The following is a 144,179-nucleotide window of genomic DNA, read 5'->3' as shown; positions in this document are numbered from 1 at the left end:
GATTGACTGTTACTAAGCAACCCTTACAATGGGTGACTCTGCAAACCCAGGGGAAACTACTTAAAAAGGGTCACTGAGTTATGAGACCAGGGCAAAGAACAGGTAGGTGATTATCAAAGAAAATAAAGTGGGTAGATGGCACTTCCCATCACCTGGTTGCTAATAACCTCCAGGGAAGGGGAAGGATCCTACTTTCCAACACAAGCAATCACCCCCTGGAAGACTCTTCCTATCCTTTGACATGAGAAGAAAAGAAACCTGAAATCTATAAAGGGGCAAGACACCCCCACTCTCTAGGGCACCAGCTTTGAACTCCTGGGGAAAGATTCCGAACTGATACTAGAGTAAGAAAACTCCCTAGGTCTACAGAGTTGATCCCCAAGCTTTTCTTGGGGTTTTATCTCCATATTTATTAGTGTTGTGTTCTCCGTTTAGTAGTCTGTTAAAAATATTCAATAAATTATTAATTTCAGGTACTATATTTTAGTGTTATGTTTTCCTAAAATGCTTTTTTTCAGTACTGGGAGTTGAAACTAGTGGCACTTTACAACTGATCTACATCTTCAGTCCTTTCCACTTTTTGTCTTGAGGCAGGGCCTCACTAAGTTGCCCAGATTGGTCTCGAACTTGTGATCCTCCTGCCTCATACTTCTGAGTAGCTGGGATTATGGGCATGCACCACCATGTTCAGTTTATTTTTGCAATTTTGTATTTTATTCCACAACATCCCTCCAACATAAATACTGAAAGATATAAGGACCCGAGTTTTTTCTTCTTTTCTTTTTTCTTTCCTTTTTTTTTTTTTTTTTTTTTTTTTTGGCCAATTCCCAGCCCTTATTATTTTTTATTTTGAGCCAGGTTTTGCTAAGTTGTTTAGGACCTTGCTTCATTGTTGAGACTGGCTTCCAACTGGGGTTCCTCCTGACTCAGCCTCCCAAGCTGCTGGGATCCAAGTTTCCAATGATAGTACAAAGTATTTTTCTCTGATATATAAAACAATTACAGCAAAATATTATTTTAAAATCCAAGTTTTCTTATGAAAGATTAATTCTCTGAGGTGAATACTTGGTCTCAAACCACTGAGGTTCTTGAGAAGATAAATAATTGCTTGAGCGAGTCAGGTACATAGCAGATGGGAAAATATGATATATTCAAGTTGGATAATTCATTTGATTATTTAATAAAATGATTATTTGCAAATATCTGGACCTGATATTGAACAGCAACAGGAGCTAGTGCTACCCCTTGAGACTAGTCCGACCTTTAGAACAGAAGGGAAAAAAGAGATAAAGAGGGCTACTTTGAGAGGAAATCCTGACAGGAGCTATTACTCAAGGGATTCACGCAAATCATAACATCCCAGGAAGAAAAACACATTCTTGTGTATACATATCTCTCTATCTATCTATCTATCTATCTGTCTGTCTATCCCTTACTATATTCATTTCACCTCAGCTAAGTTATTTCCTAAAACTGTTTAATTTGGGAAATATTCATTCCATATTGAACTAGATAATTTTATAAATTTAAAAATGGAAATTGTTATTTACCTTTTCTGGACTTTTCTAGTTGGTTCAAAGGCAAAGTTTAACAGTAATTTAAGTCTTTCTACCCTTACTTTTGAGCTCTTTCCACTTTTCATTTTTTATTAGGCTACCAGAAGTTGAAGACCTCAGCACAGTGGAACTCTCCACCCTACTCTACCCACATTCCTAACAACTCGGGTGAAGATTTCCTATCCTACAAAGAGGTCACTCTAATCACAGTGTTTCACAACAAATATAATTTGCTTAAAATACTTTATTTAACAAGAGGGTTATAGGACAATAAGTACTTAAAAAGTCACACTGTACTAAAAAAACTAATTTAAGAAGAGAAAGGTTCCACTTTTCAGTAGACATTAATATCTAATACATTCTAATTTTCCCCCTTAAACAGGCATTCTACAAGCTCAGAATCATCGAAGTCTATTCCGTTACTATCGGAATCCATTAATTAATAAAGATTGTTTTGTTTTCCTTGTGTTAATTAATGTTTATAGTCACTAGCTATTAAAGATAAGTTATCACATTTTAACATGCATTGAGGTAATATGCTATAAAGTTTAAATAAAATGAATCACCTTGAAGAAATCATTAAGCAAAATAATAGCACACGCACTGCACACATGTCAAACCTTATCCAGGTGATACAATTGACTAAGGTTTCAGGAAAGTTGATAAGAACTCTGTTTCTTTTTTCTGTTAGATTCTCAAGGTTTTCAGCAACAGTAAGTGTCATGTAGTAGATGCTCAATAAATATTTGTGTGTGATTGGAAATTAAAGCAGAATAGCAAATAGGAGTGTCTTTGAAGAGATACCCTCAACTTTATTGTATAGATTGATCCTTATTTTTTCTATCCCAGAGGCTGATCATTACCTGCTACAGTGTATACTACTTATCTTTCAACTTATGTCTCTTCTATGAACTTAATATTTTCATGCCTTCTAAAATTCACATTGAAACTTAATCCTCATGGCAACAGTATTAAAAGGTAAGGTCTTTGAGGAAGTGATAAGTCATGGGGAATTTGACCTCATGTGTGCATTAGGACTGGAGAACTAGCTAAGGCTTTTTTGTCCCTCTGTTCCTCATGCCCATGTAAGGGCACAACATTCAAGGGGCCATCTTGGAAGTTGAAAGAGCAGCCCTTACCAGAGAACCTACTAGACCCTTAATCTTGGATTTTCCAGCTTCCGGAACTGTGAGAATGTCTGTTCTTTATAAATTGCATGATCTTAGGAGTGTTGTTATAACATCACTGACTAAGACAATCTCATTATGCAACCAAAATTTTGTTGAAATATGGCAATTTTGATGTTTGAGCTCCCATTACAGGTTTATGATGCATTAAAAAAATTCTGTAGTTTATTGTCTTATTCAGTGCAACAAAATATGAATAACTTTATACTAAAAAGATCTTAAATTATTTTAATAGATTTGATTCCTTTCCAAAATAAATCACTACATATGTTCATTACACTTAAGCTTTTATTACTAAACCACAAAAATTAACAGGCTGTTGACTACAAAGTTCAATTTAATTTTAATTTTATTTCTTACACTATACTCATAAAACTTTATAAATATTCATCAAATAAAAAATTTTAATTTTATTTTTAATTAAGCATCAAAACATGTTTAAAATAGAGAAAAATTCCTTTATAAGTTATTAAATAGCAATGAAGTTTTAGGGGTTTATGTGAATTAGATAACCTGGTTGTTATGATTTGGATCTTAAGTGTTCCCCAAAGGTTTCATGTGTTAGAGGTCTGGTTTCAGAGTGATGATGCTATTGAATGTTGGTGGAGCCCTAAGAGATGGGGCCTAGTGGAAATAAGAGAGGTCACTGCTGGTGTGTCCTTGAAGGGATATTGGTACCTGGATTTCTTCCTCTCTTTTTGCTATGCGGCCATCATGGGGTGAGCAGCTTTGGTCCAACACATGCTCCCAAGCTCCCTGTCTTGGAGTTTGACCTTACCATGGCCTAAAGTGATGGGACTAAGCAACCAAACCATGATAATATTCATCTTCCCTCCTTTCATGTTATTTATCTTAGGTATTGTGTTAGAGCTATGGAAATCTGACCAAAAGAAAATTGGTGTTGAGAAGTGGAGTTGTTGCTGTGACTGCGCCTGATGATGTGGTTCAGTTTTTGGATTTGGTTTGCAGAAGTTTTGAGAAATTGGTAAAAGCAGGCTAGGGAAAGATTAGAACACTGTGAGCAGAACTTAACTTTGGTGGGAACTCAGAAGAACAGAATGTTGCAAAAAATTCAAACAGTAAAGGCCAAGCTCATGAGGTTTCAGACGGAAATGAAGACTACTTTGGGAATTGGGCTAGAGGACATTTATAGTACATTCTGGCAAATGACTTGTCTTCATTTTGTCCATGCTCTGTAACTTTGTGGGGGATGGAGTTTAAAAGTGATGGATTAATAAAGCTTGTGGAGAAAATTTCATAGAGGCATAGCATTCAGGCAGCAACACGGGTATTGCAGACTGCTTTTTTTTTTCTTTCTTTCTTTCAAAATTTATAGTTAAATTTGGGAAAAAGCAGAACAGATTTGGAAGACTTGTGGTTTTTCCAGAAAAGGAGATTTTAAGGTTGTGGCCAAGCAGGGAATGGTTACTAAAGAGATTAATGCCATTAAAAAGACGTCAAGTACTCTATAACAGGATAATACAATAACAGTAACAGTACAACAGGAAAGATGTACAGTACAATAGGAAAGATGACTTGAGGGAATCTCAGAAAATGACAAGAGTCCACAGGCTCAAGAGTGTAAAAGTGTAAACCTGTTTGAGTTTGCATTGAGAAGAGAGATCAGGGGTGTGCTATTTATAGAAGGCTACCTAGAAAATCGTCTTCCAGGGAGTTATCTCTTCATATTCACTGGGTCAGACACTCACAAACTATTGCAGTTGAGATTCAGGTGGTTTTAATAGTACAGCTTGTGCGTGGTAGACCTTGGCATCATCCATGTGATGCTGGTTTTGGAGGTGTACAGAATGCGAGAATTGTAGGGACACAGAGGATTCCATTGAGATTCCAAAGAAAAGTCTAGAAGGCCAGTGTGTTGCAAGGGTGGAGTACCTAAAAACAGCCCCTAAGTGGGTGGTGTGTGAAGTTGTGCAAGTGAAGCCAGAACTGCAATGGAGACCCTCAGAAGTTAGAAGCACCAGGAATATAGACTGCTTGCTGAGAGAAGCCACAGGAAGCAAGCAGAGCCAGTCCAAGAAAGAGGCCTTGCAGGCTGCAGTCAGTGATGCTGTAGGGGCAAGGTTTCCCAAGCCCTTTGGGGCTTACATAATGCCCCTATGGGGCCTGGATGCTGGACATGGGGTTATAGGATTTAATGTTTGCCATTCTGGGTTTCAGTCTTTCTTTCATCCAATCATTCCTTTCTATGCCCTATTCCTTTCTTTTGGAGTGGGAACTTTTACCATGTTCCATTATGTCTTGAAGTTATGCAACTTGTTTTTTTTTTTTATTTTTATAGGGATTCATAGCTAAGAATTTGTCTTAAGTTTCAGAGAAGACTTTAGATTTGGACTTTTCAACAATGCAAGGCAGTTAAAATTTGGGGGACTCTTGAAGATAGACTGAATGCATTTTGCATTATGAGATGGACATGAGCCTTTGGGGGAAAGGGAAAGAACGTTATGATTTGGGTCTTAAGTAACTTCCAAAGACTCGTATGCAAAAGGTTTTGGTACCTAGTTGATGGCACTGTTGGGAACAGGGGAAACTTTGAGAAGAGGGTCCTGACCAGGACTGGTAATATATGCCTATAATCCCAGTAACTCAGAGGCAGGAGGATCACAAATTTGAGGCCAGCCTTGGACACTTAGGGAGATCCTGTCTCAAAATGTAAAAAATAAATATAAGAGACTGAGCATATAGTTCAGTGATAATGCACCCCTGGGTTTAATCCAAAGTACCTAAAAAAAAAAAATTACAAGTAGGGTCCGGCATGGTAAGAAGTGGGGTAGATCTTCTACCCCTCTCTTTTTCTAGCAAACTACCATCAGGTGAGCAGCTTTACTCTACCACATGCTTCCTGCCATAATGTTTGGCCTTACCACAGGTCCAAAGTGATGGGGTCAAATAATCATGGACTGACACCTCCAATACTGAGGGCCAAAATAAATATTCCTTCCTTTTAAGTTGCTTACCTCAAGTATATTATCACATTGACGGACACCTAGCTAATACACTAGTTAAAAACTGTTACAGAAAAGTTAAATCACCTATATTGTGAAAAAATTCTCTGATGCTCAGGATGCTGTCAATGGAAGGATGGTTAAAGCATAGTCATAGGTGATTTGACAAAATAGAATGAAACATATTCTGTTTATAAAGAAAGAACTTCAACTGTCAGTTTTCCATTTTAGGAATTAAATGCAGAAGACATAGAGTTGTAAATTCTAAAGTAATTCATTGACTTTAAAATTTTCTTTTTTTACTAAGTAGAGAAATATGCTTATGGCAACTGTAAATTAAGTGATCTGGTTAGAAGTCCTGTGTACTCAGGCTTGGTCATGAAGGAAAACTTATGAAAAAGATCTTTTACAAAAATGAGAACATAGTTTAGAGAAAAGCATAAAGGGGCATGCAGCACTATTTTGCAAATAATGACAGGATATTGTTACTAGTTCTGGGTTTAAGAGACCAAGGGAAAGTGGTAAGTATCAGATCCAGAAGAATGCTGCCTATCAGCAGACCTCAGAGAACAAGACATAATAAAGCATGGAAGAATACAAAATAATGAATGTTTTGACATTACTCTCCTTCTTCTCTTCAGTCTCCTGGTTTTATCCAGCTGACTGAAACCACAGCCTTGGGGAAGGAAATCATTGAGTTCTCCTGGGTTCCACCTCCTCGGACACAGAACAGGGTGGCGAAAGATGGAAAGGGTTATCTGTAGGGACATGCACAAGACATTCAGCATAGCAACAGGAACAAAACATAAATATCTCAAAAATGACCTTCCCATAAAAGCAAAATCATTAAATGTGTTAAAATAAAATACAAAATAGTGATCAAGATGAGGTTTCAACTTGGGCTTAATTTATTTTATTATGCATCTCTAGTATGTCCCACAACTTTTTAAGTAGGTTTGTGAAATGATTTAATCAGAAATATGAAAATTACTTTAGAAAAAAATCAGTCTTCTTAATGACTATGTAATAAACCAACAGACTAAAATGTTGTTACATAGTAACTGACTTCATATGATGGTCCAAGCCCTGTGGGGTTCAATATGAGTGCTCCGAAGTGGAATGAAAGGATATGGCAAAAGATAGCTTTGCAAATGATTTTAATGACCTTTGAAATTAGAAATAGATGTTCTCTGACCAATAATTTAACCTTAATTTTCATTTGAAGTCTTATTGCACAGTAGCTTTTCAGACAAGTTACAGTATTAAAGAAAAGTATATTTTTGTATATGCAGGCTTATTTCTTGCTAATTGTACATTACCCATAACCCATTTTCTAATTTAAAAAATCATATTCCAGAATGGTAATAGATACTGAAAAATAATGATGGTGACAACTAGGTTTCTTTAAATTTCAGTTGCATTTAGAAACTTCTTTTCTCAGTGTCTTAAAATTCTTTACACCTATCTAATACCTCAATACTGAGTTTTTTCCTTAACCAATGTGATAGCTGATTATTTATAGTTTATTGTCAGAACAATTTGTTTGTACCTATACAACAAAGTGGCAATTTGTAGATTTTATAATTATTTATTATTTATTATATTAGTTACATCAGTGTATTACATAGTTACACAGATATAACTATCAATCATTACTTTTGTTATAATTTATTATCCTTGCAAAGTGGAATTTTGAGCAAATAAATAATGGTTGCTTTGTGCTAAAAACTGTGTCTGCCAATGAAAATATATTTCTTTTAACAAATATTAGTAGTTGCATACCTAATATCCATTCTTGCTTTCTTCTTACTAAAAATCCTAAGCTTTTTTAGTTTGAAAGTGTGTCCAGTTATATAACACTACTCTGGAGTTGTTTGCAGTTTACAAAGTTCTATCCCAAAAGATAAAGCCTGAAGATATCCCGGAACACTTTTGCTTTTCTAATAGAAGTACAGCCACGTGCTGCTTTATTTTCCTTCCTGCCTGTAGCAGGGGTATGAGCCCATATGTGAGCAACTGTCTTGAGATCATGAGTTGAAAAGCAGGAAAACGCTTAGCTGGCAGAGTGGAATGAGGCGCCCAGGTTACAGGTTATACCATGGAAACACCAACTCTCAACCACTGGAAATCTTATTTAAGAAAAATAAGCTACAATGGTTGGATTCTTTGTTATTATTGGCTGACTGCAATTCTAACATTACCTCATATCTATGTAAGTGTACATCTGGCTTTGAGGAGGAAAGGTGTAGATATGATTATTAATATAGTTAGGACCTGCAGTCTTCAGGTAGATTGGTGCTACAGTCAGGGATTCTTGTCTTTCTCTGAACATATTTTGGTAACAGAGATATCATTGAGAACCAAATATATTTAGTAGAATCTGAGAGTAAAGTTCAGGTGAAGCAAAAACTGAAATCATAGACATTTGAGAAAAGGTGGCAGTCCTTTTACATTTAGAACAACCATTTTTCCAAACTAGCTGGCAATTCTCTACAAACATAAAATGGGAAACTCTGCAATCTTATGAAAATGTGAAATATTCCATGCCATATTCTCATTTTAATGATTCATAATGTACACTTTAGGTCAGTGAGAAGTTTCATTGTAAATTAAGTTTTTAATTCAGACATTTCCCAAATGTGCCTGTGTTCTAGTTTGACTTCCTTGAAAGTAAACTCTCAGACAAAGATTGGAGTACAAGGAGGTTATTTGGCATGTGATGCTGGGAAGCACTGATAAAAGTATAGGGACACAAAATGGGGAAGGGGAAAAATACTAACGAAGCATGCATTAATATCTAGAAAGTTGTGGCTACCAACAGCTGGAGCTCAGTCTTGATGGAAAACTTATACATGTTGGAGTTTCCCTACCCTTGGTCTAGGGCTGCTTCAAAGGGGGTTGATCTCCTGGTGCTTCTAACTTGCCAAGTACACAAGAATAATGGACTCCAAGGCCCAGGATAAATAGCAGGTGTAAAGACAAATAAGAATTAATAATTAAAAGTGAGAGGTTTAATTCCACCTATGAAAAACATGGAAGAGGTTTTCCCTCTTCTCTCTTCTAGTCAGAACATTTATCTTATAAAATGTTTATGAACCTTTTTAGAAACTAAGTAAAGCTTTTGTTTACTTTATGACTTAGGAATGATTTTCCCAAGGACCTGGTAGCCATCTGCTTGAAATATGAAGATTGAGAGAGAACTAATACTCCAAGCTCCCACTACCTGTCTCCAACATTTTCCCCCTTTTTTGTGATGCTGGGGGGGGTTGAACCCAGGGCCTCACACATGCTAGTACAGCCATTTGGTTCTGAACTACACCCCCAGCCCTCCCCCTCCTGGCTTCTAAGGGGCAGTAGGAACCTAACCCTAGTATTCCTTTCTTTAAGTTGTGAATTGATGTCCTCATAAAGATAGGAGAGCTTTATTTTTCCTCTGAATAAAACCAATTACCTAGCATAGACAGTCACACCACTTACCAGGTAATTAGGATGAACTGATAATTTGTGAAAAATTGTGCATGTCAATTCCTGATTCGAAGATTAGCTTTTGCTCATTATGAAAACACGTCTGTAAGGAGTTGTACCTGCTTGGCTACCCAAAACAATGAGATTCCTCTGTCTTTGCATTACCTATAAATTGTTGACCCCTTTCCTAAGAGAGGTACTTCCAGAAAAGGAATCTTTTTCCATTTAGTGATGCAAAATCAAAGATGAGGCCAGGCTATGCACCTATTGCACAGGTTTTTCCAACAACCTGAGAATGAAGAAATGGGAATCTATACTCACAAATCAACTTCGCAACCTGTTGGAAGTGTGGGGTAAAAGAAATGAGGGCAAGGGATTAGAAAATAAAGGGGAAGAGTATTCATGTCTTTTCCTTGAATAGGTGGAGATTTTCAGAACTTAGGCACCACATCTCTGCTCTTTTTATGATCTGGTGCTTCTTATTGTGGCGACTGGTTGGTGTTCCAGTTAGTATGGAAATCAGATTATAATGAAGTTGGCAGTTCCTGGTGGTCACTGTGGCAGCCATCTTGGATCCAGCTGGTTTTGGCTAGCCCACCTGAGGAAGCATCCTGTCCCCAAAGACAACCAAGATTAGGGTCAGGCACAAAATCAGCTGTGTTACCTAGGCCCAAGTTTAGGATGAGGTATCGCACTCTTCTTCTCTTGGTATTTTTGGGGTTTTATAAATCTGGAAGTACTCTTGTCAGCAGCCTCTCAGTCTTACTCCTAGAACTACTCAGTATATTAGGCTTCCCAATTGTCAGCATGTGCATTGTTTTTACAGAAATTGTTTTTCTAACTGCTTTACTCTGTTCATGTAGAGTGGAATGCCAGGGAATTAACATTTGCTTTCTTAACCCCCAAAACATCCCTCAAACAATTACAGGTGGGAATTTGTAGGTAAATTCCACTGATATCAGATTTTAGGTAAGTGTCTTCAACATTGTATGTAAACTAAGGCTCCAGTTGACAACAGTAGTCAATTTCTTTATTGACTTTCCTTTTAGGACTCATTTTCCACTCCCTTGAGAGTGCTACCCAACATCACCTTCCAATAAATTATTTGTACTCAAATTCTTATTTCAGGGTCTCTTTGGACTAGGGAGAAGTAAAATTAAGATCACTGGTGTAACTGGGGCTCCTGGGAAATTGTCTTTGTTTCCCCTTTCCTTTTGCCCTTCCTCTTCTCCCCAGTCCTCTGACTGAAGAAAAACTTCACCTAGCTGTTACTGCTAGTCCTTTCTTTAGGTTTAGGGAAACCAGATGGTGAATCCTGGAGGTTGAATCCTTTGTGATGCTCTCTAAACACACACCCTGGCTGATGAAGACCCTGCCCAGCCTGCAGCCTCACTGCCTCCTTCCCTTCCCATAAAAACCCTTCATGCCCTTGAGGAAGACAGAGTTTTGAAGAGCTTAGACCTCTATCTTTCAGAGCTGGCCTTGTTTCCTTTCTACCAACATTCATCTCCTGAATATTGGTACTCCAGTGGCGGGCAACCTGAACATTTCTTTTTGGTTATAGTGGTACCAAAAATAAGGGGTGGGAATGGTCCACATGTGCTTGTAGTCTCTGCTCAGCCACTTTGGAGGCTGAGATAGGAGAATTGTTCAAGCCCATGAGATCAGGGCCAGGTTGGGCAATATAGCAAAATTCTGTCTCTCAAAAAAAAAGATTCTGTGATGAGATGGTGAAATTGAATCACTCACCAGCTAAATGCCAACAGGGTTCCATTGCTGGTAGTAAATAGAATCTGATGATCCCTTGGGATACTAGAACATCATTAAGACCTTACTTATAGTGAATTGGGATGATGCCTAGATATATATATATATATATATATATAATATTACTGGAACTTGAGAGATATGTTGTATGGTATTAAAATGATTGTGGAATTTGTTGGTTGTTGCCATTAACACAGAGAAAGAAGAAAACAGTTACCTTTGGTGGTACAATTCTCAAAGCAGTGCACAGTGGAAAATCTAGCTGGTATATACAGAGAACTTTACCTCCTATAAATGCACTGCATGCCCTTCTTTCCATATTGGCACTGGAAAAGCAAGAAAGAATTCCAGTGGATGACCACACTAAAATACAAACATTTCCAGTACCACAAAACAAAAACAAAAACCCCCAAACTCTGTAAACATGTGATGATGCATATGTACAAGTCAGTAGAAATTGAGAAAAAAGATCACATGTTGTTAAGTATGACTCCTATGAGTCTCTCTCTCTCTCTCTCTCTCTCTCTCTCTCTCTCTCTCTCTCTCTCTCTCTCTCTCTCTTTCTCTCTCTTTCTTTTCAGTACTAGGGATTGAACTCAAAGCCTCACACATGCTAGGCAAGTGCTGTACCTCTAAGCTATATCCCCAGCTATGTCAGAGCCTCTTAATGGCATAGGTCCTATAGTCTTGTTCAACTCTTCAAAATAGTGAAAATTGACAGTTGCCCCTCACTGAATAACTGAAGGCTCTACCCCTTTTTAAAAATTTATAACAGCATTTGAATCTGTAGAAGAAAATACCAGAATCATTTAAATTCCTTCTTACTTGGAAAAAATCGGAGCTAGCTTTTAAGTTTCAAAAGTGTGCTTTCGAGAAAGATTATCCACCTTAAGAACATCAAGTTACCATAAGGCAGTTATGTCAATGTATAATTTATATAAAGTGTTCTGTTGGCCCTTCTTGAGTCCTCTGAACATTTCCAATCAATGCCTAGACACAAGACATGATGATTGTCATTAGAAGTAAGACAATAGACATAGATAAAATGTACACAAGGCCCTGGGAATGTGGACACCTAAGTTGCCTGGAGCACTCAGAAAGTGATTGTGAAGGAAATAACACTGAAGCTACGACTAAAGGTGTTAAGAGGAATTGCTCTGTGCTGTTTCAGACACTGTGCATATTTGGATCTGGGAACATAGGGTGGTACCGAGAAACACAGAAAAGAAAGACTCTGGCTATCAGGACATGATCTGGAGGAAAACAGGCAGGTAGGCTGGCTGGCTACTGGAGGGCTTTCATGATTCTCTTCTTCTTGCTGAGGTCCATCTACAGTCTTCCCTGACATGACATAAGTCTGGGTATCAGCCTTCGCTAGCTTCTAAAGCTTACTGGAAGATGTTTTGTTGGGTATTGAGACCTAGGTGAAATCGCTTCTTTAAATTCCTGACTTTGATCCCACTGATATTTCCACCAGAGCTGATATGAGAAATGCTTTCCTAATGCCCTCTGATTCGTAGGTTACTTGTGGATAAGACAGGGCTTCTCTTCTACTCATACTAAGATATAAACAATGTTTTTCCCCTTCAAATGAAACAATCAATTTTTTAATAACTCTGTGTTATGTAATTACTAAGGTATGCACAGTAGGGAAAATATTTAATCTCAGCAGTTTCCAACCAAATCCTTACTGGGAAGGAAATGCCCTTCTTAAGGATAAGATCTTGTTAAACTATTTGGGGAGGAAAGTATTGTTCTGTAGAAGTAAAGACAATAAAAGAGAAAACTTTGCTTCTCTTCAGAAAAGAAGGAACAAAAAAAAAGAGTACCTTGCTCTTCTCTGCTCTTGCAAGCAAGGAAAAAGAGGGAAAGAACAGAGAGAAAGCAAAAAGAGAGGAAGTAATGAGAACTTTGGAAGGCTGGATTCTATGTGGGGTAAATGGTGAATTAGAAATCCTTAATGGTGTGGGTGGCTCTAGAAATGTATAAGAACATAATTGTGTAACTGAAGTTTTTATTTATACACGTAATGTAATCATTCAGCAAAATTTCTATTCCTTCTAACCTTGCTTAGTTGGAGGAAGGGAGGTAAAATAATAAAATCTGAGGGTTAATGCCATGAACACATGAAGAAATGCCTAGAAAATACAAAACAACAGCATCTATTATGCCACCTGTCACTCAGGAATTTGCATAAAGTATAGAATATTGATTTAAATTGAGATTTTAAATATATATATATATGTATATATAAATATATATATATATATATGCCAAGGCATTGAGGAACACTAATTAACAAATAGACTGTACAGAGTTGAGACCAAGAGTATAAAACTAAATTTTATGTGTTCCTGAAGTCAGAAAATATTTCACACTGATTCTCATAAATACTAAAATTTAATATGTTCTTTAAAACAATGAATTGAGTTCACTTGTACTTTTTTTTAAAAAATAAGCAATAAATAAACTGGGAATTGTGGAAAATGCCTGTAATCCCAGTTACTAGGGAAGCTCATGAAGAAGGACTGCAAGTTCAAGAACAAGCCTAGAAAATTTATTGAGACTCTGTCTAAAATGAAATAAGGGGCTCGGTGTGTAACTCAGTGGTATAGTGCTTGCCTAACATGTGCAAGGCCCTGGGTTGAAATCCAAAGACAGCTAAATAAGTAAATACATAAATAAATAAATAAACAATTTTGTTTATATTTTATCACTTAGAATGTTATTAATAAACAATTTTAGTTCTGACCTCAATTAGGTGGATACTTAGGACCCTGGTCTAGGGCTAGATTTTTTTCTTATATCATATCATGTTATTTTGATAATCTCTCTTAAGTTATAGAGAAAAACAATATTGTAGAAGTAATATTATAGTAGAACAATAATAAAGATTGCATAATCACTGGTGGGCTACTATTTAATTCACACTGTACATTTGATGGATGAAATCTCTTATCCTTCATCTGAGACTAGAAATGCTACTGGAGCCTACTATTAAGTATACAAATTGAGGCAACTTTTGAATAACTTTGAATCTGAATATAGTCATAGAAACTGAGTTTCTATTATATAAAATATGTATCATGTATAAAAAGTTTTTTAGAATGTTATTTTTATTCATCTTTCCCATTTTTATCTTTATTACTTTACATTTATTACATGTATAGTATATATATATATGTTAATGAAGTAGGATAAAAAAATAAAAGATAGGTAGAAAGGAGACAAAAGGAAGAACAAGGAGACTATAGATTTAATCTAGGAGCCTTCTGCAAAAGTTCTTATATCTTTACTCTCCAAGCCAGTTCTCTCTCCTAGGCCTGTCACTCACAAATTTCTGGAAAATCTACAAATCTTCACTCACAATTGTAGTTACTGGACATTAACTCACTTATAAAAATTGTCCTGTGCACTGTTACTTAGTTCATGAATACATGTTGTTATGGTTTAGGAGTGAGGTGTCTAAAACCATAACATGTGTGAGACAATGCAAAAAGATTTAGAGGAGAAATGATTTAGTTATGAGAGCATTAACCCAATCAGTGAATTAATCCTGATGGGATTAACTGAGTGGTAACTGAAGGTATGTAGGGCATGGCTGGAGGAGGTGGGTCATTCAGAGTGAAACATTGGGGTACATATTTTGTATCTGGATAATGGAGTCTCTCTGCTTGCTGAGCTTCATGTGAGCTGCTTCTCTCTGTCACACTCTTCTGCCATGATGTTCTCCCTCACCTCCAGTCCCGAGGAATGGAGTTGGCTGTTTATGGTTTGAGACCTCTAAAATCATGAGCCCCTAAATAAACTTTTCTTCCCCTAAAATTGTTCTGGTCAGATTTTTAGTCACAACAGTGACAAACTGACTAAAACTCATGTATTTTTAGAATAGATTCAGCAAAGGGAGGTAAGACACCTATAATATTGATCAAATAATGAAGAAAACATCAACCCAAGGATCCTGAGACTTTCCAGACCACCATAAACCTTCTTGCCATCATCAGACTAATGTCATCCCCACATACCTTCCCCTGTGATGGGCTGACAAATCTGGCTCCATGAGAATGTTATAGACCAGACCATAAGGGAAATGACTAAACAGACTCCATTTTGCTCTGAGACTCCATGTTGTGTAGGAAATAAGCTTCTCCCATGGGAACACCCTACCTCTGTACCCATCATCAGTTACTTAGCATGACATGTTTAGCAATACAAAATGACAATTCTTATATAGTGAAAAATTGCTCTCTTTTTCCTATTGCTCCTAAACAATGTACCATGTGAACAGTGATTGTGTGGATGTTAGTAACGATTCTTTAGTTTGTACCTAGGTAAGGGTCATTTTGACCAACTTCCCCCTCTGTTGATGATCTCATGATGTTAGTCTGTAATTTCAAATAATAACAACAGACACTTATGATTGATGTGATTTTTGGTATAGGAACCCCCTACAACCCTATGGTCGGGGCTGTTCTCCCAATAGCCATTTTTTGGGGCATTGTGTGAGACAATCAGCTGGTCGGATTAATAAAGACTCTCAAATTTGGACTTCTCAGTGGTGATCGGTCTGTTCAAGTTCTGCCCCATAACATCCCCTACCCACTCCTCTCAAGTTTCTGTTAAAAGAGGAGGCTGAGAAACCCAAAAGTGCAGCTCATTCTCCTGGTAGCCCACATTCTCCCTTAAATTGCTTCCCTAAACAATCTCTGTGCCTCCATATCTGACTAGTCTAGACATTTTTTCCTACCATATTTGTCAAGGATTCTATCATCCTAAATTAAGGTTCTGTTTTCTGGGACCTCCTCAAACCACCTCCAGTGACAATAACAATATGTTTATTATTCATTACATATTTTTAACTTTAAAATAACAATTTAGCTCTTGCATTTTTTATGGATTTCTAGTTTACAAAATATTTCAATAGATCTTACTCCTTTTGAGTCATATAGCATAGTAGCAATAAATGATTGGTAATATTAACCTCATTTTTCAGGTAAAGAAATTGAAATCAAGTGGTTAGGTAAATGGATCAAGGTTCCATGACCTTGAAGCAAGATGTCAGTGTTAAATCAGAGTTTAGGGGTTTCCACATTCTGCCTTTCAAAATTAACACTTTCCAGTACTGTGAAATAGAAGTGGTGAGAGTGGGCATCCTTGCCTTGTTCCTAATCTTATTATATTTTTTATTTTTATAGACTGCATTTTGATTCATTGTACACAAATGGGATACAACTTTTTGTTTCTATGGTTGTACATGATGTAGATTCACACCATTTGTGTACATAGGGTAATTATGTCTGTCTCATTCCACCATCTTTCATACCCCGTCCCCTCCCCCCTCTCATTTCCCTCTATGTAATTTAAAGTTCCTCCATTCTTCTCTTATAACCCCTTCCCTCTCCCCCATTACGTATCATCATCCACTTATCAGGGAAAACATTTGGCCTTTGGTTTTTTGGGATTGGCTTATTTCACTTAGCATGATAATCTCCAATTCCATCCATTTATCTGCAAATGCCATAGTATCATTCTTCTTTATGGCTGAATAATATTCCATTGTGAATATATACTACCATTTCTTTATTCAGTCATCTGTTGAAGGGCATCAAGGTTGGTTCTGCAATCTAGCTATTGTGAACTGAGCTGCTATAAACATTGATGTGGCTGTGTTACATTTTGAAGTACATATAATATAGGTTACATTTACCTTTATTAATCTTTTTTTATTATTATTATTATTTTAGTTTTTAAAAATTTTTACAGGCTGCATTTTGATTCTTTGTCCATAAATGAGGTACATCTTTTCATTTATATGGTTGTACATGATGTAGATTCATACTATTTGTGTAATTATACATGCACATAGAGTAGTGATGTCTGTCTCCTTCCACCATTTTTCATACCCCCACCCCCTTTATCAATTTTCTAGTTCATTCAAGGAATCTTTCTTTTACTTCTCTTCTATTTCTCAATATAGATATGAATAAAATTATCAAAGTAGTTTATTTCCATGTCAACTTAAGACTCAGGAGTTTATTTAAAATTTAAAAGCTCATTTCATAAGCAGAAACCCAGAAATTTTTTCCATATTTAATTCATTAATGGTTCTTCATCTGTGAATTCAGATTTTTATCCAAAGTTTTTGACATTTTATGAAAAATGTCAAAACCTAACAATATTTTTTACTTTCTGTTTTTCTTTTTTTTTCTGTTTCTTTTCTTGGTTCTGCAGACTGAGCAAAGGGGTACTCTACTACTGAGCTACACCCCTACACCTCCAACTCTTTTCACTTTTTATTTTGAGACAGGGCCTTGCTAAGTTGCCCAGGCTGGCCTTGAACTCAGCCTCCTGAGTCACTAGGTTTATAGGTGTGGGTCACCATGCCCAGGTACTAAGAATATTTCTTTTTTTTTTAATATATTTTTTAGTTGTATATGGACACAATGTCTTTTCTTATTTTTATGTGGTGCTGAGAATCAAACACAGTGCCTCACATATGATAGGCAAGCGCTCTACCACTGAGCCACAACTCCAGCTCCCAAGAATATTTCTTGACCAATCACTTTTCAACTATTTGAGAAGTTCTTATATAATGCCTTTCATAGAGCATTTTGAAGATAGAAGACTTAATGATATTAACATAATTGGGTTTTTCTTATGACCACTATAAAAAAATTAGAAAATGTATTATGTGCAATAGACAAATTGCTCCTTTGGGTTTTGTTCTCTTTTGAGCATTTTAATAAATATATTCAGTAAGTCTATTGAGTTTTTAACCAGAGTTATTATTTAATACAGTTTTTATTAAAATTTCTTTCTTTTGTGAGGTGCTAGGGATTGATCCCAGGGCTTCCTGCATGCTAGGCAAATGCTGAACTACTAAACTATATCCCTAGTTTTTTGTTTTGTTTTTGTATTTATTTTTAGAGAAGGAAAAGTTTATTTAAGGACTCATGGTTTCAGAGGTCTCAGTCCAAAGACAACTGATTCCACTCCTCAGGGTTAAAGGTGAGGCTGATGGCAGAAGAGTGTGGTGGAGGAAAGTGGCTCATCTGATGATCGGAAAGCAGAGAGAGAGTGATCTCCATTTGCCAATACAAATTATATCCCAAAGTCATGCCTCCAATGATCACTTCCTCCAGTCACACCTCATCTGCCACCAATTACCTCTCAAGTAAGGCCATCAGGGGATTAATTCACTGATTGGGTTAAACTCTCACAACTCAATCATTTCCTTCTGAACCCTCTCCCATTGTCTCATATGTGAGCTTTTGGGAGACAACTCACATCCAAACCATAACATTCTGCCCCTGGCCCCCAAAAGATTGCATTCATCTCACAATGCAAAATACATTTTGTCCATTTCCAATAATCTCCATAGTCTCAGTAGTTCAACATTACCCAAAAGTTCAAGTACAAAGTCTCTGAGACTCAGGCCAAGCTACATCATAAGTGCCTATAAAAAACAAAAGAAATTTACAAGTATCCATTATGTAAAAGTACAGAGAAAACATTTCTATTCACAAAAATAAAGGCATAGAAAGGAAGGATAGGACCAAAGCAAGACTGAAATCCAGCTGGGCAATCAAGTCCTGTATCTCCATGTTCAGCATCTGGGGCACATGGCATGGTGATGTTCTGTCTAAAGGGTTTGTGCTGCTCCACTCCTGTGGTCTTGTTGATTACAGCCCAAGTAGCCTTTCTGTTGGCTTGTCTTGGCTTAATTCCTACAGCCTTCCTCAGTAGACATTCCACAGTACTGTCATTTCTTAATCTTGGGATTCTGCACCACAGCTTTGGCTTCCTCTTTACCTCTCCACCCATGGCCCTCTCAGGGGTTGCTCATGGGGTCTTGGACCCTTTTGCACTTTGCCTGGTCTTCCAGTCCTTCTTTGAAATCTTGGTGGAAGTCTACATGACCCTCTAACTCAAGCATCCTGCATTCCCGCAGAACCAGCACCACATGGTTGACACCAAGGTATGCCACCATCTCGAGGAGTAGTAAAGCCTTCAGGGACCTTGGCTGCAGCAGCCTCTGAGTGTCTGGGTGGCTGAGCATGTTGAAAAAACTTCCGAGACCCCCTTGTGCAAGAAGGCTGCCCCACTGGTCTATTTTTAAGATAATTTTTACTTTTACTTCCTTGAGTCTAAGATGGATATAAACTTGCCAGCTCCTGAGATGCTCTCAAGCCATCTTTCTCATTGTCTCTTGGCAAAGTCTTTAGCATTTCTTTAGTGGCAGTGATGTCTTAAACAACTGCAAGTTTATTAGCCCTAGCTTTATTTCCACCTTTCAAATCCAAGTTTTTCAAATCTTCCTGCTCTGCTTTCTGTTCCTATCACAGTAAATTTGACTAAAAACCACCAGCAATGTACATGCCACCATCTGAATGCTATGCTGTCTAGAGATTTCTTACTCCAGATTAAGAAGTTCATCACTTTTAAAATCAACCTCACAGAAAGTCTCAGGACATGGGCAAAAGGCAGACAACTTCTCATCTAGAACATAACATGAATGACCTCTAGTCTAATTATCAACAGTGTCCTCTTTTTCTTCTAAACCCTCTCAAACCTTATCTTCACTGTCCACAGCCATATTGGCATTCTAGTCTTCTGGTCTCCCACCAGAACCAGTCATTAAACTCTGCTTAAAACAATCTAAAGCATTTCTAGCTTGCGCCACTAAACATCTCAAAATTCCTCCCACCAATTCCAAAATGCTCCAAAAACTTATGACCACATAGGTTAGTCACAGCAACAACCTCACTTCTCAGTATCAATTTCTCTTCTAACTGTTTAACTGCTATAACTGAAAGGACAATTGTAGAGGAGGAAAAGTTTATTTAAAGGTCACAGTTTCAGAGGTCCATAGACAGCAGACTCCATTCCTAAGAGCTTGAGGTGAGGCCGAACATCATGGAGGAAGAATGTGGTAGAGGGAAGTGGCTCATATGATGATCAGAAAGCAGAGAAAGACCCAAAAATTGCTTTTATATTAATATCTGGAAAGATTAGTTCTTAGTTTTTATTTTGCTTTCTATGAATATTTATTAATGTTTATTCAACATTTCCTGAGTATTATATCTCCTTTATACTTCTTATGATTTTTACAAGTTTGTGAATTAAATACATTTATAGGAATATACAAATATTAAATTCTCTACTATGATCAACAATGGAACTGAAAAAGGAAAATAGAGCTATTAAAAATATTTTGAAGCTGAATATGCAAGTTTCAATTTTAACATGAATATACTGCTTTTCAATCTGAAATTTGATTTCATGCAGTAAAACTTTCAAAGCTTAATAAAATGAAAAAGTCAATGAAATTTCTCTTCTTACATTCTATTTGTATTAGAAAGCAAATATGGGTTCAAAAGCAATACTGGCATAAGTTTCTGAGAACTTTATTAGGACTTTTAAAACTAACCCTACAGATGGGGCTCATACATGCAGAACTTTCTACAAAGTAGAAATTTATCCCCTAAATTGAGGAAACATCTGGGCAGACTCAGATGAAAACAGAATGCCATAATCAGCTTATAATACAAACCAATTCAAATGGAAAGAGGCGATTCTCAAAAAAGAAAACCCATTTTGAGAATAAAGGAACATAACTCAAAACCTACAATTTATTCTTAATGATGCTTCATTTTTCATTTGTGTTATAGCAGCCTTCTACCCAGGGGCAAAGATTGACAGACTATTCCTTAGTCCCTTAATTTTAGCTGTCCCCTTAACTATGACTCTGGGGCTGGAATGCACAAACAGGGCAATAAATCAAAAGGAACAAAGAATTTTAAGTTCATACACAGAGGAGGGAAGCAGAAAAATAAGCTGAAAAATTCCCTTTATATGCATCCTTAATAATTGATAAAAGATCTGGTTTGCTGAGTTCAGTTATCTATTTTTCAGGACAGATACTCTTGTTCATGGTTTTCCCTACCTATCTTTAAGCAAAGAAGGGCTACTATTTCATATTTCTCTGTTATACTTTATGATTTAAGCTAATTAATTTAAAATTAGAATAAATTGGATTTGGTTTTAGAAATATTCATACTTGCCATGTGCTCTGAACTTTGAAAACCATGTATGACTTTGCTGACTTGAAGCAAGCCTTTAAATATCATCTTTTCAGAAACACAATGTTGTATTAGTCAATAATACCTTGATCTTAGAGTTTCTGCCTAGATAAATCTAAAATTTCTGAGACAAGCTTAATTTGTCACTCCAAAACAGGACCTTTTAGCTTTTTGAATTGTTATAGACCAGATCTCATTTGATTTTTTTCATTTCCTGTGTTGACATAAAATAAGGACTCTGCTTTAAAGGAAAAAATAGTTGACTCTGAGTCAGATATGACTGACCATGGCCCAGGAACACAGATTCAAGTGTTCAATTCCATGACCTTGAATGATATGTTCCACTGTGGAAGAGGTTATATGAGATTTTATAGTCACAGAGCAAAGTAAAGTTATAAATCATTTACCAATTCCATTGGTGGGAGCATCAGGTAGTCAGGCTACAGGGAGCAGGGAAATCGCTTTGATAGTTTTCAGATGTTATCTAATAGCGTTCTTAGCTTTAGGGTTTGTGGAGGCTAGAGATTTACTAAGCTTAGTGATAAGTTCCAAGAAGTTTATCTGTTAGGAAAATGTTAGATCAGATACAAATGTTAAGATAACTGGATATTAAAGGCCCTAAGTTAGCCCAAGATAATTTTGCCTCTCAACCTATAACTCTCCATTTTTCTACAATCATGATGATCTAGTCAGCTAGGGTTGAACAGACTGTAGGATCTTTAATATAGATGTGGCTTCTACAGACAATTTGTCTCATGCCTGAATCAAAAGACCAAGTTACAACAAAGCTAAGTTTACAGATCTTAATTGGTTTGTATTCAAAACTCTAGAATTGGGCAGTCCTTATCACCAGAACAGGTCCAAAGAATTCTGGGGCTGCAACATGGTCAGATAAGCATGGACAGAAAACTGAAGTAGCATGAGGAGACAGTGTAATTGCTACAGGTCCATGTTTTCCTTTGGTTAAATCAGCAGGCTGCCCATGATTGACTGAAGCTCAGCTGCTGTGAATAATCTCAGCTATTTATACCAAATTAGGTTGCAATTTTGTACATGGGATTAAGGTAGAGACTTAATTCAACACCTCACTTAAATATTTTATTATTTAATAGTTGAACTATGGTATTTGTATACTGAAATAGTGCAAATTATTTTTTATAAGTAATAAGATACTGCTAACATAACAACTAGAAGCATGTATATCAAGGTAAACAGTTGTCATACTAGCATTGATTACTACTTTATTTCTAAACACTTTATTTAAAAGCACACTGAGGTTAGAAGGAAAGCTCAAAGATGAGGACTAGAGGGATTTGGGGTGGACAAATTGACCTCATTATTTCTGTTTCAAGTACCATTTACATTTATAGGGTGTTGTGGGCTTGGATGGAGCTCCAAGAGACCAAACCAAAATGGAATGTGAAACTTCACATCAGCAAGCCAAAAACTAAGTTGTTTATCCATCTTTCCAAAGAATCAGGAGGTAGAGACAGAGAAACTAAATCCCCAAACAGGCTAGTTTTAGCAGGCATGATGAAGTTCCCTCTGCTTTAACCTTCACAAGTAACTTAGAAATAACCAGTCCATGCTTTGTTGCCTGTGTGTGCTTTCCTCAACCCTTTTCTGTCTCAAAAGCCAACTCTTGTGCTCAGCTCATAGGAACACTCATTCTGTTTTCTAGAATCACGAACAAAAGCTGAGTAAGGTCTCTAAACTAATTTTTTTTTTCATAATTTTGTCTTTTGATAGGATCTTAGGGAAACTATGACAGTTAGGATTGTTGAGATGACCATTAGAGAGACTTAGGGAGTCGGCCAAGATTTCCTGCTACTAACTCAAGGCAGGAATGCTGAGTACAGCTTGGAAAATGCAGTACACTTATTTTTATCTCTATTCAACTCAGCACAGAAACTGAAAATAAGCCAGGACTATTCTTACCTGGATTTAGGTGGTCAGGGACTGCTTATAGTGTAGATGGGGCCCAGATAGTATGTGATAATATAGCTGTTTTCCTTCGCGTTACCTAGTTTCTTAAAATTTTCTTTTTTCATTCTGGTTTTCTTTCTTGAATTTAGAAGTTAATTCACAATTTTCAACCTTACTTCTGTCCTTATTAATATTCTAGTAATTGCAGGCAAGTAAAACTATGTAGAGAAACAGTACTGTATTTTTATGATGATCACCCATATTTTATGTAAGGAAGGGGGAAAAAACCACGTTAACTCAAAGATTCACTTTTCATCTGTCTGTATTATTTCCTTTTCTGAAAGCTTTTGATCACATTATGCCAATCTCTAAACATTTTTTTCCTTTTTGCAATCAGTTTCTCCATCTTTGTTCAACAACGCCCATTCTGTTACCAGATGTGCTGCATCTAAAGAGAATTGCTCTGCCCTTCATTTAGTTTGGAAAAGGATTTCTTTATTTATCTTTAACACTCTTGAAGCAATTTCATATAAAATACCAAGTGATGATGGGCATGGTAATGTTCAGGTGAAGCAAGAATGATTTATGTTTCCTCATTTATTTGGGAATTGGTCATGATTCGTCAGAATTCAATTCAGTCTTCTTTGAGATAAAACATCCTTTGTGTCTTTCACATATCAAAGAATAAATTCAGCTTCACAAAGAAGTAAAATGTTACTTCACTAAAATGCAAGTGTTACACTAACATAGAGAGAGAGAAAGGACTCAGTAGTCTGCCGTCTCCCTGCTCCTAACTCCTGTTGTCCTGGCCTCCTCAGGGAGCCCAGGTGAGGTGCTCTGTAGAGATCAATGTACAGAGACAGAGGCAGGCAGAGGATGGGCAGTGCATTCAAACGGACAGCCACCAGTGCAGATGTGTTCACAACAGAGTAGACATAATTTAAAAGATAATTGGTGATTTAGGAGCTAGATCTAAAGATATTGCTCAGAAGTACAAAAGGATAAGATTTGAAAAACAGGAAAGATTAGTGACTTGACCTCAAGATTAAAATGGATGTCTTTCTCTCTCTTCATTTCCTTTCCTCCTTCTTTCCTCCCTCCCTCCGTTCTTTCTTTCCTCCCTCCCTCCCTCCCTCCCTCCTTCCTTCCTTCCTTCCTTTCTTTCTTTCTTTCTTTCTTTCTTTCTTTCTTTCTTTCTTTCTTTCTTTCTTTCTTTCTTTCTTTCTCTCTCTCTCTCTCTCTCTCTCTCTCTCTCCCTCCCTCCCTCCCTCTCTCTCTCTTTCTTTCTTTCTTTCTCTTCCTTTCTCCAACACACAAACCCTTTCTTTTTCCTCCCTTTCTTTTTTGAACCGAGGTCCTTGCACATGCTAGGCAAGTGCATTTTGCCTGAGCTATATCCCCAACCCCAGCCCTCATATATATATATATGTTTTTTTTTTTTTTGAGATAGGTTCTTTCTAAATTGCCAAGGCTGACCTTGAAATTATGATCCTCCTGCCTCAGCCTCCAGAGAACCTGGGATTACAGACATGCACCAACACACTTGGGTAAGTGTTTATTTTGGGCATCCTAGTGGAATAACTACAAATAATGGAAGTGGGAACAATATTAAGTAGATGACAATAAAAATAATAATTATTCAATAATAATAGTAAACATATACTTTGCATTTTCTACATGCCACATCCTTTCTATGGTTCTTAATATTTCTTAAACTTAACATTTATAGCTTACAAGTAGGTATGACATGAATCTGTACATATAGGAAACACAAAAATATTATACATTATAAATAAAAAAAATAGACATCCAGACACCTTGCAGTCAAACTATAAAGCACCAGGTTAAAAAAAGAAAATATATCTATAAATCTAGTACTAGGTATCCAGCAAAGCTGTATGCAAATATGAGGAAATTATGGTAATATTTTCATATAAAGGCAGAATGTTTGCCATCAACAGAATTTCACTAAAGGAGCTTTCAGATGGATGTACTTGAGGAAGAAAAAAGCGATTTTCCAAAGAAGGTCAAAGAAGAAAATGTGGTGAGCAAACTGGTAAACATTTAACCAAAACTAAGCAAACACTGTGCTTATGCAGTGATTCTAATAATTTCTAATTTGATGCAGAAGAGAATAATAAAATTAAAACACCTTACAATAATAGTGTGAAACTTAGAATAAGGTTGACAGGGGTCAAACTGTAGACAATCTTACATTTTTTGAAAACAGGGTAAAGATTGACTTACCTTTCGCCAAGTGTGAGAATATCAAAAGTAATAATAAATAGAATAAACATACTATATATTATTTCCCAGTCAGTTAAGAGGGAAAAGATAAACTAAGACTCGGACATGTATAACATCTCAGTCTACCCAAGAGAAATCAGGAAAAGAAAGTAGTGTAAATAAGAAAAATAACACAAAACAAAATGGTGACAATAAGTTAAAATGTATTTATAACTATAATACTTTTATTTATTTTCAGTTCAAAGAGTGCTCAGATTACAATGCCCCAAAGGATGACTTTGGGCATGCTTGAGTACTTGGAACTGAAGGAGTCTGGAAGGACCTTAGAATCAGGCTCTCTCTGACTTTCTCCTGTCCTCCTGCCCCTCTTCTGGCCCCCAGAGTGATTCAGAGGAATCAGGGTTCCTCTTCCTCAAGAAACTAGAACTTTTCTTTTCTGAAGTAAGCCACAGAACCAAGAAAGTTCCCTCTCCCAAAGATCCTCATTCCAAGGGGTCCTGCCCCTACCCAGCAGGAATGTAGGTTATATGAGGAGATCAGGAAGAATCTGAACAAAAGGCCTGCAGGGTTTCTATCCTCAATCTATTACCATTAGATCAAACCCTTTTACCTAGTCCCATTTCAAGACAGCTGACCCATTCTTCACTGAACCATTGCATAAAAACAGACCCTTTTTGCTGGGTCTTTGAGCCTTCATTTCTGAAGTCCCATGTCACATAAAATATGGATTAATACATTTGTTATGCTTTGCTCTTGTTAACCTGTGTTGTGTTATAGGAGTGTCAACTGTGACACTTACAATGGGTAAGGAAATTTATTACACCTTTCTGCTCCTATAGTATTTAATCATGAAATTCAGCTGCACATTGCATTTAAGAGGTAGGTATAAGGCTAAGCACATGCCTGTGATCTTAGTTACTCAGGACACTGAGGGAAGAGGAGAACATGTTGGAGGCCAGCATTAGCAACTTAGCAAGACCCTGCCTCAATATGAAAAATAAAAAAAAAAGAAAGACTTAGAACATGATAAGCACAAAATATAGATTTTGACATGCTGAATACTTTAGCTTAAGAAAATTGGAAGAACCTCAGAAGCAAGGTCTCTTTGACCTTCTGTTGTCCCCCTGCCTATAGTTGCTTTATAAACCAAACATCCACTACTGCCATTGGATTGGATTTGGTAGAAATCAATTACTAAGTCCAGTACACCCTCAGGGGAAGGAAATCACATAAAGGTGTGAATACCAAAAAGCCCAGGTCATTAAGAATCATCTTAGAAATTGCTTAGGACCGGAATAAACACAAAATACAGGACAGTCATATGGGGGCAGGTGGAGAAGCAAGATTATAAGAAAGGCATAGGAATCATTGGTAGGTACAATTTTGTTGGCATTGGCATGTTTCTGAATTGACTGAATGGTGAGTATCCATTTCCTAATGTTTTATGTCGTTAGGGATATACTACTCTTTGTATGTATAAAAATATTATGTATTAATTACAAAAGAAAAGTTATTATCTTCAGAATCAAAACAATTTTTTTTTCTTTCTTTCGTTTTGGGATGTGTGTGTGTGTGTGTGTGTGATATTGGGGATTGAACCCAGGGTTGCCCTACCTCTGGACTACATCCCAAGTACTTTTAAAATTTTTTACTTTTTAAAAATTTTGATTCATTGTACACAAATGGGGTGCAACTTTCGTTTCTCTGGTTGTACACAAAGTAGAGTCACACCGTTTGTGTAATCATAAATGTACATAGGGTAATGATGTTTGTCTCATTCTATTATCTTTCCTTCTCCCCACCCTTTTCCCATCCCTCATTTTCCTCTGCAAAATCCATTTTTCCTCCATTCTTGCCTCCCCCCTGCATTATGTATCACCTTTCACTTATCAGAGAAATCATTTGGCCTTTGGATTTTTTGGGATTGGCTTATTTCCCTTAGTATGATATTCTTCAGCTCTATTCATTTAACTATATATGCCATAATTTTATTTTTCTTTATGGCTGAATAATATTCCCTTGTATATATATATACCACAGTTTCTTTATCCATTCATCTGTTGAAGGGCATCTAAGTTGGTTCCACAATCTTGTCATTGTGAATTGAGCTGCTATAAACATTGATGTAGCTGCCTCACTATAGTATGCTAATTTTAAGTCTTTTGGGTATAGGCCAAGGAGTGGGATAACTGGGTCAAATGGTAATTCCATTCCAAGTTTTCTAAGGAATCTCCACACTGCTTTCCAGTGTGGCTACACTAATTTGCAACCCCACCAACAATATATGAGTGAACCTTTTTCCCCACATCCTCACCAACACCTACTGTTGCTTGTATTCTTGATAATAGCCATTCTAATTGGGATGAGGTGAAATCTTAGGGTAGTTTTGATTCGCATTTCTCTTATTACTTGAGATGTTGAACTTTTTTTTTCATATATCTATTAATTGCTTGTATATGTTCTGTATCTGCTCATTTCCTTAGCCCATTTATTGATTGGGTTATTTGTATTTTTGGTGTAAAGTTTTTTGAGTTCTTTATAAATTCTGGTGATTAGGGCTGTATCTGAAGTGCAAAATAAAGAGAATTTTAAAGGCTGTGAGAGAAAATCATCAGATTAAATATAGGGGGAAATCAATACACATATCAGCAGATTTCTCAGCCCAGACCCTAAAAGCTAGAAGGGCCTGGAACAACACATTTCAAACTCTTAAAGAAAATGGATGCCAACCAAGAATCTTATACCCAGCAAAACTTACTTTCAGATTTGACAATGAAATAAAATCCTTCCATGATAAACAAAAGTTAAAAGAATTTACAAATAGAAAGCCTGCACTACAGAACATTCTCAGCAAAATATTCCATGAGGAAGAAATGAAAAACAACAATGTAAGTCACCAAAGGGAGGAACTACCCTAAAGGAAAAGCAAATTAAAGGAGAAACCAAGTCAAGTTAAAAACCAAAAATAAGCCAAAATGACCAGGAATACAAATCATATCTCAATAATAAGCCTGAAAGTTAATGACCTGAACTCATCAATCAAAAGACATTGACTGGTAGATTGGATTAAAAAGAAAGACCCAACAATATGCTGCCTTCAAGAGACTTATCTCATAGAAAAAGATACTCACAGACTAAAGATGAAAGGACAGGAAAAAACATACCACCCACACGGACTCAGTAAAAAAGCGGGGTTTCCATTCTTATATCAGATAAAGTGGACTTTAGGCCAAAGTTAGTCAGATGGGATAAAGAAGGACACTTAATACTGCTTAAGGGAAGCATAAATCAGCAAGACATAACTCTCATAAATATTTATGCCCCAAACAATGGCACATACTGTATGTCCAAAAAAATCTTCTCAATTCCAGGAACCAAATAGACCAAAACACAATAATACTAGGTGACTTCAACCACACCTCTCTCACCATTGAACAGATCTTCCAAGCAAAAAATTGAACAAAGAAACCATAGAACTCAATAACATAATCAATAATTTAGACTTAACTGACGTATATAGAATATTCCATCCATCGAGTGAGTACACTTTCTTCTCAGCACACATGGATCCTTCTTTAAAATAGACTATATGTTATGCCACAGAGCTACTCTTAGCAAATGTAAAAAAATAGAGATACTACCTTGTATTCTCTCAGATCATAATTGAATTAAATTAGAAATCAATGATAAAATAAAAAACAGAAACTACTCCAACACCTGGTGACTAAAATTTTTTACTTTTGAGTCAGGGTCTTGCTAAATTGACCAGGCTTGCCTTAAATTTACAATCCTCCTCCCTCAGCCTCCTGAGTAGCTGGGACTACAGACAGCCATGCACAACTGTGCCCAACTGAAACAAAACAAATTTTACCTATGTAAGACTGACCCAGATAACTCCAGTTTTTACTGAAAATTAACATTTGTATTTCATCTGATTTATGAATTCTCGGGCAGACTCTTTTATCCTCGTACAACCTAGATCATCTATGTAAATAGAATAGTCATTTTAAACCCATATATATTTTAAATGAAAGATTTATCAATTCATTTTGAAGTATCATTGATTCACTCCTTTAGGGGTTTCAAAAATTTCATGTAGAAGACACTTTTCAACCTTTCCAATAGAAAACATTATTTTGTGCTGTATTTGCACCCAGAAATTTATGTAAATTTAGGCTCATTACTTGAATTACTCAACTACAAACTCACTTATTTGCCATAAATGTGACTTCTAAATATTAAAACTAATTCAGATGAAACAACTTGATTTTTATCATTTTGTTATATAGTTCTGTACCTCTCTCTCCTACCCGCATCCTTTTCTGGGATTATGAGAAATATAGTTTGATAACATGAATCAAGCTAATAACATTAACCTATGACTGATTACCTGCTCAGTGTGGCCTCATAAAAATTCTGAGTAATTAATTTTAATTTGATAATACTTATCAGACTGTAAACCATTCCCCTTAATTTAAATACAACCATTTCCAAATTTAAAACATTTGCAATATTGAGATTGCTAAATCTTTTTCTCTGAAAAGAGCATACTTATAAGTCTCACAACTAAAATTTTATACAAATCACATATGAATTTTAAAATTAATTTCATTTTGCCCCTCTTCAGAAAAAGAATGCAGTGGTTCTTTGGTTTTCAACACATTTTATTGTGAATGTCTCCAAATTGGTATTTCCAGAAAGCTTGTTGTTTGAATCTAATTGAAGATCCTGGAAAAGAAAGAATGAAGTGAATAAACACATTGATTAAATTATTAATTTTAAGATTACATAACGATTTTTAATTAATATAAATATATACAAAGCAAATCACCACCTCATCTCCCAATCCCACCCTCCTGAGGTAATCAATTTTAAAAGTTTGATATCTATTTTTTTATACATTTTCTATGAACTTGAAAAATTACATATGTTTACACATATGCACATGTGTGCATTTTGCAATTACAGTGTACCATAATCATTGTTGGGAAATTTTCCTTTATATACTTTTCATCTAGCATAATTGTCCTTTATATGATTTAAAATATATTTTCCATTAATCATTGTTTTAGTGACTGTATAGAAATTCTCTGACTGAATATGTAACAATTTAATGATTTTCTGGTTGATGGTTATATGAAATATTTTATCAGTTATTTTTTGTTTTTATAAATACATATTATTTATAATATATGCAATATAATAAATGTATTATAATATTATAATCAGAGGCATTTGTAATTTTGATTTTCTCTCTTAGTTGGTCATACTTCTCAAAATTTTCACTGAGAGTTCCTATATCATTGCATTGCTCTTAAAGTGATTGTGATTAAGTCTTATTAAATTTGGTTCTTAAGGTAACAAATCTTGTTTTCAACTTTCATTTGTTAATTCAATTATTGTTAAATATTAGCTCTGACAATTTCAACTCAAATGAACAACTTCATAATAAGATAGTTGATTTTATAAATATTTTATCTATTTCAGCATGAAAATTGTAATGTGGTAGTTTATGCATGTTCATATTTCTCTGACAGTTTTGTATGTATAATAAAGAATTTACTCTTTTTTTTTTTAATAATGAGTAGCAGTCACTTTAATTAATTGCAACGTGGCTTTTAAAAAGAACTTGGGGCCTAATTAGTTAGAATCTCACACATGTGTTTTCAGCATGAGTGTTCTCTCGGAAATTACAGAGGAGTTATTCATTTTTGTTTAAAGCATGCTTGTCATTTCAGGACGCCCTAAGGGGGGTCAACCCAACAACTACACTGCAAGTTGTCTTTCTGGTTCTTAGTAAAGGGACTGGAAGAGTTTATACTCTGCCTGTGTTCACCTGTTAGTAGAGGAACTTTGCATTTTAGTGTACCTTCAGTATTTACCCATTTGGAAAACAGTAATGGTGTTGAAAACAATTAGAAATAGGAATTTTCTCTTAACTCTTTTGTTTAACAGTTGTTGTAAGATTTGTTCATCTAAGCAGCTGCTGACAGGTATTACTCTGGAATCTTTTCATTTTAGGAGAAAAAATTAAAACTTTAAAGTGTTCCTTGGCATCCTATTTCTTTCTAATGCAAGTCTAAAATTGGAAGCTTCTGGAATATATTGTACATCAGGATTTCATTGTTAACTGTAAACTGCCTTCTGTCCTTTCTAGTCCTTTGCTCTTCTTGGCTCACCATATGGCTCCAGAAAAATCTCTCTTATTCTACAGAACTATGCATGTAGTTGTATGACAGTCCTCAAAATGAGCAATTAAGGGTTTATAATTTGGAAGTGCAAATTTCCATTTCCTATAGTTATCAGTTATCTTTTATGGAAAGGAAGAAAAAATGAGAGCTCTTTTTTTCCCCAAAAAATATTTGCCTGTGACTCACTACGTACTTCTGTGAGAGAGTTCATATTTCCCACCAACCTCTGTCACTGTCTTACACTTTTTTTCCTGGATTGAGCCAGTTGTCTTCAGGTCCATGTTGACCACTCACACTTGAAATGAAGTGGGAAGACTCTCAACTCATCTGTAATGCTCATCTTATTTAAGATGGTATGATGGTTCATCTTATTTCAGGGGTATGATTCTGGCATTACACTGGAAATAACCTGACTCTGATATTGGGGAGTAGGTTTCAGGAAAAATTCAAAGAAAGAATTGACCATTATCACAAGAAGGGATTTGAAAACAATTCTAGTCCACTCTCATAGTCCTCAGAAATTGTCAATCAGAAGAGAATGCTGACGTGGCAGAGTAGGTCAAATCAGGGAATAAAGTATTCTGTAGACTTCTCTGTTAACTGTCTTAATACAGGCATTGGTGTCAAAAACTTCAAAATTAATTGACAGTCCTTGGTACCTAATGACACGGCTTTGGGTCACAGAATAAGCAAACCTCTAAGAATTTAAACCCTAAGAATTTCCTTTGATTAAAGGAGCCCTCAGCCAAGAAAGGAACATCTCAGCTCAGACAACACAGAACCAAAACAGTAATGAAAAAGCAGAGGATAATCTGAAATCCTAGAAGAAACCAAACTAGGTCATAACAGTATCTTCTGACCACAGTAGACAAAGGTTATCAGTAATTGGTTGGTAAGAAAGATTGAAGTTTGACGTTACATCAGAATCTACTTTATATACATCTTAAAAAAAAATAGTGCTTGAATGAACCCAGGGGCATTCTACCACGGAGCTATATCCCCAACCCTTTTTATTTTTTGAGACAGGAACTTGCTAAGTTGCTGGGGCTGGTCTTGAACTTGCAATCCTTCTACCTCAGCCTCTCAAGTTACTGGAATCACAAGACATGTGCCCCATGCCCAGCAACATCTTATCTCTATCTATCCATAATTTATCTGCTGAATTGGAAAATAAAGGGATGGGGGTATAGCTCAGTGGTAGAGCACTGGCCTAGTATGTGCAAAGGCCTGGATTCAATCCCCAGACACACACACACACACACGCACACAGAGTGTGGGTAATAAATTAGGATAATTCTTACTATAATGTGTATGTCTGGTAAAATCTTATTTCTTAAGCTACCTCTACTGAAAACAGGGAGAACCCTGCTGACTTAGACAAAATTGCGGTGCGGAGAAGAGAGCGCATTAAGGAAAGTATCATCCCTTACACAGACTTTTCTGTCAATGGTACATAAGATTATGTATGGCATGATTACTTATCAATGATGAAATAGTATAAAAATAGCATAATCTTAAGATTAAGAAAGTACTGGTTATTTTAATCGTCCAACTTTTCCAAGTTCAGTGTATACAAGACAAAATGTTTTTCGTGTAACCTAATACTATTCAAAAAATTTTAATCTCAGACAGATTCAGTAAATCACCAAATCTTTGAATGAAAGTAATATCCCTTACAAGCACAATGGGAATTGTTAACAGCACTCAGGCAAGTGGCTATAATTATTGGATAATCAGGTGTAATGAAAATGTCTAGGCTCATAGGAAAGACTGATGTCATGTTAATGAAGAATTTTATTGTTGAAAAATGTCATGTTTGTATTAAATGTTTATATGCTGTCTAATCAAAGTAATTGTTTTTTTTGCATTCTCCGTGCATTGTCTGGGAACTGGGTATGTAGCACCATCTTCAGGCAAAATCTGCAAAATTCATCTGACCATGGAAAATTTTACAAAAGGTTAAAATGGAGGTTGAAATCACTTCAAGAATGATGGAGATGTCTGTCATTACAATAAAAAATAGATTGAAATGCCATCTAGTTTTCCTCCCTTTTATTCTCTAAAATCATCTATAGTGGCCATTTAAAGAGAACTACAGTATATGAATTTGTATGCTTACATCTACCACAGTCTAGCAGGTGGGGTCCCTTCCTGATTAGCCAGGGAGCACAGTGTGTATGGCCACAACGCCTACAAGGATGTTTTAATTTTTTTATAATCGGAAAAAAAATGATTCAGTTTAAAAGAAAAAAGTTTTTTTTTTTTTTTTTTTTTTTTTTTTTTAAATTCTGGGGATTGAACCTGGAACAGAGGACCTACTATTAAACTGTATCTACTAGCCCTTTTAAAAATTGTTTTGAGACAGGATCTTGCTAAGTTGTCCAGGATGGCCTTGAACTTGTGATCCTCTCTTGCCTAAACCTCCCTCCCAAAGTAGTTGGAATTAGCAGTATGTATCACCATACTCAGCTCAAATGTTTTAAGGTAATATTAATGTATTCATCTTTATATCAATCCAAATAAAACGTAAATTTTATTTATTTATTTTTGGTCCTGAGGATTGAACCCAGGGCATATTGCATGCTAAGTATGCACTCTATCACTGAGCTACATCCCCAACCCCAATTCATAATATTTTTGAATGGAGGAGGGATACCTGAACACAAGAGTGCCTAGGGTGCTAAGGTCATAGGTCATACCGGTCTCTCTCACAGGCTGGGGTGCTGAAGAACTACTCGGGGCAGCCATGAGGAATAATCAACTGAATTCTTTTAAACTACTTGGACAGACCTCATTCAGTCTCAAATTTTCGTTTTTTTTTTTTTTTTGTACCAGAATTTGCACCCAGGTGTGTTTAACCACTGACACACATTTCTAGTCCTTTTCATTTTTTTATTTTGAGACAGGGTCTTGCTAAGTTGCTGAGGCTGGCTTTGAACTTGTGATTCTCCTGCCCTAGCCTCCCCAGTCACTGGGATTAAAGGCATGCGCCACTGGGTCTGGTTCAATTTTTAGTCCTTTTATCTTGGCTGCTTTTAGTCTAATTCTTATTAACTGTTAACTAGAGTTGATTTAAAATTTATGATTTTATCTTGTATTTAACTCACATTGTTTAATCAGGGTTTTTTAAAAGTAAATTATTTAATCAGCAACAAAAAGAATACACGAGTAATCATTGAAAAACCTAAAACCAAATCAGCTGTCTACATGTAGACAGTTTTGGCAAACAAATGAACAAAAAAAATCACAATAAAGCTGGGTACCATGGCGCACACCTGTAATCCCAACAGCTTGGGAGACTGAGGCTTGGGAGACTGAGGCAGGAGGATCGAGAGTTCAAAGCCAGTCTCAGCAAGTTAGCAAAGCTCCAAGCAACTCTGTGAGACCCTGTCTCTAAAAATAAAATACAAAATAGGGCTGGGATGTGGTTTAGTGGTCGAGTGCCCCTGAGTTCAATCCACAGTAACCCCTGGAAAAAATCATAATAAAACCCCCATGTGTTGAACATTTGTTAGATGGCAGTCTATATGAAAATTATTTACAATAATCTCATTTTAAATTTAAAATTACCTAGTGACTCTATGGAATAAATATTATTTATCCCTATTTTTTAAAAAGGAAGGAAGTCAAGTATATAGAAAGGTGAAGCTCTGTGTACAGGTCCACATAGCTGGGGAGAAGGGGAGCCAGGATTTGGGATCAAACTTAAACCAGGTGCATTTGACTCAAGCCTCAACCCAGTGGGCTCTGCCACTCTCTTGGCTGGGGTCCTCTTTCTGCTCTAATCTCTGAGTCATGGCTCTCCAGAATGGATGCATATTCCACAGCTAAAATAAACAGGGCTACTGATTCAGGAATTCTTTTTGAGGTCTACTCTTTTCAAAACATTTTCCCCCAATAAGTTAATAAGTTAAATTTTCTTATTTTTAAAATACATATTTTTTTTTCCCCATCAACCCACAATGTGGATTGGAAAGATAAATGAGAAGAGACATTTAGGAGGTCTTGAGCCATTAAAAGTCACTAAAAATTTTTGGTTTTGTTTGTTAGTTTTGATAGATGATACCATGCAGTTGGGAAAAAAGATTTTTGTGATCAGAGACTTTCAAGTACAATAAGTGCAATATGTAAGTAGTAGAATATTGAAAATTTGGCTTCTCTGGCTTTTGGTGCCTTCATCTGTAAAATAGGAATATATGGAATATATTTCTCTCAAAAATTTAGGAAGTCTAAATGATTAATATTAGTTAAAATCCCTGGCATCACGCTCAGCATATTTAGTTTTCTTTCCTCTAAGTAAAAACATATAATTGATCTATTTCCAATCAAGAAGACACTTATGATTCTTTTATGTTTTCTTTTTTCTTTTTGTGGCGCTGGTGATCAAACCCAGGACCTCGGGTATGCAAGGCAAGCACTCTGTGGCTGAGCTGCACCAAATCTCTCAGTGTGTTATCGAATGACTTATAAAGTACATGCTGAGTGGAAGACATCATATCTAACAGTGTGTGTTGACAGACATATTTGTTCACATTAGCTTCAGTTTACTTACTTTATAGAAATATTTTTTAAATCCCATCTCACTGATAAGCAGGATCTAACTAGAATTATTATAGATTCTCAAGACTAGGAACCCATTCTGACCTAATTATTTACCTTAGTTAATTTCAAAATCACAAAAACCAAGTTCAGGAAACTATGACATACTGGGAATTTCCTATATTGAAAACAGTTCCATGTCCAGCTGAGGACGTGAATTTCCCCATATCCTAATAAGCAGACAGCTCTGCCCACCATATTACTCTGCTGTCCTGATCATGGCCCATTGCTTTGGAATGGTTCCTGGCTTAAGCCAACTCAATTCACTGACTGGTCATTACCCTCTGAGATTGTTTTTTTTTTTTTTCTTGCTTAAGACTTTTGAACTAAATGACATGTTTTCTAGCTAATCAGTGGTAGAAAGATTGTAGATCTGGTAGTTTTCTTCGATTCTGAAGAAAACCAATAAAAGGCAGCAATAGGCAAAGGGAACTAAAGATTTACAGAGAAGTCAAGAAGAGACAATTCATGCAGCTCCAGAAACAGGAAATAGTGTGTCTTGGTTCTCCTGTTCTGATCGCATCCAGGTTCCTTTTCAACTCAGCTTAACTTCTTGTTTGGATTGCCATGACATTTTAACCAACCACCATTCTCATTGAGCTGAATCGAACAAATGCTCAACTTGATGACTATTGCCTGGAAGAAGGGGCACAGTTTCCACCAAAGTGAGACCCTTAGGATAGAGATAGAAAATGAGGAAAACTGAGGGTAGTTTTCTACTCTTTGACATCAGGGGCAGGCAGCAATCCAACACATTCTTATGAAGAAGCTCTAGATCAGTCCAGGCTATTATGAACATGATTGATTACAAAAAGAAGAGTGTCAAAGATCCTGACCAGAGTTTTCAGCTTCAGGAAAGAGTTTGAAGTCTTCTGTGAAGAGGTCCTTGAGAGGTAAATTGAAAATAGGAAAAGAAAAAACCTGATAAGAACTAGTCAACACGGTCAATTTTTGCAGCCTCTTTTCTGGGATGAAAGGGTAAGTTTCATGAAAAATGAAAGTGATTTGGGAACAAATTTTATAAGTTTCTCATTCAATATTAAATATTAGTAATTCAAACACAACTCTATTTTGCCACTGTTCACAAATATTTCATCTACTTCCTCAGATAAGAAAATCTGTTTTGCAGTTTTTAAAGACTTTGTCAGGTTTTTTTTCCATGAAAACAAAAATTGAGTTGATATTTCTAGTATCATTTACAAAAGATGACCAAAAATATCAACTGTTGTGCTATTTAGTACCTACTACATAAAAATAAATTAGTATATCCACTCAGATTTCCTATTTTGCTTTCTATGAATAAATGATGTTTCCACTTTGTTTTATAAAAAAGAATAGACTCTTGTAATTCTGCCTTCCATGGACTTCTTCTTTGTAGTTTACAATAGTATGGTGTGTCTTCTTTTTAGATTTTATGCATTTCCTGTGTTTCCCCCATTGACATATTGTTTTCAACATTTAAGACTCTGCATTTTGAACTCTGCAATTAGGACTTTGCATTTTGGACTCTGCATTTAGGACTCTGCATTTGTTTGATTCATCAGCCTTAATAAGGAGTGTTTTTATAAAAAACCAACATGCCATAGCATTTCTTCACTACTAACATACATACAGGTCCATTAAATAAATTATAAAAATATTAATCTATTGATTAATATTTTAAATGTACCTGGGGATTCTCATTTTTAGAAGTAATTGGCATGTTTATCATAAGGAATAAATAAGTTACTAAGTGACTTGAGGCAGAATATTATATTTAGTTAATATCAACATATGTGATTTAAACTCTAGCACATAAATATCAATTACATAATTATAATGGTGTTTTATGAATTTGTTATATTATATACCATACCATGTATCTATGTTTCCAACACAGGTCCCAAATGTCCCCAAATAGTTTTACTCTGAAATTTTAAATTTTATTTTGTATGCTATAGGCAGGATAAGTTTTATAATTTGTGAATAAGAAAATTAAGATAAATTTATAATTCTATGAAAAAGAATAGTGATACTTTGATATTTGAGAATAAGGGTGACTAGGCATATTCTGAAATCAGAGAAATGATGTTCTTTACACAGAAGGTCAAAAAAGTTTAGGAATATTTGATAATGCAAATGTTTTGTTTTCATGATAACATGAATAAGCACAAAGAAGTGAAGCAAGGTCTATGATCTGAATTCCTTTTGGAAAAAGACTTGTAAAGAAATCCTTGACAATTACACATTTAAAAGAACTTTTGCTCAACTTCTTAAACACTTATTATTTTCAAAGTATTTTCTAAACAGTTTTTGAATAAAATACTTTCACCAAGAAACAAGCAACAACAAAAAAAATTCTTCCCCATGAATTTATCAAATGATTTGCTTTTCTAAACTTTTCGTATTTCTAAAACATTAATTTCATTTCCTTGAGTCATTGGTGTTCATAAGAAGTGTCTTTGTATAAAACCTAAAAACCATAGCATTTATTCACTACTAACAAGTCCACTAAACATACTCTAAAATGGATAGTCTATAGATTAATATTTTAATTGTACCTTGGGATTTTGGTGTGAATCTAGGCAATGTTTATGAAAAATTTAATGTATTACTTTAGGTACCTCAGAATACATCCTTGAACAATTATACCTTTTTAGTCATAAAAAATTGCATGAAAAATCAATTTGATAAGACTACCAATAGAACTGCCATGTTGTATACTGGAAAAAGTTGGCAGAGATTTTAATTTAAAATTATAACCACTTTCATAGCTATTATTCCACTTCCAATTATTAACTTCAAAACATTATTCACTTTTATCTATAATAGTTTTTTTCCTCATACTCATATTTTCACAAAATCATCGAAATTTAAATATTCACCAAGTGTTGAATGCTTGCATTTTTGGTAACATAAAATATAGTGAAACATTTTATATTCTTTTTAGTACTTTAAAACTACCTTTCAGCAAATATAAAATGATGAATTAAAATTTCTTTAATTCTGACACTGGATGCTATTCTTTAAAAGACCATTTTCAAAGTTAGTTGTAATTTTATTCTAATCATGTCCTTTTTATCTTATTGTTTAAATATGGCTTAGAAATTCTCAGTCTCTCTGTATAAAAGAAAAAAAATGAATTTCATAAATTTATACAACAAAGTGTTTATGGTTAAAATAAATTTTTTGAAAGGTGAAGTTCAAATATAAGATAGTAAAGAAAAGAAGGATGTATAACCCTCACTAACTGGCAATTATTTGCTCCTTGAAGGCAAGTTTCAATTATATGTATATTCCCTGTTGACATGATCTACTTCCTTAGAAATTTATGGAATGTAATTTTGCTTTTCTTAAGCATCACTACAAAGTCTTTCTTATTTTTTTTTTTTAACAACAGGAGTTGAACCCAAGGGTGCTTAACCTCTGAGCCACATTCCCAGCCCTTCTTTTTTTTTTTTTTTAATTTTGAGACAGGGTCTCACTAGCTTGCTTACAACTTTGCTAAATTGCTAGGCTGGCTTCCCACCTTTGATCCTCTTGCCTCAGCCTCAAAGCCTCTGGGATTACAGGCAGGCTCCACCACACCTGGCCAAATTCTTTTTTGATATTTGTAGGATTTGGTTTTGTGATCATCTCTCTCTTGATTCCTACACTGAAATGGATAATTGCTTTTCAACTTTCTGTCAATGTAACAAATACCTAAGATTAACTGACTTGAAAAAAGGTTTATTTTGGCTCACAGCTTTGAATGTTTCAGTCCATTCTCTGTTGCCCTTTTGCTTTGGGCCCGTGTCCCATCATGGTGGAAGTGTGTAGCACAGCAAAACTGCTCATCTCATGACCAGAAAGTGAAAGAAAGGAAGAGAAAGGGGTCGAGGTTCCACTAGTCCTTTTGAGGGTGCACCCCAAAGACCCAAAGATCTCCCACTAGGCCCCACCTCTTAAAAGTTTCCACCACTTCCTGATAGCTCCAAGCTGGATGCCAGATTTTTACCACATGGACCTTTGGGGGGCACTTGTCCAAACCATAGCAATCATGGTGTTGATCACACCGACATTTGGGGTTCTTTTCACACATAAACACAATGACAATAAATATTTTAAAACCAAAATTTTTTATTTCTTTTACCCTTGCCTGGGAATGGTATAGGTCAGAACAATAAAAAGATAGGAGTGGATAAAACAAACAAAACTAAACATGGTATTTTTACCAGTAAAAGTGATGGCTTTGGCCTCTGCAATATAGTCAAAAACAATAAGCTGTAGAACTCTCAGCATGTCTGTGTCAGCTCACTGATGGTTCATGGCACTACTTCATTCTTTTCTGAGTCCAGGAATTGTACTTTCCAAAATCCCCTTCTCTGTGTTCCTCTAGGTTAAGTTTGCTGATGAGAAGAATTCACTGGAGAGTTATAGATGGAAACGAGGAGGAAGCAATTTTTTTTCCACAGGTGGATGCCACCAGGTGAATGGATAGGTAGAAGATTCACAGTGGCTTCCCAGCACATTTTTGAGAATGACCCACTTTGCCTGAGAGAGTTGGTGCTAGGTTTTGAAAATTCTCAAGTATCGCAGCAGCTCCAAGAAAGCTTCTGGAAGGTACCTTCTTGGTACTAGAGGCTGGAATCTTCAGCACCAGCCTCTCCAACCTTTGGTAGCTGCTTTTCTGACTCCAACTGCCCATTCTCATCCCCAGTTCTTCCAACAATCCTGTGAATCCCTAATTCTGCATGAAACACTATATATCTGGGTGACATCAGTTATAATGTCACAGTTAGGACTGGGAAAATATTTAGTTTATTAAATATTACAAATGACTGGAATATCCAATGTATTGTCTCAATATGTAAATACTGAATCACATTTCAAAGTCAAATGTAGATTAACTGAATTTCTTTTTTCTATAACAATGACAAGTCAGATCATTGTATGTGTTATTAGTTTCTCTGGTCTTTAAATTTTTTTTTTCCAATGATGATCAAAACAACTTCGAGTTACCTTCATCTTTTTCTGAATGAAATATTTAAATTCTTAATACATAGGTTTGGAATTCACATACTTGATGCTATTCAATGATGTTTTATCTGTAGTAGGAAGAGGGAAACCAAGTTTCAGAGATTAGTAGAAAATCCTTTAGCCCTTGATCATTATTTTCTTCCTCCTTCCCTCTCACATGATACGTACAGTGCTTTCATTTCTGTTTACTACTACACTGTTTTTGTTTTCATAAACCTGAGATCTAATCAAGATCACATTTAAAGGTCAGAGAACTTGTAATGAACAGGACTCGCATTTGATGTGATCCCATCTTGGCAAAGCATTCCATTTAAGAAATGGGTTTTAACTCATTCCCCCGACCAATATCTCTTGTGGAAGACTAGAAATCCATAATGCATTATAACATTTTTCTCAATTCTCTTTCCCCATCCTTTTCCTTCACTACCTTTCTCTGTTCCTCTATTCAATGTGATAGATGATAACAAATTCTTACATAGTGCTTGTTATATATGAGGAGCTGTAGAGGAAGTAGGAATTAGGACAGAAAACATATCTTTTCTATGCATTTTTTTGAATTTAAGAGTAGACACCAATATCCCATATTAGAGATGAGATAACTCAGGTTCAGGCAAATTAAATACCTTGCCCAAGTTCATTGAGTGAACAAGCAGCAAGGTCAGTGGAAAGTACACCCAACAGCTAATGCAGATTATGATGTTTCTCAAAGTTTTTTATCAACCCACCCATGCTAGCACCTCTTTCTTCCTTAGTCTGTTTTCCTCTTGCTCTGTGTCTTTTTTCTCTAGCCAATAATTCCCTATTTCATTGAAATTCTAGCAATCTAATCATTATCCTTCATTTCTTCCCCCCAACCCCCCAATCCACTAGCTCAACATGCTGCAAAAAGGGCCAGGGTTATTAGCCAACTTGAAGTTTCCTTTGGAAAGTTTGGAGGGAGAGGGACACAAGGGAAGGCATCAGGGAAGGATCTGTGAATATTCATGGGTCATGGATGCTTTTATTCCTGCTAAGAATAAATTTCTTTTTTACCCTCTGTTTAAGAGCCAAAGAATATTAAAAACATAACCAGGAGCAGTGGTGCATGCCTGAAATCTGAGTGACTTGGGAGGCTGAGACAAGGAGGCTCACAAGTTTGAGAACAGCCTCAACAAACTCAGCAAGATATTTAAAAAAAGGAAAAGGCTGAGGATGGAACTCAGTGGTGGAGTGGTAGACTATCCTGAGTTCAAGCCCCCATTTCAGGGAAAAAGAAATATTAAGAACAAGTAGAAATGACAGTATCTGTGAGCAATGGAATGCCAGAGTGAGGACGGAAGGTAAGAACCAGAGGGAGCGCGTTTCAGGGAGCAGGACTTGTGGTCCTAGTCCTTCTCGTTCCTTCCCTTCCCTATGACCTTCTGCTCCTTTTCCCTGGTAAGACTCCAGGTCACGTCTCAGAAACACTAATGGGAATGAAGATGATTTGCTACTGATCATAAGAAGAACAGTGCAGAGAACAAACAAATACAGAAAAAAAAAAAAAAAAAGGAACACAGAGAAGCTATCTACTTCAGGACTGTCGAAGTGGAGTGAAGAGCTTTTGAGGTCATAGGGTTGTCTGTGCTATGGAAGGCTCAAGTAAAATTAGATATAGTGAGGCTGTCGTCAAACCCAGGGAACTCAAGGTTTTATTTTTGTTTTTCTCAATAATTTCGAATCAAATAAGTACTCGGTAACTTTTGCTCTCTGATTTCCAATCCAGAGCCCTCTTTTGATCCTGTTTTTTTCACACTGGACCCATATCCTTCCAGAATGAACACCAGTGCTGGGAGAAAAACATACATAAATCTACTTTGCTTCTAAGTCAGACTGATTTTTCAGTATCAAGCTTCAAGAAGAAAATTTCTTATCATTTTTCAAATTATAATATTATAATACTCTTTGATATTCATGACCCTTGGGCCTTTTGAAGTGCTAAATAACATATAATCACTTTTTAAATTAAAACTCCTGAAGACTAACTTTAAGAAATCATTGCTTTTGCTTTGTGTGAGTGTGTGAAACAACCCTGGTATGTGGAGGAATTAGGACAGAAAACATATCTTGTTTATTGATATTTGTAAATTTAAGAATAGAAACCAAACAGAATGCAGTTTAATTGTATATGTTGTATATGTTGAAATATGATCAAGGAAATGTTTAAATAGGTGTTTCTAGCACTGGTCTTACAAGTAAATATTGGGCAATTTCAGCAACTCCAAGAAAAGCTCTGTTCTTTCATTGGTCCCTCAATTTCTGAAAAAAAAAAAAAAAATCCTACTTCTAATAATAAAAAGAGTTTCTGTCATTTTCCTAGAAATGGAGTTTAATAGAAAGCAAATGAGAAAGAATTTATGTCAGGGAAAATAATGAGAATAGATAAACTTTTGTGGCACATGACCCACTGAAAATGTTTAGGGCCACCACCAAATCAATAGTGATTCATTAATATAAAAGTAGTGGATTTTCTGAGAGGGGTAAGGGTGGTCTCTTGAAATGGTGTTTGACCAAAACAGAAATAATTGCTGTCTTATGTCCATGTTGTGGAATATGTGCTATTTCAGCTCCAGCATTATACTTCACAGTTGTATCTATACACTGAAATTCTACAAGCGCACATGGAAATTTTGTATAATAACTCTAAAATAACACTAGAATGATTAGTTTTAGTTTTAGAGGCAAAAATTGAATCCTGTATATTAGTCAACTTTTCATCTCTGTGACCAAAATACCTGACAAAAATGCCTTAGAAGAGAAAAAAATGTATACTGGCTCATGGTGTCAGAGTTTCAGTCCATGGTTGGCTGGCTGCAAGGTATCATGGCAGAAGGGTGTGGCAAAAATTTCATGGCAGCCAGAGAGCAGAGAGGGAGAGGAAGAGAGGGGCTGGGAGAGGGGGGTGAGAGGGAGAGAGAGAGAGAAATATATATATTTATATATATATTACAGAAGGGGGCCAGGAACAGATAGAGTCCCCAAAGACATGCCCCCAATGGCCTACTTCCTCCAGTCATGCTCTACCTTCCTATCATTTTTTTTTTTCACCACTCCTAGTAAGTCCATTCAAATTATCAATCCATTGATAAGGTCAGACCCTCATGATCTAATCTTTTACCTCTGAAAATTGCTGTGTTGCCTGACACATGGGGGACATTCTAGATGTTAGGCACAATACCTTGCATGCTTTTTATTTTGGAAATAAAACACTAACAGTAGTTAATTACTAAGTAGAATAGATACGCAGATGTTAATATACTTATTTTCTTTTTAAAGTTTAAAATACCTGTATTTTCTTTTCACATTTGACTCCAGAATATCCAGTGCGACAAGAACACACATTGGGAAATGCACATCTGCCTCCATAAAGACACTTTTGAGTACAAATTGCTGCAATACACAAATTTTTACAATTAATCTTTTGATAGTGAATGCTTGTGACATATCCTGTTTCAGTGGTTTGAAGCTCTTTGATTGACTGTAGTAATGGCCACTAACATAGTCATAAGAAGTTGTTATATTACACAATGTATACACATATTGAACTATAACATATTCCATAAATATGTCACTTAAAACATATAAAATGAATGATCATTGATGATAAAAAAATATAAGCCAAATATGTGTCTTTAATTTTTCTAGTGGTTGCACCACCATAGAAAATAAGTAGGTGAAAATAATCTATTAGTGTACCATCCATGGATGGATATAATCTAGGTATTTACACACACACACACACACACACACACACACATCAAAAAACAAAACAACCTAAACTCAAAAACCACTTTTACAATTCTATAAAGGTAGTATTGAAAGAAATCAAATTTGAGACAGTATTTTGCTAATTTGCCAAGGCCGGCCTCAAACTTGTGATTTTCCTGCCTCAGACTCCTGAGTTACTGGGATTACAGGTGTGTGTCACCATGTCCAGTTTTACTGGCTATTTTTTAAAGTATTTGAAGTATATGTGTTTATCTTTTATGATGAGTTCAAATAGTAATAGATGATAGTATTTATAATTTTCTTTTAAACAGTTTAGCAAAAATTTAAAAGAGAATTCAGTACTGTTTCTCTATAAAAAAACATAATTTTATATACTATCATTGACAGTTTAATGTGCAACAATGCTTGGAAACTTAAACATCACACTGTACTAGAAATTTCTTTCTTAAAATATCTTCCAAGGCATTCTAAATATATATATATATATATAAATATATATATATACATATATAAATATGTATGCATATATGTGTGTGTAATAAATTATATATGTGTGTGTAATATATGTATATATGTATATATATATATCTCAATCTATCTCCCTGTTTATTTTTCTATCATTTATATATATAGATGATAGAATGAAAATGCTTTTCATACTTGTAATTGTAAATAATGAAATGTGCAACATAAGGAGAAAGTTAAGTAAATTATGATACTTATATTATAAAACATAGTGTGTTAAGGTTATGTTCTTTTAGGACATGGTAAAGGTTTTTAAGTGATATTGAGTGAAAATGAGCATACTATAAAATTACATACAATACCATTATTTTTCATGGGAGTAATACTGCTTCGAGATCTCATAATGAAAGTTTAAGCACTTCAAGAATAATATTCCCTTTGATATAAATGCAACATTGACAGCTATGTTTTCATCAGGGCTGCCATATATAGTCGGCAGCACAAGTTCTCCATACCTAAGGAAGCACCATTAACCACACACATTGAAATAGTTATTACAACAAATTTCCAGCAGATGGCAGTAACACATATGTTTAGGTAGCTCAGTCAATCTATAAGACAAGCATTTTGAGGAAGTTGGTGTTAGTTTGTTTTAAACTTAAATAAAGAAGCTTCAGGATACCCGAAACTATGCACAGAGAATCTCAATCTATGACCAATGAGTCTATTTCCACATTCCTGTGCTTTTAGCATCTTCTCATTATTCTCATGATCTGTATAGACCACTCTCCAGAATGAGCAACCCAGGTTGAGGCTGATTATTCTTCCATTTTAGCAATTTATCATGTCTAACTTCCACTTAGAATTATCAATTTTTGAGCACACATTTCTTATGTAAGTATTTGCACTCAATAGTACTTTGATATATTTTCTACAATAAGAAATATATAAATTATAGTAACAATTACAAATACAATTACAAAGAGTCATTATATGCAAAATTTCTGATGCATGAAAACAATAATGTGGTTCATAAGACACTTTCAAAGGTACATATTTCTAGTAAAAAGGCATAATCATGTTGCAATTATAAATCTCAATTTATAGTACACTTGGCCACCAAATTTGAAATTATGTAATTATTGATTTTTTGAAGGTATTTTTGGAGGACTTCACATTTTTCCACTGAGATAATTTTTGTTAATATTTTAACATATAAAGTTTTCATAAATTTTAAAATTGGATAAAATTTTATTTTCTTCTATATCCTGAGATTTATCCTATGAATATGGATGGAAATACATTATTATTAAAAAGTAACAAGTTAATTTTGGATGGTACAATTTGGAGTGATTAATTTTTTGCTATTGTTTTCCCACATTTTCTAAGATTTCCATGATAGAGATATATTTATCTTATAACACAAAAGACATTTAAACTTCTGCATATTAAACCTTCTTTTGTCCCACCTGAGAAAACTACATTGGCAACCCACAGACTATAATTTGAAACCATGTCACAAAAAAATTATATATCATACTTTCCTTTTTATAAATGCATATAAAATTGGGTAAGATTTCTTTTTATTTCTAAAATAATTTTTTGGGAGTACTGGGACTTGAACCCCAGTGTGCTTAACCACTGTACCACATCCCCCAGCCCTTTTTTATTTATTTCAAGACAAGGTCTTGATAAGTTAATTAGGGCTCATGTAAGTACTTAAATCCTCCTGCCTCAGGATCTCCAGTCCCTGGGACTACAGCCATGAGCCACCATGCCCAGCTCTAAAATCATTGTTTAAAAAGGATCAGCATACTGTAGTTTTTTCCATTATGAATTTCTTCTAAAGTCATATTTTAATTATTAGAATGGGTTCCAATTTTTTTTCAAAGGAAAAAAAAATCCTGTGGACTTACGTATTTGACACTGCACTCCTTCCCAGGTGGGAGGACAGTGGCAGATGCTGGGAGCAATGCATTCCCCACCATTTTTACATTTCTGAAAGCAGATAGCTGCAAATAGGAATATAAACAAGTTAAAATTTTAAATTATTTGTCAAATTCTATCATAAACCACACAAATTTTCATTAAAGAAAAAAGAAAAGCAGTTAAAAGTCAATAATTAATGGATCTTTTCCCTTAACATTTTATCAAAGAACATTTTCCAATGTTACTATGTACTCCTAGAAAATGTGATTTTAATGGTTGTGCAATAAATATTCCATTGTTTGAATGTATTGTGGTATGTTTTCTTCAGTTGTTGGACATTTGTTACTTCTCATTTTCCACATTGATCTGTGGACTATGATTGCTGCTGATTTTGAAAAACTTAATAGAAAGGAAAAAAGGAAACATTTGAATGACAAGTGTTACCATCTCAGGTACTAACCAGACTGAGAGGCAGTGGAAAGGACCAAAGGAATGCTTGAAAAGGACCAAAATGCTTGGTTTCAGTTGAGGCCAGGGAATCAGCAATTTTTTAAACCTTCTGCTGGGCCCTACTTCAGATTAGGAGATCATAGGTAAGGACTTTTTATTTATCCTGGGCAAACATAGTAGAAAACTAGGAAATACAATATATAGCTTTCTCTGCTAACTTGAAAATATAGGTTCAGGGAACTTTGCCTTTTACTCTAGTTCAAAGATATCTATCTTCTAATGAAGAATAAATAAGTGAAAATTAAAACAAATAAATAAAAAAGAAAAAAAATTTTGTCTTATATTTTACTTTATATTCCCACAAAGAATGTAGACTTTGACTTAAAAAAAAAAAGACCTAATATCTTTTTTAAAAATGTTATTATATTTTATACCTTTATTTTATTTATAAATAAATAAATGTATTTAATTTATTTTGATTGAACTCAGGGGTACTTGACTACTGAGCCACATCCCCAGACCTATTTTGTATTTTACTAGAGACAGGGTCTCACTGAGTTGCTTAGCATCTTGCTTTTGCTGAGCCTGGCTTTGAACTTTTGAGATCCTCCTGCCTCAGCCCTGCCCCTCGCAGCTGCTGGGATTACAGGCGTGTGCCACCGCACCTGGCTATTTATTTTTATGTGGTGCTGAGGAGTGAACCCAGTGCCTCAAACATGCTAGGCAAGTGCTCTACCACTGAGATAGAACAGCAGCCCCAAATTTTGGCGTTTTAAGAGTGTTCTTCTTACGTATATTGCATCGCTTCCCACTCCAACCAGAAGAGCAGGAGCACATGTTTGGTCCCACACACTTTCCTCCATTCATGCACATGGGATCACAGATGCCTTAAGGGAAAAACGTGAAATATCAGCCTTTAAACGGCAACAGTTTAATTTGCTCTACCTGTAGCTTGCATATAGATTTAGTAGTATCTTACCTTTTTGGCATCTCCTACCCGTGTATCCTTCACGGCAGACACAAACGTTATTTCTCACGCAGTGGCCACCATTCTTGCAGGGAGGGTGACAGATAGCTAAAAGAACATATGGTGGCAATGTGTGAATATTACATATTCAGTTATTATGTATTGCTTATTGCATTCTGTGCTTGCTATCTGTGGGGCCATAAGGCAGAAGAATATGCTATTAAAATAAAAGATTACAACTGCAAGTCATTAAAACTGTCCTTTCTAAATCATAAAATATGACGCTTATAGCCATAAGCTGCTAGTGGGCTAGCACAATTTGAAATGTATGAGAGAAGTATTCATAACAAATGAAGTCTTCAGTATTATAGTGTATTTATTATGAACCTTCACTTTGGTCTGGTCTCACCAAACTATGAAATAAATAAAGCATGAAATGATCAGGATACAATCAAGAAACTAAGTCAAAACCTGCCTCTAAATAAGAATGATTTTGCTCTTATGGAAATTAGAAACATCTCTACAATTTGTCACATGATATCATAACAGTATCAAAAAAACTTTAACTTTTGAACACTTTTGAGACAGGTTAATATGACTGGTTCTTGTGAATCCTTGATAAAATCTTTTGACAATAATTCCTAGGCATCATTAAGAATATTTATTAAATATTTATAATTTACTAGTATCTTCTATTTATATGATTCTGTTTCAGAGGTTGAGTTATTTTTATAAAAGGATTATTTTTGATTTGTATTTCTTCCAGATATGAAAATTTAAGTGTAGGTTTTTCATTTGCTCTTCTTTCTTTCCTTCTCTCTCTCTTTTCCTTTCTTTCTTCTTTTTTTGCACTGAGAATCAAATCCAGGGTCTTGCACACGCTGAGTGCAAGCTCTAACTCTTAGCTACACCCACCTCTAAATACAGTTATATTTTCCCCTCCCTTCCTCCCTCCCTCCCTTCCTCCCTTCCTTCCTTCCTTACTTCCTTCCTTCCTTCCTCTCGCCCTCCCTCCCTCCCTCCTTCCCTTCCCTGCCCCTCTCTCCCTGTTAATAATATGAGGCAAACTTGCCTGGAAATTTTTAAATTTAATTTTTTCTTGAATGATAGTTAGGTGTATTTTAGTTTGTATTTTTAAAGTGAATTTCAAATTGACAGGTTTTAGTAATGGAACTGTCATTACCAAAAAGACTGACTTCCAGTTTGCTTTCTTCATTTCTAAACACTGTAAGGAAAATCTCACTGATTTCAAATGGATTCATAAATAAAACTTATGTAACACTTCAAATACAAAAAGCTACATAACTGTATGCTTTTAGAGAATGGATGGTTTCCACTATGTCATCCTGAGTCTTTTTCTGGTCCATTCTTGAGTCTACTTTTTCTGATATTTTATGGATACTTTTTTCTTTTTTAAAGTATTTGTTCAACAATCTTAATGAAGCATGGAAAAGAAAACTGTGACAGTAACCTGTCATTAGCTATCACACAAAGCTAGGTTGAATTCTGGATTATTTCTTCCAATTTTTCACCCTTCATATTTAGGCATGCCCTTTTCCAGGTGACTCTGTAGCCCCCACATTGGAGGTGGAGTTTATTTTCTCATCCAGTTGTTACTGGGTTTTGCCACATGACTTAATTTGACTATTGGCCTAAGAGCAGACGTAATGTAAACAGCTTTAAATATTCAGGGTAGTTTGCCTTGGTCTTTTGCTCTCCTAGTTTTTGCTTGAGAATGGCATACAACAGGTAGATGCTGATCTACGGAGGGAGACAGACAGGTGAAACAGTCTAGAGTCAAGTCCATACAACCTGTATGGCCTGTGACTAAGGAAAATAAATGCATGCTGCTGGACACTGAGATTTGGGGGATTGTTTGTTACACAGCAAATACTGACTTATAAAATACCTAGATGTAGATAATTATAAACAGGTATATGTTATGTTTTATTAATGGTGGGATATTCTTATGTGTTCTGTTCCCTATTCTTTACAAAATTTAAGATAATTTCTCTTTATTAGGAAAAAGGTATTTTTTTTCCACTACAGAAATACCATAGTAAACACCTATAATTGGAAACTTAAAACTAAAATAAGCACCAAATTGTTTATGGCAGATAACCTTGTAAGAATTCACAAAATCTTAAGTGTAGAAACAAATACATTTATACAAAAGAACATATGATTGAAATAATATACACAAAGGGAATAAAATTTGGTCTTGATCATCCACCCATCATCCCATGTTAGAAAAGGAGTTTTAGAAGAAAACCTACCCTCAGACCAGATTCTTCAGGCCTCAGATGATTCTCCCAACAATGCCCAGAGTAAGCCAAGTAACTGGGGATTTTAGGAGGTGAAGAAACTGGAAGATGTGGTTATATATCTCTTCAGTCGTACACTTTAAGCCTGACCTTTTTTTTAAGAGTAGTATAACCTTATTGTGATGTTTCCAGTTAAAGTTCTATCTTCCTCTTTTGATATTCTATTGTACACATAGCGTGTGTCCCTCATATTTACTTTTAATAATATTTTGCCTAATTTTATTAGATTCTTTTGATGTGTGCCATCTTCCCTGCCCACCATTTGAGTTCACAAGTGGATGTAATGTAATAGTGTTTAGATTAAACTTGAAATCCAGGAATCTGAAGCCTAAAGATTAACAGTAAATTGCCAAAGTCTGTGCCAGCTAGGAGTTGCTAAACCTGCTCTTGTCTCGCTACAGCAACCTGTTGTTGAAAAGGCATATGCTCCATAGATACCTTTTAGTTCAACTGAATTACTTAGAGATTCCCTCCTTTATCTAGTTTCATAGCTGGCATGTAGTTTTGAGAAGAACTTTTCTATGTCTTACATCTGCAAGTAGCACGACAGATGAAAGCTTTTCATTTCTCTCCTTACTTTCTGACACTCAGAATTATACCTATAACTCTACAGCATGGATTTAGTTACAATCTCTTAGCTTCTAAGATTTGCTTAACTTAGTCTTTGCTTCCTCCCTTTCACAAACTGGCTCGTTGGAGGAAATCTGAATTAGAGGATATGTTCCCAGGCCCATATGTCTTGTGTTTGAGTAATGGTTTCTTCTCTGCTTCAGTTTCATCCTAAGAATCCTAGCCAACCTCCAAATCAAAAATAATCATCAGAAATCAAATTGTATCCTGGCAAGGAAAGTATAAGTTTTATGAATTAAATTATGATGATGTTCTTACATGTTCTATACTAAAAGTTGACTCTACATATTGTGTAACTCAAAATATGAAGATGAAAATAAACTTTTTAAAGTTTATTGACATCAATTCCTACCTATACTCTCACTCTCAAGACATTCCTATTACTCTGAAGAAAACCTTGCAGGATTAACTATTTGAGGGAAGGTTTTAAGATAATGGGCCACAAAGAAGATGATGCATCTTTATGTCTCCACACCATATTGTAGAGTGCTGTGCATAGATAACTCTTCATAAATGTTTAATGAAACTGAAGTCAAGAGAGATCATGGAAAATCATTAGACAGTAGATTATAAATCAAACATTTTTGCTCTGAAGGCAAGGAAAATGATACCATTTCATTGTAAACTGCATAAAAACTTCGCTTATTGGTTTCATACCTTCTTTCTACAAAGCACTGACAAGTGCCAAGGTTGTAAGCCTAACATACATAGAATAAATATAACCATTTTATTTGATAACTCTAGTACTTTTTGTATAAACTGCTCATTTGATGGCTACACCTGCAGCATCACAAGAAATGGAAGAAACAAAGAGCATCTTCCTCTTTGAAACTTCTCTAATGTTCACTCAAAGCTCTGTTGATGTCTAATGTTCCATTTGACTTTTTTATTTATAAAGAAAGAATCATTACCATTCTGACACTGTGCACCAAAGAATCCATCTGGGCAGAGGCAGGTATTTGGCTTGTAACAGGAACCACCATTGAGGCAAACAGGGTCACACAAAGCTAATGAACAGCAAGAGGGAAAGAGACCATCAAAGTGTTATTTTAAAAATGAAAGCTGCACAGAAATACCAAATGGAGCATAAGGAAACATTTTATTTTTACTGCAAGTAAAATCCATAACCTATAATTAATTAAACTTTACCAAACATAAGAGGCATGAAATAACTGCATAATAACTTTTGAAGTATGTTCATTAAGTTTACAAATAATATCAAACTAAGAATGTGGAGTGTGTGATTAGAATTCAGAATACCCTTGGTAAGCTAAAAACAAAAATGATTGTAAGTTAAGAGCAGACAATTCAATAGCACTAATGGGATGGCTTGTACCTTGTTGAATGCATGGGGCTATGTGTACCTCTTTGTCTCTTTCTCAAATTAAACAGGGACACTGCACTCAGGCCCTAGCACTCTCAAAAACATTCTTTGTGTTTGTTCCATTACCTTTGTTTCTTCTAAAAAGCACCCCAGTTCCGTTTTTCAACCTACTCCAAGGTCTACTAAAATTTTATTTTCTTCCAAATCCCACGCACCAGAACTGATCTCCAGCCTTGCTTCCAAGGAACTTTGCTTCGATGGTATTACTTATCATAATCCAACCTAGTCTTGTGATTTTTGTAACTGTATCCTAGGTCTCCTTCACTATCAATATGCTACCTGAAATAAGGGCAAAATCAAATTGGTCTTTGTTTCCCCTTTGCATCATGCTTCACATACAGTTGGCAAATTATGAAGGTTGAATTAAATTTTCATTGAGAAAAGTCATTAGATCAACTGCCAATTAATTAAATATGAAAAACTGCAAACATTACTGCTAAAGAAATAAGTGATACTGTGATAAACAAATGGAATAGCAGGATGGTTGTATAACTAAGGATTGCTTAGATGTTTAATGAAATAGCATATCTATGTTGTGATTAAAAAAAAAACTTAAAAGAAACCTTGAAAATACAATATGGCAGGTGTTTTGAGTTCACAGCAGGGTAGTATTTATAAAGGCAAAAAAAAAAAATGGTTGGGGGCTGGGGAGATACCTCAGCTGGTAGAGTGCTTGCCTTGCAAGCACAAGGCCCTGAGTTCGATCCCCAGTACCAGAAAAAAAAAAAATGGTTGGATAATAATAAAGTTATAAGACATAATCCAGTCCAATATAAGAAGATATAAGTTTTAAAAATATGTGTCACATAATAACTTCATATGTGTCTTGTCAGATCAGTTTTGTTTCTTAATTACAAGTCTTTAGAACATTGGCACATTTTAAATTTCTTGTAATGGACATGTTTATTACATTCTGATTTTACCTGTACTACAGGTGGGTCCATACCAGCCAGGCTTGCATTGACAAACATCTGGTGTGAGACACGCACCTCCATTTTCACAGTGCCTGTTACAAACCACTAAGATACACGGTAAAGATAAAAGAAAGGCAAATGAAGCTAAGAATGCTCACTACCATTTCAACTTATTACCTAAATAGCTCATGACTGCCAAAGGTATCTGCTAATGGATAAGATGGGAGAGAGAAGACAATTTATACTTTGGTTTTAAATGCTCTTTCCTTTTCATATTCAGTTATTTTCTTATTAATAGAGTTGGGGATAGTAGAAAATCATTGAACTAAACAGTCAACAAAGTTGGCTGTTAGAGGAAAATTATTTGCTACAGATGAAAGTGACTATAGACATAAATGAAACGAGATAAATTTATTTGCAAATGAGCACATTTGAATTCATCTTATCTCAAAGACAGATCATGGGTAGGGTCAAGAATCGAGTTATTTCTGAGAACAAACTACTCCCAGTGCTACCAAGGATAGTAAATGAACACTCCTTCATAGATGATGAAGGAGTATTCTCTACTTAAGGTTTGGGTTCATTCCATTTAGTGTTTAAAAAGTTCATCAAAGGAGTAAGTTCATTATACTAGACTGCAAGGGAGCTTGGCTTACTTGTTTCACATCTTGATCCCACAAAACCATAGGCACAAGTGCAGAGATTGCCAGGCAAGCATGTGCCACCATGTTGACAAGGTGGGCTACAACGTCCTGCAGGCATAGATTACATTATTGTTAGGTCTTAATAATAATCACAATGAAGCATCCATTTAAATTTATGATGCACAGTCACAATAAAGCCTATTGTAAGAGCAGTTTATAATGACTTCAGTTCTCTTTCACAATGAAATTCAGATCTGTGGGATTGACTGTGTGGATTCACCACTCTGAAACACCAGGCATCAGCATGTTTGGGTTTATACAATAAACCTAGAAAATGCAACACAGATAGTTGTGTGAAAGGTTTATAAAAATTTGGTTAACTGGATGGAAATATATGACCTTAGGCTTCTTCGGTAAAGTGATTCTTGAACTTGCATATTTCTACCCTAAAAATAGAATATTTCTATATTTACGTAGCTATCATCATGGCTCTTGTTGAATGTTTTAGTTCATCCTAAATTTAATTTAGTTTGTTCCTGTGTTGCTTGCCTTGTCATTAAAACGTTTAACATGACTCAGTTTATTTGTAATATGTACCATCTACCAAAATACATTATTTTTTAAAAAACTATTTTAAAAACACAACAATCTCATTTTTTAAAAATATTACCTAATGTTAGGAATTCTGTTTCATAAATTCTCCACTTAATATTTCAGCTAAAGCCATGAAAATTATATGGGCTAAAGATGTATTTTTGAAATCGCTTTTTAGTTTTCTTCTTATTACCTTGTATCTTCTAATTATTTAACATTTCTAGGAACAATTTTGATAAGTCACTTAATAATTATCTTTTGCTTGAAGTCAAAGATATTGTAGAGATATGAGATTTTATAATCAAAGTTTGAAAAATAATTTCAGAAGATAATTTCACCAAAGAGAAGCTATTATTCTTTGGATCTCTGATTTCTGAAATTTAAGTTTTCAAAATTCTCAAATGAATGATTTTTTTAGTGAATGCTTAAAAGTGACTCTTGCACCAACATTAATAAATACATATTAGTATATGCACAGTAAAGCTGAATTATCTTTCAAGAGCATTTTAGAGAAAACAACATTTTATTTTAACTCTGTTAGTTGATTTTTAATTTGTATTACCACCTTCATCACAGGTTGTTCCACCGTGTCCTGGAGGACATTCACAAACATTAGGCTTCATGCATTTCCCAAGGTTTTTGCAAGCAGGGCGGCATACAGCTGTATAAAATAAACCCATTTAGAAATATCAATGATCAAATAAATTTATTTTTCAAGCTCAAGGATGATACACGTACCAGTTTGGCAGTTAGAACCAGTATAACCAGGTCTGCATTTGCATATGTTTGGTGCTATGCACTCCCTGCTTCTTCCACATGGATGTCTACAAATGGCTGCAAAAAACCAAGGAAAAATGGCTGAACCACTGACATGATGTATAGACATGCTGCCCCTTATTTAGTTATAATAAAATTTAAAAATTATTTAATTGGAACATTTTTATAAGGTTTTCAACAATGATCATCATGTTAACCCAAAAAATGCTTTTCTTAATTTTTTTAACCATTAGAATGACTGAGGAAAATTGTTTCTGGAGTAAGAATGAAGGGCCATATGTAGTAATTACTCTCATGACGGTACCTATTGGAGGTAGACCCTAACCCTACCTGAAATTATAGTCTTGTTTTCAGGGGGCAATGAAGTTTCAGATACCAATCAGCTAAATGTTAATGAATGATAGGGATGATCAGAATTTCAAAGATGCCAATAACAAGCACATCCTGAGGTTGGTTCCTTAAGCTTCTCTAACTACCTGATATATTCTACTGGACTTTTAGCATTTCCTGAGGTATCTGATATGCATGAGATTGTTTTGTTTCACTTGTTAATAAAGAATTCTATATTACAGACACAGAAGTATTGAGAGTTATAATTCTTATTCTTATGGAAAAAAAATAAGAAAAATAAAATTCCAGGACCTTGTGGCGCAATGATAGTGCGTCTGACTCCAGAAAAATAAAATTCCTTTAGGTAATACTGAGAACATAGCAATATGCCAAGAGCCTTCTCACTTAATTTTGGTCTCAAACAAACCAAAATACAAAGCAAAACAATAACATCAAACCCATAACAAGAGCAACAATGAAAACCAGGTACTACATTATAGAACTCAAAAATTTGCTTTGCATCAGATAAAAAAAATGTTAATAATTGTGGAAAGATATAAAAATACTTGTAGAATTAAAATTATGCAAAACTTGTTTAAGTCTCCAAAGAATTGGAGGAATTACAGAGAAATTTAATTTATGCAAATAAGCAAATAGGTCAGAATTAGTAATTTAAAGTTCTAACTGTCCATTTTGAACTTAAAATAACTCAGGCCACAATGTTAATCAGTTCTGTATTTACATCCTTGTTTCTTCTCATTACTTGCTTAATAGCAAGACATTCAGTCCCTTAAAACTTCACTAACTCAACTGTCTAATGGGAACAAAAACCCTAATTATATGGGGTTGTTGTTTATTGTGTATAATTGATACATAATGTTTCTAAAGACCTTGGGACACAGTAGGTGCTTAATAAATTTTTATAATGCATATTATATAGTTGTGATAGTATATAATGTTAACACTTTAAGAAGGAACTTCAAAAATACTTTTGCTTCTTTTTTTAGAACATGGTGAAAAAGTGGAAAGAACAGAAATTAATAAGTGGAAAAGTGTATCTTATTAGTTACTAAAACTGAGTTTTCTCTGTATCTTCTGAAGAATTTTCATAGTACCTCTGCAATTGACACCATCTCCATAATACCCAATAGGGCAGTGTCCACACTTGAAGTGGCCATCTCTGGTTGGCACACAGGAAACACCAAGAAAACAAGGTGACTCAGCACAAGTTGATGTTTGGGTTGATTCGGACTTTGGTGGCAACATAGTGACTGCTTGAGTAACTGATGCTGCAAACTCATCCTCATATTGTGTGAAATCTTGGGAAGAACTATTAACGTGAGAACGATATTCTCCTGTCTCTATTTGGATGGTGCTCTGGATAATATCCCTCACTTGGCCAAGAGAGCTGTTGGGATTAACGCTAAAAGAATGACTTTGGTTTGTAGGATCTTCCAATTCATCCACACTGAGATTTGCACTGAGAATATGATCCACATGTTCATAACCAGGTATCTGTTGAGAAACAGTCTTCTTTGAATTATCCATCAGAGTCGTAATTGATTTTGGTGACAGGTAGGAGATGTTCATTGTACTCAAGAACCTTTTGACTGGAGGAGGACTGGGAGTAAAGCTTGCACCCATTAGTGAATGCTCTGTTGACAGGGGCTGAAAATTCAAATCTAAACAACCAAAAAAAGATATAGAAATATTAGTAAATTACATTTATTGACATTATGTTCTACCACAATATTTGGTATTAAGTTATTCACATCTTCTTTTAGCCTCTACAACATATGTAACACTATATGAGGAGTCACAGTAAACAGAGGTCATGACACTGTTCCTGCCGTCAAGGATCTTAGATAGCTACCTGCTGGGGTAGGCAAGAGAGCACAGAAAAGTAGCTAGCATGAAAGTTAAAGTATAATAATTAGTAAAACTTTCTGATATCACCTTAAATGATACCATGCTTTAATCAAAGGATATGACATTCATGTTATATGACATGAATGAATACATTTTTCTAGACTATGATCCAGAGGATTCAATAGATTAGCAAAACAACAACAACAAAAAACCAAATACATTTGTCACTATATTTCAGCTAAGATCATTACTTACTAGAGGCATTTCCGTTTATTGGCTTAATTTGGTTTTCTCCCAGTTTGGCACTTGTACCATCCTCTTCCTTAATTATGCTTTTGTGAGATCTTGTAAGAACTGCAGTTTGTGTAGTAAGTTCATTTAAAAACTGTATTTCAGCTGCAAGTGGGTACACAAAAAACAGATCAGAATTAAAATATTACAAAACCAAAAGGATCATTAACAAGAACATATAATACACATGTCACTTGGATGGTACCCTCTGCACATTAGATGAAAGAACCACTTTTTATATCATCTGTTTAGCAAACCCTCTGGTATGCATTGAATTGTGTGCCTCAAAATTCCTATGGCGAAGCCCTAACTCTACATGGCTGTATTGAGAGATGGGGCCTTTATGGAAATGACTAGGTTACACAAGGTCAGAAGAATGGGGCCCTGGCACAATAGGATTGTTGGCCCACAAAGAGGAAGGGACACCAGGAGAACCAACAGAGGGAAGGCACAATGTCAGATGTCTGCTAGCCGGGAAGAAAGTCTCAACCCAAGCCAGTCAAGCCAGAAGCTTCAACTTGAACTTCCAGCCTCCAGAACTGTGAAGAAACAAATTTCTGCCGTTTTAAGATTTACCACTCAATCTGTGGTATTCTGTTATGGTAACCTGATCTGAGTAAGAGAACTTTCTTCAGTAGCACCCACACACCAAATCTATCTAGTTCACCTGGGTTCTCTCCCAGGAGTTTGTCCTTTGTGCTATTGGCTCTTATGCATGCCTTTCTCCTACTAGTTAACACTAACCTTAAGAATCCAAACCTTGCTTTGCTTATTTTTATAGTCCTCAAACTCTGGTGCCGACCATAACTAAGTAACCAAAAACAACCAATTCTTTTGCAGCAATAAGAATCTTTGTGAAATACACAAATCATCTCTGACAATGTTAGAAAAGCTCTTAGTCACTTGTATATAATGGGATTGGGTTCAACTTGTTTTCATCTTAAAGTCCACTTGATAAAAGTTTTAATGAGTCCTCTTTGTTTGGAAAGGAGGAATGTTAGAGAGCAGAAAGTGTTAATATTAGGAACTGGATACTGAAGGAGACATGGGAGTAGTTGCACTGTGTGCCTCATAGTGGTCACCTCCAGGGCTAGACACACTCAACCCAATTTGAAGCTTAAAGTGATATTATATCATTAATATCTATTTTTCATTAGAATAGATCTCATTCAATTACACCAAAGATGTAGTTCTTTGATTTTGTCTTCTATAACTCACTTTTCTCTTTTAATCTTTTAAAATACTGATGTTAGACTTTTTTTGGTCCTCTTTCCTCTGAATTCTCCCTGGGTAATGCCAACCCATAGCTGATGATCATAGTAACCATATATTTTACTTAGTCCTCTCTCTCTGAGTTTCATGTGGATGTTCCATTGTCATTCAGTCTCTTTGAAACCAAACTGAATTCACTATCATTATTCTCCAAACCCACTACTTTTCCTGTATGTTGCATAGATGTTTTAGTCAGCTCAAGCTGCCATAATAAAAAATCATAGAACGAGTGACCGAAACAACAGAAATTTACTTCCTTACTCTTTTGGAGGCTGGGAAGTTCTGGATGAAAGTGCTGGCCTGTTTTGTTTCATGTGAGAACCCTCTCCATGTGTTAGAGATAGACATGCTCTCAATATGTCCTCACCTGGCAGAGAGAGTTATCTGGTGAGCAGGGCATGGTGGTACAATGCTATAATCCCAAGTACCTGGGAGGCTGAGGTAGGAGGATTGCCAAGTTTGCGGGCAGCCTGATCAACTTTGTGGAACTGTGCCTCAAAAAATATAAAGGGTTGGGGATGAAGCTCACACACAGAATGCTCCCTGGTCCAATCCCCAGATAAATCAGAGAGAAAAAAAAAGAGTTCTCTGGTATTTCTCCTTATAAGACACTAATCCTATTGGATCAGTACTTCACTCTTATCACCTCCTGTAACCTTATGGACTTCAATGTCAGAATTTTAGTGGAATGTAGTTCACACAGCACACAATGTGAGTGCCAATTCCACATACCATTCACTTAAATCAAACAACTGCAACTTAATGACTCTTCTATGCTTAGTCTCTGACCAAGTACTATCAGCTTGCTTCTTTAGCATCTTTTTTCATTTCTCATTATCTTACCTTAAGGCAGAATATTTCCATCTATTTGAAATACTGTCTTGGCTTTTCTTCCCACCTTCAGGTTTACACAGTTTCTTACCCATAAGTGGATTATTCTCTACATTACTTAAGTAAACTTCTCAAATGTAAGTCTTATCATGTTTCTCTCTTATTTCAAAACTTTAAGGGACTCCTGCTGGTCTGCATGCTGGCTACTCTCCAGCTTCAACTTTTGCAGCAGCTCTCCTGGTCCGTGGTACTACAGGCAGACTGAATTATTCAGTGCCCAGGATGTGCTGTGATGTTATATGCCCCTGGGCCTTTGCTCAGTCTATTCCTTCTTCTTGCAAATGCTTTTTACTCCCTGATCTCATATATCAGGTTAAGCTCTTGTATATCTACTATAGTCTAGACATCTCCTTTTAAAAATTTTTCATTATTCCTCCAGATAGACACAATGCATCATGTAGGATTCCAGCTAGTCCCTGTAGGCTCTTCAATCACAAGACACAGAATACTATATTGTACTAAAGGATACTTCTATTGCACCCTAACCTATTAATTCAGAGGATATGTCTGATATATCTTTGCATCCTGTGCATCTAGTGTAGTGCACAACACTTATTGCATATATACCAAATGAGCGTGTAAGAAAGAGAATGGAATTGAGTGATTTGAGCTAATTAAATGCAGCAGAAAACATCTCACAGCAAAAAATAGATTTTTACCATGACAGGTTTTTCCATCACCATAAAATCCTTCTGGACATGAACCACAATGATAGGAACCAAAAGTATCGAGACACTCTACTCCTGGAAAGCAAGGTCCAGATTCACACTCATCAGTATCTTCCTGACATTTTTTGCCTAAAATAAATGTAGATTAAGAGTTCAAATGACTTAATTTGAAATATATTATATGTCTATCTGGCTCATTATTTGGTTTCTTCTACTCTTTATTTAAGACCTCCCAGCCCCCACAGAGAAGTCATGCATTATGAGGAGAAAAGTGTGCTGTTTTTGAAATTTAATGTATAATCATATGTAAGGTCATTACTTAGATTTCAATTATGATTCAACCTGACTCTTCAAGTACATAAAATTTAGCCTATAAATAAGATGACTTAAAAGTCTATTAACATTTAAAGCAAAAGGCTACTATATTACAGAGTTCATTTGTAGTTCATTTAAAAACGCAGTGATGTTTTTTAAACAATGAAAACAGTTGTTTAGAATGATTTTGCCTTAGCTTAAGGACAACCTGTTTTATCCAGTTCTTGCATTGTCTGTGAAAATTTGTGAAAAATTTCCAATATGTTAGAGAAGTCAGTCTTTCCTCAGTAAAGCCAATGAAGATGAAGTTATGCTCTTTGACTGCTTAACAACTTATCTGAATACATAAATTCCTATCATTAATGAATAGTAACCCTTATTGTACAAAAATCCCTGGAGCAATCAATACTTGAATTCCTTCTACAACTCAATAAAAAAGAGATATATGTTCATAATTCCAAATGATAAAATATTCATCTTAAAAATGAAAAAAATTAAAGATACCTAAATATTCTGACTTGTTCATATGATGTTAAACTAGATGTCTTTAAGACAAATATCAGCTCAAAACTGTATATTTTAATATTTACCCCACTACAACTTAAAAATATTTGCATGAGGAGAAGTGTGATTCTGAGAGCTCCCACAGAGGCAAGCATTTTGATAAAGACAGAGCTCTGCTAACAGTTCTCTTAGTTGCTTTCATTTTTAAACAGACTGAATAATAAACCCTATTCTAAGAAAATATAAAAGTAACTGACAGGTGCAGAACTCAAACTTTGCTATTAGAGTGTGAAAACATTTTGGACAGCATAAAATACACAAGCAAATTTGCACTGCCCAGTCCGGATGCACCTCCTCTTCTGTCTTAAGTTACTTCTTACTATTGATCATCTCACTGCTTGCATGTGCTTGCAAGCTCTCCCTCTCTCTCTCTCTCTCTCTCTCTCTCTCTCTCTCTCTGTACATTTGTCTCTTTCAGCCTCCCTTTCCCCCTCTATATATCCCTTTCTCTATTTGTCCTTTAACTGCCCCTGATTGCATTCTTTATTTGATTCCCCAGAATTCTCCCCACTGTGCATGTCCCCAAGTTGTAACAGTTGGGAGCCACCAGTCATGCCAATCTCCTGTTCCTCTGAGGTCTTTCTGGTGGCTGAGTTTACATACTAGTAAAGTGACTATGTCAGGGGATAGGGAGAGTTTCCTTTATGCTTATGAAACAATTTAAACTGTCTTTTTATATCTTATGTTTCAAAAACTACCTGTCTTTCTTGCCCACTGGCTTAGGAAGTGAATAAAAAGCCACACTACATCATACTGGTCACAAACACTCTTCTTGGGTCCATGGTGCACTGATGCCAAGAGAATGTATTTCTGGCTCCCGTTCTGCCCCTGTGTATCCTTACACAAGCAGTTTAACTTATCAATACTAATTTCCTCATCCCCAATACAATGGGGTTGGAAACATGATATTTTACGACCCCTTACATCTTTAAACATTAAGGCTCCCTACTGAATCAATTATACCATAGTCATTAAAACAGACACTAATTCAGAAGTTATATTGCATCATCCTTGCCTCTTGCACTAATTTTTTTCTTTAAATTTTCTTGTCTTCCAAAAATATTCCATGAGTCTTACACCTAAGCAGTGAATCATCTGGCAAATGATCTAACATGGTAATTAAATTTACACATATAATGACAAGCTTAATGATATCATAAAGTACTGGATAAAGTTTTATGACTCAGATAAAATTACATGGCATCAGGGAATAATCATGTCCCACTGCATCTAATAATGCCTGATCATCCCATGAGGAAAGAGAACTTGGGCACCCATGTGAAATCATATCTAGCTGTGTTTAGGAAAGTGAAAAATTTATTTGGTATCAGGTACACAATTTGGAATGCTGTATGGATGAAATAAAGAATCTCAATATTATTTGTATCCAATATTATATTCATAGCATCACAGAATAGTAATGTTGGAAGTCCAGATATCTTATTTAACAAGTGATAAATGCATATCCTCTAGAATTTCATGGTTAAATGCTTTCTCAGAAAACTGACAGAATTAAGGCTAGGAATAGGAAATGGTGTGTAACTGAATTAACAATTCCCATTTCTTCTATGATTAAATCACATTGCTTTCCCTATCCAGCATTAAAATAAATATCTCATATTCTATTATAGTATGATCATAGGAATTTTTATACAGTCATGTTCCACTCAATGACAGGGATAAGTCCTGAGAAATGCACTGTCAGGCAATTTTGTCATTGTGTCATCAAAGAGAGTGCTTCCAAAGGAAAAAAAAAATAGAAAAGAAAGACCTAAAACAGGTATGACATCATTGGATGACCTACCTTCTGGGTCAACCATTGTATATGTACACTGTGGTGGACCAAAATGACATTATCTGGTGCAGGACTGTATATAAAAATATCCTCTCAATTTATATGTCCTTGCAGCAAAGTAAAGTAAGCATTAAGATGTGAAATGAAATACAGTGTTCATTGACCTTAAATACATTTATGTAACTTGTAGTTTAAAACAGTCTTGTGTAGGAATTTGGATTAACAAAGAAAAACTTACTTTCTAAAAATGACCAAGTAAATTTTGAGATTTGGGATCGACAAATCAAACAAGCACTGGTAGGATTTCTATCTCCTTCAGTGTAGCAGAGTCCATCAATAATGCAAACATTCTCCTAGAAGAAATTTTTTAAAAAGGAAAACATCAATAGACAAAAGTTATAGTACATAAAAAACCTGTACAGAGATTGATAACAGCATATACTGATAATTCCAATGAAAGTATATAATAACTCCATTTTGATTATAAAACATTTTTTCATACCTCATGATCACAAATCCAGGTCATAATTCAAATTATTTCCTATCTGTTTAAAAGCCTAGGAAATTTATCAATTTGGAAGAATAAGAAAATGCATATAAGTTGTATCTCTGTGCAAAATTATAACTTACAAATAATGTTGGGGAAAACCTCTCTCTCTCTCTCTTTTTTTTTTTTTCTTTTTCACTACTAAAATTCATGCTGGGAGTGTTTGTTCTTCATTTTATTAATGAAGAAATAAGAGGTGGGCGTGGTGGTGCACACCTGTAATTTTAGCTAATTGGGATGTGAGGCAGGGGGATCAAGATCAAGGTCTGGGTAACAACAAGACCCTATCTAAAAAAAGAAAGAAAATAAATTTATTTATTTGACTACTTTCCATTTTTGTACATTTAAAAAATCACATTAATTTATACTATTCTTCTTCCCTAACAGCCCACTATACTTGACCACACATCCGAAGTGTCATTATCTACACTTCATAATAGGTATCATTAAAAAAAAAAATAGTTGAAAGAAATGCTGTAACCAGAGAAATGATATTAAATACAGCAATCATTTTTAACTTGGGAAGTAGACCAAATTTTATTCAGGAGATATAAACTTTGCTCAGTTTAGAAAAATCTTCTTTGATATAATTTTGAAACTTGCAAAAAAATTAGAATAGCCCTAAGAGGATAAGACAACATTAAATAACAATGCTCTTAAAAGTATTTAAGAACATGTGGAAATGAAATATTGATGCAAACTAAAAATCCAATAATTTCTCAACAATAAAAAATAACCTGATCAATCTCAAGGGAAAAAAGATTTAAAATGTAGAAAAATATACTTCTTGAAGGTTTATTTTTTGTAATACTGGGAGTTGAACTCAGGGATCTCTACCACCTGAACTACACTCCCAGATCTTTCATTTTTTAAATTTTGAGACATTATTTTAAGTTGTCCCAGCTGACTCCAACTTGTGATCCTCCCGCCTTCCGTTCCTGAATAGCTGAGTTCACAGGTGTGCACCACATACTTGATGAGTTCCTTGGTTTTGAAGATTCAAGTGATATTAGTTGAAGGTTGTTAGCAATGCACATGGAAGAAAGCTGTGTGAATAAACTCAGTCGTCTGGATCTAGGTTAAGAGAGTGAGGCTATAAGAACTAGGGTTAGGTTGTGCTATTGTTCTGTAATTCATCAAGTGGTAAGTTTTCGAATGGCACAAAAAATTTAGATGCCAGAAAACTCTCTATAAAAGTGCTAACCTGATACACTTTACAAACTCTACTCAAACGTATACCATTTGCCACAAAGAGAACTAGCTAACCACAAACCACAAAGATATATATATATATATATATATATATATCTACATATACATATATATATATTTGTTGTTGTTGTTTGTTTGTTTGTTTTTAGGAATAAGCAATCTGCCACTTCAAAATGTTAAGGAAGACAACACTTTTTTACCACTTCAACAGGAGTTATAGGAAGAGTAAATATTAAAATTAACCTTATGTGCACTTGAAGATTATTTTCTCTAATAGTCTTTCTCATATGTATGAAAAAAACTACAGTTGATATGCCATGGGAAATGAAAATACCTATGATGTAAATGTGAAAATAAGTGAAAAGAGACATACCTTTATAGCACATGAGTCATTTTTGTAGAGACCGCAAACTTGACAGGCACCATCGTATATGATCATTATTTTGGAATTACTGAATTTATAACCATCATTAGATACCTGTAAGATGTAGTTCTACAATAAGATAATTTGTTCCAAATGTCGTCTCACAAATTCGTTATGAAAATGTGTATGTAAGTATTACTTTGCTTATAAATATGAGGATATCTTTTTATTTTTTACCTTTAATTGCCACTTGATAATTGGTTTCTTGTCCATCAGATCCATGGTATCAGACTGCTGGATATCAGTGGGCAGCTGACAATCAACAGTTCTGCTGTTCTGAAAAACTGCCTGTGCATAGACAGGTTCTCCAAGAACCCATTTACTGCTATTATACTGAAGACATAATGGGAAAGCTGTTAAATTGTGTTACAATTATGAAAATATTTTTGCTAGTGAGTTGCATATGATCAAAATACAAATTTTAAAATATAAGCCTAGTATAATGGAATGTAAATAAGGAAACAAAATTCACATTGAGAATGAGTTTTAATTCAAAATGGTAAAAAAGTATACATCCTAATTTGATGTAGTGTTCCTAGGAAATCATGCATTTCCTGGTGATTCAAATCAAAGGAATTACTGATATTGGCCACATGAAATGGGTCATGCTGCAATAACTTTTGGAGCAAGAGAAAACACACTTGACTTTGTACTTGAGGCAGTGGATGGTATTTCTGTCCAGAAGCACCCTCATCTGCAAAATTACCCAACTTCTCCATCTGCTTGAAACTGCCCTTTCTGCCCTCAATCTGCATGGTTCCTCCAAGGGTTCCTGTGGGAAGCCATCCTTATTTAGCAGAATAAGACTATGTTGAGCCATGGGATGCAGATGCCTGGCTTCTAGGTATTGCCAGGAAGCATGTGGTGCTGCTTGGGAGTGGTTTCCCATCTCCTGGAATATTCCCCCTTAAGAGAATGGCTCCCCTAACTCTACCCTATACTGTCCATCACAGAAGAAGCTCCTCCCAGTCCTGACCCCTTTTACCTGTGTATATAAATAAAAGAGAGTTGGGCGACTCGTTGTTAGAGGCCAGAGCTGGTACGGCCATGCCCCCTCTCATTTAAAAAGAGTAGATAAGTTTTTTGGGAAATTGAGTGATATACAGCCAACATCATCCTCCAGCAGTTACCCCTTTTCTCGTCCACTCAAACTGTAGCAGAGAGGACCCCCACAGGTTCCCACTTTCTTATATGGCTCACCTCCTTGCATACACCTGTCTGGTCTAAGGAGGCCCTAAGCTGAACCAGTGCTTCAATTACTTGAGATATTTAAACTTTGTACCAAAAAGGATGTAGGACCAGTCTGTCTTTGATGACTTGGGATTCAAGACCTGTTGACAGTCATGATTTTCTGTTATGTGGAGAAATCCAGGATATAATAAGATGGGGGGGGGCAAAGAATAGAAGAAATGAGACAAATAGATATACACAAATCCAAATGTGCACATGCTAAGTTTTTGTGTTGTCCAAGTCCCAACTTCAAGTATTTCCTGAGAATTCAGCTACATCTTTTTCCTTGATTCTGTAAAAAATGTATCATTTTCATAATAAAGATTATTTTTGCTCAAGCTTCTTGATGTAATTTGAAAGCAAAATTTTAGCTAGTCCATCCTATTTAATAGCTTAGTGGTATCTCATGTGTAAGTTACACTTTAAGTATTAATTTTCAGCATTGAAAATGCATTGGTGTCTAGGGAGGAACAGCCAGAATAAATTTCTGAGTACTGATAATGACATAGAAAACTAGAATAATATATTTTGTTGCCAAATTTTATACTTTTGAAAAAAACTATTGTAGAATGTTTTCAACCACTCACAATCAGTCATGCAATATGCAGCTGCTTCAAAATTGTGGGTCTGAAGTAAAAGAAAAGGAAGACAAGAATACTAGTCTATGGCTCCCAGAAACTGTCTTGCAGACAGGTAACTGAAAGTGACTCACTGCATGTTTATGGAGGTGTGTAGCTTTCTGCCAGTGATTTTACTCTAGCAGAAAGATGATAAGAATGTCTGAGTCATGATACCTACTCTTAGAGGATATAGGGTCCCTTGGTTTCTTGTGTGTAAACAGACTCCAGCCAATGACTGGGGATTTTGTGATCATTTCCATCCCTCTGAGGAAAGGTCTACATCAACTAAGGAATAAACACTGTTCTACTCATCAATAGTTTCTTATTATCTATTATGTGCTGAGGATATTCTGATGAAGAGAACAGAGGAAAAGACAAATATAATTTTATTATCACAACCGAGATTCAAATACAGCATAATAAGAACTAAGCTATCAAATCCAACTTTGTCAAAGAAGGTTTAAACAAAAGGGTGGAGGATGATACTTCTGTTCCTAGAAGTAAAAAGGAGCCCACCATGTGAATGCTGGAAGCAGAAACAGAGTGTGATTTAGGATGGCCGGAGAGGAGAGTGTGTGAAAAGTCACGGCTGCATGCACAGCATAGAACTGGAGTAGAGCGTGAGAAGAGGTTCAAGCCTGCATAAGAAGAATGTTAAAATACTATTTACTATTTTAACTTTCAGCTCACCCAAAGAGCTGCCCATAAAATAAAAATTCTACTTGAATAAAGAAAAGGAAGGCCATATAAATAATCATCAAAAATAAGGTATAATTTGCTATGCTAATAGTCACACTGAATGCTCATATCATATTAGCTTTTTCTTCAAGGAAGAAAAATGCTAATCTGGGGGAGGGTGACACTTTCCAGTCTGAAATCCATAGTAAAGGAAATACAAATAATGAGCACAATTGGCCCTCATGTTTTGATTTGTAAAGGGAAACATTTATGTCTCTGGACCTTACAGTTCATGCAGGATCTCCATTCTTTGTGGTTTTGCAATTTGAAAATAAAGATGCCTCAGAATTTCAAGCTTGATAGTCTTTTACTTTTTTGTTATTATGACTGAAAATAGTGGCCATTAGCTCAATTAAAATAATGGAAAATACTTCAAGAAAGCTTATAAATATGGAAGTTTTCAAGGTTAAGCAACTTAAATCATCTTCCTGTTCACTCTCTATGGACCTAACACCCTTTGGGATTGTGTGTCTGATTGAACAAATTAATTCAATACAAAATTAATCTGAATACTTACAAATTATTTTACATACCTGCAGTTTAATAACTTCACAGTTAATGGAAGGTGACTGTTTGAAGCCTTGACCAAAAATTCTCACCATCGTACAATTATACTTTTGAACATCACAGAATCCAGCATTCTCAAGCTCTGTGATTTCAGGAACTTCGTCTTTGGAAAACAATTATAACAAATAGAACATGTTTTTTTAATTCCAAAGAAACTACATAATTATGCTTCAAAGCCCAAATAAAAAGCATATGTAAAAGAATATTTCAAAGTACACCCCATATACTATTTGCATTAATTAAACCATTAAACGTTAAGAGCATTCTGGTATTAAAAGAAGTACCATCTACCATTAAACAAACAACAGTGTCAACAATGTCATTACAGTTGCTACCAGTGCTGACACATACAGGCTTCATTAATATTTTGATATTTTATATCTATTAAAGACAGGTATTAAGCAATCATGACTATAAGTTGGGCATGGTGGCACATGCCTGTAATTCCAGCAACTTGGGAGGCTGAGGCAGAAGGATCACAAGTTCAAAGACAATCTCAGTAATTTAGAGAAGCAACTTAATGAGATCCAGTCTCAAAATAAATAAAAAGAGGCTCATTGTATAAGTGCCCCTGGGCTCAGAGCCCAATACCCAAAAAAAAAAAAGAAAGGAAAGAAAGAAAATTACAACTACAGTGAAATACATTTTGCTTATATCATTTTGGTTTGTGTTATATAGATAGGTTCTAGAAAAAATAATTTTGTAATAAAATAGTGTCATTAGCCATGAATGAATTAAAATATTGAAAATTCTTCATTTAAGTTTTACAAGGAAATCCCTTGATTAGTTTATTCTTTCAGACATCTAATAAGTTTTTTTTTTTTTTTTTTTTTTTTTAAGTAATGTCTTTGAATATGCTGTTATTATAGGGGTTATAGTAATGAACAAAACAAAGTCCCCTCCATCTAATATACTTTCTGATATGAGAAGACAAAAGTATGAAAATGAAAAAAGTGAATATAAAATTCATCAATGTTTTAAGTAATTTAGAGAATATATTATATTATATTATGGGATATAAAGATTATGAGATTTTGTGAAAAATATTTTATTCTGCATGACCATGGAAAGATTTTCTGATAATATGACACTTGAACAGAGAAAAACGAAGGTGGTTAGTCATGAAATTGTGTGGTGGAAGAAAGTTCCAAAAAAAGAACGGTAAGTGCAAAGGTCCTGAGATAGGGACAGGCCTGGGAGAACAGCAAAGCAGCCAATGTGGCTGACGAGCAGTGAGCTTGGGGAAAAGTGGTCAATGAACTGAGAGTGGGGGAACCTCAGATTATCTGGGGTCTTCTAGTCCATGTAAAGATTGTGGATTTCATTCTGAAAAATATTGCGAGTCATTTGAAGGATTTAACCAGAGAAGCAATGTGATCTGACTTACACTTCAAAGGGTTCACTTTGGCTTCTCCTACATAGAAAATAAGCTTTGAGAGAATCTATGATGATCCAGGTGAGAGATAATGGTGGCTTTCACTAAGTTTGGAACAAGGAAAGAGATGAAATACCTTGAAACTAGAGCTGGACTTGCTGCTAGGGAGTTAAACTTGCAGTTAAGTCAATAACTGCAAATTTTTAACTTGAGAAATCAGAGTGAAGTCTGTACTGAGACGGAAGAGGCTGTAAATGGAAAAGGGAAGGATGGGGGTTGTGGGAGGGAAATCGAGAATTCCTGGTTTACTGGTTAAATGAACCAAGTCAACATTTAAAAATCTTCTTTCTCTAACATTTTGAGATAAAACAGTTTCCACTATGTAGATGAGTTAGAGAAAAACAATTTTAAGCAAACTAGCATGATTAGCAAGATCATATAAAGATCATGCTTAGAATAGGTTGAATTTGAGTTCTGGGAAAACGATTATTCTCTATATGTAGGAGGACTGGTTGCATGCACAGGCCAGGAGGCAGAGTGAGTCTGGCAATTTCAAAAACAGTAGAGACCAAAGTGGCTGCAGCAGTGGCATGAGGGGTGACAGCAGGAGGAGATGAGTCTGGGAGGATTCTGAGTGCCAGACCACGATGTGCCTTCCAGGCAATTACAGGAAGTTCAATTTTTCTCTGAATGAGATGAAACACTTTGCGGAAATTATTAATGTCTTAATCATTTAAACTTGGGTCTTTTATTATTATATAATTGTCATGAGCCCTAAGATAACTAAAATCAAAAAGGAAGAAAGATACTTTCATAATCAAATGTCACGCACAAACCCAAAACACCAAAGGCAGAATGTTTTCTCTGACATGCGGATGCTAATTCACAATAAGAGGTGGGGAGATAGGGAAGAATAGCTTTACTGTAGGTAGAGGGGAGTGAAGGGAGAAGAGGAAGGGGCACGGAGGTAGGAGTGAAAGTAGAGTGAAACAGACATTATCGCCTCATGTACATGTATGATTGCATGACTGATGTGATTCTGCAATATGTACAATCAGAAAAATGAAAAATTATACTCCGCTTATGTATGATCTATCAAGATGCATAAATGCATTCTACTGTCATGTACAAAAAATTAGAACAAATAAAAACAATTAAATTAAAAAAATGTCATGCACAATATTACAGTTTAGGAGTGTTTACTTACCATACCAATCACTGCAATCATAGGAGCTAAAGCCTGGGAGACATGCACACCCCCACTCCATACACTGCCCATTGCCACTGCATAAATTGGGGCATTTTAATACCGAGAGAATTGCTTCAATAGACTTGCCATATTCTTCTGTGTTATATTTTCCCTCTTCCAAAATCCTCTTTTCACATTCATTTTCTAGAAGGGCCACACCTGCTTCTGCCCAGCTAACGTCATCTTTTAACAGAATGTCCTTAACACACATATCTACAACATGGTCTAGTCTTTTGCCAAGAAAGGCAAAACAGAACCTGCCTATGCTGGAGTTGGCTAGAGTGCGCTGACAGAGTTCCAAGGTGCTGTAGTGGGTAAGGCCAGAGGGTGTGGGCCACAAGGGGACGAACTCTTGGTGGACATCTTCAGCATGGTCCTCGGGGAAGAAATAAGTAAACTGTTCCAGGTTGGTCTGACTGAGACTTTGGAAAGCAAACCAAGGAGGAAATTCATTGAAATTTTGCCGTTTCCATCTGTTTTGTCGATTCCTCCTCTGGTCCTGCGTATGTTTCTCATTGTCCAAATATTTTGGTGCATCTTGCTTTTCATTCCCAGGATGTTGTACATTTAAGTCCCGTTTGGTTAGTTCTACATACTTCTTTCCTTGCAGTAAGACAGTCACATTATTTTCTTCTCTAAGGGTATGCTTGTTTATCCTCCCAACAAGTGCTTCTGAATTGATATATTCAGAGGTGACATCTAGTTCTGGTATCAAAGAAGAGAATCTGACATGTTGGAGGTCTTTGCAACCTGAAGCAATTTCTGGTTGAGAAACACTATCCAGATGATTAGAAAATGGGTACTTTGTAGCACTATCCAATGAGCAGCTACAATATGATACTTTTCCAGGCAAAGTCTGAGAAATTGGCATCCTGTCAAACATGCTTTTCCCTGGTAAAATCCTTCCAGATGGAAAACAGAAAACAAAAGTTACTTGAACCAGAGCATTTTCCCCAGAAATATGTTGCCTAAAGTCAGAGACTTTTCGTATTTAAGTCAAATAATACAATCACAAATGAAAAATAGTTTATTTCTTACCTCCATTCATTAATAAAAGCAGCACGATTATTAAAATGTTGATCAATTTTGACCCCATTTTTATCATGGAAATCATTTTCTGGGTTTTCATCAAAGGTTCCACAGAGTCCTAAAGTGTTTTTGTAATCTAGACTAGGTGCCCTAATGGTTAAACTCATTCCCCATTCACTCAGGTCAGCACGGATAAAAGCTCCAGAAGAAAATGAAATCTGAAATACAGAAAAAACCAACACATAAATAGAAGATGTGATAGCAATATTCCATTTGGATCAAGAAAAAAACATTATTTAAGGAATAAGAAGCAAACTCAGTCATTCCTCCTATAGAAACAGAATTAAATACTGATTTCCCCCACCAGGGGACAACTTCTTTTTTATTGCTTTACTTTAAAATAATGTATTTTTGCATTTTTCTGATTTGAAATTTAATCCCCTATTGATTTCTATTGATATATATTATTTGCAACTCCTTTCTTTAAATAATTTAAACCAAAATGTGATATATAATGAAAACAGTTATAAATCTTAAGGACAATGTTTACAAGTAATGTTTATCTGTTTTCCTTTTATTGGTACTGGGGATTGAACCCAGGGTCTCTCAACTAGCTCAACATAGCTCCACTGAGCTATGTCCCCCAGCCCCCAAGTTATGTTTCTGATAATAGTTATTTAATATGGAATTAGACTCACAAGTAATTAATTTACACAGATAACTATATTTCTGAAGTAGTTCATATTCCTGTAGCTAATCAGCATTCTCCTGCTGCAAGCTGGCATATAGAAAGCCACATTAAAACCAAAGGTTGCCTGGGGAGTTGGCAATCAAAACAAGAGGTACTTCCTGAATGACTCTAAAAGCCTTTGTCATTTAACTCTGAGCCACCTTTCTCTGTTGTGGGAACAGCACCTGTCCCAGACCAGCCACTTGGATGTACATGAGGAAAAACTCTCTTCTAAGAGTCAACAATGATACAACCTCTGTGTTTGCTTCTCTGATTCTTGTTCTCCTTTTAGTTTCTTAAATCTAAAAATAGCAGCATGAAGGGACCTAAGCATCTTGAAATACCTCCATTTCTTCTTCTGTGGGAAGGACACTTATGCTGGCCATAGGATTCTTGGTGGATAGGTTTTGCCCTACATCACTCTGAATATATCAACCCACTACCTTCTGAGTTCCAGGATTTCTGATGAGAAATCTCATGAGTACCTTATGAAGAAATTATGTAAGCTCCCTTCCTCTGAGCCCCACAGGTTTGATAATGTCCCTGTGGCATCTTAGGGAACAGAGCATTGTGTCATAGTATCACAACTGGAGTGAAGTGTTACCATCTTTTGATACAAATCATTTAGAGTTGAAAGAAGAATTGACTTGAATGCCACAGAATTCATATTTCTGAACCCTCTCAGTAACTACTGATTAATTGTAAGGTTACCTTCTTATCAGAAGAGATAAAAGGAATAGCATTGAGGTTATGTGCATCCTTGATTATTTTACTGCAATCAATTTCCACAAGCAAAATTTTTGTAAAATAACTACATAGAGAGGTTCAGATTGTATTAATGTATATGCCCTCCAGAAAGACTATTTATTTCTACTCTCACTACTCTTGACAATATTATATGAGAGATATTTGATCAGTATTTATTGATTTGATTACTAATGTGTTTAACATTGTTATATCTTTGTTGGTTATTTGTATTTTAGACATGTTTATTAATGTTCTTTCTGAATTATCATTGCATAATATTTGCTCAAGAGAATGGTGAGTATATCATTAGAGATATCTTTTTTATATACTGACCATATTTAGCAAATATTTTCCCTAATTCTTTATTTGCATTTTTGTTTTTGAGATGGAATTAAAATATATGTTATGCTAAAAGTTATAGTTCACTTGAATAAATATCATAAAAATGTACAAACACTTTTATTTATGTCTGAATTATACTTACCTGGAATTTACTTTATTGAAATATGAGAGGAAAATGAACATGACTATAAGATACAAATTGTTAGCTCACAGACATGAAATATTATCTTTAAAAAGTGTTAGGGAATTGGGTGGGGTGGTGCAGACCTGTAATCCCGGTGGCTTGGGAGGCTACGACAGGAGGATTACAAGTTCAAAGTCAGCCTAAGCAAAAGAGAGGAGCTCAGCAACTCAGTGAGACCCTGTCTCTAATTAAAAAAATACAAAATAGTGCTGGGGATGTGGCTCAGTGGTCAAGTGCCTCTGAGTTCAGTCCCCAGTACCGCCCCCCCAAAACAAATAGTGTTAGTGAATATATATATAATCTTGAAAATGTTTCCTGACTTTCCATTCTCTTCCACTTATCTACCAGTCCATTCCTAAAGCAGTGACATGTTAAATTCACTTGAAAAGTTGGTTAGCTACTTCATATTTATTTTTAATTATATCTGTCATCTAATATGTCATTTATTAGATGCTGTAAAAATGATTTTTATAAATAATGCCCAAAATTGTGATACTGAAATATTAAAAAAGGCAACTTAGGTTTGACAGTGTTTTAACTACATCTACTTCTATATGGTAGGTGCAAAAACAGTCATTCTAAGATTGTAGTTAATCCATATACTATCTATGATACCTCCTAATTTAACAGAGATGAATAGTTCATTCAAAATGAGAAAAAGAAAACTATTTTTAATACTAAAGAATTATACATACTGTGATTTTTCTTCCTAAGTAAGATTCACTTATCTTGATATTGCTGGATGCATCTTGGCTCTTTACAAATAAATAGGGTTGTGATTCACGTAGCTGACCACTGCACATATCGAAAGTAACAACATCTCCTTCTTCTTTGGCCACAAACCCACAGTTGCACGACACAGGGTAGTGAAGGCTTCCGCAGTCCCATTGACGCACGTGGACTTCAAAATCACGTGACATACTCTTATAAAGCATAAACGTTCCAGTCTTGAAATTATCATATACTCTGTTGTTAACAAAAGTCAACTGCATTAGGAGTTGTTATAAAACATGGCAATAGTATGTGTTACATTTATTTATAGGCTTTCAATATATTTTGATGTTAGAATGAGAAATGGAGATTCCCAACACCTTTTTGGGTCATAAACATTTGTTTGTATGCACTGAATAATACACCTGCATCTCTCCCACTACCCTTTTCTTACCTTTCATCACCCCGAAGAGGCTGCACTCCTTGAGGAGGGAGGCTTGCCCAATGGCATGCACTTGGCTGTCTCCCTGGTCTTCTTTGAGTATTTGTTCACATTACCCTCACAATGGCCTTCCATGACCAGTCTAATTTAATATAAATTACTAAACCTACATTCAGCCTTCCCTTTCTACCTGATTTAGTTTTCTTCATGGCATTTATCTTTCTCAGCCTCACTACATACTTATTTACTAATTGTGTTAATATCTCTTTTCCTCTATTCAGAAATCGGCTCTATAAAAGAAAGATAATCTATCACTGACACACCCCCCAAGCACTTAGAACATGACTTGTCACCTAGCTCTTGAACAATTAATCTTGTTGAATTAAGTCAGATTAAATACATCACCATTATGGTTTCTTGAGGATTTTTCCACCAAAACTCTAAAGCCTTCAATTATAACCACAGAAGAAAGTTTGCATGAGGAATCAGTTCTGCCAATTTCTCAATTCTTGCTCAGATCTGTGGAATGTCATTTTTACTGGAGGAATTCTACATCTATTCTTCATATTGAATGACTTTACCGAAAATGATCACATTACAATTTTTTAAAAATTAAAAAAAAAAAAACTACCTGGCATCATGAAGAAAATTTCAAATCAACAATAAAGTATTGTTTTCCTTAAGGACATGGTATCACTAATCCCTCAGAATACTATCACTGCATTTAAATCTTTCTATGCAGATATTAATAGCAGAGTAGCTCAGATTATTTTTTGGTCCTATTGCTCATTTTACTTGAACTACAGAGGAAAATATTCAGGCTTTTATGAGTTCGTAGTAGTTTTTTCCCTGAGTATTCTCATTACAAATTAAAGGCGATTCATTTTTTAATAAATTCTAGTGTGTTATTTTCCTAAAACTTAAAGATTATTTCATTATATATAAGTATACAACACAGTACATCACAGAAAACAACTCTTATGCAAATAATAAAGTTATTAAAATCAAATAGATGGCCAAAGAAAAATAACTTGCTTTTCATAAACTTCATTTCTACAAATTCAGGCTAACAACTATATAACAATATATATACACACCAGATTTAAGAAAAAAAAAATCTATACAAATAAACTGGTATCTTCAAACAAATCAGTGATGGCAAAATGTGCCTTCATCTCTAATTTTTCAGTGACTAGTACTAAGAAATGATCAAACAGAATGCTATTTAAAAAAAAAGTGAAACCAAAACAAACAACAACCATTAAAATAAAAAACTCTTAGGAAATTACCTGCCATCAAAGGTAATTATATGTGGATCAGTAAATGAATAGCAGTAAGCTGTTGGGACATCCTGGACTCTGATCTTAAAAACAAAGACATTTTTGATAAATATCATAATTAATTGTTATATAGTTACAATGAATTACTCATCACAACTGCAATGAATTTTTCATTAATTCTTGTCTTACATTTTGAAAATGGAATCATTTAAAACTCATAATTTATCAAATTATTTTAAAATTAAAGTTTACAAGGTACAGTGATAAAATATACATATCATTTTAAGTTTAAATTATGAAGATCATTTTTTAATTTGTCAACCTGGATGCTGTCTGGAATGTAGCTGTTCCACAGGAAATCCTCATTAACTATAGGTTGTACCACAATGTTGGTAACTCTGTCTCCATCTTGGGAAAAATCTGTGACAGCAGTGTAGTACACGGAAGCTTGGCTACAGGTGCCATTGGCACAGGACATTGCCTGGTGGAGATCCACGTGGCAGGAAGATAATGCCAAGTTTAAGCCTCGATGTTCTTCACCTATTTTAATTAAGAAAAAAGCTAAAAAATTTCCCAATGGTATAGACATATGAAACATTAAATAGAATGATTACTCTTATTTTCTCTTTCTTAAAAATATTATTGAAATTTTCATCTAAATTAAAACAAAGTTAATAGGAAAGACAGTAGAATGAACCTGACACAACTTTCCTATGTACATGTATGAATATGCCACAATGAATCTCCATATCATGTACAGCCACAAGACTGGAATCCTAGTTAGAATAAGATAAAAAGAAAAGCTATTGAATTTACCTGATTTTTACAGATAATCGATAAACTTGAAAATATACATACATATTTACATACATATACATGACTCTTTTCAACCAAGTTACCAATCCATATGCTCCTAGATAAAATCCAAAAGCAATAAATAACAAAGTAATGATAAAGAGATGAAGATATTAATAACCTTGATTTGATCAATATATTTTATTTACATGTATATGTAAGTATGCATATGTACAATGCATAGGTACAACGTATATGTACAATGTAACCTGTAAACCTGAAATTATTATGCACTAAAACATTAAAAACTGTTTAACAAAATGGAAAAGAGCAAAAAGCGAAAGTTGTCTTTCTTTAAAAGAAAGTCATAATTCTAGCACCAAGACACATAATTTGATTTTTATCTGCCAAGCAACTAGACCTAATGTCCAGATTGTTCTGTAATAAATTTTAGGGCAGTTCTTCATATTCCAGTTCCATACACTGGAAATGATAGCAATTGATTTAATTATTTATATAGGATTTACCATCTTAAAAAAATAGTAAAGTTAACACAAATGGAAGTGGAAAACCCTAGATCAGTAACAAACTATCTCCTTTCACCTCTCAAATGTACCAATACATTCACAACCTCCCTCACCTAGGTAACAAAGAATAAGAAAAGATTTGAAAAGGAAATAGTAACAAAGACTAAGGAAGGAGTTCAAGAAATTTGTATAAATAGACAAAACAAACACATGTCTCCCTCAAAACTGGCACAAACGTAGTATTTTTTATATTCAATAAAAAAGTCCTTCTGAGAAACAAGGAAGAAGAAAAAACTTAAAAACTCTTTTCTCCTACACAGACTATTCAGGTATGAAATAATAATGGTTAGGTATAGGTACACTGCACTGAATTTAAAATTCATGAAAAAATTTCTTTTATGTGCTTTCCCGAGAAATACAAACTTTTTTATACACACAAAAACAATGAAAATACCCAAACTCTTAACCAGCTCCTTAAAGTGACTATGGGATAGTTGGGGCTTGAATACAGTCATTGTTCTCACCTGCCTGGTTTATGGTATGAGGGCTGAGTGTCCTTCTCTTTAAGCCTGAGAAAAAGCAGCATGGTCTATGTAGAAATTCACTGAGACATCAACATTTTCTCTATGAGAGTAGAGATTTAATAGAAATACACTTAAATAGATGATAAGAAGAAGAACCAAAATGAAATTCAGAATTTTTTCTCTAGGAGAGAGAGAGAGAGAAAGAGAGAGAGAGAATTTTTAACTAACAATGAATAAGAACACACAAACTTCGAACACGTAGGAAATATATTTAAGGCTATCTTTACATTGGCGATGCCTGCTTTATTGAAAGATTTGAGAGCATGCAAATACATTTTAAAGTATTCTTATGAGTGAAGAAAATCTTTGCCTAATTTGATTTTGGAAAACAATAGCATTGTCTTCTTTCTATTCTGCCCATAAATTGTAGTAACATTTGTATATTATGTATATTCAAAAGGTAGCTTGAAGTAGAACTGTGTCTAAATGTCTGAATAAAAGGTCATTATTCCATATTTCTGGGCTGATTAAAATATAATGTTGCTCATGGTGCTCCGAAGCTGGGCATCATCCAAGTTAGATTAACTGTCAAGTATCTTAGTAAGACATTTCTTAATTACTCTCTCTCCTTATCCATATTTTTTCTTGGATGCACCATTCCCATGAGATTCTCTGACCCCATTGATACTCTTTGGTATTTTTATCCCTTTGAACAGGGACATCTAGACCCAGAAACTTTGTGTTATGTTGTATTATAAAAGGATTGTGTTATGGTTTAGATATTAGGTGTCTCCCAAAAACTCATGTGTGAGTCAGTATAAGAAAGTTTAGATGTGGAAGCAGGGCATGGTGGCACATGACTGTAATCCAAGCTGCTTGGGAGACTGAGACAGGAGGATTTCAAGTTCAAAATCAGCCTGAGCAACTTGGTGAGACCCTAGGCAACTTAGTGAGACTCTGTTTCAAAATATTAAAAAAGGGCTGGGGATGTGGCTCAGTGGTTGTGTCCCTGGATTCAATCCCTGGTACAAAGAGAAAAAAAAAAAAAAAGTTTAGAGGTGAAACAATTGATCCATGCATAATCCCCTGATAAGAATCAATTGAATGGTCACTAATGGCAGTAGGCTGTGGCTGGAGGAGGTGAGTCATTGGGGTGTGCCTTTAGGGTAGACATTTGTCCTTGGTGAGACGAGAAGCCCCCCTCTCTCTGTTTCTTGGTGGTCAGGTCCTGACCTGCTTTCCTCTGCCATGCCCTTCTGCCATGATGTTCTGCCTCATCCGGGTCCAGAGCAATGGAGCAAGCTGTTTAGGAAGTGAGACCTCTGAAACAACGAGCCCAGCATAAACTTATCCTCCTCTAAAATTGTTCTTGTCCGGTCTTATGGTCACAGAAGCAAAAAAGCTGACTAAAACAGTATGTGGTATGTGAAGAGAACTGTGATCTCTCTTGTAGGTTATATCTTAATCTATGTAACAATTACTTGATTTGATCAGAGGCTTAAGGGAGAAGAGAACTCAATCAACCCAACCACTGCTCTACAGGGTTTCTCCTCTGAGAGTCCATCTTGTTAACACTGTGGGAGTATTTCCGTTCTCTTTACATGGCTGAAGTGTATGTGGCCGTGCACCATGACATCTGCAGAAGTAGTAACTGAAGTAGGAGAATTCAAAGATCCACAACTTGTCTTACATTAAGAAGTGCGCAGAGTGTGTTATGATATCCATGTTTCATACTGTGAACTTTTAGAATAACATCACACCTTGCTCATTGAGGATGATTTGGAAAATCTTAAAAGAGCAGTCTGTCCCTCAATCTCTGAAATAAAGCAAAGAGAATGAGAAGCAGAATGAGAATTAGGAGGAGGAGAAAGAAGAGGGAGAAGAGGGAGCATAAAGATGATAACAAGATGATGATGTTAACTATTAGTTCTAATTTATGCTTTAAGCCCAAGAAGAATAAGTCAGAGTTGCTCTGGCGATCATCAATTTGATCCAACATTATTAATATGATTCAGCAATAATATGATGTAAACATGCAACATAACTTAGTAGATGAGTATATTCAAGAGACTTTTTGAGGAGAAAAAGCATCAGTTAGCATTTGAAATCTAATAACAAAATCAAATGAATTTAGTATATTACCTTGATCAACAGTTTTCAGCTTTAATGAGATTTTGCATTCTTGATCAAGCTCAGTAAATTCAGAACAAACAATAGGAATTGTGCTCTCTATCCTCAACTGGTATTCTTTCCCATCTTCTGATATAGTACTTGATTCAGGATGTAACTGGTGTAGCAATATATGGAATGTTATGTTAAAGCAATTTGTTTTAAAATATATTTTTTAAAGCACATTATTTTCTTAACAGCTTCTCTTCTGCTAAATGAGATGGTGATAACTTAAGCACTGGAATTTTTTTAAACTAAATAAGATCATTTAAGACAAAATCAAATAAAACATTAAGTTGCATGAAGAGGAATACATGGAGTTGCTGCACCCCTGGGTTTAGACAAAATTTGACTCTCCAACACATGTTGGGCAAGTCCTGTCTAAGCCTGCCTTAGTGTCTCTGATGGTGATGGGCACTGGAGAATGGAGAAAAACCAGAATCCTATTTTCTTAAACTTGTTTTCTGTTATAACAATGGAAGGGTTTGGTTATTTTCAGGGATTTACACTCACCACCTTAAATGAAAATTTAGTTATATTTTTATATGTAAATCAAGTGACTGTTGTCACCTGAAATATCTCAACTCTCAAGATATTTATGTTTCTGCTTTCCACAGATAGACTTAATGAGTACTGCTGCAACCTAATCCAGTTCACAGGTAAATTTTTTTTTTTTTTTTTTTTTTGTATGTGGGGAATTGTTTTATTCAGCCTCAAGTCTTGGTTAGGTCTCAAAAGAGATGTATTTAAGTACTGACTATTCTCTCTCTTAGCTTAATTAGAAACAGTACTGAGGGCTGACCACAGACCCTTGACCTTGTCTGTTGAGTGAATACCAATGCAGATCAAAAGCCCTTGTGTTGACTAGGTCTGAGTTCCTCCTCCCTGCCCACTGTGGAAATGCTATTCTGACAATGCAGTCCACTCTTCTTTTCTGGTTCCTGCTGGGTAACGTGAATGCTATTAAAAAAAAAAAAAAAAAAAAGTACTGTTCTCTCAATCTTTTTTCCAACTTGTCTTTGAACTTGGAATGACTGTAGGTCAAACTCCAGATCTTTGATTGAGACCTCCCAGATGCATTGTTCTTGCCTGCTTGAACCTCTTGAGATTGTTCCATGCCTGCTACCACTCCTGATTTCCTGTCACCTCTGCTCACCTGTTGTTAGACCTTAGTGCTACCAGCAATAATTAAATATATTGCATTGTTAATTTAGCCCAATCACTACTAAATATTGATGTGTTAACTTTTAGTTAAATGAGAGAATGAATTATGGGAATACAGCCTTTTCTTTAATTAGAGCTGTTATTTATTTTTTTTTTAAGCTATAAGAGCTTGAATTATGATAGTTTAATTTGTGAAGTTTTAGTGTTATGTTGGTGCAAAAGTGACACATGTTGGGTAGAAACCATACTTTGAATTTTGAGTTTTGTTCTCTTCCCAGGCAAGCAATATGTGTGTTGCTGTGCAGTGACAGTGACCCAGTCACCAATGTGATCAGGAGAGTAAGTAACTAATACCCTACCATACACAGTCTTGCTAAGCTATGATGTTAGGCAGGTTAGCTGTATTAAATGCATTTGTGACTTAACATTGTTTTGGGGGGTACCAGGGATTGAACTCAAGGGCACTTGACCACTGAGCAACCACCCCAGCCCTATTTTGTATTTTATTTAGAGACAGGGTCTCACTGAGTTCCTTAGCACCTCACTTTTTTTTTTTTTTTTTTTTTTTTTTTGTGGTGCTGGGGATTGAACCCAGGGCCTTGTGCTTGCAAGGCAAGCACTCTACCGACTGAGCTATCTCCCCAGCCTAGCACCTCGCTTTTGCTGAGGCTGGCTTTGAACTTGCAATCCTCCTATTTCAGCCTCCCGAGCCACTAGGATTATAGGTGTGCACCACTGCACCCAGCTAACATTATTCTTAACATTATTGTGATGAGTTCCTTAGGAGGTAATACCATGGTAAGTTGAAGAGCACCTCTATGTATCAACCTTAGTTCATTAACAGGGGTTCTCAAACTTTGTTGTGCCTTAGAATTGTTGAAGTTATTCCTCAAAAATAAAGACTCCTGAGTCTTATCTCTCAGACTCAGTCAGAAACCATTATGAACAGATCACAACTTGAGGAAATAGTTTCAGAGGGATAATCTTTCTGATTCATCCCCTCTGCTACATACCTTAATGCCTGCAAAAAATTCCTGGCTTTCGATGGTTAAACTTTGTACATGTGGTTTCTCCAAGAAAAAGACAGATGCACTACAGAATATCTACAAATGCAGTAACAAATAATCATTTAGTAAAAAAATTATGAGGAAAATGTGTATAAATTATTATCTTTAAATTCTTAATTTAATTCTTGGTAGATAGATAAAAGAACTAAGTACTTTAAATACTTCCCTGAAATTTGAGAAAATTTCACCATTATAAAATATTACTCATTCAAACCTCAACATAAACTAAAGTGTAGTAGGCTATTTATCTAAGATGTATTTGAAAGTAAATAAACATGATATCATCATTAAAAAAATTAAAATCGTTTTCCAAAATATAAGAATATAATTTTAAAACCTGGAAGAGATATACAGTTACAAAGATTCATCAATAATAATCAGCATGTTGCTAAAAAGAGATATGCATATATAATCACTAAGACTATATTACTGAGTCATCTAGTTATCACTGGAATTAGGGAAACTTAGTGTTTCATATTCTGGAAACAAAAATCGACTTCACATATATTTTAAATTCTGTGTTTGAACAATCAATACATACATTCATGAAAAGAAAAGAAAATCCAGTTCTTGTTAACATACCCTGTCTCCAAGTCTGAGATTTATGCCATCAAGTTCTAAAAGAGAGAATGCCTGAACTGTGGTCTCTTGTTTCAGCTCCTCTTTAATTTCTTGAGAAGAAAGCCTAGACCAAGCTATAAGAAATCCCACTGAGTTGTTTGTAGGGGAAACATCAAAAGCACACCTACAGAAGAGCCTGGACTCAATCAGCTCCACCACAACCTCTGGCCTTCCTGGCGGTGGAGGTGGCAATGAGGCCAGCGGCTGACCTGGTGGGAGAAGAAGCATAATTTCTAGTTGAGCATCTTGAAGAAAAGACTAATCACACAAAGGCTATAACTTCAGGATTTATCTTAAGAAAAAAAATAATAAATTCAGAAAAATGACTATTTTCTAGTAGTCAACAAAGTAACACATATTGACAAATGAATGATCACATAAGTATTGACTGACAGCAGAGTCACTTAAATCATCAAGCTTGTATTATTGAATGTTAAATGTCTGCTTTTGAAAAGTCTGGCTCTTGAAAATTAATTTACATTCTTTTAGTCAATTATCTTTTTCAAAAAGACATAACAAAATTCAGATTTTATACATTATAATTCTTTGTTATAAAGAAAAGTAGTTACTAAGTAAACTCAAATGACTTTCTTTTTTTACTCTTATAATACACTCTTATAATGCAACTTTTCAATGCTTTTGGTTGAAAGAGATGTTCATTGGGGTGTTAGTTCTGTCGGTGAAATATATCAAGTTCTAAACAATAGTCTTATTTTTTTCATTTTTCTGAGGCTAACAATATTTGAAAATTTTTCTAGGAACTCATATGAAGAGTTTACAATTTATTTTTTTAAAATTCTGGCCATTTACAAAATTAAATTGGAGAATTTAAGTGTTTGAAAAAGAAAATTAATTTTATTTTTCTGAGTGAGAAATTCTAAAAATATGTTCTAAAACTATTTTGAAATGTGCAAATTATTTTTGTTATATATATTATAATTTTATGACAACCACAAAACCAATCTTTCAACTCTGTCATCTAGATTTTGGAACCTTGCAGGAGAGCTTCTTTTAAAGTCTCTTCTGTAGGGAAAATATACTTTCAGATATTTGAAAGTGTCATTTTGTTAGATACCATATTCCAAAGCCCCAAAGACAAATGAATTATTTTCAAATTAATTAACAAATATTTTGCGAAACATTTTAAACATTAAGCCAAGTCAGCATATTTATATTCAATATTGAATATTTATATTCAATATGTTACTTCCCCAAGTTATATACAATTTTGTATTGTATGTGTTTTCCAATTAATAGCATAAACATTTTGAATAACACAAGAAGTAGCTGAAAATTAATTTTATTCAAGAAAAAAGTGATTTTACTTTAAGAATATAATAAAGAAACTCCATACCTACTATAAAGATTAGCCAAATTATTATACTTCATGCTTACTGCTACTAAGGGATATTACTTTATTCTTCTATGAACTTATATCAGAGGGCCTATTTAAACGGTCTTTCAGATATAGTAATTTATTTGAAGAATACTAGAAAAGGGGGCTGGAAAATCTATTTGTAATTGTAATAGTTATATGGAAAACCAATTCAGGGCTTTATTTTAAGAATTACTGTAATAACTTTTTTGTTTATTTGTTTTAAAATTTTTATTGGTACATTATAATTATACTTGTTAGTGGGATTTGTTGTTACATATTCATACGTGCACACAACATAATAGATTTTTTTGTAAAGTTTTTTTAGTTGTCAATGAACCTTTATTTTATTTATTCTAAGGTACTTAGAATTGAGCTCAGTGCCTCACACATGCTAGGCAAGTGCTCTACCACTGAGCTACAACCCCAGCCCCAACATAATAGATTTTTAAAAGACAAAGCAAATTAATTTTTAGACCTGGCACTTTGAACATTATATTATCTATCCTGATTTATTTTATCTCATTATAATTTATTTCACCATATAAATCACCTTTGTTAATTCTATTAACATTATATTCATTTTAGAACATCACATTTGACTAGAGTGCCCATGAAAAGGCTGTTTGAATAAATGTTTTAATTTTTGCCCATCCTATAGATATGTCATATATTTTGTTATTTAGACTATTTTAGAGTGATTTATTTTAAAAATATTATAACTAGAGGATTTCTTAATATTTGAAATAACTTTAGGACATTAAACAAAAATAGCAAATAAAAAATATAGATTGAAAGGAGGAGAATATTGACTACCAATAATACCTTTAGTGTTGACCTTTCAAAACTTGTTTGGTACAAATGCTATCTTCCTAGAAAACAAAATTGTTTTTTAAAATTCTTTTTAGATATGTATGACAATAGAGTGATTTTGACATATTATACATACACAGAGTATAATTTATTCTAATTAGGTTCCCATTCTTGTGATTGTACATGATGTGGAGTTGTATATTCCTATATGAACATAGGAAAAGTTAGGTCCAATTCATTCCACTGTCTTTTCTATTCCCATTCCCCCTCCCTTCCCTTCATTCCCCTTTGTCTAATCCACCGAAATTCTATTCTTCCTCCCCACGTTGTATGTTAGCATCCACATATCAGAGAGAGCATTTGGCCTTTGGTTTGGGAGAGGTTGACTTATTTTACTTAGCATGCTAGGTTCCAGTTTCATTCATTTACCTGCAAAAGTCATAAAGTCATTCTTTTTATGGCTGAGTGATAGTCCATTGTTTATATATACCACATTTTTTTTATCCATTCATTGGTTGAAGGCACCTAGGTTGGTTCCATAGCTTAACTATTGTGAATTGAGCTGCTATAACCGCTGATGGGGCTGCACCACTGTAGTATGTTGATTTTAAGTCTTTTGGGTATACACAGAGGAGTGGGATAACTGGGTCAAATGGTGGTTCCATTCCAAGTTTAGAAAACAAAATTGTACACAGATTGTATTGCATAATCTGATTTCTTAGCTACAATATACCAAGAACATCTACTAATTTCAAAGAACACACCTCTACATTTTAATGGTGTTTGCAGAACCCTATGTCATTACCTGCACATCAGAAATTTTGAGTCAATCAATGGTTATTAGATATTTGCATATTTATTTTCTCATTATTAGGAAAAAAACTCTTATAAATATTGGGTGTGTACACGTCACTGAATAGATCTTGAAGATGGATTTTTGGAAATAAGAATCATAGCACAAATACATGTGGGTTTTCAAGAATGTTGAGATAAATTACCAAATTTTCTCATGAAGAATTCTACCAACGTTTATGTTTTCTTAATTCTTTGTACTTCTGCCCACTCTAGAAATATATCTTAAAATCACAAAAAAGTAATTTTTATATTTGATATGTACCAGACTATGGCTTTGTCAAATGTTAGTATAATTCAACATTTAAAGTCCCAAAACGTAAGTACTTGTCAACATCACTAGTTCATAAATACATTATTAAAACACAAAATGGTTATACTCACCAACACAGTTCCCTTCAATTTCTATTTCTTCTGGACCACATGTGTGTAATTTTGCATCAGAAATAGCTGCAAAAGGTTAAGGTTTTATATTTGTTTATTCAACTGGGCATAAAGATAAAAATCTACATATATCCAAGATGAAAATTTCTTGGAGAAATATGTTTTAATATGACTAAGACTTTCTTAGTTGTTCTCTCTGGGTTTCTTTAGTTTTTCATAATAAAAATTTCTCCCCAAAGATAAGATCAAATGAAAATAAGGAATTATAGTTCAAAACAGTCATAGCTTTTGTATCTTGTTTCCTAAATTTGAATCTGCATTATTAAATAATGAAACACACTGACAGTACCAAAACCTGATGAGGATGTGGAGCAACAGGAACTCTCACACATTACTGGTTGGAAATGCACAATGGTATGGTAACTTTGAAAGACAGTTTGGTAGTTTCATATAAAACTAAATATACTCTCATTCTAATATAGCAATGGTGCTTCCTGGAATTTACTCAGAAGAGTTAAAAACTTATTTTCACACAAAAATTGGAACATGGATATTTATCAGTTTTATTCATAATCATCCAATTTATATTTTTTTGCAGTTAACAATTTTAGTTTTGTATTTTCGCAATATTTGCTTAACCTAGGAACAAGAGTATTTTTACCTGAAAGAGAAAATACTCCATAGAAGTTTTATATTTTTAGCTTTTACATTTTTGTCCATGATAATTGTAAGGGTATTTTTTGTATTTTAACAAGAGATGTGGGCTAAAGTTTCTTGCATATGAATATATTTTTGCATGTATTGAAAATGCAATTCTTCTCCTGTAGAATTGGTTATGTTCCTGTGTTGAATATCAAGTAACTGTATTACTCCCTTTATGGATTCTATTCTTTTTCATTGATCTACCTGTTTATCCTATTGTAAATACACACTATTTTATTGTAACTTTGGAATAAGTTTGAAAGTCAGGTAGTATAAGTTGTCCAACTTGTTACCTTATCAAAATAGTTTTGAGTATTATAGGTACTTTTTGTTGCCATGTGAATTTTAGAATGAACCTGTCAATTTCCACAAGAAAAATTATTGAGATATTTATCAGGACCATTCTAGAACTAAAAATTAGTTTGTAAAGAACTGACACATTAACATTGAGTCTTTCAATCCATAACAGTTTCTCTCTCCATTAAACTTAGGTTTTTATAATTTTTTTCAGAGAAGTTTTATAGTTTTCATTGTACAGGTCTTGAACATCTTTTGTTAGATTGATTCCTAAGTGTCTCATGTTTTTGGTACTATAATTGGTATGTTAGATGAATTTTCTGATTATTCACTGCTATTATAAAAAATGCAAATGATTTTCACATGTTGATCTTTTATCCTTCAACATTGTTAAACTCACCTCCAGTAGCTATTTTATAGATTCCCCTGGAGTTTTTTGAAAATAGATAACATGATTATATTCATGACGTTATAGTTCCAGAGTTTTCTGCTCTTGTATATCTACATTTGGTTTTAGTTTAGAGTATGTTGGCTTCACAGAAGTTCAGAAGTATCTCCTCCTCTTCTTTTATGCAGAAGAATTTATGTAAAAATGGTATTATTTCTTCCTTATATGTTTACAAAATTGACATCGATAACCATCTGGGCCTGAGATATTCTTTGTGGAATGAATTTTAACTAGAAATAAAATTTCTTTAATAGATATAGGACCATTGAGGTTATGTGTTTATGTTTAATGATTTTTGATTGTCAGCATATTTTAAGAAATTTGTCTATTTCATCTAAATTATCAAATGCATTGGCATAGAGTTGTCCATAATAATTCTGTTTTGGTTTAAGCTTTTATAGTTGTAAAATCTTTAGTTGCATCACCTCTCTTATTCATGACATTGTGTTTGTTGTAGTTGCTTTTGATTGTGGTGGTAGTAGTGGTGTGTGTGTGTATGTGTGTGTGTGTGTGTGTGTGGTGCTAAAATTGACCCAGGACTTTGTACATGCTAGGTTTTACCACTGAACTGTATACCCAGTCCCAAGATTGTTTTTCTTTACTGATCAGACTGGTCAGAGAATTATTAATTTTATTGAATGTCTCAAAAGATCCAGTTTTTGATCTTATTGCATTTTCTTGTTCTTTCTGTGTATTGTATCTCATTGATTTCTATTTTGATCATTTCCTTTCATCTGTTTAGTCTGAGTCTCATTTATGCTTTTTCTTTTAGTCTCTTAATATATAAACAAATATTGAATTTATGATTCTCTGGTCTTTCATTATAGATGCTTAGTGGGTTTTAATATAATTAGCTTTAATTTTTCCTAATATACTAATTTTCTTAATTTAGAGCTCAGAATGTGATTTATATGGTAAGTGTTGCACATCCACTTGGAAAGAATGGTTGTGTGAAGTCTCTTTACATGTCATTTAGATCAAGTTCATTGATAGAGATGTTCTAGTCTCCATTTTCACTGTTTCTGTTTTTATATGCTCAATCAATTATTTATATGCTCAATCAATTATCTATAATAATTATAGATTTGTCTGTTTCTCCTTACAAAACTCTCAGTTTTGCTTCACATATTTGAAATCTGTTATTAGATGCATACAATTATGTCCTCTTATTGAGCTGATCATTTTATCATTCAGAAATGACCTTTGTTTTCCCTGGTAATATCCATTGGTCTGTAATACACCTTGTCTAATATTAATATAGTCATTCTAGATTTCTTGTGATTAGTGTTACCTAGGTATATTTCTATCCTTATATCTTTTAACTCATTTTCTCATTTGAAGTATTTCTCTAGATAGCCTATAGTTGGATCTTGCTTTTTAATCCAATCTGACAGAACAAACTGCAGAGCTCCCTCAATGATCAGAGCTCTCTGCCCTTTCATACAGGTCTGTGCTTTGCCTCACTCACCGGGATCCAACATCTTGGTACTGTCATCAGTCTGTGCACAGCATACTTACTGCCTTAGGACCTGTCACCTGCTGTTGTTGCTTTTTGAGATGTTTTTCCCCTTACAGTTTGACCATGAACTGTTTACCTGTCAGCTGTCAGCATCAATGCCACTTCATCAGAAGAGGTTTTCTCTAGTGACACGGCACTGCAAATTATATTTGTCCCCAACCTCAAGCATTCTCTTCTACAGCAAATTTTAATCTTTCCATTCATTACTATTAATTGCAGTTACTAACTGCACAAATATTCTGTACATACTCAGGGACTACATTTATTTTGTCCACCTCTCTATATTCCCTGTATAGTAAGGACCTGCCTCACTGGCTGGAAAATAAACATGATTCCACTATATATATCTCCATTATATAGATATACATGTAAACATGAAATAATTTGTGTATTATTATTATTGTAGAACACTGCCAGTAAATATGTTTGAACTAGAAAATTTTGTACTATACATTTTTTTATCTTATTAGTCACCACTAACTTTATTTCTTTTATAAAGATAGAACTACTATTGGGAAATAAATGATAAAATAAATCCAAATGATTTCATTTACTATTAATTTTACTTGTATTCCAAAAACAAAATAAGAAAATATTTTGATGACATTATCTTTCTTACTTGGTCTCTATTATCACATAGAGTAGACAATAATGCCTTACTTCCTTACAAGTTTTGACTAATGATGATATATTTACAAGAAATTTTGAAAATAATATGGCGGTAAAAATAAAATGGAAAACTGGGATGTTTGACATGGTTTTTATGAAAAAAGAATGAGTTACAAACCTGCAAAATATTAAAATTGTTATTTTGTTAAATGTCAATTCAAATAGATATCTAATTGAGAAAACTCTTCATGCTGGTATTAAGAAACAGATTTCCTGAGGTAAAGATGATAAAACTTTAAAGAAGTTCATTTTTCTAACAATACTGGTTCATATTCTACATCTATGATGAGTAAGATGATTTTTGAGATTGAACATTTAGTATGTCTAATTTAGTTATTAAAACTCAAAATAAGGTTTTATTTTAACTACTCTAATACTTGAATAAATACTTTATTTGTTTTGCTGTATGTATTTTATTTAGGGTTTGTTAGTTTGGGGACTCTAACAACTTCAAGATGGAAATGGAAATGTTTATGTGTTACCGATGTAATTAAATACTGTTTGCTGAATCAAATGTTTACCTAATTTGATAACTCTGATCTGCAGCAGTACCTCCCAGCATTTTTCAGTCTCCTACATATGATATGGTTGGGCCCAGATAACACACCACAGGTTAGTTTCTTTCCCCAATCAGTGATACATGAGTACATTCATCCTTCTAGAGAAACTAGGATAAATTCCCAAGTTATCAGCTTCATCATTGTATAACCAATAAGTAAAAAAAAAAAAAAGTGTCATGATGTAGTGTCTTTCTGTTTTGAGCTTCTTGCATCTGAGGGGTTTTCACTAGTTCTATTAAATAATAGATCTAGTTATAATTTATTGAATCTCTATTTTATTCAAAATACCAAGTCATGATACCCTGATGAAAAGGACACATTTTCTCTTTTCAAAGAGTTCCTAAGTCATAATTGAGTAGAGAGAAAAAGGAAACAAAATGTTTCATTAAGCTCAATCATCTTGGGTGAACTTCACACTAGTATGTTCTGTGCACTCCAAGCAAGGGTCCCTATTCCATGACATCCTAAATGAACAGCATGGTCAGAGTCAGACTCATGAGTCTGGTTTAAATTCTTTATCTGTGCATATTATGTCTCCTCTTGGATAACAGGCCTAATAGAACTTGATTATCCTCTCTCCAAAATTTAAAGCTTACACCCCACCCAAGTAACTCAAGCAAAAATCCTAGATACTGTTCTTGAGTTCTCTCTTTCCTTTTCCCATATTCAGTTCACAAGGTCTGTCTGAAAATGACACCTAGTTCAAGCAATTCCCCCACCCATCTGCTTTAAAACATCACCATTTCTCTATGGAATTAATGCAACAGCCTATTGACATCTTCCTTCAGGAATAATGCGCTTTTAAATTCAATCCCAAGAGCATATTATTTACCTATTTAAAAGTCCCTAAGACTTACACTGTAGTTATGACTCAATCTACGTTTTTATCCTGAACTGAAGACCCTATAGCTACTGCCACTTTCTTGCTTCTCTGACCTCATCTCCAAGGACAATCTACTTGCTCTGTTCTTGGCCACATTTCCTCCTTCAGTTCTCTGAACTGCCATCTTCATACCTATCTAAGGACATCTGCATTTGCTGTTCTTTCTACTGGAAATGTTTTACACCCATAGTTTTTCATGGCTGCCATTCTCCTAATTCAGATGTCAGCTCAAATCCATCACCTGTTCAGAGAAGATTTCCATAGGTATCCTTTATGATAACATGCCTATGCCAACCCATTCCTATTGCATTCACCAGTTTTCTTTATTTCATAACATATTAATTTCCAAAATATTTTTTTTGTTTTTTGATCAACATTTTAGTTTAGAATAACTTTAGAATCACAGAAAATATTTTAATAAGTAACTTAGAGTTTTTCTATACATCCCTTATCTATTTTCTGCAAATTTTAACATATTAGCAAAACCATGATACATTTATCAAAGCTAAGAAATTGACTTTAGGATTATTCTCTTAAATAATCCAAAGACTCTTTTTCTACTGATTCCCTTTTCTGTTCCAGTGTCCAATCCAAGATATCATATCAAATTATTTGTCGAGTTTTACTACAATTTATGACAGCTTCTCACTCTTGCCTGGTTTCTCATAATTTTGACATTTTTGAGATACACTATTCAGGTGTTCTGTAGAATGTTCTCTAACATGAATTTATATGAATTTTCTTGTGCTTAAACTAGGGGTATGGATTTGGGGGAAGAAGGCCAAAAAAGAGTAGTTCCCTTTTTAATGACTGTTATCAGGAGATACATGATATCCACATGCTTTATCATTAGTGAAGTTAACTTTCATCAAATGTAGGATCTGCCAGGTATCTCCACTGTAAAATCATAATTTTTCCTTTCCATACACTATTATTTGCAAGTAAGTCACAAAGTCTGGCCCACAATCAAAATGAGGAAAATAAAGCTTCATCTTCTAAAGTGGAATGAAAGCTAAAAATATTATTTGCAATTCTTCTTTAAGAAAGCTTTGTCTTCTTTCCTATATTTATTTCTCTAATCATGTACTTATATAGTAAATGAATATTTATAGTAAATGGATGTTAATTTATATAGTGAATGGGTATTCATTTTATTCTTTAAGAGTTATACTCAGTTTGTTTTTATTTTTATATATTGTCTGAGGGATTTCAGCAGGATATAAGTTCCATGAGGACAGAGAGCTAATTTGTCTTATTCATCACTGTAACCCTAACTTCCTAGAACTGGATAAACAGTCAACAAATATTGGTGAATAAAAGATTAAGTGAGATAAAAACTAGATGAAATAATACAAAATCCAGATTTTAATATCTCAGCATCCTTGATCCTTTAATTAGAGAGGAAAGGAGTGTAAGGAAACTAAAGAATTTTTAAAACACTTGATGACTATGTGCAGTGGGAATAAGGTCAAGAGCCTCCTTTGATACTTGCATATCAGCATATAGTTTTGAGCACTTTAAGATCTTAGTCAAGAATCCTAAATGAAACTTGCCAAAGTAAACAAGAAATTTAGCTTCAGTTTAGCAATAATGGTAGACAAGTCTCTTACTGGGATTTGCAGTAGTTCTATACCACTCAACCAGAGACTGGCACAAATGCACCCACCCACAGTTCCATGATTAGCAGTTCATGTGTATTACTGCTATTTTCTTACCTTCTGCACAATAGCCCATGCATCCCTGAGTGGGTTGTAGTAAGTACACATAAAATTGCCCACAGTTTCGTACTGACACTGGGATTTGAAAGAGACAGCAGTCTTTTGTAGTGCTAAACAAAAACTGCCATGTGGCACAAGCTGTCAGTTGCTTGATCTCCCCAGGAGAAGGCAGTGTTTCTGAATCTCTCAGAGAAAGCCAGATCGGGGCCTGAGTTCCACAGTGGTTCATCTTTTGCATCAGAGAAAACAAAAATTGAATATCCAATTTATTTTCATATAGATACATCAACTTTGCATTTCTTTTAAACAATATTGAAAATATTAAATTATCAATCATTTAAAAATGTAAGGTGTACCTGTACTTACTATAAAAGAAAAATTAATTTTAATTTACTACAAATGCTTTTATTTACTACTTTAATACTAAATTTAAAATAAATAGATTTATTCTATTTATAACATTCATATTGTAAAAAAGAGAAATTCCAAGTCAGATAACTTATTTAAATAGCTTGATGAACATTCTAAAACAAGGTAAGTCAATCTGAAGTAATCTTAACATATAACACAAAGAAAAACTGATCTTGGAAATTTCTTGCTAAATAGCTGGAAATAGAATATGTAAGAAGCTGATGCAGAGTTCAAGATGCAAAAAAATCAGAGAAGGAAGAAATTGTTCAAAATCTAATGAGGGACAAATTATTTAGCAATTTGAGAAAAAAAATGAAGCTAAAAGCTCACATGAAACCTACTGTAAAAATTACTTCTAGTTTGAAAAATAGAAAACTAACAAAGGAAAAATAAGAAGAAACTGTATGATTTGGGAAGAACTTACTAAATTCATGACCTAGACAAGGCACTCAACACCCTTCTCTTTTGTATGAAGGGATATTAGTTCCTACCTAAAGTGCTGTACTGAAGTGTAAATGAAGCAAAGTACATAACATGAGGTCTCCCTAGCAATGATGCAATACTCATTAAACAGACTGTAATTCCTAATCTTATTATTTCCTGGTTTAAAAGCAAAGAAAAAAGCATAAAAGAAAGATTGTTAGATATGATTTAATAATAATGTAAAAATATAAAAATATAAAAAATATAAAATAAATAAGTTAAAGGAGAAAATTATTTGTAAATAGTATTATATTTAGTATGCTGCATTATTTATTGTTAAACTATTTTACTTCTTGACTTATTTTAACCATATTATTATTCATCTAAAATTCTAATGCCACAAATATACAATTCACAAAAATAATACAGATGTCTAATGCATTAGAATATTTGGTATTGGAAAAGGCACGTCTATCTACTTCTATGGGAATTAAAAATTAGCATTATGTTTTATTTATGTGCTTATATTTTTTATTTAGGTGATGGGGGTTTAACCCAGGGGGCTTTACCCCTAAGCTTTTCATTACCCCAACCTTTTTCATTATTTATTTTGAGACAGAGTCTCACTAAGTTGCTTAGAGCCTCAATAAGTTGGCGAGGCTGACTTTGAACTTGTGATCTCCCTGTCTCAGCCTCCCAGGTAACTGAGATTATAGACTTGCACCACCATGCCCAGCAGCATCATGTTTAAATAACTGTGTGTATCAAAGGCCTCAAAAATACATTAACCTTCACTAAATTTACTTATAAAAATAAATCTTACTAAACACACTAAAATGATGACAATGACATTTGCTAAAATTATAGAATTAATTACTAAGGCAAAATTATGAATGAGCACATATATGGCAATAGCTTAAATAAATATGGCATGTGCTTTTATAGAATATTATTTTAAAACTGATGTAAACAATTCATAAATGGAACATACTAATCCTATAGCTATAGCTGAAAAAAGTATTTTATACACTTGAACATAGAGCATAACCTAGAAAACAATACACATAAGAGAAAGGAAAAGCAAAATGTTAATAATAATTATGACTGTGTGGGATTGTGAATAAGTGCTGTTCCATTCCTATCCTTTCTTTATTTCCTTAATATTCTAGAATGCACATGTGTTACTCTAAACTCACAAATAGAAATTTATTTAAATAGACATATTATCCTGTAAGGAAAAATAAAATACTATTGAGTCTCTACTTGAATGTTCTAAATCCTTGGTTCAAAAAGGGAATGAGGGGCTAGGACAAGGAACACTTCTCCACGGGGCACAGGAAAACCATTTCTCCTTTACAGTTCAGTGAGATTCTAGGATCATTTGTAGTTAGTTCAGTCAAAGAAAAAGCACAAATATTTAAGAATGTAGTGAATTTCCTCCAACTTTCTTGAAGGTTATTTTTAAATTCTGACTTTTTAGCTACCTATAAATGAAATGTCACAAAAGGGACAAACAAGTAAGCGGAAAAAAGAAATGTCCTAAGTTGAAATGAAAAGTCTTTAAAATATGAAAGTCTTTTCTGAGGTCTTTTTAGAGCTTAAACAGAAAAGGAATTCCTGCTTCTGCATTAATTTGCAAAATGTGGATACTGATAGGCAAAACAAATCTTCTGCTGAGACATAATCCTGTATGATATGGTCTCACATTAAGTGTTAAACAGTAGTTGCATGTCCTCTAGGTCAAACTAAAAATTACTTTTAAGAATGAAATCACACCCAATGCAGTAAGATTATATACAGTAAAATCATAAGTGATGAGAGCACCTTTAGTAACTTGACAAGTGTGACATGGATGTGTTTCTTGAACATTTCAGAGTTTGTATTAGTTACCTATCACAGCTGAACACTTGCTTTTGCCTGGACTCTGTTGGAGGCTTGTGATAGGGGAAGAGGCTCATGCTACACAATGTGCAGCCTCCTCCCAGGTATTGACTTTAGTTATGTGATTCAAACTCTGCCTGTGTGCACACCTTTAAAATGAGGTAATTCTAGTTTCCTTGAAGTCTCACTGAGAGATATGGTGGGGCTACCTGCATGATCATGTCCACCAGTGCAGGGAATGCATGAGCTGCAAAATATATGTCAAGTTCAAATCTTCCTCTCCATTTTGATCCTATAACTGGGGAGGTTGAGGCAATGGATTTAGTTTAAAGAGATTCAGACTTAATCTCATTCCTAGGTCATATGGTTAGAAATGTGGTAGCAATAGCAGGAGCTGAACAGCAAGGCTAACTGGTCAAAAGTGTCACAAGTAGAGATGACGTCTACATCATGATAGCATCTTCAGCTGAATTGCAATGACTGATAAATTAGGGGAAACTTGCATTTGAAAATCACAATTTAAACTAACTGGACTTCTCAGCAGACATTCATGGAAGATCTTGACAAGGACTGCAAGTTGATTGAATAACGCTCATGCTTTGGCATTTATTTTTCTTGTGTTTATTCTTTGAGCCATTTTGGAAGAAAATGAGTTTGTAAAAAAAAAAATCACTTGAGTTAGTTCATTAAAACAAGGCACTACCAGGATGAAAATCATTATATGATTTTTTCAAGAGAGTAAATTTTGTGAAAAGTTAAGTTGCAGAAAAATAAATTTGGTGTGTAAAAGAGTTCAAAAACAGACAAAATTAAACAGTATATGTTTGAAAAACACATTTGTCTGTTCACAAGTGAAGAAAAATGAGGTAGGTTGGCTGCACAAATTGTGGGCTTACAGAAGCCACAGTGGGATGAGGTCAGAGGCTTCCAAGTATTCAATTTGCTGTAGATGCATTTTGTCTGCAGATTGGGCCAGGAAATACTTGGAGATTTCACTGACAGGCTGAGTTTTCTTCAGTCTGGAATTAGAGGTGCTCAGTTTATTGGTTTCAAGCCATCGGAGTCCAATCAAAGCACAAAAACACACAGAATTTACTGTTTGCAGGTTATCTGTTGTTAAGCACGTGATCCCTGAACACTGACTGCCCATGTTCAAAACGTGACTCTTTTATACTGGAAACTGGTAATTGGATGACTCTAGAAGGATTATGCATAAGAATATTGTGTGCTGAACAGTCTGATGAAAAAAATAATCACTGGTACATTTTAAACCAATAGTTATGAAAATTACATAAGATACTGCAGATGCATGGAGCACAACATTATTACCATTACCATTATAATTACACTAGGCTATGCCTTCAAATTACCTCAAGCTAAAAATTAAACTAACATTTCAGCATAGGAAATAAATTGTAGGTAAGAAGATTCAACCCTTATATGAAAATACACATAAGGATTTGAAACCACAGAGAATGTGAGTTGAAGCACCTCAACACATTTAGTTGGCATCTCAGCAGGTCTGTCAAAGAGGAGAAATCGATACCATCCAGAAGAAAGGGAATGATCACAAATCATCTCTTGAGCAGCTGACTGCTGGAGGTACATCGAGTCAAAATGGACACTTCTGTAAGGACTCTGAAGAAACTGGTGGCCCCCAGGAGAGCATTCTGGAGCTAGACAGAAAGATATGTATTTTTATGTAATGTGTTTTGCTCATTGGCATAGTTCAATCTTCAAATAAAATTGATTCCCCAGTACAAAAAAAAAAGCAAATAAACTCACTTTTGCACATAGAGACCATCTGAAATCTGAATCTCTTAAATAAAAGTCAAAGGTGACTTTTCTTGTACTTTCCATAAACACAATAAACAAATCAAGGAAACTCTTTAGAATGTGTTGTTGAGGTGCTTAAACTCTAAGACCTCTATTTTCATTTAATTTGAGCAAGGCAATAGAACTGATTGCTTTTGAATTCGGATATGTTTATTTTGTCCATCTCAAGTCACAGGCCTTACAATGTCAAAATATCATTATGACCCTCCACAAGCAGCTTTCCTCCAAAGTAAATACACAAACCCCAAATTCTACCTGGGCCATATCCTGAAATGCAACAGAGTAAACCAATCTTTTAATGTCGATCACATTTTTGTAATTCGTAAAGCACCTGGTGCAGGAAGGAATACAGTTTTTAAAGTTCATCCTTCCTCCTTCCAGCCCCCATACTGGGGATGGAACCCAGGATTTGCTCAGAGTAGGCAAGAGTTCTACCACTGAGTGCATCCCCAACCACTGAGCAACTTCTCCAGTTTGCCCAAATTCCTCCCTTCTTTCCTTCCCACCTGCCTGCCTCCGTATCTTCTTCCTTACTTCCAACCTATTGAAAGTACCATTTTACTACAAAGAACAAGAAAATGAATGGGGGAAGGAGAGAAAGTTTGAAGAAGAAACAAGAAAAGAACAGAGAGGAAGGAAGAGTTCTGATGTTCTTCAAGGTAACTTGTTTTCTTAGCAGTCTTTGTTTTGACCTGGAAGATACTTTTTCTGCCAAATCCACATAGGCAGAACACAAAGCTCCTCTTCTCAGCAGGAGGAAAGGAGAGAGAACATCAAGCTGCAAAATAATCTTTCTGTTTTTATGCCAATATCAGGCTGTTTTTGTAACTATGCCTCTGTAGTATAAATTATTGTCTGGTATTTGCCTTCCACATCCCTTTTCTTGCTAAGAATTGCTTTTGCTATTCTGGGTATCTTATTTTTCCAAATGAATTTCATGAATGATTCTTCTATTTATCTGAAGAACATCATTGGAAATTTAATAGGATTGAGTCTGTATAACATTTTTGGTAGTATGGCCATTTTGACAACATTAATTCTGCCTATCCAAGAACATGGAAGATCTTTCCATCTTCTAAGGTCTTTTTCAATTTCTTTCTTTAGTGTTCTGTAGTTTTCATTGTAGAGGTCTTTCACTTCTTTTGTTAGACTGATTCCCAAGATTTTTTTTTTTTAGGCTATTGTGAATGGGATAGTTCTCCTGATTCTCTTTCAGTTGATTCATCATTGGTGTATAGGGATGCAACTGATTTATGGGTGTTAATTTTATATCCTGCTACTTTGCTGAATTCAATTGTGAGTTCTATAAGATTTCTGGTGAAGTTTTTTGAGTCTTCTAAATACAGAATTGGCAAATAGGGATAATTTATGCTCTTCTTTTCCTATTCATATTCCTTTAATTTCTTTCTTTTGTCCACTTACTCTCGCTAAGTTTTCAAGGACTATGCTGAGTAGAAGTTGTAAAAGAGGGCATTCCTGTTCTGTTCCAGTTTTTAAAGGGAATGCTTTCAATTTTTCTCCATTTAGAATGATGTTGATCTTGGACTTAGCATATGTAGCTTTTACAATGTTAAGGTATATTCCTACTATCCCTAGTTTTTCTAGTGCTTTGAACATGAATGGATGATGTATTTTGTCAAATGCTTTTTCTGCATCTATTGAGATAATCATGTGATTCTTGTCTTTAAGTCTACTGTTGCGATGAATCATGTTTATTGTTTATTCTGTATGTTGAATCAACCTTGCAACGCTGGGATGAATCCCACTTGATCATGATGCATTATCTTTTTAATATGTTTTTGTATGCAATTTGCCAGTATTTTATTAAGAATTTTTGCATCTATGTTCTTGAGGGATATTGGTCTGAAGTTTTCTTTCCTTGATGTGTCTTTGTGTGGTTTTGGTATCAGGTGATACTAGCCTCATAGAATGAGTTTGGAAGTGTTCCCTCCTTTTCTATTTCATGGAATAATTATAGGAGGATTGGTGTTTGTTCTTCTTTTCAAGGTCTGGTAGAACTCAGCTGAGAATTCATCTGGTCAAGAACTTTTCTTTATCAATAGGCTTTTAATGGCATCTTCAATTTCATTGCTTGAAATTGTTCTGTTTAAATTTTCTATGTCCTTCTGATTCAATTGGGTAGGTCATATGTCTCTAGAAATTTGTTGATGTTTTCATGATTTTCTATTTTATTGGAACATAGATTTTCAAAGTAGTTTCTGATTATCATCTGTAAAAATGGCACAAAAACAGACATGACAACCAATGGAATAGCATAGAAGACACAGAGACATAGGGTTATTTCATACTAGACAAAGGTGTCATAAACATACACTGGGGAAAAGAAAACCTCTTCAACAAATAGTGCTGGAAAAACTGGAAATCCATGTGTAGTAGAATAAAACTGAACCCCTATCTCTCACGTAGCACAAAAATCAACTCAAAGTAGATCAAGGATCTAGGCATTAGACCCTGTGCCTACTAGAAGGAAATGTAGACCCCAATCTCCATCTTGTCAGCTTAGGAACCACATTCTGCAACAAGACTCCTAAAGCACAAGAAGAAAATCAATAATCAATACATGGGATGGTATCAAACTAAAAAGCTTTTTCACAGCAAAGGAATCAAGAATGTGAAGAGACAGCATATAGAATGGGAGAAAAATCTTTGCTACCTACACCTCACATAGAGCATTAATCTCTAGAATATATACAAAGAACTCAAAAAGCAACCAAAAAACAAATAACACAAACAATAAATGGACAAAGGAACTGAACAAGTACTTCACAGAAGAAGAAATACAAATGGTCAAGAAAAATATGAAAAACTGTTCAACATCTCTAGCAATTAGAGAAATGCAAATTAAAACTACACTGAGATTCTCTCTCACTCCATTCAGAATGGCAGTTATCAAAAATACAAGTAACAATAAATGTTGGTGAGGATGTGGGGTAAAAGGTACACTCATACACTGCTGAGGAGGATTGCACATTGAGGCAACCATTATGTGAGGTGATATGGTGCTTCCTTAGAAAACATGGAATGGAACCCCCATTTGATCCAGTCATCCCACTCCTCAGTATACACCCAAAGGACTTAAAATCAGCACACTATAGTGATGCAGCCATAGCCATGTTTATAGCAGCTCAATTCACAATGGTTAAGCTATGGAACCAACCTAGGTACTCTTCAACTGATGAATAGATAAAGAAAATGTGGTATATATACCTAAAGGAATATTATTCAGCCATAAAGAAGAATGAAATTATGGCATTGCTGATAAATGGATGGAGCTGGAGACTACCATGCTAAGTGAAATAAACCAGTCCCCAAATCAAAGGTCAAATGTTCTTTCTGATATGTGGATGCTAACAAATAATAAGGGAGGTGGAGGGACAAATAGAAGTTCATTGGATTAGATAAAGGAGGATGAAGGGAAGAGGGTAATGGGAATAGGAAAGACAGTAGAATGAATTGGACATAACTTTCCTATGTTCATACATGAACACATGACCAGTGAAACTTCACATCATGTACAACCACAAGAATGGAATCCTAATTAGAATAAGTTATACTCCATGTATGTATAACATGTCAAAATACACTCTACTGTCATGTATATCTAAAAAGAAATATATACATATATATATACATATAAATATATATATATATATATATATATATATAAAATTTAAGGAAAACAGTCTTCCTAAGTATACAACTCTTGTTTGAGGCTCCTGCACTACCAGGCTACTTAAACAATAAGCACCATCAGCAACCACCCTTACTAGGACACTAGAGTACCTTATGGGCACAGTAGGCAGAAAATCTCCAAATAGTATATGTTATTAGAAGAAAAACACTGTAAGAAAAAGGTATCTATACAACAGAAATGTGAAAAATGATTTTTAATTACTAAAGATCTCACCATGAAAAAAATTTCACTGAACAAAACTCTCAAATGATCATTATATAACTTGAAAATACCAAAGTTTCCTAAAACAAAATCAATTTCCCAATTTAATGAGTAAACTTAATTAGAGATACTAATATACAAGTGGATCTTACAAGTGTAGCTTCTAAGAACAGAGTCATTATCATTATAATAATGTTTGCTTTTTATTTCATTGTTTGCATTTATAAAGTTAACCTGATTCAAAAGTATTATTTTCCAAGACAAAGCGTCTTTCTAAAGTCTTTTTGCTTTTGTTTTTATTTTTTAACTAAAAGGTCTTTGGAATCACCACAAAAACACTTTTTCCTTTTCTCTTTCTCCTCCTCAACTGTAAATTTTCTAAGAATTTAAGCCCAAAGGCTCTAAAAACTTTGACAATTGCAATCTGTGAACTTCAAATAAATATTTTTTAAAAATATCTGTAGGTTGAAATAAGGGATGTGCTACCATTTCATCTGATTTTAAAGTAATTCTAACACCTTCAATATAAGAACATTGTATCTAAGCCAGGTACAGGGGTTAAGTTCCCCTAGGTTCAATTTTAAGTATTTTACCTAGATTGAAACAAAGAAAATATTTTAAAAGATATTACTAATGAAATTTGCATCAATTACTGAAATGTTTTGGATAATCTATTCTTTGCAATAGACTTTTGTCTTCAGAAAAATTAATAACTACATTTTTATTTTATCGAGTATTACTTCTTCCTAAATGCCTCTGTGGTCCTCACATTTCCTCTGATTTTTCAGTTTTGAAAAATTATTTCCCAATCCAAAGTTGATGATAAAATAAGTGTAGAAATCACTTGATGCTGTATGGCAGCATCAATACCAGAAAAGTGTATAATATTTAAACAGGAATTGTTTAACATTTATTTATTTTTACTTAATATTTATTTCAAGCAAAATTTTTAATTCAAATAATTAATATCAGCTCATATTTTGGGTTAGTTACTTCTCAACTGTTTCCTAAAAAGTTTTACATGTCTTCTTTAGAATGTTAAATATAGAAATCTTAAAATTATATTAGCAATGAGCAAGTCACATATTTTATAACCTTCATTCTAATCTGAGCTCTAGAATGTATCAAATAGTTAACTAAGCAGGAATTATAATGACCGCTTGGACACCCGGTAGAGATGAGGAGGCTGAGTTTCTTGGTACTGGGAGGATAGCTCTATGTCTCCTTCTCAGGCATCTGTTTAATGGCAGGATGCACAGAGCTGTCCAGCAAACCTCCAACAAACTTTTTTCCTCAAATCAAAAATATATATAAAATATACTGTCGCCGCCCGCGGCAATAGTCGCGCGGATATTGTTACCGCCTGCAGCAACAATTGTGTGGGTATTTATCAGAGGTGGACTGGAAACAAACTACTTCTACTATCTTTCTTTTAGTGGGCTGCTTTCTTGCTTACTCGCTAGTTTATAGAGGAAGAGAGGCTTTGAGAGGAGAGAGAAAGGCTTTGCATACGTTTAGTTTTAGAGGAGAGAGAGAGGCTTTGCCCAAGAGACAGTCTTTGCTTAAGAGAGTATCTTTGCTTATCGGAGAGGTTAGACTTTCAGAGATACTACTTAGTTCTGCTGCTTCTTCTTAAAGGTGCATCCTACATCCTGTGTCCTAAAGGTGCATGCTGGAAGTGCGTGCTAAAGGCGTGTCTATGGTGCATCCCACGTACTACGATCTGTGATCTGTCATCTGTCATCTGCCATCTGCCTTCTGCGATCTATCAGAGGTGCTGCTTCTACGATGGTGCTTCCTATAGGTGTGTGTCTTATATACCTAAGGCAGCCAATCAGTTTAGGATTAGCACAATTGAGGCACACCCCTCGGTACAATCAAGAAAGAATGAGGAATATCTGTTAACCACTAGCACAAAGGAGAATTAACTAATCAGGCAAAAGTAGATCACGCCGTGTTAACACTAGTTATGTGCCACCTCTTGGCTCAACACCATCCGCCATCTTAGGGTTACCCAAACATGTCTTCTGCAATATACATTAAAATTTATATTTTTGTTTATTCTGTCTTGTTTCTGATATGATTTAAGACAACTAAGTGTTATGTAATAAAATCTGCAATACTTAGGTTTCAAATACTTTGAAAGTATGTGTTGGGTTATATAAAACAGATACAGAGATATAGCATATGCAAATGAATTCCCAGTTTGTAACCTGAATTAGACTGTTTTCTGGTTTAATGCAAACCAGATTAGAATTCGAGATTAGAATTCTTTAAAACTCAGAATTAACAAATATGTTAAAATACCAAATAAATCATTTTATTTTAAAGAGACAAATATGTGTAATACCTGAAGGTAGGCACTTAATAATAACTTAGTTTATAATTAGAAAACCTGTATATTACCCTATGGGAATTTCAGTATTTGTAAGTTTGAAATATCTTATAAAAATATAAGATATATCAAAAATAATATAATATATCAAAAAATTCAGCTCTATATGCAATGAGAATAAAAAGTTAGTTTCTGAAATTCAGAGTAACGTTTTGGCTCTGCAGCAGCACAAAGGATTGAAAGAAATGGAGAGTGACTAATGGCTAGATCCCTTTACTTGGTCTCCTTTATATATCAGTAAGCTAAGTGAGCACCTCCTAAGGAGAATACGAATACATTAAAAGTAGAAAGAAATGATGGCAATGATATATCATGCACAAAGCAACCACAAGAAAGCTGGAGTGACTGTGTAAGTATCATGCAAGGAAGATTTTAAAACCAAAAATGTCACCAGAGATATAACAAAGGACATTTTATAATGATAATAGGGTCAATCCATGAGGAAGATATAATAGTTGTAAACATATATACACTTAATAACCAAGCACCAAAATGCACAAATCAAAATCTGACAGAAACAAATTGAGAAGATACAGATTTCCATAATAGTTAAGTATTTCTGCACTAACACTTTCAATATAGATAGAAAAAAATAGAATTTTAATAAGGAAATAAAGAACAATACCATAAAACAATATGACTTAACAGACATCTAGAGAACACTATTCCCAACAACAGTAGAGTATAAATTCTTTTGAAATGCACATAGAACATGTTCTACCAGGGTGGATCATGTTCTATCCTATAAAATAAACCTAGGTAAATTTTAAAAGATGAGATTCACACAAAATATATTCTTTAGTCATAATGGAATAAAATTAGAAATCAGTAACAGAATGAAATGTAATATACTTACAAATATGTGGAAATTAAACAAAAGAAGAAAAATGAAATTAGAAAATGTTTAAAGAAGAATTAAAATAAAGATGCAATATGCCAAAATTTATGGGATGCCAATAAAGTAGTGCATAGAGGGGAAATCATAAATATATAAATGGCTATATTAAAAGACAAAGATTTCAACATTATAGATTAACCTTGTACCTAAAACTCTGGAAAAAATTAGAGCGTACAAAACATAAAAGTGACAGAAGGAGGGAGACTAAAGATTCAAAAGGGAATTACTGTAACAAAATGGAAAATAATAGAGAAAAATCAATGAAACCCAAAGTCAGTTCTTTGAAAGTATTAACAAAGTTGATGGAACTGCACCAAGACTTGCTGAAACAAATAGAAAATTCAAATTTACTAGAAACAAAAATGAAATAGAGGACACCACTGAAGGTCTTATTAAAGAATACTATGACAATTCCATGTCAATAAATTAGATAATTAGATGAGAATAGCAAATTCCTAAAAACATAAACTTTAAAACTTATTCAAGAAGAAAAAGACAACCCATAGTAAATAGTAAGTAAAGGGATGGAATCAGTAATCACAATGTTACCCACAAAGAAAAGGCCTGGCTCAGATGGCATCAACAAGGAAGCCTACCAAATGTTAAAAGAAGAATTAATACAAATTCCTCTAAAACACTTCCAAAAATAGGAGAAGATGGAACAGTTCTAGATTCATCCTGAGTCCAGCATTACAGTACAGTGTTATGGTTTCCCTGGCACCAAAGAAAGAAAAAAAATCCTAAGACTATAGAATAAGGTCTGCATATCTATTGATCGATTGATCAATCGATATCTATTGATTGATAGATACATATACATATATAGACCAAGCAGGATTTACCCCAGAAAAGCAAGGTTAGTTTAATATCCCAAAATGAGTGAATATAATATAGCATATCTAATAAGAAAGTTGAATTTAAAATATACAAATGACTCATATAACTCAGTAAAAAAGCCATGAACTCTTTTTGTGTGTGTGTGTGAAGAGCTGAGTAGGTATCCCCAGAGAACAAGAGAAGATGTATAAATGTCCAATATGCATGTGAAAAATTATTTACATCATTAATAATCAGGAAAATGCAAATGGCACTACAATGAAATATATTACTCAACACCCAGTAAGATGGCCATAATCAAAATGTCAGATAATAATGTGTAGACAGGAAGGTGAATAAACTGGAAACTTCATATGTTGCTACAAAAATAGAAAACAGTCAGTCACTCTGAAAAACATTCTGGCTATTCTTCAAGTGGTTAGCCCTCATTTACCTATGACCCAGTAATTGGACACCTAGGTATCCACCTCACAAATGAAAACGAGTCCACACAGAATCCACAAAAAAAAAACTTGTATACAAACTATATTATTTATAGCAACGCTATTTAAAATAGCCAAGAGATGGACACAACATAAATGTTCATCAGTTGATAAATACATACACAAAATGTGGTTCATTCCAAAACTCAACTCAAAGTGGATCAAGGACCTAGACCTTAGACCAGAGACCCTGCGCCTACGAAAAGAAAATGTAGGACTAGCTTTCCATCACATCAGCTTAGGAACTGACTTCCCCAACAAGAATCCTAAAAGGCAAGAAGTAAAATCAAGAATCAATAAGTGAAATGGTATCAAACTAAAGAGCTTCTTCACAGCAAAGGAATCAAGAACATGAAGAGAGAGCCCACAGAATAGGAGAAAAATCTTTGCCATCTGCACATCAGATTAATCTCCAGAATATATAAAGAACTCAAAAAAAAACCACCCAAAAAAACAAACGACCCAATCAATAAATGGACAAAGGAACTGAACAAGTACCTCACAGAAGAAGAAATACAAATGGTCAACAAATATATGAAAAAATGTTCAACATCTCTAGCAATTAGAGAAATGCAAATTAAAACTACACTGAGAGTTCATCTCATTCCATTCAGAATGGCAATTATCAAGAATATAAGTAACAACAAATGTTGGCAAGGATGTGGGGGAAAAGGTATACTCATACATTGCTGGTGGAACTGAAAATTGGTGCAACCGTTCTTGAAAGCAGTATAGAAATTCCTCAGAAAACTTGGAAAGCAACTGCCATTTGACCCAGTTATTCCACTCCTCAGTATACACCCAAAGGATTTAATATCAGTGTACTACAGTGATGCAGCCACATCAATGTTTATAGCAACTCAGATCACAATAGCTAAGCTATGAAATTAACCTACGTGCCTTTCAATCAATAAATGGATAAAGAATATGTGGCATATATACAAAGTGGAATATTACTCAGCCATAAAAAGAATGACTTTATGACTTTTGCAGGTAAATAGACGGAACTGGAGACTATCATGCTAAGTGAAATAAGCCAATCCCCCAAAACCAAAGACTGAATGTTCCCTCTGATACATGAATGCTAACACACAATAAGGAGCAGGGGATAGAAGTTCACCGGATTAGATAAAGGGGAATGAGGGAAGAGGGGGATGGGAATAGGAAGACAATAGAATGAGTCAGACAAAACTTCCTATATTCATATACACAAACAGTGAACTCCACATCATTTACAATCACAGAATGAGATCCTAATTACAATGAGTTATACTCCATGTATAATATTTCAAAATACACTAATTACATATTATTAAGTATATATTATTATATATATTATACATAATATATGGAATTATATAATATTATACATAATGTATGTATAGCTAACAGCTAACAGTACAGTATTTCTTTTTGAACTGATTCAAATATTCTAAAATTCACTGTAGTTATGGTTACACATATCTGTAAATATACTGAAGTCATAAAATTGTACACTTTAAGTGAACAACTTATATATGCTCTAAATCTTAATAAAGCTGCTTGAGGAAAGCTCAATAAATATTTTCTACTCACCTCTTCTATTTCTACTCTATTAAACATAAATTATTAACTTTATCATGCTATGTCCTTGAGACCTGGCAAAATATAATATTTACCTTCTGCAAAGAAATTACAAAGCTATTATATAGAGTCAATAGGGGTTATGTGATCTATAGTAAAACATGGAAGCATCTTTCTTGATTAATATTGATTGTGCTTTTGGAAAATATTTTATCTAACTATAATGAATGAATATTTAATATGTTCAGGGGGAGAAGGGATAGAGGTTGCTTGGGTAGGATACCAAAGTACAGTTTCATGGAAGGAATAAATTCTAATGTTCTACAGCACAGTAGGGTAACTATAGTCCACTATAATTTGTCATATTTTTATAAAGAACTAGAAATTCAGAGGTTCCCAAGACAAAGAAATGATAAATGTTCAAGGAGATGAAACTATTACTCTAACTTGATCATTATGCATGTTCTAAATTGTCACACTGTACCAAGTACGTACGTACAATTATTATTTTAAGAAAAGTTCTTCATGAAGATAGAAAATCTGTAAGTAAACCAAAAAAGACACAGGACAATTTTAAGGTTTGTCAGTTCAGAAAATAATTAATAAATTGGGCTTTAATTTTTTTAAAAAATTTTACATGGGAGAATGTTTGTGCCTCCCTTTTAGAAAGCAAAGTTATATTACTAAAACTGATTAAGATCAGCAAGAAGACAAAATTACACCATAAACAGTTGTAAATATTGCAGATGCCTTTTTTTTCCCAAGCTGCAGATAGCTTTGCACGGATCAACTTTATTTCTGAAAAACATGAGAAAACTTGCAATATAAGAGCAAGTTACCTTTCATTTAATGTTCCTATTTGTACTGTAGGAACATAAAAACAAGCAGGAGGAGCAAATGAAGGTTGCTTTGATTTGTTGTCGGTTTAACTTTGCAGTATTTTAAGCTGTTTTCTTCATCATGGGTTAAAGAAGTGAGAAGGGATATTCTTTCTATAAAGATATCTTTAACAGTTGGAAAACTGACTCTAACAGATAACATGAAAAATACCACACACAAAACTGAGCTTAGAGATTTACGGTAGAAATTCACTATTCACCAAGGATTTCCAAGGGTGAGGATAAGGGTGAGGATGGAAATCGTGTAATTTGGAACTGAATTCCTCTGATAATTCGGATCCACTTGTCTCCAGGATCCCTGACAGCCTTCCAACGGTTCTTACAGCAAATTAAAAATGAATTTAGAGTTGGAGAATATCATATTAAGTGAAATAAGTCAAGCCCAAAAAACCAAAGGCCGAATATTTTCTCTGATAAGTGGATGATGTACATATGGGAGGGGGCAAGAGAAGAATGAAGGAACTTTGGATGGTGTAGAGGAAAACGGGGCGGGAGGGAGTCGGGGAAAGGAAAGACAGCAGACTAGGACAGACAGTATTACCCCACATGTATGATTACATGAATGGTGTGAATCTACATTGTGTACAAACATAGAAACAAAAAGTTGTACCCCATTTGTGTACAATGAATCAAAATGCAGTCTGTAAAAATAAAAATTAAAAAATACAACTGCAAAATGAATTAATTAGTTAAATAAACAAATAAATAAATAAATAAATAAATTTAGAGAGCAGAGTATCATCAGGAAACGAAGAAACAAAAACAGGACCGAAGAGTCCAAAAGAAAAAGAGGAGGCAGCTCCGGCCTGTGCGCAAACTAAAACCGAAAGGTACCAGGCTGTGAAGTGGCCCGCTCGGAGACACTGGTGGGACAGAGAGGAGGTGGAACAATGAGGGGCAAACCTCAGACTTAGCCACGAAGACCCCCGGAACTTTCCGCCCATCATCGGGGAAGTCAGCCTCCACCCGCAGGCGGCGCCCCTGCACTGCCACCCGCCAGCTACTTACCTGGCTGACCTTGACCCGGGGCCAGGAGCACCAGCGCCAGCGCCAGCGCCCAGGCTCCCCCGGGCATCCCTGCCACTGCAGGTGAGGCCACAGGCGTCTGAGCACCGGGGCGGCGGGTGCCAGGAGGATGGGCCGCCCGCCTCGGGTCTTAACCCTTCTCTCTCAGGACTTGCTCAGTCCCTTCCTGCGCGGTCTTCGGGAAAGCTGGGCGTCCTCTTTCTCGGGAGCCGCCAGCCTTGCCCGGAATAGAGACTTCGAGCTCTCCTGCTCCCGAGACTCCTCCTCCCTGCCGGGCAGCCTCCGCGCTGAAAACCACGCCCAACCTGTTCTGTTGTAGGAGACCGCGCATAGCGCAGGGCTCCTGGCTGTGATTCCCACACCTTGGATGTCACCCGCCTTCGCACAGCAGCGGGGAGCTCGGGATGTAACTTGGCATGCCGGCTGTCCTGACAAATACTTAAAATTTAGTGATCTTAGAAACTGCTCAGACGGGCCTCCAGTAAAAGGAAGACTTGCAAGGTGCTGTGCAAAAGCTGTGTCCTCTGTGTGCAGATTTTTTTTTTTGTTTTTTTTTTTTTTGTTGTTTTTTTGCGGTGCTGGGGATTGAACCCAGGGCCTTGTGCTTGCGAAGCAGGAACTCTACCAACTGAGCTATATCCCCAAACCCCTGCAGACAGATTCTTAATCGTGAAATTGGCCAAGCTTATTCCCTCGCGCAGATGACCAGGCTTCCTGTAAAATGCTTCTAACATTGTAGGTCCCAGTGGTGAGCAATGGTAGTGGGAGTAGAGATTAATTCTTTAACGATAGAATCCCTCTCCTCTGCCTCCGTGACAGGTTTGCAGAAGTGGAAGGGTCTGAGTTCAGATATTACCCAGGTCTGTCACCCTATATTTGCGGATGAAACAGCACCCTCTGAATTATCCTGTGACCCAGGATTCTTCATCACATGGCCATGGCCACTGACCCCCAAGATTGCCCTGAGTATGTTTCTCAATTCATTGAATTGTCTTCGGAGATGTGATTGCCTCTTGCAAAAGAAGTGAACCCTTTTTTCAGTTGATCCTATATATTTTTTATGTCTACAGATGAAATCTCACTCTCTTAGAATTTCTCTGGTTGACTCAGTCTTGAGTTCCCTTATCTGTCACCTGGGACTTTGTCCTCAGCTAAGAGGAAAAGTTACAGCGGTCAGTAGAGCGGAGTCTAGAGGGTCCTAGCGGCTACTAGGCTTCAGATCACAATTCTCTCTGTAGAGCTGGGGCATCGGGGTTGGACTAGGCATGGAGAGGAAGACAGGAATTGCCTAAATGCATAAAGAAGTTGCTTTTTAAATTGTTTATATTTCTTTTTGAAAATTGGAAAGGGGACTTAACCATCTAAAAGTTTAAAACCTGTCTCAAAAAGTGAAAGTATTAAATGATTGGAAAAATTAATTCTTTGTGATGCACAAAACTTAGGTTAGGTCCTTTTTTTTATGCTGAATAGGTACTCAATCTTCTGGGATAAAAATTAAATATAACATTTTGATGGGAGGGGTCAGGTGATTTTCTTCTTAAAGCTTAATTATGGATGAACAATTTAATGAGGGCACGGTAAGAATCCAGAAGTTTCTTAGTGTATTGTTGTTTCAGATTATAAAATTCTAATAAAACTAATGCGAAAATAAACACAATTTCTCAATCTATTTATGAGATCTTCAGGAAAAAATAATAGTTATAATCAGGATCAAATCATTATAGACCTTATCTGAATTAATTATCTAGCAGTTTCTGTAGAAATGCAATAAGCTTGGATAGTTTCTTGAAGGATAATATTGCTTATCTGATTTACATTAAAGATACAGCTTAAATTATCATAGGTCCCAACCTTTCGCCATAACTAATTAGAACAAAATTTTTTTAAATTAAAAAATATATATCATAGGTCTTATTTTCCCCTTTAGATTTTAATTTATGACTACCAAGTCTATGAGTTTAGACAAAAACTAAGAACAACTTAAGAAATTTTTTTTTCAACCTCAGTAGTGAATTTAACTAAACTCACTTGTATCTGCAAGAATGTGCTGACAAAAATTAGTCATGGGACTGTATAATAAATTTAAAAAGTAATAAAACGTGTTTTACCATGTGTCTGGTAGGTTAACCAAAAATTGGTGTTGGGTTCCTTTTTAAATATTTTTTTTTTATTTTTGAAAAGAAGATAAACAACATGTGCATGGTACCCTTATTATAGACACTGAGGATTTTTGTAAAATTCAGTGTTAGTGAGAGAGAAACAATACCAATTTCTGAGGGAAGAAATGAAACCAGGAGCTAATATGCACAATATAACTTACACAGAAAGAAAAACCCTGCAGAAGAAAACTTCCAGTGATGATTTTCTAGAAAAGGAAATAACTCTTGTCAGTTTCATTTTTTCAAAATGACCATGGGCCTTTATGATCAAAACACCAAATTCAGGAAGCAGACAGACCCAAGGATTAAGCCCACAAAACTGACACCTGGGCGCTATCTAATCCTAGCTATGCTTCCTTTTTCCTGGCTATGTAATCTTGATCAGCATACTCACCCCTTCTTAGTCTCATTTTTCTGTGTAAGGAGAATGATAACAGTACTTACACCATAGAGTCCAAAAATCAAAAGTGTATGTAGGCTTGTGTGTGGGTGCAGGGGTGGAAGGGGCTGAAGAAAAGCACTTGGAATAGTGTCTGATCCAGAGTACCTATTATGAATGAGCATAACAGTTTACTGTTATTAAAATAAGGAACAAAACCTACATAATTATACCTCTTCTTATATCTTATTATAAAGGTATGTCATCTCTCAATATAACTATTACAGTGTGCTGCATAATCTGGAGCAAATTTACTGAAAAACATACATTTACATAACACAAATTCCATGTATGCTCTATTAAATGAGAGATTTCTTACTCTTTCTTTTAGCAACCTTTATGGTAGTACTGGCCCCCACTGGGAAAACAGGTTCTCTTGCCCAGAAACAAAAATTGGTAGGGTTGCTTGTGTGGTTTATTTGAGTTGAACACATGTACACTCAGAAGTGGAAACTAAGCAATTTTTGACTGTGGGTGTGACCAAACAGTGAAAGTTGATCGGTGGAGAGAAAAAGACCAAGCTGGGTACCCCAGGAGAAGGTTGAAATGAGGAAATGAGAAACAGTAAATCACACTAGTGCACAGAGATAGAAGGAGAGAGAGGCACATAGGGAGAGAAAGAGAAATAGAGACAAATAGAAAGAGGGATAACCCAATTTATGATTTTTTTACTCTATGGCTCTACAATCTTTTTAGGTTCACTTTTATTTCTGACCCGAAGTTCTGCAAAATATTCTCAATATACTATCCATAAACTGGGTTTAAATAGCGTTGAATTTATTTTTATATTTAGCTTTTATTTTTGTTTTTTTATAAATAGAAGATTGTGTAACATCAATGGAAAATATACACCCTATAAATGACTTAAAAATTTTGTTGTGCTAATAGATTTTGCTAGAGAAGGAAAAGGAAAATGTAATCATGATTTACATTTAAATGATGCAGTCATTTTTGAGAAGGAAATAAACTACCATTTGACCATATGACCTATGCAATTAAAAATTTGGGGGGAAAGTACAATTTGATCATTTTCAGAGTAAGAAGAATCAACAGATAAGCTCAACATCTTTCACAAGAAGATAATTCAATGCTAAAAAGACTAAAATATGTTTTTGTTCCAAGTAGTCTGATGCCGCTTATAATTGATTAATAATTTTTTTTTTGTGATCATCTACAGGGATTGTAGCTGAAAATAACTACAGCAGAGACAGAGGTAAGATTCACTAGTATTAAAGCTCATCAAATAAAAGTTGCCAAATATTTTACTATCATTCTCATTTGTAGGCTGTTTTCTCTCTTTTGCCTCCTTTCTCTTCCTGCATTTAAAATAGTTTCCTATTTTTAAAATTATTTAAAGCTAGATGAATAAAGAACCAGCTTAATTTCATTAAATTGTATTAATGAAGAAAATCAGTTGGTGACTGAAAAGAGGAAGCCCTGAAATCTGCATTATAAAAATGTTTTGCCCATAATAGATCTACTTCATGTAGATCTAGAATCATGAAAAATCATAATGTTTAAAAGGAAAATAATTAAAGCAAATCATTTATTTAGTTGTCCTTAGAAAGCCCCTCTAAACTTGCTTCCTTCTTTATAGTCTTTCCTGTTCTGAAAATGGCTCTACTCAGTGGCCTTCCTAAGAAACCAGGAAGACATTGGGAGACCTCTCCCTTCTCTGTTTTTCACTGCTCCACCTCAATACCATCTGTTGTACATATCAGTTCTGCGACCACACTGGTCCACGCCACCATCAGGGCTGTTGTGGGTCACTACAAGAAAACGCCGTCCTGGGAGTCTATGCTTCAGTCAGGCCCCACCCATTTTATCTCTGCCATATAGTATCCAGGTGAACTTTTAAATTGGAGCCCACACTACGTCTCTACCCTGAAATCTTTCACTAGCCACCGCCCCCATAGATAACATGTAAAAATGCCAGTAGTGCTATAACCTACAACACCTGGCAATGCTCCGTTCTTCCAACATAAATACGTACCCTTTTTCATTCGCCCCACTCTGTGCACATGCGTATCCTTCCACTCACCCGCCTTGTGACAATTCCAGAAACAAGGCAGACATTACCCCAGCAGACTGAAATGCGCATCCTCAGGCACCCGGTAAGTTTCATCTCCTGAACACTCTCATTAAATTGGTTCTCTACCCCAGGTCATTCACTAGCATACACCATTTCTTTCTTTTTTAAAACTGAAAAGAAACTCAATATTTAATCTATATCTTGCTTATTATTTGTTTTTCTTACTAGAGTACAAGATCTATACAGGTAGGAGTCAATGCTCTTTTTGCTGGCCTCTGCATCCTTGGAAAGAATGAATTTTTTTAGAAATAGCACTTAGACAATGTACATGATAAAGGTAGAATGGAGCTCTGACTAATTTCATTATACTTTGAATTAAAATAACAATTTGTCAACGATACCCAGTTGATTTTGGACATTTTATCTTATGAAGTAAGTATAAAAATATGTATTTATGTTTTAAGTATCCTAGACAATGGTTCCTAGTTTTTCAAGTACCATTAGCTTTCAATGGATATTTTAACAAAGCACCACAAATTTAGTGGCTTAAAACAACATGGATTTCTAACTGATTATCCTGTCTTAAACTTCTAGAAGTCAGAAGTATGAAACCTATTTCTCTCTCTCTCTCTTTGTTGATTATCTCTAATTTCTTTATTTTCTATTTTATTACTTTTTGCTTTCATTTATTTTTCTTTTTCCCTATCTGTGATGAGGTATAATTGATAAATAAAATTTTATTTATATTTAAAGTAAATTTAGTGCAATGTTTTGATAAACATATACATTGTGAAATGACTATTCTGTCAAGTTAATTAACATATCTATCACCTCTCATGCTTATCTTTTTTTTTTTCTTATGGTGATAAAAATTAAGGCGTACTATCCTAGCAGATTTTAAGTATACAATACAATCAGCATGCTGTACACCAGATCTTCAGAACTTCTTCATCCTGTGTAATGAAGTTTTGTATCCCATTCCTTCCATTCCCCCCATTTCCCAGTCCCTAGAAACCACCATTATACTCTCTGCTTCTATGAATTCACTGACTTTTTTAGATTCCACATATAAGTGCTATCATGCGATATTTTCTTTCCTGTGTATGGCTTATATCACTTAGGATAATGTTATCTAGGTTTAGCCATGTTTTCACAAATGACAGGATATCCTTTTTAAGGCTGAATAATATTCCATTATATATAAAAATAAAATGTTTATATATATGTAAATATACATGTAATACATACACATGTAAATATATGAATAAATATAAAAATTCCATTTTATACATAACATATTATCTATAATATTCTATAATATATACTATATACATAGCAGATAACATATAATATGTATTTATTATTATTAACATTTTCTTTTTCCATTCACACATCAATGGACTCTTACCTTAATTCAGTATCTTGGGCTGTTGAGAATAATGCTGCAATGAACACAGAGGTTGCAGCTGTCTCCTTGAGACACTCATTTGATTTCCTTTTGATAAACACCCAGTAGTGGGATTGCTGAATTATATAGTAGTCCTGCTTACAACTTCTTTAGCAACCACTATTCTGGTTTCCCTAATGGTTGTATCAATTCACAGTCACACCAACGATATAAGGTCTCCATTTTCTTCATTTCCATGCCAAAGTGTGTTATATTTTGTCTTTTTGATGATAGTCATTCTAAGAATTGTGAGATATCTTGTTTTCATTTTGTATTCCCCTGATGATTCATGATGTTGAAGGGTTTTACACATACCTTTTCATGTACTTTTTTCATATTTCTTCTTTTCATAACTATTGACTTATATCTTTTGCCCATTCTTTTTTGTTGAGTGTATTCTATATTTTGGACACTAACATTTTATCAGGTGAATCATTTGCCAGTATTTTCTCCCATTCAATAAGTCCTATCTTCAGTTGGTTGCTTTCTTTGCTATGCAGACATCTTTAGTTTGACGTAACCCCATTTGCTGGTTTATGCTTTATTGTCTGTTCTTTTGGGATCATATTTGAAAAAAATCATTACCTACATTAAGTGAAATAAGCCAAACACAGAAAGGAAAGTACTTCATTATTTCATTTATATATGGCCTCTTTAAAAAATGTTGAAAGTACAGAGATAGAGAATTTAATGGTGGTTATGAAAGGCAAGAAGGAAGGAGCAGAAATGGGGAGATATAGGTCAAAGGGTACAAAGTTGCAGATATGTTAGTTGAACCAGCCCAAAGATCTGATGTGTAACATCCCCACCTCCCTCCCTCCCTCTCTGTTTCTTTGTCTGTCTGTCTTTTGGTAGTTCTTTTTCGGTGCACAGAAACAACTGATTTAGTATCCTTTGATCTCATGGATTTCATTTAGTAGTTCTAACATTTTTTTAATGTATTTTAAGGGTTTTTTATGTAAAATTATGTCATCTGCAAACATAATTTTACTTCTTTCTGATTTATGTGCATTTTCTTTCTTTCTTTCTTTCTTTCTTTATTTATTTATTTTTGCCTCGTTGCTCTGGTTTTGGCTTTCAGTACTATGTGTAAGAGAAATGGCTGAAATCCTTTTCACTGGGCTGAAAGCAAGGTGATAGTAGGCCTGCATTCTTCCAGAGGCTCAAGGTGAGAATTGTGAGAATCCCTTTCTGTGCCTTTTCCAGCCTATAGAGTTCTCCTGCAGTCCTTGGCTCCTGCCCCTTCTTCCATCTTCAGACCAGCAATGTACCCTCATTCCTTTCCAACCCCTGCTTCCGTTCTTAAATCTTTAACTCTGATCCTTTTGCTTCCCTCCTTTAAGGACAATTGGGATTGTGCTACATTCATCTGAATCATCCAAGATAATCTTCTCCTCTCAAGATCCTGAATTTAGTCACCTCTGAACAGTTTCCTTATCCTGTTAAAAATTTTCATAAGTTGATGTATTAGGACCTCAACACACTATAGGGTGTAGGAATCATTGTTTGGTCTGCTACAGCTGAGCTTTTAAAACCTCAGCTATTTCCCACAGACACACTGATGTGCTAGTTAGCATATAGTTAGCCCAGAAATAGAAGCACAAATTTCATTTATCAGGAAAAAAGATCCACAGCAGTCTTTAAGGCATTGTTTTTTCACCAACAAAATAAAAGAATTGTACAATATGATTGTTATGGACTTCCTTTTTACTATAAAATTTCAGCATTCGAATATGGAAAAATAAACCCAATGCTACCAAATATTTTGCAAAAGACAGAAAAATCACTTAAATTTTAATTCTGGCATTTTTATGCAAGGAAGCAAATTTTAAAATGGCTATTTTGGTACAGAAGTAACTTGCTTTAACTTAACGTTTTCTACAATCTGATTTTAAAGTGAGATTGAAATACTAATGTTCCTTTGAACAAAGTTGAAATGGCATTTTTCCTTTCAACAGGGGTTCATGGACATCAAATAGTACTGTCTGCATCTGAAGTATACATTATGAAATGCCTTTGAAATTGAAGTGTCTGGTTAGTAAGTGTCATGGCTATATTTGAATGTTATTTTGACTCTTCTAGAAGCCTTAAATGAAATGTTCTAACAGGTGGTGCAGTTATGTGACATTTCTGTTTTTGTTTACATGATTTATGTATTCATCCTTTTCTAAATCACAAAGCATTTTGAGCCTCAAAATTATAAGTTGCAATATAATGGATAGTTTGTAACTGGAAATGGATAGATTTACAAAGCAATCTAATAGGTGTCAGTAAATTTAGTTCTTGTACTGCTGCCTCAAACACCCACCTTACAACAATTTGAAATAGGCCAGATATTTTAGAATGTATGAAATAATTTCAAAAAGAGGGTTTATTGACATGTAGTTTCCATAAAATCAAATTCCCCTTGTTTTAGGTCTGTACCTCAATGAATTTTAGCATATTTAGAGTGCTGTGCAAACAACGCCACTTTCTTATTTTAGATTTCCATCACTTTAAAGAAAGATATCATGCCAGTTTAGAATCACTCTCCATTCCAACCTCTAATCCTGAGCAATGACTAAATCTTTTTGTCTCTCTATATTTGTCTCTTTGGGACATTACATTTAAATAGAATCATGCCTGTTTTTTGGCTACTGAGTATTATAGTTTGTACCCTGAACATTCACCCAAAGACCCGTGTTTTGAAGACTTGGTCCAAAGGGCATGACTATTGGAACAAGTCCAATAGTGAAACCTTTACTAGGTGAAGCTTAGCAAAAGGAAGTTAGATCTTGAAGGATGTGTCCTTAAAGAGGATTTTGGTACCTTGGCCTCTTCTTCTCTCTCTTTACTTCCCATCTACCTTGAGGTGGACAGGCCTCCTATGACATGTTCTTCTACCATGATATACTTTGCCAACACAGGTCCAGTGACAAGGTCAAGTGACTATGCACTGAAATCTCTGCAACTGAGCCAAAATAAACCTTCCCCCCATTTAAGTTGCTTATCTCACCTACCCTACCATGGTAATGCAAAGCTGACCAACATACTGGTTTCTTTCATTTTTTTGAGATTGTCTATGCTGTACATTTGACAGTACTTTTTTGCTTTTTAATGCTTAATAGTATTTCATTTTATGAATAGACCACATTTTGTTTATTTGTTTAGCAGCTGATGGACATTGGAGGTGTTTTCACTTTTTGGTCATTTTGAACAATGCTGTGTGAATATTTGAGTGTAAGTCTTTGTGTAAAACTGCCATACTGCTTTCCAAATAAATTTGTTTTAATAAAAAAAATCTGAGTATTGCATTTGTGTTCCTAGAATGTATTTATTCTTCTCTCCAGTAGTCTTCAAAAGTGGTTTGATTAGAAAATTAAATGTAGTTGGCCCTCCATATCTGTGAATTTTGCATCTGTGGATTCAATCAAATCTGGATCACAAATATTTGACAAAAGCTTGTATAAATCAGTGGTAGAACACCTGCCTAGCACATGCAAGGTCCTGGATTTGATCTCCAGAACCAAACAGACACACAAAAATTTCTTTAAAAAACACAATATAACAATTATTTAAATAGTATTAGGTATTACAAATCTCTAGAGACTATTTAAAGTATACAGGAGGTTGGGCATAGTTCTATGCACAGCTATATATAAAATTTTATGTAAGGGGCTTGGACTTCATAGATTTTGGTATCTATAAGGGTCCTAGAAGCAATCCCACATCATTCTAAGCAATTATTGTGTCCATTTTTTTCCATGACTTAATTTTGAAACTATTGGCAACAATGTTATAGCACCTTAAGCTATTACTGTTACCAATATTATTGGAAAAAACAGAATACCTCAAAAATGTGCTGTCCATTTGATATTAGGTGAAACAAGATTAAGTAAACTCAATTGTCACTTAAAGATTTGTGTTCTTATAAAACTGGAATGATAAGTTCTAAAGTTAACTTAAAAATTCTAAAACTTATATGAATATTGCACCTAAGAGCATTACCAATATTCTGTAATTTTCAGTGGTCTTTCTTCATGAATTATTTGCCTTTTAGCAGACATTACAGACCTCAAATTGCTTATTACATTAAAAAAAACAAAGTCATACATGTGTTTAATTATATTCCCAGATTTTCTAGTATTCTAGGTATTAGGAAATTAAATTTTGTGTGTATATGTGAATTTTCATAATATGAAAAGAGCATTATTGATAGACTTTCATTCAGGATTAGAATCTCATACTTTAAAGTCTGGGTGATTTGGGGCAAGTTATTGAAGTGTTCATAAAATTTATCACTTGGTCTAAAAAGTAAGGCTGATAATCCAATGCTTATCTAAATAGAGAGGTGTCCAAGATTCTCTCATGGATCACTATTCTTACCTCATGACTTCCGACTGTTTTGAACCTATTGAGTCTTCATTGCATCCAGTTGGACCAGGGATCCCTACCTAAGGCACTGGAAGGCCTTTGGTCTTTGTTGAAATTACTATACTCTGCCATTTCAGAGAGAAAATATATTATCATAGATAAGATGTAAATATTAGGTTTGACTATGTTACAATAAAACTTTATTCCCCAAAATAGACTGTAGTCAATTTGACTTGTGGGACAGAGTTTATAGATTCCTTGAAGAACTCTAAAAGTTTACATATATTATTATCTACTTTCTTTACTCAAATGAATTTTCCCCTTAGAGTGTATTATCTTTTTATTGGAGTTTTCTTCAAACCTACCTTAAAACTGTATTTTCTAACCTATGTAATTAAAATAGTCAAAATTCTTGATATAGCTGAATAACTGTTCTCCATTTTAGAGCTGGAGGAGTCATCCAGATCCAATAGTTTTCAAGATTATATTAAGATTCAGAACAATGTATTCAAAGAAGATTGTAGACATCAAAGGCTTTAACAGTGGTTTGGTGCAGACTAGGGCATGAAGAATGCATTGTCCATATAGAAGGAGCTGCTGCTCCTACCAGCTCTTTGTGGTACTGACAACTTTTAGGTCTTTTTTTTTTTTTTTTTTTTTTTTTTTTCAATAAAAGCCAAGTATTTTTTCTTCTTTCATTTAAAAAAAATTTTTTTAAATACTTCAAAGTAAACAAAAAGGAATGTTTTTCAGACCATGGATACAAGTCACCAGGTAGCTGCCAATTAGTAAACTCTGCTTAAGAACAAGGTCCTGGAGCCGGGGTTGTGGTTCAGTGGTAGAGCACTTGCCTAGCATGTGTGAGGCACTGGGTTCGATCCTCAGCACTACATATAAATAAATTAATAAAATAATATCTATCAACATCTAAAAAATTTATTCATTTATTTGTAAATGAATAAAATAACATCTATCAACATCTAAAAATTTATTAAAAAAAAAAGGACCTTGGACTGGGGTTGTGACTTACTGGTAGGGTGCTTGCCTTTCATGTTTGAGGTATTGGGTTTGATCCTCAGCACCACATAAAAATAAACAAAGCAGTAAAGATATTTTGTCCATCTACAACTACAAAAGATTTTTAAAAAAGAATAGGGTCTTCATTTTGTTGGTACTGCATGGAAGATCAGAACTTGTCATGACTTGAGTAAGGTCGGTATATGTTCTCTGAGCTCAACATTGAAATGTGCTCTCACCAACACATTGTCTTTGATGTAGGAAGAGAACCGGGCTGATTTGCAGCAGCAGTTGAGAGTGCAAACTTCATGGTTGAACTGACCTATTCTAGAAATATTGACTATAAAGCCTATCCTTTCTGAGCTTCCTCATTTGTAATGAAAGGGGAATGACTGCATTCCTCATGGGGTTATGGTAAAGGTCAAATGGAATAGTGAATGAGAAGCATTCGCTCCTGTTCTTAGACTGCTAGAACCACTTGATAAATGGAGCTATTATTAAACTTTAGGTAGTAATTAAAATTTTGGTAAGAGTTATGGAAAACATGCAAATCAAATTAACTCCCTTAAGTATGACTATGCACATACTTGCAGTTTCAATGCTGCTGTGACCAAAAGACCTATTAAGAACAATTTTGGAGGAGGAAAAGTTTATTCAGTGCTCACAGATTCAGAGATCTCAGTCCATAGATAGCTGACTCCATTACTCTCTGCCTAAGATGAGGCAGAACATCATTGGCAGAGGAAAGCAGCTCAGGACATGACAATTGGGAAGCAGAGATCTCCAATCACCAGGGACAAAATATAAACCCCAAAGGCATGCCCTCAGTGACCTACCTCCTCCAGGTACATCCTTCCTGCCTATAGTTACTACCAAGCTAATCCCTATCTGGATTATTTCACTGTTTAGGTTACAACTTTCATAACCCAATGATTTCATCTCTAAATGTTTTTGCATTGTCTCACATATGAGCTTTTGGTGGATACCTCATGTCTAAACCATAACACACATGTATGCAGTTTGGTTTTCTTGGTCCATAGAATAAATACATTCCCAAAATATTACACATATCAGAATTGCTTAGTCAAACTTTTTAGTTTGCAAAACATTTGACAGTATGATTTCCTGTGAACGTTTCTCAGGATGGGTGGAATGGAATTGTAGCTCCCCAAATATGTAACACTGAACATGCATCTCAACCAAATCACATGGGAGAGCCCACCCTCCAGGTCAGAGTGAACCATGCTGTGTATCAGTCTCATCCTTATGGTTGTGATGCTTAATCCAGAAGAACTACAAAATAGCAAAGAGATGAATTTCATTCTCAATAAAAGGAGCGTGAAAAAATTGTCATGTTGAGGAAACATGCAGCTTCTTGTAAACTGTCATGATAAACAATGACTTTAATGATAGGCTGCAGGTAAAATGAAGCCTTTGAAAAGCCCTTTCTTACCCTTTAAGTACCAAAGAGAATTCCTGATCTTCAGAGAACTGAATTTCCTGTCTGTTCTTTCTTAGACTTGCATGTTGTTTCTACTGAATGGCACTTTCAACTCTAGGCAGTTATGAAAAAGGCATATGCCACCTAAGCACTATAATAAAAGGCTTTTGCAGATGATAGAGAACATTATCTGAATTAGATAAAGAAGGTTTCAGGAAAATATAAATGACTATGTTCAGATTTCCAGGTATATTATTCACTATATAGAAGCAGGATATGAAAAAGAGGACTTCTGGAAGCACTGGATAGAAAAATTCTTTTTCAATGGTTCTCTTGAAACTGCATTTTCCAACAGTGATCAGCTTGCTTTAATGAATCAGCATGAACTATTTCTTTTCTTAAAATTATTTATTTATTTATTTAATTTTTTACAGACCATTTTGATTCATTGTACACAAATGGGGTACATCATTTAGTTTCTATGGTTGTAAACTATTTTTAATGCAAATCTCTTAAAACAACAAAATATAGAAGTACCAAATTGGAAACACAGCTTCTTGGTTACCTCTCATAATTGCATTAAAAATTCCTCTGAACTTTAAAATAAATATTATGCAGGGCCTGCTTTATTGGTGCTACATCTGAAACAGAGATAATACATAAATTACTTAAAAATAGTGAGAACTCTGTATGAGCCAAGGTGTGGTCAGGAAACAAATAACAAACACTGTGAAAAAAGAAAGGAATTTAATAGAGGAATTGAACACTCATGAAATCATTGCAAAATCTGGAAAACAAAACAAAACTCTGGTTGTAGTCCCAGGAGCCTCAAAGCAGAAATATCTGTTCTAATATGAAAGCACCTCTCCTTTATCAGGGATGTGAGGAGCCTGCCAACGTACCTGTATCCACCAACACAGTTCTCAATGCCTGCAACATTGCTGAATGAAACATGGACGATGCTCTTACTCAAATGCTCCTGGACACACTGGAAATAGAAGACCAGGCACCTGAATGGAGCCCTGCTACTGAAAACCTACTTCTTCACACTCTTTTTTGTACAAGAAAAGACAGAAAAGCAACGGCAAGCTAATATTGCATCACGCACGACTTTCAAATCCCACATGAGTGCATCTAAAAGTGTATAACAAATTTCTATCTAGAAAGCTATCTAGAGTGGATTGTGGAAGCAAAGTGTGTGTGTGTGTGTGTGTGTGTGTGTGTGTGTGTGTATTTCAACTGTGGGAGGAAAGAAAATCAGACTAAAAGAAGATAGGAATGATAACTGACAAAGTTAAGAAGTCAACTAATTCCATGAGCAAAATATCAGCCATACAAATAATCACTCAGTTGTTCCCACTCAATTCAGTTGGCTTTAATCAATCCCCTTTATTCCCAGCAATGTCCTCTGTAAACCCATATTATAATTGGGCCCATTTAATCCCAAACTCTTTATTAAACCCTCCCTCCAATTTTTTTCTCCCTTTTTCCTTATGGCCACATTGTTAATAAGAATAGCACTGCATCTCACAGTTCTGAGGAATGTGTTCAGTAGACCGAGTTTGAAGTTACAGTGTCAGCATTATTTTGAATTCTCAACATTTCTTTTATCCCATTGTTCCTCTAAAAATTGCTGATGCACAACCCTGATGATCATGAGTTCTAAACACACATTTTTATCTCTAGTCATTGGCGACCTGCCAATATGTGCAAGTGCAAGTATTTGCTCAGCACAGGAGTATCTGGACCACTGTCGTCTCTGTCCATGGTTCTGAAACATCCATGGGTTATTTATATAGATTTTTCAAGACATTTTACATATTCTTAAATTCATCATCTTTCATTCTTAAATTCATCACATACTTCAATGATTATCACCAGCACTCTATTTCAACATATTCCAGCGCTGAATTTCTTCCTGGTGGGTAGATATTTTAATTCATACACAGTGTCCTTAGCTTTTGTAACATTTTTGTTGTTTTTGTTTGTTTGTTTGTTTGTTTTGGTTTTGTTTTGGTTTCTAATTCTTTTAAGAGCTTATAGTTATAAGTATTAGTTGGTTTCATCCTGACAAATGCATACATGCATGGAATTTAATTTTAGTTTATGGTCTCCCTTTCCATCTCCCTTTCCCCTCCCATCCTCACTCCCCTTCCCCATTATCCTTCATCTATTCTATCAGACTTTCTTTTGCTTGATTATTTATATTTGATTGGTTCTTTATACTTATGCATAAAGGTAAAATTCCCTGAGGTAATTTTATATATGTGAATAATACAATTTTTAAAGAATTCATTCTTCATTGTTCCCCCTTACCCATTTTCCACTCTGCCTCTCAATCTTCTTCTATATTACTGATCTTTATCTTTATGTCATCCCTCCCTCTTTCATTTATTTTACTCTAGCTTCCACATATGAGAGAAAACATCCAACCTTTGAATTTCTGAGTTGACTTCTTTCATATAGCATGATATTCTCCATTTTCATCCATTTTTCAGCAATGTCATAATTTCATTCTTTTAATGGCTGAGTAGAACTCTATTGTATTTACATAACACAGTTTCTTAATCCAGTCATCTGTTGATGGACACCTGGGTTGATTCTATAATTTAGCTATTGTTAGTTATGGTGCTATAAACACTGAGTTGACTGCATCACTTAGTATGCAATTTTATATCTCTGGAAAAACACCAAGGAGTGGGATAGCTATGCTTTCTAGAGTGGTTGTACTAATCTGCAGTCCCACCAATAATGAACAAGTAAACATTTTCCCCCAAAACCTTGCTATAATTTATTATTGTTTATATTCTTGATCAAAACCATTCTGACTGGAAATGAAATCTTAGTGTTGTTTTGATTTGCATTTCCCTGATTGCTAGATATGTTGAGAATTCTTTCAGACATTTTTTAGCCATTTGTGTTTCTTCTTTTGAGAAGTTTCTGTTTAGATCTTTTGCCCTTTTATTAATTGGGTTCTTTGTGGTTTTTTTGTTTGTTGGTATGTTGTTTTTTGAGTTCTTTACAAATTCTGTATATTAATCCCCTATTAAAGGAGTAGCTGGCCAAAATTTTATCTCATTCTGTAGACTCTCTACTCATACCCTTAATAATTTCCTTTGCTGTGCAGAAGCTTTTCAGTTTGATGGCATCCCACTTATTTATTCTTGGTCTTACTTCTTGCACTTTGGGAGTCTCCTTCAGAAAGTCAGTGCCAGAATCTATCTGATGGAGTGTTGATCCTATGTTTTCTTCTAACAGTTGCAAGTTATTCGTGTTTGACCCATTTCAATTTGTGTTTGTGCAGAGTGAGAGATAGGGGTCTAGTTTCATTTTTCTACAGATAACTATCCAGTTTTCCCAGTTGCCCCATTTGTTAAAAAGTCTGTATTTCTCCAAAATATACTTTTTGGCACCTTTGTCAAGTATCAGATGGATGTACATATGTGGATTTTACTGTGTTTTCTATTCCATTGGTCTTCATGTCAATTTTGATGCTAATACCATGTTGTTTTTTGTTACTATTATATGATTTCAGATCAGATAATGTAATACCTTCTGCTTCACTTTTCTTTTTTGGTATTGCTTTGGCTATTCTGGGTCTTTTATTCTTCCAGATGAATTTAAGAATTGTTTTTTCTCATTAGGTGAAGAATGTCATTGTTATTTTTATGGGGATTGCAATGAACCCATACATTGCTTTTGGTAGTATGGCCATTTTGACAATATTAATTCTGCCTATCCAAGAACATTGGCTGTTTTTCCATCTTCTAAGTACTTCAATTTCTTTCTTCTATGTTTTATATTTTTCATTGTAGAGCTCTTTTACTCTTTTGGTTAGATTAATTCTCAATTTTTTTGAGGTTATCATGAATGGGATGGTTTTCCTAATTTCTTCCAGAACTGAATCACTGGTAGAATATAGGGAAGGTATTTATTTATGTGTGTTAATCTTGTATCTTGCTAATTTGCGGAACTTGTTTATGAACTCCAGAAGTCTTCTGGTGGAGTTTTTTTGGGTCTTCTAGAAATAGAATCATGTCATTGGCAAATAGAAATATTGTGATTTCTTCTTTTCCTATTTGTATCCCTTTCATTTCCCCTTCTTGTCTGTTTATTCTAGATAATGTTAAGAGGACTATATTGAATAGGGGTGGTGATAGTGAACAGTCTTTTCTTATTCCTGACTTTAGAGGAAAATACTTTTAGTTGTTCTCTATTCAATATGATGTTGACTTTCAGTTTGTCATAAATAGTGTTTGTAATGTTTCGGTAAGTTTCTTCAATTCCTAGCTTCTCTAGCATTTTTAATATGAATGGGTGATAGATTTTAGTAAAGCCCTTTCCTGCATCTATTGAGATCATCAAGTGATTCTTGTCCTTAATTCTGTGTAAGTAATGATATTACATTTATTGATTTGTGTATGTTGAATTATCCTTTAATCATTGGAATGAAACCCACTTGATCATGATGTATTATATTTTTGATGTGCTTTTTAATGCAGTTTGCTAATATTTTATTAAGGATTTTTGTATCTATGTTCATCAAGGATATTGGTCAATACTTTTCTTTCCTTGTTGCATCTTTATCAGGTTATATTGGCTTTATAAAATGTATTTGGTAGTGTTCCCTCCCCTTCAATTTCATGAAATTATTTGAGAAGGGTTGGTGTTAGTTTTTCTGTAAAAGTCTGGTAGAACTCAGATGAAAATCCATCTGATCCTGGGCTTTTCTTTGCTGGAAGACTTTTAGTGGCTGTTTCAATTTTGTTACTTGAAAACAGTGTGTTTAGGTTTTCAATATCTTCCTGATTCAATTTGGGTAGATAATACATGTTTAGAAATTTGTTGATGGTCAATGTCTTCTATATCTTCCAGTTTACTGGAGTATAAAATTTCAAAATAGGTTCTGATAATCCCCTAGGTATATTCAAAAGGGTATATCTCCTTTTTCATCTCTGATCTTGTTGATTTGGATCTTTCACTCTTTTTTTGTTTTGTTTTGTTTTGGTTAATTTGGCTCAGAGTTGGTCAATCTTGTTTATCTTTTCAAAGAATCAACTCTTCATTTCATTGATCCTCTGTATTGTTTTCTTATTCTCAATTTTATTGATTTTGGCTCTAATATTAATAATTTCCTATTTTCTACTGGTTTTGTCATTCGTTTGTTTTTCTTTTTCTAAGGACTTGTGGGCATAAGTTTATTTAATTGATATCTCTCTCTTTTAATGTAAAACACTCGGTGCTAAAATTTTCCTCTCAGAACTGTTTTCATACTGTTTCAGAGATTCTGATATGTACTCCTGATCTCATTCATTTCTAAGAATTGCTTGATTACTATCCTCATTTTTTCTTTGATCCATTATTTATTTAAGAGAGTATTCAATCACCATGTGTTTTTGTGGTTTCTATTATTTTATTGCTGTTGATTGCTAGTTTCATTTCATTATGATCTCCTAGGACACATGAGATTATATAAATATTTTTCGTATTTGCTAAAATTTTCTTTGTGGCCTTTAATATGGTCTATTTTGAAAAAATTCCATGAGCAGTTGAGAAAAAGGTAAATTCAACTTTTCGGGGGGTAAATGATTATGAAAATGATAGGTCCATTGATTTACAGAATTGGAGTTAGGTTGGAGATATCTTTATTGATTTTACATTTTGATGACCTGTCTATTGGTGATAAGGGTGTTTTTTAAATATTTGTTAGTTGTCAATAGATCTTTTATTTTTATTTATATATTTATTTATATATGTGTGGTGCTCAGGATTGAACCCAGGGCCTCACATATGTCAGGCAAGCACTCTACCTCTGAGTCACAACTCCAGCCCTGATAAGGGTGTTTATAATCTCCCAGTAGTATTGTGTTGGGGTCTATCTGGGATTTAACATGATGGAATATTTTTCAATGTAATTGGGTGTGTTGACATTTGGGGAATAAATCTTTACTATTGTTAGATCTTCTTGTTGAATTATTCCCTTTACCAGGATATAGTGACCTTCTCTGTCTCTTTACATTAATTTTTGCTTGAAATCTGCTTTGTCAGATATGAGAATAGCTCCTCCTACTTGTTTTTGGGATCTATATGCATGGAATATTTTTCCCATCCTTTCATCTTCAGTCTGTCATCTTTGCTTATGAGTCTCTTACAAACAACATATCACTGGATTTCATCCACATCACTATCAGTGGGATCCCTTGTTGGGGGATTGTGGATTTTGTGGAGGAGACTTAATTGACTGTTTCCTCATGTTTTCAGAGGTCTTGGACTTGCACATCTGCCAGGGTCCAGCCCTAGCAGTGGTCGGGGGTCCTAGGTGGATGGGAGGCATTGGTGCAGTGGAGAAACAGCAGACAGAGACACCAAGTGTCCTGAGGCTGAATCTGTCTCTTTGTTTTTCTACCAGTCTTTTTATTGATATTTTTCTTTAGTAATGATTATATCATTTTGTGGTTAGTTTAAAATAGGAAAAACCTTCAAAAGTACAATCTATGCTTCTTCTCAAAGTACACATTCCTTCTGCATGACAGCCCAGACCAAAACAACCTTATTTCCCAGCTAGATTAAAACAACCTTGTCTCCCAGCTAAACTGAGGTCACCATGATCTGCCGAACTTCAACCTTCAGAGCAAACTCATCACTAGATTTTCTGAGAAACCAGCCCCACCATGGGAAACGCTTTTACTATTATTAACAAGGGGCAAAGAAATCAACTTATAGTTAATATTTAGTCTATTCTATTTCATTTAATGGCAGACTACAATCTTATTTTGATTCTCAAAGAATTAGACTAATCATAGGAAAAACACAAATTATATTTATGACTGACCCAATATTTTTATTATGTAAAGTATCTCTAGAACCAACTATTAAAACTAGGAAAGCAACAAAGGCTGAACACCGCATCCAAGCTCAGAGGAATGTCTCTTTATCCATCTATATTTTTAGAAATTATTATACTAAAGCAATCACAGACTCCTTTTAACTCAAGTATAGCTACAATTGTTTATTTTTATATATTTTATCTATGTATTACTACTAAATTTTTATTGTGTACTATTTTGCTTTGTTGGGTGGTGTCTGCTTTGGAGAAAGTAGGTGGACCCACCCCTAGACCTTGATGGCAGCTTATCTCTGATGGGACTCTGGATCTCAGGAGCCTCCCGGGGATTCCACTCGTGAGGCAGGGAGCTAATCTTCCACATACTCTTCTGCCCACAAGCATAGTCTTTCCAAACTTACTCCCTGGGTATATTCACCCTTATCTGCTCAAACTCCAGCCCACTTTAGCTGGTCATGTGACTCAAAGGGGAATGGAGCAGGGTTCCCTTTAACCCTTTCAACTTGAATCCCCTGCGATGTGTCCTTTCAGTACCTGTTTCACTCATGTCCCACCAGGCACACCTTAGGACACGAGGTAGGTGGAAAACTGCAGCAGTGTTTGCTCTGATCTCCTAGCACCTGTCACCAATGCTGCAGAGCAATGGCTTCAGGAGGGCTCCACCTCAGCTCTTCATAACCAATTGAGAAACAGAGCATGCTTTTCAAGCACCAGTGCACACTGCAGCCTCTGGATCAGTCAAATTCAGGTGGCTTTTTTTCATATCAGGTTTTTCCATACCAAATCTGTGTTTCTCTGTGTTCTCACTCCCTCTGTGGTGAACCAGAGTCACTAGTACTGCCACTTTTGGTGCTGGTGTGGCAGCTGGCTTGGCTCCTATGAATTCTTTCTTCTTTGTTTATTGTACCCAAATTTCTGAGTCCCTGAGTTGCTTTGAATGTCCAATATTGAATTTTAATAAAATCCCTCTTTCACACACCTTGCTGAGAAGCTGTACTTCCACTGTTTGGACCCAAGCCATGGAGTGACTTCCAATACAGCCTTCCTGTACTCTGTCTTCCTCGGGTCCCCCTTATTGTTTTTGTAAGTATTTGGTCTGATATTAGTATGACCATTCCAGCCTCTTCAGTTAACATTTGCATGACATGTCTTTTTATATATTTCTGTTCCAATTTATTTGTGTCTTTAGATACAAAAATGAGTCTTTTGTAGACAGCATACGGTTATGCCAATTTTTAAAGAAATTTTGCTAATCTGCTTTTCATTAAAATGTTTAATATTTTTACATGAAAAAAATATTACTGACAGAGAGATTAGCTTCTGTCATGTTATTTCTTGCTTTCTATATATCTTCAATTCCTCTATTACTTGCTATTTGGGGGTTTCAATGAGTTTTGCAGTATACTGTTTTGACTTTTTTGTTTTATTTTCTGTATATTTAAAAATTATTTTGAGGTGATTGCCCTGGAGATTACTACAACTAACCTCTTAAACTTATAAAAGTCTATTTTTGTTAACATCATTTCAGTTTTAATAGTGCATAACATTTTTCCTCCTATGTAGTCCATTCCTCCTCTTTTCTATAGTTGTCACAGTTGGATCTTTATACACTGCTTCCAAATTTACAAAGGTATAATTAGCATTTTATTCATTTTAAATCATACACAGAGAGGAGTTAAAAAACAAAGATACAATACTTTTTAAAAATTTCCCTTGGAATCACTTTGACTTTTTATTTCTTCATATTGCTTCAGTTACAGCCTAGTGTCCTCTTATTTCCCCTGGAAGAACTTCTGCCTTTCTTATGGGCTAGCACTACTAGCGGTAAATTCTATCATCTTTTGTTTGTCTGTGAAAGTCTTAATTTCTCCATTATTTTTGGAAGATATTTTGGTGAACATTATGTTTAGATGTTTTCTCTTTCAGCACTTTGAATATGCATATTGCTGCCTTTGGCATTTATATTTTTTGCTAAGAGATTGGCAAATAACAGACACTCTGAAAGCCTGGGAAGAAAGCTGTGAAAGCAGTTTCTTTGGAAAATTAGGTCATTGAAAAGTGCCAGTGTACACTGGGGAGTTTAGCAAGCCACATACTTCTCAGGGAAGAAGAAAAGACCTTGGAAGACCCCAAGCATTCATGTCTAGCACTCAGTCCAAACAGACGGTAAAGGATAAGGGAGAGATGTGAAAAGCCTGGCTAAGCAGAGATGATTGCCCCAATGTGGAATTAACAAAAAGACTGCAAGAATTTTTTCTAGTATAAAAAAATTCAGTCTGATTTACCTTTATCAAAGGTAAAATGATTCACTGCTACATATGTATGGATTATCTTGATCCTCAGTAGTTCTTAAACACAAAATAAAATTTTGCATGAACTTTCATCTGTTTAGGTTTTCAAAATGCTAATACAAAATGTACTCAACAAGTAGAAGTTCAGAGGTTAAAGAAAAAGGAATTGAATATAAAATGTTCACCAACTTGATCCTTCCTAATTTTACACAGCTTCAGTTTATTGAGACCTAATTGTTTCTGTGCCTAATCACCATGAACCCAGCTCTGTCTTTTTATCTTAACACTCCCCAATGCCATCTTTTGTTTGGTTTTTCATTTTGTGGCATATAAGATCACTGCATCCAACTTCAATCATTTGTTCTTCCTGAGATTTCATTTCATTATCATAACAAATTTTATCATCTTTAGCAAGTTGAATATATACTTGCTTTTGAGAATTAGGCAAATTTTTCCAAGTTTTATTTACACACTTTAGCTTTGCCTGTGACAAACCATCCTTAACTTCTTGGAAGCTTTCAGATACAAAAAAAGGTTATAAGCTGAGCGAGGTCTTTTTAGTTTTCCAAGCATTGTTAACTCTCTCTTTTTTATTAAAGCTTTCTTTCTTAAACATTTTTCAAGATTTCTTTTTCCAAAGATATCGTTTGGCTTGAAGTTAGCTGTTCCTGAATTCTGTATATTTCGTTGCTGTTCACCTGCCAGTTCGCCCTATAAGCAGATTCATATATTTTTTTCTCTGATTCAGGAAGTTCCCTCCATAACTTTACAATTCTTCTAATTAGTTCTGATATCTTCAGTTCTGGGTTCTGAGTTTTAAATATGGGTAGTTCTTCTTTAGAAAATTGAAGGTAAGAGCTCATGGGTTTCTTTGGATAATTACCCAAGGTGAATGAAAACCACTTCGGAAAATACACAAAACTGAAGGGTGACCGCAGATGATTTCCACAGCCTCAGCACAGCTCTATGCCTGACTTTCCCAAGTCCATCAGCACGCTCCACACCCCTGGAGGAGCGCCCTTACAGCGGTGATGGTCCACAAGGCAGTGGCAGAGCCCAAATCCCTCAAGACCCTCCTAGCAAAACGAAACAGCCTCAACAATGACAACTCGCTGCGTATGACCTGCTTGGATTTGTTATCATGCCCACCACTCTGAAACCACATGTTTCCAATAGACTTTTTTGAGAAAAGATCTGTGACACAGATATAATAATTAAAAAGTACAGCTCAAATTCCTTAGTTTCTCCTAATTTTCCCTTACCTAAACTAGCTCATGAAAGTTCCTTCCTCTTCTGACTCGTAAAAAGTGGTGCTTTTTAACTCCTCTTCTTGGTCTGTTCTCAATTTTTGTGTTTAAATTCTGCATGCACTCTCATGTTGATCTATTATTCTTACTCACCAACGTGTATCTCCACATTTTCCTGAGCTTCAATCTTCATACGGCCAACAAATGCACCCAAATATGGTTAAGACATAACTTAGAGTATGTCAACCATTTTGTTAACTGCATATATCATCTTACATTTTTTTCATGAAGATAAAATATTTATTGAAACAAATACTAAGTACTTGGATAACTTGGATTTATTTTCCCTTTTAAAATTAATTTGATATTTTTCTCTGGACCTAGCACATAACACATGCTCAATACAGATTTGTTGAATTAATGAATGAATTATGAAGCTTTATTTGAGATACACAGAATAATATACCATCAAGCTCTACAAAAAGGAAGAAAACATCTAAAAGTAATGTTAATTACAAAAGGAAACATCAATATTCAAAATATTAAGATCAACAAAAAAATCAAAAGACAAAATCATGTATTGAACAATTTGGTAGTTGCACTTAACTTTTTTTTCAAGTCGCAAATAGTTGTATATAAAACATTTATTTCTAAAAAGGAAAAAAAGAACGGAAAAAGGAAAGTTAAAAATAGGTCGCTTTTCATTTTAATATCTCTATTTGTATGAACACAAGTAGGAATGTTGGGGTTTGTGTTTTGTTACATTTTTTAATATACTGTATTTTAAAGTGTTTTCATTGTCATGAATTAAAGAGGTTTGGGTGAAGACCTAGTCTTTCAGTAGAGGTCTCTTTCACAATAGCAAAACTCTAACAGATAAATGAAAACTATCATAGAAATTAATTTTATTGATTTTTGAAGGATAACATATTGCTCAATTAACAACTTACAATGGTGCCAATAATGAAGTTTGAAATTAAATTCCTAATACTTAAAATTCATTTGTCCACTGGATACCTGAAATTAAAGGAACTTTAAAATAGTGAAATTTCTACAGAAATACAGCAAAAAGGCAAACAAACAAAAAACGAACATCAACAATAAACAAAATAGATCCACGAATTTAACACTGATGGAGCCAATGACTATCTTCATGTGAAGGAAATTGAAGATCACACGTTTCAAAGTGACCACTGGGACTGGGGCAGGACAAGCATGCAGCCTGCCCAAACATAGGACGCAGTTTAAAGATGCCCAGGGGCATTCAAGTCATCAGGCGCTTCTGCAATGTTGCTTACCATCTCTCTGGGCCAGTAACACTGGCACCAGCCCCAAAGGCACAGCCTGATGTTATGCTATGTGTGGGCACCAAGGCATCACAGAGCCTGGGCACCGCTGTGGGGAGGATGATCCTTTTATCGCCGGACTTGATTTGCCCTTTACCTTTCTGCCTTTATTGAAGGTGCAGGTCCTCAATCCCTTCTAGATTCCTCCCTCCCAATGCCAGCAGGCCTATCAGAAAGCAGCACTCCCTCAGTCCCCAGGGGACCACACAGTATTCCCAGACTATCTCAGCAGTGGTTCCTGCATCAAACAAGGCCCTGAGCAGTGGACCACTCACAGCCAAGGGTAAAGCTTCAGCAGTGCATCTTGTCACATGTCATCCGGTGATTCTAATAAGTACTTTGGGGAGACTTGTTAATTCTAGAGATAAGCTGCAAGGGACCTCTGGTAGGGGAAGGGCAGTATGATCCTTTTGGAAGGGGTGGGCCTGATTTTCTGTGCAGAAGGATTCTTGTTCTCTTCTACTCTAAGATGCTGATTTGCCCCAGAAGATGAAGCCACTTCTCAGCTCAACTTCCTGCCTCCTTCTGTCTCAGAGGAGAAAGATTAAAGGAGGAAGTGGAGATTAATGTTGCAACAGTTTTCAGAAATGGAAGAGAACCACCCATCCATGGTTAATACTGATCTACATGCTGATGATTTGTCAAAGCTTGCTCAGTGATGACCACTCCCCTGAACCTGGATCCAAAAACTCCAAGTGCTCATTGTACAGCTACTTCATGGGCCCCAACAGACTAGCACGTTCAATCAGGATGTCTAGGCTGTTGTCATACCTGTGACACTTCACTTCATGACGTGCTACCTCATAGGTAATTCCTTCATTTTCCCTAAACCAGAGGCTGGGAAAACATCTTTGACTCTCTCTACTTCACCCTCATAGCCATACCATTTAAAAAACATTTCTTTTCTCTAACATCAATTTCATTCATTTTACACCTACTCTACTGACAATATCTTAGTGTGGATCACCATCACATCTTACCAGGCTGAGGACCATACTAAATCTCCTTCTTCATTTTTCCCCCCACACCTCTTTAAACTCTTTCTATGGCTCCCTAATAACCTACAAAGATTCTCAGAGTTGGTCGTTCTCCCAGTCTTAGTTATCTTTAAATTTCCTACCACAGTCACAATAAACAGCTTCACATTATGGGGACCGAACAAGCTCTCTGACATTCCCTTGCAATAGTGAAGGTCTGGCCTGAAGTATTTCTGTTCCTTATTGATTACTTGGCTTTCTCCTACCTAAAATTCTGTCTCAGCTGAGATATCTTACTCTCCTCAGTGTTTTCTTGACCCATCAAAAAGGGTTTTGATAGCAACTATCCTTAACATTCTCACAGCTCTTATCTTTACCACTTTATTACCAACAGCTCCTTTCCCTGTCTGTCCAACCACCAAACTGTGGGGTTCTTGAAGATACTGTTTCTGAGTCAACTTTATATCCCCAGGGTTGGATGAGTGCCTGAGATGTCGTTGGCATTCATTACAAATGCCTAATTAAAATGGATCTAGGGAAATCATAAATTTTATTGATGTGTCCTTGCTGAACAAACTTATTGAGCAGATTTGTGAGGGAGATAGGAGCCCAGTCCAGGCCAAAGCTCCAGCACAAAGCTGCCAAGTGAGACCAAGAAACCTTTCTTCAGATGCATGAGGATGCCAAACTACTTACTAAAAAGCCAGAACCATGTTGTTCTCTCAGTTAAATTGTCCCCTTCAAATACTTAAAAAACATAGAGGAAATCTAAGTTGATATAATCTTTGCAAATTGGCTCCTATTGTTATTAGGTTCTATTAGGCATAGAAAATCTTCAATAATTAAATTCATTTTCAAGAATATGAATGCTGTGTTTTCCAAGTGACATCATGGTCTATTCCAAACTCCACTTACTGAGCACTGCACAGGTTAAGTAACACCAAATTTTTTTATAGGTTACCTGGTCATGTAAAACTTTTTTATGGTTTAAGTAGTAGTGGACCAAGTACTTAAATTAAAATATAATATTTAGATGATCTAATTCTGAAGGGTTCAGTTAAAACTAGAGGACAAATAAAATATGAAGAATTTAAATAAACATTAAAGCATGCCTTTTCAGTGGATATAAAGCAATGCTTTTTAAAAGTCACTCCCTTAAACTAATCTATAAAATTTGTGCTAGTTTATTAAGTTTTAAAAATTGGTTTGCTAGGATTGTGGAAGGCACACTTTAGCACAGTGTATACACTAAAAATATGAGGGAATTTCTTCAAGGGAATGGAGACTGGCTTTATGAGTTTTTAAAATGTATAATGAAGAGATAATCATTTTTAAACAAGGCAGAAATAATCTTAGATACTCAGGTAATTTGGTGAAGTAAGGAGAGCCTTTCAAATAGTTGGAAAAATAAATTCTCTCTTTTACTCTGATAGAATAACTAGCTAAACTTTTAAGAAAAGAAAATAAGTGCCAGATTTCTAATTTATTTGTTGCACAAAATAAAGTGGGATCAAACCTATAAATGTAAAAAAATGAAACAATAGAGATAACAGGAAAAAAAGTTCTTCCATATCAAAAATTAAAGTCAGAAACCAATAAAGATAATATTTTCACTGTGAAAAGTTTGGAAAGTGCAAATGAAATAATAAATAATATGACAATAGTTATACAGAAAAAACAAAATCAGAAACAAATACCTGCCAAATATGATGTTCCCAAAATATATTTATGAATTTAGAACTAAACTAATAAAATTACTAGTATGTTTGTGTGTGTGTGTGTGTGTGTGTGTGCGCGTGCGCACACGTATGTGCGTTGTTTTTTAACCAGCTAACATTATTTGAGGTAAATATGAGGTTACTTTCATTTCATAGATTGCTTTTTGTAGCTCATTAGCATATAGAAACCTTCTCATGTCTCCACTTGGTCATGTAAAACTTTGATTATGGTCTGAGTAGTAGTGGACCAATTAAAACATAATATATGATTTAATTTTAATGGGTACAATAAAATGAACATTTTATATAATTAAGAGTTGCGTTAAATCTGTATTCCAAAAACAGCTTTAGAAATTATTATAGTACAAAAGCTCAGTAAAAACAAGCTCATCATCACCTAAGTAACACATTAAACTAAAAGACAAAAATCAGAATTAGTTAAAGGGAGAAAATGCATTGGACATCCCGCTCTGCCTGTGCATGTCCTGGGGTTGGTGCTCTAAAACTAGATTGACTTAGATCAGATTGGCACAGCATCAGCATCCCTGAGCCTCATAACTTATCCTCCTGCTCCCCCTGGGCCCTGAGGATGAGGGGATGAGCAACCCACCCTTTTGTGTTGCTGGGTAATGGTAAGTGCTAAGCTTGATTTCAAACTCAAATACTGCAGATTTTGTTTATCATCATTATTTCCTCCCTCCCTTTTTTCCTCCTTCTACTTACTCCCTCCCTCCCTTCTTTCCCCACTCCCTCCCTTTTCCACCTCTTTCCTCCTTCTCTTTCTCCCTCCCTCCCTCCTTCCCTACATCCCTCTATCCCTTTCTTTTTGTTCTTTCTTTCTTTATATCCTCAGCACTCCCCCTCCATTTCTTTTTTCATTTTTCAGACAAGGTCTCCCTGAGTTGATGAGGCTGGCCTGGAACTTCTGATCCTCCTGCCTCAGCCTCCTGGGATTAGAGGTGCCATTTTACTGACTTCATTTCATTTTCTTACACCATAGTTCTCCAGTTCTTTTGAGTTGTTTCCTCATATTTTGATGAAGGAAATGGTGTTACTTCTATTGTTTTTACAGGTCTTTAGCCCTCATTTTGAATGAGTCAAAGCATAGACATATGGGCCAATGTTTGCCTGTACTTTGGAAAGTTTTTGTTTATTTCCAAGTAGTTAATTACCTTTGCCACTGAGTTTCTGCATAGTTACAGTTCATGGTCTGACAGTGCTGGTGTTTTACCTAGCTTTTCAACTTACCTTTCAAAGTGCATTTTCCCACTGTGGTTGCTCTGATTGGAGGATTATTATTTGAATGATAAGTGCTTCCCATATTTGGCTTTATTCGCAAAATGTTTCATATAGTCCTTGCTTTTCTCTTTCAAGATTTTTAAAGGAAACATCTGACAGCATCAGTGAGTTTCCTCACACTGACTTGAAATTGATGCTCGTGGTTTGCGTTTTCTGATTGTTGTTTTAATTTGGCTCCTTTCACCTCACCCATGTCATCTTCTCTAAAGAGATTGGGCATACCCACAGTTTTTAGCTCAACTTTGGTGAGTCTAACTGGCTTTACCATTTACAACCTATTCCCTTGTGATTTGAAGTTCCTAAGTATTTCCTTCTGTTCCTTCAGTAGTGTACTTTCTCACGCCATCCAGCACCTTCTTGGAGGAGACAGCAGCTTTAAGCTTTCCTAACTGACTGTCTTCATCAGTTATGAGTTACTCCCTTCTGATGTTGTTCTATATACTTCTGAGATGCATTTAAGATATTTTTGGCCTAGATTAGTTGGAATTAATGGAAATTTGATACTTTCTTTTTTTTTTTTTTTTTTTTTGGTACTGTGAATTGAACTCAGGGGCCCTTACCACTGATCTACATACATGCCCAGCCCTTTTTATTTTTTATTTTGAGATAGATTCTTACTAAATTGTCCAGGTTGGTCTCAAACTTGCAATCCTCCTACCTCAGTCTCCTGAGTTGCTGGGATTATAGGCATGCACCACTGGGCTCAATTTGATGACTCTTTGAATGACTAGCTCCTGTCCTTGAAAATGAGCCATCATCAATCACTCCATTAAATGAAATTTTAGAGGACTCATCTCCTGTGTTCTGTCAAGAAAGTCCATGGTATCTTCTGGAGAAAAGGTAAACCTGTTTGCATCTTCACTAAGCTCTGACAGATACAAAATTTGTCAATTCAGGGGACTGGCTTCCATTTCACATAACTGGAGGGCTTCAAAGTTTGCTGTAATCAGTCTGATCTCACTGGCTACCATTTTCTTCAACTTGAGTAGGAAGTCTTTTCCCTCAAAGTACAACAGCTTTTGATTCTAAAAATAATCTAAATTGCACATACTGAGATTTCCAAGTTAAGATTAATTCAAACAGAACCATCAGAGCACTGCACAGATGCTTCCAGACTAGCCAGAGAGTATTTTTATGTCCGACAATAGTTTCTCCATGGCTCTGAATGGGCACTGCAGCTCTTCCTGTCTAGAAACTTGTGAAGTATAACTTTCTGCTATAAATGACTGAAACCTTGTAAATATTCTAACTCAAATCCAACGTTTCTAGCATCGGGATAGAACATTGGTGTGGCTGAGTACTGGAAAAGGAGGGCTTGTTTATACACTTGTGTTCTCTAATTTTGGTCCAGTCACTGCCCAACTAGAAAAGATAATTATTTCTAGAGTACATGTGGGAACAGGTAGGACTGGTTACAGGTAAAACAGACTAGTCCATGAGCTGTGACCATAGCCACCATGCAGAAACCTAAGGGTCCATGTTGTGTCATGCCATAACCCACACTATTCAGATGAGCTTTTCAAAGTGGAATCATAGGGAAGATTGCACTAGAGGACTTATATACCCATGTCCCTGGGTAGGGCTCTTTCTTCTCTGCTTCTGCAGTTTAAAAGCCTCATCCTGTTAACAAAAAATCAGAACAATCTCCTCTGGAAGGAATTACCTTCCTATGTGTTTTGTCTTCCTGGGAAATGTATTACCTCACTGACTTGGGTTTCAAGTCTAAGAATCCAAGATAAATCAATCAGACCTGAAATGTTTTCATGTTTCATGGATTCCTGGTGGAGCCAGCAGGCCACAATAAAATCCAGTGTTTTGGGATGAGGGAAACTCTTTTAATCATGACCCAGTGTTTCAGGATCCTTTCATCTTGTGTGTCTACCATCTTCAGCCATGGCTACATTAATCCCAGAGTGACCTGGAGATAGACTTGAAATCACTTGGTCCCTTTCAGATTTGAAATTGCTTGCATGGAGGAAGCAATCCTAGTTTAGGGTGAGATAATAGCTGTTCTATATCATGCCCATAGAGATAACATGATATACATATTTTGTAAAAACCTCCAAAAAGTTACACTAAAGGAATGAATATTAACATACATAAATCATGACTTTTTTAAGCAAATAAGGTAAATATGCCGGCAGTTATATTTGTGATTCATACTTCAAAATCAAAAATTTCATTTATTACTGAAAATCCCTAGCCCTGAAGAGCTTAAAGGGGTCGTTACAAGAGTCCGCCTAGGATGCTCTAACCCATTGGACTTAACTGGTCACTTTTTAATTTTTTAATTTATGTGTGTGTGTGTGTGTGTGTGTGTGTGTGTGTGTTATATACTTCTGTACACTTCGATATTCCAATTGTATTTGGGGAAAAAAAGCTTTTTTTTTTAGAACTAGCTACATCATCTTCTGAGATTTTTTAGGATTTTTAACAGAAAAATCACTTAAGGAACATTAGTCTACAGTTTTAGTTGAAGATGAAATGGAAGTTCAAGGCCAGCTGCCAACTGGCAATCATACACCCTATGAGAAGGGCAGATTTTGCCAAAGAAATATTGCTTTGAGGACAAGGCAATAACCCAAAATGATTTTATCTTTAGATTTTTAGAAAAATCTTATGTTACATTTTCCTTGTCTACAGTTGTCTCTCAAGGCAGACTTCATAATTTATTTCTTATATGTACCTATGTCATTTTATGAGTCAAGTTTTTCTGCACATTATCATTAAAATTAAAATATTAAATTCACTCAATGTCAAGTATGTTTATTTTGTTCATAAAACTCTATTTTGAAAATTGAGACTCAGATAGCATCCTTTCATAAAACCACTTTTTCTTATCTGAAGGTTTTATTTATACACTAAAAAATTAAAACTAGAGGGGCAAAAGCATAAATATCAATATTGATGTTAAATTTTATGCCTGATTGTATGAAATTTATTGATCCCTATAACTTATTACAGACAATATTGGTTATTTTAACTATTCATTGTTAATATACATTCTATCAAATATATTATTTTATATAGTCTATATTTCAAAAGAAATTTTAAACTAATGCATTACTTTTTTACAGTAGTCATTTATATTTTTCTGAACAAGAAGTCATGATTTTATCAAACTATCTTTTAAGGAGTCTGAGACAGACAGACAGACACACACACACACACAAAATTTTCTGCTCAGTGCCCTTGGAATGTTTTAATTTTAAAAACTCTTTCTTCTTAGATTTCTTGACCTGCTAACTCTTAATAAACAAGATCTTAGCTTCCATTGCTTAGCCCATTGTTTTTTCCACTTGGTTCAATACTATTTTATGTGATCTATTCTTTCTCATGGTTTATTTTTTACTCACCAAATCACAAATATGTATCACCCGTCCTTATCTTTTACCTGAACTGTAGATTTGTACAATTAGTCTCTGAACCTGGCATGTCCAGAACTGAACCCATTGTATACCACCCACAGCACAGACTGTTGTCCATGACTCGGGCTGTGGAAATTCCCAGTCTCTGCTCCTCACACTTCTTGCTTCACAAATACATATCATTAAAATTGGACTTTGGTCCTCTTTCAGTGTATAATTGTGTTAATTCCATGGTGTTACTATTATATCTTTTTCTAAGTTCATTTCTTTTAGTATTCTATCAACTCCAGTAACTCCTTAAATCCAAAACCTTCCTATTTATCTCTGAAAGATCAATCATGGTTTAATTTTGTTAAAGATTATTTAAACTGGATCAAATTGAACTAAAATATATCAAAATCAAGCCTCCATCTGACATTTGAAGCTGGTTTATACTGGCGTCTTGATGCAAACTGTAATGCACTATTCTTGTCAATAGGTGGCAGCCAGCTCCTAAAATTAGGAGAAAGTGGTCTGTGCAAAAATACAATTTATGGAAGTTGAAGCAACATATTTCAATTTATGTTTTCTGGTTTACGTGAATGACAACTTCATAGGTTTTATTTTCCCGGGAACACTAAGCTAGATGAAGAGAACACCATCTGTTCAGCCTGGAGCTCCTAGAAGTATTTCTGTAACTTTTCACTACTTCCAGTGTCCCCTACCAAACCTCATTGCCTCATTCCTTCCAGCCTGTTCTAGTGGAAGGAGGTCTTGTTGACCTCTAAATCTGTGTTTGCTGATTACTAAGAAAAACTGTAAATCTGGTTAAATTTGGTTTTAGTAACATATTTTTCCCTTGACAAAAGAATCTTTCTCTCTGTCTACACTTGGAATATTTATCACTTATTCCATTCGGTTGTTCTTGAAGTATTCATTAATTAATTTCTAAGACATTAATTTTATCCTATTATTTGACCATAATACAAGATAATCTTTTAAGATCACCCAAAACTGTCAAAGTATTTCTACCTTTCTATTTTCTAGATAATAAGATGCATTGCATTGGCATACTTATGCAATGCTCCTGAAAAACATGGTTGTATACCCACCATGGGTATGCATGCACACACACACACACACACACACACACACTAACATACAGTGCATTTTTGGTGTATTGAATTTGTTTTTATAAAAATGGCCTTGTGCTGTATCAAATTGTATAAATTATTTTTCTACTTTAAAACAGATGCTGCACATTCCTCCAGGTCTACAGATATATGTATAGTATATTATTAATAGATGCATGAAACTCCACAATGTGGACTTTATAACAT

At 34.9% G+C, this 144,179-nt stretch overlaps 1 protein-coding gene and 1 pseudogene across 1 annotated transcript; both read right to left on the bottom strand.

Annotated features, from left to right (window-relative positions):
* Nucleotides 1-40,101: 40,101 nt before the first annotated feature.
* Vwde (von Willebrand factor D and EGF domains) lies at nucleotides 40,102-111,004 on the bottom strand. The gene is made up of 29 exons (XM_047561686.1): nucleotides 110,865-111,004; nucleotides 98,522-98,706; nucleotides 94,313-94,544; nucleotides 87,520-87,585; nucleotides 84,057-84,304; nucleotides 83,421-83,510; nucleotides 81,217-81,361; nucleotides 77,551-77,768; nucleotides 77,238-77,311; nucleotides 75,491-75,761; nucleotides 72,802-73,010; nucleotides 71,722-72,665; nucleotides 69,106-69,242; nucleotides 66,162-66,317; nucleotides 65,934-66,038; nucleotides 64,040-64,154; nucleotides 61,119-61,256; nucleotides 58,261-58,401; nucleotides 57,252-57,818; nucleotides 55,768-55,863; nucleotides 55,595-55,690; nucleotides 54,448-54,543; nucleotides 53,801-53,896; nucleotides 52,405-52,500; nucleotides 48,552-48,647; nucleotides 48,364-48,459; nucleotides 47,110-47,205; nucleotides 44,286-44,389; nucleotides 40,102-41,049 (listed from the first exon to the last, which is right to left on the bottom strand). Exons 1-29 carry the CDS (start codon nucleotides 110,929-110,931, stop codon nucleotides 41,035-41,037), a joined length of 4,995 nt encoding a protein of 1,664 aa, XP_047417642.1. The 5' UTR covers nucleotides 110,932-111,004; the 3' UTR covers nucleotides 40,102-41,034.
* Nucleotides 111,005-133,185: 22,181 nt separating this feature from the next.
* On the bottom strand, nucleotides 133,186-134,345 carry LOC124991295 (transcription factor A, mitochondrial-like; annotated as a pseudogene).
* Nucleotides 134,346-144,179: the final 9,834 nt, after the last annotated feature.

The sequence above is a fragment of the Sciurus carolinensis genome, chromosome 8, assembly GCF_902686445.1.
Source record: "Sciurus carolinensis chromosome 8, mSciCar1.2, whole genome shotgun sequence".
Taxonomy (NCBI): domain Eukaryota; kingdom Metazoa; phylum Chordata; class Mammalia; order Rodentia; family Sciuridae; genus Sciurus; species Sciurus carolinensis.
This window is presented reverse-complemented; position numbering and strand designations above follow the sequence as displayed.

What these genes read in the sequence shown, in the direction of transcription:
- Vwde (XM_047561686.1), bottom strand. Translation starts at nt 110,931, where the DNA reads ATGCCCGGGGGAGCCTGGGCGCTGGCGCTGGCGCTGGTGCTCCTGGCC. An exon ending in AATTGAAGGGAACTGTGTTG is followed by an intron (nt 84,305 to 87,519) that starts GTGAGTATAACC and finishes TTCTCCCACCAG; the next exon opens with GTCAGCCGCTGGCCTCATTG. An exon ending in AGGAGTGCAGTGTCAAATAC is followed by an intron (nt 44,390 to 47,109) that starts GTAAGTCCACAG and finishes TGTGTATTGCAG; the next exon opens with CAATTTGTACTCAAAAGTGT.